This window comes from Tinamus guttatus, unplaced genomic scaffold, assembly GCF_059628265.1.
Source record: "Tinamus guttatus ecotype Peru unplaced genomic scaffold, ASM5962826v1 Tinamus_guttatus_pri_ptg000023l, whole genome shotgun sequence".
NCBI lineage: Eukaryota > Metazoa > Chordata > Aves > Tinamiformes > Tinamidae > Tinamus > Tinamus guttatus.
Window position 1 is genome coordinate 3,462,612 of NW_028288557.1, and position 121,896 is coordinate 3,584,507.

Genomic DNA, 121,896 nt, shown 5'->3' on the forward strand with positions numbered 1-121,896 from the left:
ATTTTATTATTTTGTTTCCGCTGTTTCCGTGCTTGTCTGTAGCTCTTGCGCAATCAGAAAGAGAACTGTAAATTCATCAGCCGTTTTGTTCCATGCAAGTAGTTCACGCAGCCTGGGCTCTTCCTGCAGTTAAACTCACATGCTTTGCTGTGCTATGCCAGCATAGACTAATTCCAGCGATCATAAAAATAATATTCCAAGTTTAATCCCAAAGAAAGGATTACCGAGGATCAAATCCATTATTTCACAATAAATCCCTTTAATGTCTTTTTTTCTTTTTTCCACCAGTGATCAAAGAGAGTGGATTTCAGCTCTAACATGCTGCTGCTACCCAACAGAAGAGATCCTTGCCCAAGGCACAGGGCTCAACTTTTACTTTCATTTTTTTTTTGCACAGTATCAAAGGAGATTTACTTTTTTCCCTCTTGCCAAAAATAAAGTCTATTCTAGATTCTCAGCTGCAGCTGATAGTTCAGCAGGAGAAAGTAGCTGCAGCTCCTTTTTGCAGCTTCCTAATCTTGAAGGATCATTTCTGATGGACTTGGCTGTCCACACTTTGTCACCATCTTTTCTTGGTTTGAGACACTACAGCAAAAAATCGCATTTCAGTTTCAACAAGGCAAGATTCAGAGAACACCAAAGTGTGACTTTTCTGTAAATATAAGACCAGACTTAACTCACCCTTCCAAACTTTTCCTCCGGGGGTAGGCCGCTGCATGATGTTATCTGCATGATGCCCTATGCATGGTATCACTGCATGATACTGCTTTCACATCCCACTTTGCAGGGTTTGGATGTTACAGAGCTCATCTCTTGCGTGCATGTTTCCCATCGTGTTATTACAACCCAAATGTAGTCATAAACCGCAGAGCCCTAGGCCTGCTGACCTTGATGAAGGGAATAACGCTCCCTTGGCCAGAGGCAGTGACAGACCAGAAGGCCCCAGGATGTGAGAACTAAGACGATCTATCTCAGAAGGCCTCCACCACGTGTCCTCCTCACATAGTGTAGTTTTGGGAAGATATAAATGGAAGCAAAACCAATACCAGCCTTGACCATTTGCTGCATATAAATAGTATGAACTTAATCGGGTGAGACAGATTGTGCATCATCATTGAAGTCAGGCTCTTTATGGGTCCTCTGCTAACCAGACCGTGTTTTTAGTCCTAATCTCAATCTGTTAGAATTAGCTCTGCTAAAGTGAACAGAATGACACAGGTCATATCAATTATTGTGAAAAAATTCAATTATGATAGTGCCATATGCAGCACTATAAAAAGAACGCAGCTGTACATATGGCTGATGAAGGCGACAGAAGTTAGCGGCACGAACGTCCACGACATTGCCATGCCCTTTGGTCCTTCATCTCTTCCTACATGGGCCACATTGAGATGAGGAAAATTGCCTCCACTAGTCCTTTGCAGAAAACTGCACCAGCTTTCAAATAGCCTTGCCAAAGAAAAGATACAAAAGGCATCTCCCGATGGAGGCTGCATAGACTATCAAGAGCTTCTTGTAGGAGATAGAGTCAGCTTGGCTTGTGATATGAGAATTTCCAACAAAAATTCAGGTTTGCTCACAGCAAGGCCTAGGGAAGAGTGCAAGGCCGAGCTCATCTATCAGTGCAAGGAAGGAAGCTCAGCTGGCACCCAGCAAAACAGTGAAACCAGCTATGCAAAGTGCTGTCCTGGTTACGGAGGAAACCGGCCAGGGAAACAAATAAATAAATTAAAAAAAATAGATAAAGAGAGAGGAAAAAACTCTTCTATTCACCCTCTGCTCTCCACGGAGATGGTTTTGGCACTAAACATAGCACAAGGAGGTAAGTCGCTTCTAAAGAGGATGCATTTTGGGTCTCTAACTCAGTAGGCAGAAAGTGCCTGGCACTATCAAGTTAAGCAGCATGCTCTGAGATATTCCCACTAACTGAACTCCAGAAAGAAAAGCCAGTGGATGGATGAGTGTTCAAACATGTATCTGAAGGATGCGCTTAATGTGTCAAACGGCACTGGCAGCCTCATTCTGCACAAGCTTCCAGATGGTCCATCTTCTTTTTTTTTTTAGCTGGACAGCCTGTGGCACAGCAGGACCTCCCACTGCTTTATTTTAAATCAAAGAAAATATATATATATATACACACACATATATACATATATAAAAATATATGTCTCCTATCCCAAATAAATTATTTTTTCAAAAATAAAAGCATATTTTCACAAATTTGCTCTTATTTTTCTGCTCCTTCCCCCTGACCTTTTAGATAACACAGCTCTCAGCAGAAAGTTAAATGGCTCTCGATGCTTCATAGCCTTTCTGTTATAGTCACTGAATCCAGGAACCAAAGGAAAAAAATAGACCTGGGGCAGAATAACCTGAAACAGGAAAAGAGCATGAAAATGCAGGAGAAATTAAGATGCTTTTTACTATTTCTTTTTTTCCTCTTCCTGATGCTGACAGCTCAGATCTGAACAAGTGCAGGAGCAGAAGGGGTGGAAGGACCTCCCCAAAGGCGAAGCCCTCCAGGCTGGTGTGCACAGGAGTTTGCTGCATTTATCACAGCATTAAGCTGAAGGGACCCCTGGATGTCTTCTGTTTGAGGAGGACTATCAATGCCAATGTCACTGCTACAACAGGTTGCTCAGGGATGTGTCCAGGTGAGTCTGGGTCATCCTCAAGGAGAGAGATCCCCCACTGCTTGAGGACCTGTCCCAGTAAGCACCACTCGCATGGGGAAGGGCTGGTTCCTGAGGTCCAGTTGGCATGTCTTATGTTACAGCTTGTCTGCTGCTTAAGCTGTGCCCCTCTGCGTAGAGTCTGGCCCCATCATCTCTGTAACCCCGCTGGGCAGTGGAAGATGCAGCTGGATACACCTTCACTTTCTCATCTCAGCTCCACCACTGCCATGGTCTTGCATTGGACTCGCTGCAGGATGGGCATGCTTCTCTTGCACTTGCTGGCCAAGAGCAAGGCCCAGGGTCTGTGTCACCAAGGCTGAGGGGAAGAAACGCTCCCCTCAACCTGCTGGCTATGCACGCTGGGTTGCACTGGTGAGTGTGGTTAGCCTTCTCCCTTCTTCTGGAGCTCGCTGATGGAAGATGCTGAAGGGAGCCATGTGAGTCAATCAGAAACACAAAGCTACTCCGTCTTAAAAAATTCTTGGTTTTGAGTCAAACTATACAAGTTCTGAAAATTATTTTAGACTAAATTCTTCCTCAGGACATGATCTCCAAGGGTGAAAGCCTGGCCCCGCCGAGGCCCAGAGCAGAACTCCTGCAGACCTCAGCAGGGCCTGGATCCCGCCCAAAGCAAACACTTCAAGTCTGAGCCAAACTTCTTCAGCTGCAGACATTTGCTTCTATTATTTCTGTAGCCTTTTTGTCTCACAAAAGAGAACCTTCTGCAGTGGTCATCCATGAGCCGTTGACAGGGTGGAAGAGATTTAATTTGCAATTGAAAAAAAAAAGGCTAAAAATGATGGCCAATTAAAAATAATATGTGTGTAACATGGTCTCTAAGCATGTTGATGTCATCTGGCTATTCGATGTAGCTCGAACCCTTTGGGGACTGGGATCGCAGTCTGTTCCGCTTCTGCATAGCACCTAACCCTGTAGGGCCCCGCATCTGTTACGGGAGCCTTCCAGGGACCGTGCTAAAAGCAATTATAAGTACAAGCATTTTGATTTTAGCCTTGTTGACTTTCATTTTGCCAACATTGTTTGCCATTCCCAGCAGGCCAAAAGCATTTTCCTCCCGGGGAAGAGGGCCGTAACAATGATGCTGAAGTGCTCTCCGGTTTTATGGTTGGACAAGTAGAACATGAACTCTCAGCTTTACAACAAGTTTTGCAACTTCTGATGATTTGTTTTAAAGCCTGCACTCCTGAAAACCAGTAGTTACATTAGTCTCAATCCTCCTCGCTGTCAGAAGGAAGCGTCTGCTCCACATGACTATGGGGAACGGCTCTGAAACACAATCCTGCACATGTTGGTAAAGCTGGAAGACAAAGACGATTCCATGCTGTAATAGCTTGGGATGCTGCAGCAGGTTAGTTAGCCACTCCATCACATGGCTAGCAGTACTGGTCCTGGATTAGGTACCAGCTCCTTGGCACACTCTGTGAACCCAATCACAAGAGCGGAAGTCTCAGTGTTGTGTCCATCAGAGGAAATGTTGGAAGGAAATCACTTTTACCAGTGCTCGTCTGGTCATAATTCTATGTCTATTCATTGTGTTGAAATGGCAAGAAATTGTGCTACAAGAAGCTTTACCCACCTGACAGCCATGGGAATAAGTAGACCAGACTAGACCTGAGTTCAGATCTCAACTCTCTACTGATAACCCAGAATTTTTCACCACATGTTTCTAATTATGAAAATGTTCTGAGCAGCAAGAAACACAATACACTTGGAAAGAAAGAAAATAAACTGGGTCTTCATGCTACCTTCATTTGCTCTCCACACACTTTGACATTTTTATGTAACTGCAACAAGGACGCACCCTTCTCCTTTCTATATGCCAAGTTGGTGAGCTGCCATGTTATTAGAGCCTGCAAATCTCTGACTACATGCAAGAAAGGAAGTCGGGCTACAGCAAAGGCAAGCTGCGCAGAACTTGCTCAAACACGCATATTTCAAGCGCTGTCTTCTCCCATAGCCCAAAGGACATTGCAACACCATCCAGATACAGAGTCTCAGCGTAACACGCCAAAGCGGTTGCTTATATTAAGTCCAAGCCACTGAAGGCAGATGCAAATTTTAGATTTCAAGAAGTGTAGGACTACTTGAACCCCTGAGATCTCCAGAGCTTTTGCCCCAGGACACAGAGGCACTCGAGCTTTCATGGCATATTCATTACTTGCATTTTTCACTTGCATGCGCAGATTGTCCAGCAAGAGCTTGGTGATGAGGACATTGAGTTCAATTCATTCCAACAAAGTTGTCTTGAACTTCAACTCTTCTGTTGCAGCACACACAAGGTTCAAGCACGCTTAAATGTTTGGGCTGGTGATAACCAGTAGTGACTTAAAAGTGCATTTGATGCTGGCTGTGCACCGTTTCAGCATTTCTTGGATTCATTCACCTATTGCTCACATGCGGGCAGGAGGATGGGAGAACTGCACCTCTGAAATAGGACAAAAACATATTGCTGATTACAGAAATCTCCATCAGTTCTTCTGAAGCTCTTCTGGTTCTCCAGAAAGAGATGCAGGCAACTCGGAATGGGGCAAGCTTGAAGTAAGGCCCCTGCAGACCTAAAGTTGTTCCTGTAGAAGCAAGCCTAGAATGATCTAGATGTACAAGTTAAATCCTAGACTTGGAAGAGTTTTGACAGCAGTTAGGCATATCAGAATAGGTCTCTCTCTGTTGCATTCACATATAGATAACAGGAGCAGGTTTCAGGATTTTTCAGGATACACAAACATACCAAGTAAAAAGGGTTTTTCAGTAGAGCTGGTGGCTCAAAGCTGATTTCACCTGGGACCAAAGCCAAAGCCAGATCCTTCTACCACCACCCAGCTGCATTCTAAGCAAACTCTGAAAATCCCCAATACTCCACTCAAAAAGGAAAATAGGCAGCTCCCCCAAAATTTCTTAGCAATATACTTTACTTTGCAGCAACAGAGATACTTTTTCACATTAGACATATTTTCTCAATTGGACTGGTACAGGTTTCCCGGAGAGGTTGTGGCATCTCCTTCTCTGGACATATTCAAAACCGTCTGGACATACCAATAAACTCTCACATCTCAGTGAGTCATTGCATGCTTATTAAGAATCCCCACTCCCATGGAATTAATATACTCATGTTCTTAATAAATCCATCATTTCAGGTAATTTGGGAGGTTTTTCCACAACAAAATGTTTTTGCTTTTCTTTTTCCCTGCAAAATGTAGATTTATTCCAGCTGGAGCTTTCCATCAAAGCACATAGGAATAAGCAGCAGTTTGGTGCCCCAAACCTTTCTGTGGGATAAGGATGTATGGACGTAAATTCCTGCTAATGAATCTGGATTTTTCGCCTTTGGTTTATTGACTGTGCGGGGAGGCGGCGCTCTCCTTCTCCCAGCCAGAGATCCCCCTTCTTGAGGCTTGCGGTCACCCTCAGTTTATTGGGATTGGCAAGGTAACGTGACCTGGTGGTTAAAGCACTCGCTTGGAGGGATTTGCACGTCGTGACGGCTCCCCGACCACCACCGCTGATCAGAGCGCAGCGTTCCCGAACACTTCTCACTGGCGACCCTGCTCCCAGCTTCGTTCCCAAGCTTCTGACCCCACCTCCCTAGTCCCTCCGGCTTCGCTATGCTCTGCAAGTGCTATCGATCCCACCAGATTTAAAACCTGGGAAACCACCACAATGTTATCCCCGAACTCAGATTATAAATCACAAAATACTTGGTGTTCCTTCACCCATGACTTCTATTTATTTTCTGATGCTGTCAGAAGAACTTTTGCATTATTTCTCAGAGTGGTAATTATATATCACTCACCAAATTCAGCACCACATCCTTAACATCCTAAGCAAAGGGCTCACAAGCTCTTATTTCCTTTTTTTTTTTTTTTTTTTTTTTTTGTCAAGGCACAAACTTAATTTCTGTTTTGCAGCCTGGTTGTGATTTGAGATAGGGTCTTTAGTATGTTCCATATGCAGACAATAACCAAGCTGTTACCCAGTAAAAGATTTATCTTGAAGCATCTTTGCTATATTGCTCTAAATTCAGGAACACAATTTACTGTAATTCCCAGTTCAAGGGTCGCTCTGGAACCACCCATGACTTTTTAGGTGATAACAACATATGTGACCACACAGTAGATACAAACCTGAGCATTGCACTGCAGGATTTTGCTATAGCAGCTTTACTTGGTAAAAAGGAGGACTTTTGCAAGTCAGTTGTTTCCTTCGAAGAGGGAAGGTTTTATCTGCGTGACTTTCAAATGCAGAAGCCAGAAAAGTCAATGTAACTCTCTCATCATTGCACATGTGTTTCACCACCTTGCTCGATCGTAATCTGGACTCATATCACTTCGCATCTTTATGTGCGTCTGTTTTTTTTTTTCTTTTGAGATTGCCTAGGAAGTTCCAGATAGCACCTCAGATATGTATGGTTAGTCTGGAAACAATTTTGTTCTTGCACTGCAACTGTTAAGTGTCTCAAAAAGACTTAGGCTCATCGTGGAGCCTCTGCTCCATGGATCAGAGAAGATGCAGCAGGAAAGAAGCATCCTTGCAATAGATGCCAACCACCTCCTTCTAATAGCTTCTCCATCCATATGCAATATGAAGACTCTATGAGAACAACTGATGTTCCCCATGCTAACACCAATGCCAGAGCAGGGCTTGTGCTGCCTGATGGATCTCTGTAGCTCCCACACTACGTTCTGGCCTAGGCACCTGGGCATTCACTGTTTCCTTGCATCAACAAGCAAATGTCCCCCTCTTCTACAGTTTGCTAATGCCCTTCCAGAGGGATGACGGCAAATGCCAGCCTGAGAGCCCCAAGGTTACAGCTGAACAACCTTGACATCAAATGGGGCCTTCGGTCCTGCCATAGGTCTGCTCTGTGCTGACTCTTCAGTGGTCTCGAGTAGGTTCTTCCTCTTCCAGATTCACACACAGACATGCGCCAGAGTTCAGCTTTGCTCCATCGCAAGCTCTGCAGCTCTTTACTGGTCCCTTCCTTCTCAAAGATTTTGCCAGCAGCTTCTGACACAACATTCTCAACGCACCCCCAAAACTTCTCCACCCACAGGGAGCAGGACATTACACTGGCATTTTCCAGACGACTGATGAAAGCTTCTCTGGAATGACAGCCCCCTGTCCCAGCAGTGGTGTGCTCCTTTTTGCTACCTTTTTGCTTTCTCTGCATCAGCTAGGACAGTTCAGGGTCTCCCCCAGCACTTCTGCTCATTGGGGTGCTGCAGCTCAATGGCTGTTCTCCCTCTTCACCAAGAGGTGGAAGCAGAGCCTCCTTACCCCCCAGCATGCAGGGCTTGCACTCACACACGTTCGTTAGCTCTTAATTAGGCTCTCTCCATTTATATGCAACTGCAAACGCTGTCTGTCCCAAGCCAAAAATGCTCAGACGAGACTATTCAAGTCCAGTGCTCTTTGCAGAAGCAACGCCAAGGGCTTTCCCTTGGTGCTCGGGCATGTGATATTCCAACAAATCTGGAGCAGGACGCAGTTCAACGATGACAACACGGTCATCCTCATTCCAGACCACTTGTCTGGCAGGGTGAGGGAGATCAGCTGTGGTTTGCTCAAGTTTTTACAAGGAATCTAGGCTCAAACACATAACTTGACCCCCTTGCAGAGCTGGGGCTGGAGGTCTCATGGTGTGCAGAGCCGGGGGAGCACAGAGCAACAGGGGAATCAGAGCCCTGCCCCCAAACTCTGCGTGTGGGAGCAGGGTCCATTGTGTCCTGGAAAATATGTGGAAACATTGGAAATAGCATGCTTTTATAGGATGCAATGTGCAATGGTTCCTCTCTTCTGCTTGGACTCTCCATAGAATGAAGCCCTTGACTGAACTTATGGGAATACGACGAGATTATTCCCCAAGCATTATCCCAAATACAGATCTAATCAACTCTTTTTTTCCCTAGTTTGATTTGTAATACATGATCTCAAGACAACCGCCTGCCTACTGTGGATATTTACCCGAGATACTTAGAAGCACTGATCACCCCAATAAAATGGGCAAGTTTGGGAATTAAAACAGGAACAGAGGTGGCTCTTATCTGTGCGGCTTCACTTCTTGCTGTTGCTTCACATTTTCGCTTTATGTTTTGCCTTTACCCCCACCACCACGCCAAGCCAATTCCCACGCTGTGCAGAGCTGCTTATCGCCTATCAAAGGAAGAGAGCGGGTCTGTTTTGCTCAGCCTGGGATTGAACCGCACGCTATTGCTCTAAATCTGCACGCACCAGGGAGGCTGCAAAGCACAACGAAAAAAAAAAAAAAGAAGAAGAAGAAAAAAAGAAAGAAGCTGAACTTACCACCAAACAGTCAAGTTGCAAAAGTTTCAGTTATGCAAGCGTACATTTCCTGGGTGTGAACATCTGACCCACAGTAAATTAGGTGGAGAAGGAAGTTAATAAATGAGCACAGGCAGTACAGTTGGTGAGTGAGTGGATGCGAAACTTTCTAAATAAAAGCCGTCATTCAGACTTCAGGGCTTTGAGTCAGACTAGCACCTCTGCTTGGCAGCTGGGCTCAAAGGCTTGCAAATAAAGCATGCAGGTTCCAGAGGTTTTGTGGAAGGGAAACCCTTGTTGCAGGGAGGATTTCCTTGGACTGATTTCAAAATCTGGTGTCTATCACCTCAAAAATTACCTCTTGCTACCGTCCTGCTCCTCCATCTCCATTTCCTGGCACTGGGAATTTGCCCCAGCTTGTCGGCATTCCCTGTTGCACCAAGGGCTCTAAGGTGGTCGCAGTGTGGAGATGTGGGCTCCTCGATGTCGCGCAGGGAGAAGGAGCCCTTCATCTGCCCTTATGACTGTGCCCCGGTCAGCAGAGCCCATGGCCAGGGCAACCATCTAGAAGGGCGAGAACATCCCGGCTGATCTCAATCACAAGGCAGAGTTTCTTCTGTGAAACTGGCAAACCAGGTTAGAGGAACCCAGCCTTCAAAATAAAACTACAGGTCCATCATCAAAGGCTGGTGCTTCAGCAAGGTTGTATTGTTTCGTTTTGTGAGCAGGACTTGATTTTCCAAAGGGAGACCAGATTGGAGCAAGACCTCTAGACTCTTTAATCTATACTATGTAAGCCATAAACTTAAGTGTTTACAATTATGTTTGTTGCTTGTGTTACTTGAGTTAAACATTACGTAGGAAGGCATGTTCTTCCTATGCAGTCCTTGGCAAGACCAATAGTGGTGGACCAGGGTTCCAGGCCAATGTTGCACCTGCTGTAGGTGCAATTTTGGCTTTAATACCTCCAAGGATGCCTCCCTACCTGACATTTTCTCCATTCTACATTAAACTGTGCACAAATTCACATCTTGGTAAGGACTGTGGTTTTCCTTTCTCTTAGAATAGACACAACCAATAAAGTTTTGCTCTATCCCGTAATACCTGCTCAATATCTGTTTCAAGTGTCTGCACCCATGGGACTTTTGCCCAAGAAACCATTTGTACGGTCAGCGGAGGCCATCTGTTCCATCATGTGTTTTTTTCCACTGGCCGTCTTCAGCACTAATTTCGATCCCAACCCGCAGAAGCAACGACTCAGCACACCTACGCATCTGTCTGCACAGGTGGAAGGACCTGTTGGGACACCCCAGTTGGCCACCCAACGGATTTCTCCAGTCAGGACACGAGGCAGCTGCAGGATCACAAGGTACCTGTGGACCACAGAGGGTTGCAGCCTCTGCTTTGGTTCCTAGTCTTGCTGCAGATATCAGCATGCAACTTTTAGACTAGTCACAGATGTTGAATTTTGGCTTTTTCTTTCTATTTTTCCTCCTCCCCCTTAAGAATAGCATCTGGTTGGCCTGGTCCCAAGCCCACGACTCAGTTTTGCAGCCAACCACGGTGGTGGCAGAACGAACCAGACGGCTTCAGCAAGATCCATCCAAGTTCTGGCCTTTCCAAACTCTGTTTCCATGTCATGTGTGCATGGCCTCCTATTTATGACATTTTCTGTAGAGCATTTTAAATTGGTCTTTCCAAAATAACCATTTGGTGGAATAAAACCGAGATAAGAGCACTTGGCCGTAGCAATAGGTTGCACATTCAAATGGGGAAGCTGAGCAGCATAGCGGGCAACAGCCATGCGGCCATTGCGTGATGCTCCTTTGAATATGGTTCAGCAAACACCCCCGGTACAGCAAAATTGTGTTCCTCACACGAGACCTGGGCAATCTCATGAGCACACAAGCCCATAAAAACACACTTCAGGACATGGTCCTTCTTGAAGCTCCATAATTTGCTGGACTGACAGATAGGACTGACACTACAGAACTTGCAACTACCCTGGCCTCTACCTACCTGGTGGCATTTATCTTCTGCTTTTAAATCTGCTGGCCAAAAATGCCTCCTCATTTAGTTCCTTGTCAGTTTTGAACAGTTCCTAACATCTCATTCATATTTATGGCTGTTGGTTTGCTATTTCTATCTCTTACAGATTGTTTTGAGGTTGGGTTTGGTCTTAAAGAGTTGTCTTGACTTCCCCTCTATGCCAGCTTGGGTTTTTCACCAGAGAATACTTTCTAACTGGGCCAACGAGTTTGAAGCATCTGCTGAAATGTCCTTGAGCATGTCATGATAAACCAAGAGCAAGCTAATTCCCACTTCCAAGCCCAGCTTCGCTTTCTGTCAAGCCGACACTTAATAGGTTCCCTTTGCGCTGGGACATTGTCCAAGGTGGAATTATCATCTACAATATTTAGCAATTCCAAGAAGATTTTATAACTCTGACAGCCTGCATCACCCTCCCCTCTGCCACGGTAAACAAGCTCTTTCCTTTTCCTCTATTGCAGATGGCCATTTAGGCAGGCAGGGAGGTTTGATGGTTGCTCTCCTGAGCGAGACAAACACCATTACTCTATTTTTTTTTCCCGGAAGGATGTTGACCTACAGCCATTCGAGAGAAATTTTTTTCCCTTCCTCTCCACGTTTTCAGCAACTTGGTGACAGATACCATTTGCAATAGGAAAGATCCTGGAGGCAAAGCACCTTTCTAACCAGACCATAACCAGCAGGCTGGCGGCCCAGCAAAGCCACCCTGCCTGAATCCTGTCAGCCATAGGCAGAATTTAGCAGCATTAATATGATGCAACTTCATGTCTAGCCTGTCATTGAGCAAAGGTTTGGACTAGAGACCTCCAGAAGTTTCTTCTGACCTCAGTGGTTTTCTGATCCATGCCATGCTCTCCTTTGCTGCAGTTTTCTGCAGTTATGTCCTGCAGAAAATAGCCCAACACATGTTCTCAGTAGAAAAGGAACTAAAGTCCCACAGACCCAGGCTCTCCTAGGAATATCTCCTGCCCCAGTAAAGGTTCTATTCAGTGATGGGTTGTCTTGCTCATGGGACAGGAAGCATGTCCTCACTTACATATTTTTCCTGAGCTCTTTAATCATCTAAAATCAGAGTGATATCTTGAAATGCTGCCCTTATCCAGACAATAACCCTCATCACACTTGAGGGCGTGTGTTTCAGACCTCACACACCATCCCCACCAACTGGAAACTCTCGAGCAAGGACGCAGACTAACTTCTCAGGAGGGATCCACTTCTGTTTGCCTTTGGCATCCCACGAGGATTCTGCTTGCTGCTCCTGGCAGTGTGCCGTTGACATCTCCTCTGCTTCTCTACCTACGTCTTGGCATCCAAGGACAAGGGGACTGTGAGATGTCGGTACAGCTGAGGAAACTCCCTCTTCCCCCATTGTTTCTGCATAGGGCATGGCTGCAGAGACTGCAGAAAAGCAGGCACTGCACAAAACAGGCAACCACTAGCATGTCTGCTTTAGGGAGAGACAGGAGCTGAGCTATGTTACTACCCAGGTGTGAGGGAGCAAGTTCTCCCCAGCTGCCTCCACTGGGAAGGTCCCCAAAAGGGAGCAGGTGACAAGGACGGCATCCCCTAGCCCCAGAGATGGGAGAGGGGGGAAACAGCATTCCCAGTACAGCACAAAAGCATTCCCGTACCACCTTCCAGTGTTAAACCCCTCGGGGGACGTTCCTCAGCTCCAGCATCCAAGAACGCTTCATTTCCTCCAGCTTCCCGCAGCATCCTGCTTGGCTTTCTCCGTCGCTTCTTCCACCCACTTGCGGTCTGCAGGCAGGAAGGCTCTAGCAGCCCGGAGCAGGAAGGAGGGGCAAGCGTTCGCCAGGGTCCCAGCTCTGGCCAGGGAGTATTGCTCTCATCCGTCATTTGGGAATTTTGGAAATGACGAGGCAAACCAAGGCAAAGTAGCAGTCTTTCCAGGGAATATTCCACCATTTTTCTTTTTCTGAAAAAAAGAAATGTCATTACACATGCCGCTGTGTGATCATAGGATTTTACCATACAGAGTCGGTTATAAAGTCAACGTTGACAGCTTTTTGTTGGCTTCACAGCATAGGAATTACACATTAAACTGCTGATTAAAAATGTTTAAATGCATTTGGTATCCTCGTGCTTTAAAGGGTCACAGATTGGAGGGGAGAGTGAACTAAGGTGCGAGAGATCATTTATATAGAGATCACTGTCACACTTCAACGGTAGACAGGTGCTTTGCGAATGGTAACACAGGTATTACTTTTCCATTGCAGAAGAAACCAGTAGCTTTAGAAATCCATTTGGTCTTCACCTAATGGGAAGTTGTTCCAAGAGGTTTTTCATGGCGACAAGATCAGTCCAGGGAAGCAGAAGTCTGTGCCAAGAGACCATGTTCAGTGCTACAACTCCCACAGCTGCGTTAGAGGAAAGCAAGGCAAGCATCACTTGAGAGAAGTGAGAAGACTCAGAGGAGTTTCCAAGAGGAGACGTCCAAAAGGCAAGGCAAACTCCAAACCGAGCCGAAGCGGTCCCAAAACGTCCAACGGAGCAAAGGGTTTGTGCTATTTATACGCCTGGCATGCACACCCACACGCTCATGCGGAGGCTTCAAGACGGCGAGCGGACTTCAGTCCAACTTGGCACTCAACGAACTTTCAGGTTTGGGAAGGAAATTGCTGCTAATCAATTGCAGCAAAGGCACCGGCTGGAGGCCAGCAAAGGAGAGTCACTTTAATGGGCAAAGCAGATGTTGCTAAAGTCATAGCAGAAGTGAGACCGGCCTGGGGCCGGGGGTGAGCATGAGCGATGCTGATCTGGCCCCGTGAACAGGGAGAGCAGAGGCGCTCGAGACAGGATCGAGGTGGAACGGGGGCGGATGGCTTTGGTGGGACCCATAGGCACATCCAGGCTGGAAGGACTCCTTCCTTGGGCCAGACATTGAAGATGTTGGCTAAATCATGCATCGGTCATGTTTGACGCAAACTCTGTAAAGCTGCATCCTCCTGCTGTTTCCTATCGGCCAGTTTCCCAGCCTTCAGCAGAGCCCCACAGGTTTGCAGTCCAAGGCTTCTCCATGGTTGGATTTCTTTCTAAAAGCCCATATAAAGCCGAAAGGGGAGAAGCAGAGAGTAGTGCAAGAGCCCATGATGGATCAGGTAGCCCCATTGCAGCCCGTCATCATCAGGTATCAAGATTAGGTTTGCTGCATGGATGCACGTTGGCCATCAGGTACAAGGGGGTTCTTCTGCAAGAGAGTTGGCCAATGGGGTCAACCCTTGGTGTTTGTGTCCAACAGAGATTTCCCTACCAAGGACAGACAGCTCCAACTTCTTTCCTGCAATGATTTCACCTTAAAATACAAAGGGAAGGCATTTAAAGGCAAGCGAGGCATGGAAAAAGTTGACGTGGTGGAGAACTTGAGAGAAAGACAACCAAACACAGAAACAAGGGATAGGGAACATTCAGATCACGGCTGCACTACCACACTACTAAGGGAATTTTATTTTATTTTTTTGAACAAGGGTAATAAGCAGAAGCTCATGATTATAGTGACATTGAGACGTTTTCTTTTTCCAAGTGCCTGCACAGGCTAGTTTTAACTCCTTGGGAAAAAAAAATAAAAAGAATAAAATAATGATGCCACAGTGGGGACACAAGGAGACATTTCAGCAGGGACGACAGAGACTTCCACAAGCGTGCACTAAACCACGCTGGCTCTTACTGCTCGAGTCATCTCTGAAGCAGCTGTTAAAACATGCTGCAAGATATCAAAGCAGCTCTAATTAACTTCCTGTTTTAGTAGGACTTCAAAGTCTTTCCGAGAGATCGCAAAACCGGAGTTTTTGTAGGACAGTGTCTAAAGGAAAGCAGCTTCAGGCACCTTCAGCTCAGACCCCGCCTGCATTTCAGCTACTCCAAATGTTGTATTTAGTTAAAAAAGGAGAGGAAAAAGTCTATATCCAAAGAACATTTCATCACCCAGCAGAGGGGAAGGAACCAGTTGAGAGTCAATCCAAGCCTTCTCCACACCATCATCTAGAAACCTATGAGAGAGTTTAACTCTAACGTGGAGACTCTGGTGATGCCCTAGGAGGCTGCCAAGCTGCTCAGGACCTGGAGTTGCAACTCACAAGGAGACGGGAAGGAGCTGGACGTTTTGGGTCTGGCCATGGTGAAGCCAGAGGGCTCTCTGCAATCAGTCCCCAATGAAGGGGACAGGCAGGGACAGAGGGGACAGATGAGTCCGAATGCTTCTCAGCAGGACATAATAGAGGCAATAACCATGAATTACAGCCTGGGGAGGTTCAGGTTGGACGTAAGCAAACACTTCTTGCCCCAAGAACATCAAACACAGAGCAACTCTCAACCAACCTTTTGAGCAATGCCCTGCAATAAAAAGGGACTGGCACTCATTTTGGGGAGCACGTAGCATCTATGACATCCCAAAAGCAAGTCACCACTACTACAGTAACTTTCCACCCAAAGAGATGAGTGGAGAGGCACCAGGAACCATGTACCAGAAGAAACCGTTCCCAGGAGCCAGAATGAAGGCTCAAGATACCTTCAGCCTCAAGCTGCCAGCCCAAAAATGCTGTGGGAGTTGGCTAGTTTGATGGTCCTTTGCTCACTTAGGACTTCCTTCAGTTCCTGGAAGATCCTGGATCTTCTTCAGTCTTGAGACATATGCTCCTATGTTTATTTATCCATTTGTTTTGATCTTTTCTGGTCAGAGACATTTTCCCACATACCCAAGCCTGCCTCCACTCCAGCATGCCGGGCTCTCCATGATCATCCACTTAAGGAGACATTTTCTTAGCCTAAAATCACAAGTTGGACGTTAATGACTTCCTTGTGCCTCTGTCTGAAGTTTATTCGTTAAGTCTCTGTCCCCATTACACGCTATTAAGACCTACACACACATGAACCCTTGCCATGCTTTGTTTAATACTTCTTTTTTTCTGAGAAAAAAAAAAAGAGAGAAAAGTAAGCTGTCACGGCCGAAAATAGAACATTTTTCCATTCTGAAGAACAAGAAACATTCCTGGGAATTCAGACAAACCGCGTCGGGCAAAAGATGTCTAACAGACACCAGTGCAGCCTGCAATATCCCACATTTGCTCCGATGTCCCCTGCTGCGGGGAAGCGTTCGGTAGCCCGGTTCCACCACAGTGCGAAATAAAAGCAGGAGCAGCGAGCCCCTGGCTGCCTCCTTCTCCATGAGAAAGTGTTGCTGCTCTCCGGGGAATAGATATGTATATTTTGTTTTTTGCTGAAAGAGGAAACATCTCCAGAACAAGTCCAATGTAGTTTAGAGCTTCATCTTGCCATCACTATCCACGATACTCAAAGTCAGTAGTTTCTATAGCAAGACCTAAATTTTAGATTTCCTATTAGGAAGCCTTTCACACATCCATAGGCATAAAAGTAAGATATAAGAGCAAATGTATACAACGAATCACATGCTGTAGAGGAAAACTTGATACAATGGGGAAGCTCTGATAATTTTAGATTTATTCCGGAAATTTTTTGGAGATCCTAATACTCCAGCAATATTACTAGGTTAACAACTAATACTTCTTGCAGAACGTCACCCTGTGCAGGATTGGCCACAATGCTCCAAATCTGTATTTCACCAGGAAATCATCTCAGCATAATTGAGTCTGCTTAGAAACATGGATTTCTGTTACGCGGATGAAAATGGGGAGCTCTATCCTTAAGGACACCCAGAGAATTTTAGGAGCCTCGAGGCTCTTTCTTCAATGCAGGAAGAATCCCAAGTTTCATTGATCTTCCAATGTATTTTTAAATTTATGGTTACCTCGAAAAAGACATGAATGCTTGGCAGTTTTACTGATGATACCATTAATCAACTAAAAGTCACAAAACCAGAGCCAGCAGCAAATACCACACTGACAGCTTGAGTGATTTGTATTTGAAGAAAAAAAACAAAAACAAAAACAAAAAAAAACACCACACCAGTCCTGCGTTGGCAGAACGTTGTTCACAAATAGCTCAAATACAGTCTTTAAAGAAGCAAAGGATTTCTGCACAGTCGTGGGGATAAGCGAACATATCCCTGTAATCCAAGAGGGGCAGTGTTTATTCGGGAAGATGCCCAATTCTGATCACTCTCAAGTCTCCAGAGAACAAATCACGGGCCTTAAACAGGATCTCTGTGTGGGTCACGCATGGGTAAGTCTCCGTGATGTTGAGGGCTGCCAATTTCCTCCGAGCTGCCACATTCCATCTAATTCCCAGTTAAACTCTTGGTTTCCACCCATTGGCCGCAGGAAACCGTGGTGCACCTGCTCTTTTTTTTTTTTTTTGGTCCCTTCATTTCTAAACAGAATTCGGAATAAAACCAGGATTTTCACCTTTCACACAGGAGCTTTTGGAGAGGAGAAAATACCCTTTTGATCCGGCCATACATGGGGAAGAGGAAAATCATTTCCTAATTCCATTAAATACACTCATAGCCAAGTGTTATTTTTTTGTTGGAAAAACACCAACTTGGTGAAGTTTTTCATGGGAAAACATCCCTTCCAGTTGGTGACCTGTCACACAAGGCCTCAGCTCATGATGGCATATCCCACAAGGCAGAGAAGGAAGAGGAGGAGGAGACCTGCCGACCAGTGGTCAAAGTACAAAGGTTTTGACCCGGCCTACAGAGTAAAAAACCTGGTTTAAATCTCTGCTGCATCCAGCTCAAGACCAGGATTGGGACCGAAGGCACCTGTAATGCTAACACACACTAGTGCAAAAGAATCAACCACCAGCCTTGTATTTGGGCATATTACAGCCAATCTAGCTTAAAATATATAATATAAAATATATACAATATAAAAATACAAAATATGTAAGTTATACATTACCTATATTTTACATATATATATTATATAGAAGGATAGAAGGAAAAGCTATAGGGAGGAAGTCCAAAGGAAACCGCCTGTGCACAGTAAATTCCCAGGGCACGTTGGGAGTGTGCACCACGCAATGGAAGAGCAGCACTTGGTTTGCACAGATGAAGGTCCACATGGAGGTACATGGAGGTAAAATAAACCCCCTTAGAGTGAAGCTGACTCTGAATTGACCACCTCCAGGGTGAGATGGCCCAAGATCAGAGTATTTGGAATAGAAAATCCTTCAAAAGATATCTCACTTCAATCAGTGGTTATGGAGAGAAATCACTTCTGTTGTAACGGATGGCCAATTGAAGGGTTATATCTGGTGTTTTTTTCAGTCCTGAAGAGGTAAGGATCAGTACAAGGAGTGTAAGAGCAGCTGCTGGCACACACATTGTTTTTACTTCTGTGAGGAAGAGAAGAAAAAGGGGGGGAAAAAACAGATTTACAGCATCCCAGCTGTACCGCAGCAGCTGTCCCACCTGTAGAGAGCACGGTGGGTCCAAAGTGCTGCACGGTTACACAGAAATCAGAGCAGGCACCACATCAGCTAGCGGTGAAAGACCACAGAGGAGATAAAAATCAGCCTGCAGCAATCAATGGAGCAAAAAAACCAAACCCAAGACCAAGTTGCAACTGTGGCAAGACCAAAGCATCATTTCAGAGCATTTCTGCGGGCAGGATTAACCGTTTCCCAGCTGGAGGCCGCGGGGCATGATGCCTTTGGGAACCAAGTATCCAACTGCTCGGAGTTCCAGCTGCGGACAAGGCACGAGAGAGGAGACAGATCAACCCCAAGGCTGGAGCAAGACGAAACAAGAGCGATGCTGAGCCCGAGGGCTGCTAAGTCATCTGATGACTCAAAACTCTCATTTGAGAGTAACGGCCTCACATTTAAACTGCTTAACAGGCTTTAATTTAAAAAAAAAAAAAAAGGCAGGGGGAAGCATATGTTCAAGATAGAAACCAATGATGACACTCCTGTGGTTTTAAATTCAACACACCATCCAAATGGTGTTTGGTTTTCAGCCAAATGAATATACGTATATATATATATGTATATATATACACACACACACACATATATATATATAACTTGGCCAATTTCACCAATAACATAGTGAAGAGACCACTGTGTCACCTGCTTTAGGATAGGCAACCTGAGCACAGGCGGTAACCCACAAGGCAATGGTGGTTGGACACACAGGACTTGTTCTGCTGTGCATCCTCCCCGGGGAAAACCTTCCGTGCTCATCTCCTGGCCAGACTGCCCTTACTCGGACGCTAACTACAGGCGCAAAGAAGACGTCCCCAAGCCGCGGGATCTCTTGGGAAATGCCAGCTCTGCAGGTCCAGTGGTCACAGCTGCACGTTGAGTGACAAGGCGAAACGGAGTTGCAATGTGAACAGCTCCCAAACAACAGGTTGGATAAAACGTTGGAGAGGTTTTTATTCTCCCCTTGCTGATCTTTCCTACCTGAAATATCTTTGCTAGGGATCTACATCATCACAAGCAACAAGGAGGAAAAGGAGGGGTGGATGATTCATCATCTCTTCCAAAAGGAAGGCTAGGAGTGATCAACTAAAATTCAGAGGAAACCTGGCTGAGGAGGTGCTTCTTCATCCAAGAGGTAATAGGATCTGAGAACTCCCCTTGCCAAAAGATGCAGTGGATGCCAAGAGGTCATACATCAGTTTGACAGGAAACTGGGTCAGCACTTCAAATTTAATCTGACGAAGGTTACTTAAATAGACAAAGCACTTCAGGCTCAGGAAGTCCCTGCCCACCAACCGATTCTGGTTTACTGGCTCATCTCATATATGTGCAGCCTGCCTCTTTACTCATCCCTGAACACCCATCTACAGCCACAGACATAAGCCACCAAGCTAGATAAACCAAAAGCCCAAATAGCTGTATGGTTAGCACAATCAAAATCAGAACTGACAGTCTTATATTTTGAGTTCTACATGGACTAAAAAAAAAAAGGGGGGGGGATGGGTCTAAGCAAGAAGTCACCCCTGAGTTACTCAATTCTTTACTTCAAGTTTACCTTCCTACCCTTGCTTTAAGGACAACTGAATTTTCAGAAGAGCCACAAGGCATTAATCAAACATGCTGTTGTGCAACTCTTTCCATCATCAAGTTGCATTTAATCCCTAAACTCTCTTAATTCTTCTTGAAAAAATAAAAAAAGAAAATGAAAAAAGTGTTCCACGTGCAAAGACGCGCGAGAGGAACTGGGCAGCACTTCACAAGCTGTGCTCACAATACGCACGCATGACCATGCGTGGTCTCAAGCAAAGCACTCTGGCCTGACAAACAGATGTGTGAACAGCCCCAACACCGGTGGTTTTGTCAGGAGGAAGTGACAAGTAGCAGCAGGCCCCCTTGTACCGTGAGTCACTTTTACTAGCAGCCCTGCAGAGACATCACCCAAGGCTGGAGGCATCAAGGGAGAGCAGCGTGTCGAGTGGGGAGCACAGAGGAGCAGGCCGTTGACTACCAACTGCCGAGTGCGAAGCTGGGCAAGGCCCAAGCAGATCAGGCACAACCACTGCAGTGGAACAGAGCGGGTGCACTGGGCACAGAGCTTCACTGAAAAAAGGCCATGAGCTTCATTAGAAAAATGCACTCTTCCAAAGGCATTCAAGTATCACAGGGAGTTGCTGCTCACCAACACATCAGACTATGCCTTAGACACCTCAACACCAACAGAGGCTACTTGATTATGGAAAATACAATCATAAAATCATTATGGCTGGAAAAGACCTTGAAGATCCTCAAGTCCAGCCATAAACCCTTCAACACCCTGCTTGCTAAACCACGTCCCTAAGCACTTCATCTATACTTGGTGGAAAGCTCAGGCTATTGTCTTGTCTTGCTTCAGCATCCATTATATTTTTAGTATGCTTGCAAGAATTTCTGACTAGTTCTTTTCTTGTATTGATTACTTATTGATCTTTTTTTTTTAATCTCTCTCATTCTTCTGTTTGTCACACTGGCACCTTCTGTCCACTTATTACAAATTCTCCCAAAGCTACTTCCAACCACCTCCAACACCAGCGAGTTCAGACTTCACTTCATCAGGCCTTGGTTACATCCCTACAGTTTACTCAGGTCCAACTCCACTACTCTGGTTCTCAGTCCCATGTTTCTGCCGTCCATCTGGTGTTAAAGACAGGAGAAGGTTGTCTCCTTGTCTTAATGGTAACTGCGACCCTTTCCTGAGCTCTCCTATTCTGTATCCTCTTTCCACTTATAAAAGGCAGATGGTCTCCCTAATAACTAAGGTGTCACGCTCATGACTGCCTCCATCCATCTACCCTCTGATTTAGGTGAGAAGTGTCAGAGCCTTTACAAACAGCTCCTACATTCCTAGAGGAGCCCAAAGTTGTGCTCTGGCACTGCTCGGAATCCAAGTAATCAAGATTTCCTACTCCTAAGTTTATTTAGAGTGGAAACTGTGTGCCTCTGACCAGTAGTACCTACAGCACACAGCACAGGAGGGACCAAGGACGAAGGCAAAGCTGAGGGACCTGCAGCAGGCTGCATTTGCAAGGTGCAGGTATCCCAAGATAGCAGCAAGATGCCAATCCAAGGCTGTACAGAGCAATCCTCCACACCAAGGGTCTCTGCCAGCGTGACCAGAAAACTCTCTTCAACCCAAAGCCTACCTGATATTTGGAATAAAACAGATTTTGATAGAGTAGATCAGAGAAGTGAGGGGGGAATGAGGATGGAAACTCCTGAATCCTCAGAGGCTATCGAGACTCAGCTAGAGAAGGACATATATATACACCTTGATCTAGGATTGACATTAGTACTGTTCCAAAAAGGAGGTTGAACTACAGACCCCCTGCAGAGCTTGTCTAAACAGCATTTCTGTGATGCTAGGAAATGTCCACCCACAGGAACGCTGTATTTTCTGACAGCAGGGAACATTCTGCTTCCAGATGCCACTATCCTATGTTTCAGGAGGCATAAAAACTCAAGGCCAAAAATTTAACTAAGACCTTTGCTGAAACCATACTATACAAAACACGCATCTGGGCAAGCAACCCCAGGTAGCCCTCAGCTAACTGCAATGCAACAACATTGCAAGGCCTCTGCAATGGGCAAAGTCCCTAGCAATTCCCACTGGTCGTGATCAAGACCCTGCTTCTCCCTCCTTGGGTAACGTAGCAATCGTGAGCCGTAAGTAGTCCATACCCTCACCATCAGCATCAATCACCTTCCTCGTATTGGGCAAGACACATTCTGCAAATCTAAGATTTTACCCAGTGGATAGGGCTTTATTCTATATGGCTCAAACATAAGTTTGCCAGATGGAGCAGAATAGGTCAATAAAGCAGGGCACAAGTATATGAGACAGCAGAACGAATTCTTGCACAGAGCTTTTCCTTTCCTTTTACATGCAAGAGCTACTGGATGCTAATAGGAGATGTTAATGGGAGGGCCAATCCCTTGGGATTCAAATAATCCCAACCTGGCAGAAGCACCTCCCTTCTCTTTACTTCTTTTTTTCCCTTTTTTTCTTAATCCTCTTTTTATTATTACATTTATTATTACTTAGTATTTCTTAACTCAATGTTTCTCGTTCATCTTTCGATGCGACAGCAGTTTATCTACGTAACTGTGAGGCACTCAGCAAACGTATCTCTGCTACAAGCACATTTACTTCGATGTCCAAACAGAAACCAGATCCAACCATTATCATCTTATCCTCTGAATTCATTAATTTCCAGTAAAAGAAGTGTTCACTCACACACATATTTCCATTGCAGAATCCTTCCTGCTTTCATCTCTGTCATTTTGCTTTTCCCATAACTGTTAAGGGAGAAGGACAAACTTTCTGCTCTACTAACAACTCCCTGGATTGCACCAGCCTCTTACCATTTCTCACCTGCTTCCCAGCCCCTTCATCTTCCAAGCCCAAATTAGCCTGTAGAAGGCCAAAAACCCACCTTTAGACCTGTTCCTACTCTGCCATAAGAAATTCAAAACCTACAGAGGGATTTGTCACTGGAAAACACAGCCCAGGCTAGCTGGCATTTAATGAACACATTTAATGTTAATTTAATTTAATTAACATGTCAAGTACACGGGCACAGCACTCCCATCAGATGGCATAAATGCACACTGGCTCCATACAGGGCATCAGCAGCCCTTTTGCTGTAATGAGGATACCACTGCCTCAAAAGCTTGAACACAACCGGAAACTGAGGGAAGAAAAGCACAAGAGAGAATGAAACACCAAGAAAAGTTCAACTTGGATGAAAAAAAAACATATTTCAGAATACAGGGAGCAGGAGATGCCAAAAAGAAGGGAAAAAAAAAGTATTGATTTCTATTCTGGTAGATCCATCAGTTTAAAATAAATTTATTTGCTTGCCTGCCTAGCGTCTGATGTTTTCAAATGCATGAAATAAGGACATGAATTATCAAAGGAGCACAGTGGTGGAAAGAGGGAGGCTGAGAAGAATCACACACACACACACAAAAAGAGATGGAAGCAGAGCTAGTACACAATTCAAATGACATTTTCGAGAAAACACACTCTAAAGATTGAGCCAGTTGCCCACTTTACCTCATCTCCTTCTGCAGGAATAGCCTCAGGCCAGTTTACATCAATTTGAGTCTGGTGAAACAACTCTGCCTAGATTCTCTACCACTTCTTCTCGCACCTTCAGTGCAGACATCCACACATATGATCTAAATGGGAATAACAACACGGGAAATGCCCCCAGTTTACTGGTGTAGGCTGCTTAGGACATAGTCAAGAGGGCCACTCCAGAGAGAAGCAGGCAATGACCTCTGTCTGGTCTACAGGAACGTGCCACCTACCGTGTTCCTACACATTACACCAGCTTTCACGTGCAGAACCACAACGGGAAAAAACTGTCATGGGTATTTCTCATGGAAAGCACTGGAGGATGCAACTACTAGCTTCAAGAGGATGCTCTAAACCCAACCAATCTTCCCTGTGTAGCAGCACTTCAAAGCCAACAAGTCGCACCCAGCGCAACGCGGCAACGCGTAAGCGCCCAGTGGAGATCACCAAGGTTCAGCAGAAAGCAAAGGCTGAAGGCCTGCCCGGGGCGTCCCCAAGCACTCAGCTCCCACCACCGTGCCCGAGAAGGGGTTTCTTCCGCACGGAGCGCTGGGCTAACAACGCAAACGCAGAGAGGACAACGCACCAAAGGATCATCCCTGTCCTCGTAGCCATGGACTGGATCATCTCCAAAGGTCCCTTCCAACGTTAAACGTTCTGAGATTCTGTACAGGCGTTCACAGAGAGATACGTACGTGTGTATATACGCATCTCCACAAACACACATTTTTTACCCTCAGTGAAGCTACTCGACACATCCGAATGCTGTCCAGACTACCTTCCTTCAAATTTTCCTTTAAACTTAATCCTTTCTAAAACTACCATTTTCCACATGAAACACACGTACCGAAGAATTAAGTGTGCATTAGCACACCAGTACTCTTTTATTAAACCAGTAGTAAACACTTATTCATGCAGGAGGACCAGATACAGGGGGCAATTTCACATCTACAAGCGGCGAAACCACTTACGACTTCTCTTACCACCAAGAAAGGCCCATAGCACCAAGCATCTCCCCGAGACATGAGTTTAAAAGGCACATGTGATTTTGAAGTTCTTTGGTTAGATGCCACCTCGATTGGAGACAACTCATTATTCTTTGTTTGAACCTAAACTACTGAGCGTGGGTAAGTAACTTCCAAACACCTCCCAGGAACTCAGAAGTGTAGAAGAGCACCCTACTTTATGTCTGCTTTTTCCAGAATCGCAGGAAATGCAGATGCTCTCCACGGAGGTCACTGTCGGTCTTTTCTTCCCTAGAGGCTCAGTCAGTAACCCTAATGCAGAAGGGAAAGAAGAGGCATTTCTTAAGTATGTTATTCTTAAGAATTTCAACTGGTACAAAATCTACCTCAAAAAGAGAAGAGGAACAAAGTCAAGCATCTCCCCAGCCTCCCTACTCCACCTCGCCACCCCCCAAAAATGGTACTTAGTACGTGCAAAGCATGCTATTCCACCAGGGAAAATTAAAGACAGGTAAAGAGCTCCTTTTAGAGAAATGTCCTTTGCTCTAAGGCTCCTGGCTCCACATCTCCCTGCTGCAAAGCAAGACTTAGCCTCCCAGTGCTTCAATAAAACACCCACACAGTGACAAGAATGAGACTTTAATCAGTTTTAAGTGGAGTTTTAACACTAAGAGATAAAGGGTTGTTAAACACAATAACAAACGGACATCTGATTTGTATGAGGCATTATCCTGTACATGTCATACTTGGTTTTTTTGTGTATCCTCAGTGCATAGCATTACACACAGAGCCACTGTTGCACAGCACAATAGTATTTGAAGAGGCTGAATCAGAGTAAGGCTGCTTAAACAGACTGATTTTTTTCTTTTTTTTTCTTTTTTTTTCCTCCTTTTAGTATCTATATATATATATATGCTATATGAAAACAGACTGAAAAATTTGAACCGGCAGAGAAAAGGCAGTTCTGCCGAACGCTGCAGTTGGAGCCCCCCTTTTAGTGCACAGTTCCACCCCACCCACCTGCACGCACGACGTTTCCTAACAGTATTTTTTTCTTTAAAAAAAAAAAAAAGGTAAACGAGGCACTTGGTGGCAACCACAGGCATCGTTAACATATTGCACACATTTGCTAGGACTAAAGCATGGAACTCGCACACCAGCGTCCTATTTCATTCGGGTTTTTTGTCGGAACGGTGAAACGTTTCGATGCTGCGTGTCAACTCCACGCCGGTTGGCAACGTGTGCCCCCCGCCCCAGGAAGGGATCCGGATGCTGTTTGCACATCTGCCCTCGAACAGCCGAATAGCAAAGGGTTTCGGTGGGGCTACCACTGACCTAGGAGGTGCTTGGGGGCCTGAACGGTTAAGCTCTTACAGAAGTGATGCCCTCGAGCGGCTTCAGAAACTCGAGGATTGAGGTTGCCTACGAGGATGCGCTGCAAGCTAATTAACGAATACTGTCATAAATAACGTTTGCAGAAGGACTCAAAAAACCTTTCAGTCATAGGAATTCTTGTCAACTTCTATGGGGGTGGTAACTGAAATAAAAGTATAGGAGAGTATGTATAATATATATTTATATATATAATATATATATATATAATGCCATTTTTCCATTTCCAATGACTACACCATAAAAATGTAAGCAAGGCTTTCAAAAAAAAAAAAAAAAATCGAACATTCAGAATCAAACCCCTCCTTCCAACCTTCACACTCCAAAGGAACAGTAACAGTGCAAAAGCCCGTCAACGTCATTATTTCCATCAGCGTTACGTACTGGAACCTCTCTGAACCAAAGTGAGCATCATGAGTCCAAAAGCAGGACATGGAGCAGTGCCACTATCCAAGGATTTTGCTTTCTTTTTTTAAAGAATGAACGTTTTTGTTTATTAGCCAACACAAATTATTTCAACTGCTTGGAAAAAAAAAAAAAAAAAAAAGAGAACCAACAAAAGAGGGTGCAACATGATTCAGAGGGGATGAGTTAAACAGCACATCTCGGGGGACCCACGTCCTGCTCGGCAGCGACAACGGGAATAACGAGCGCTGGAACCAGCCACCTTGATCCATTAATGTACTAATTAAACCTACGAGACGGGACAAATCTTTACCAGCTTCATTAGAGGTTAAGAGTCGGGATTTGGATGAGCGAAACCGCGCGGGGCACGGCCCTTCTCCCCACACGTAAAGCGCCTTGCACCTTGGTTGGCCCTGCCTGGGCCGACCCCGCTCCTCGCCGTTAACGCCGCTGCGCAGGGCGCTCGCTGCACGCAGGGGCTGTCACCTGGGCTCAGCAACTCCCATGCCAGCACCAACAACTTAACAAAACCCATTTTGTCTTATAAACCTCCCAAAGACGTGTAAATTGGGCACGGCTCTTATCCACGGCGGGCTTCATCGCAAAGGGTTTCGCCCGCTACGTCCCACCTGCGGGCAACGGCCGCAGCGACCAGCCCAAACCCCTGCTCCTGGCACTATCCCTAGAACAAACGATTTCTAAACTAGCAACGTCAAATCTAATTCCTTTTTTGTTTGTTTGTTTAAATAGCAAACAATATATTGGGATAAGTTCTGGTTTTAAAGAGCATGCTGCTTCACTTACGCACGGGGCTGGGAGCTTACGGCAACACTGGCTTCCTCTACATCATTTCTCTTTTAAAAAGATGGTAGCTACTGAGTATTCAAGTAAAATCCCCTAACAGTTAATGACTTATTTCTCTTTTCAAAAGTGTGCAAAACTGCAAAACTCACTGCGATAGGATGTGTAAGGTCAAAGGGGTGGAACAGCTGACAAGAGGTTTGATTGAATAAATTGTTAAGTTGTTGAGATAAACACTAACCTGCAGAATCTCCCATTGAAGTTTCCTGTGCACCGTTACAGAAATTCTTATATTGAGAAGAGAGAGAGAAAAAAAAAAAAAAAAAAAAAAGCTTGCAAGGCAGCACATGAAGTATTCACAGCAGGAATACAACTGGGAAAAATAAAACTAACTCCTGTAAGACGGTGACTGTTGCACGTACTAATAGCGACTGACTTTTAGCACTGGCCTTGATTACACAGGAGATGGAGCAGTCATTACAATTCGGAAAATAAAATGATTAAGAAATCATCGTCAAATTTCGTAACAATTTGCTTCAAGCCCGTATTTTAGTTGATAGCCTCCACATTTGTATGGTTAAGTCATTGTTGCTGTGTGTTTTTTTTTCCTGTGACCTCAATAATTTTCATTTTATTTTTTTAAATCCCTTCATTTACGGGTCTGTCGGATGTTGCCAAGGTTCATTCCTGTACCCCTATACAGAATCACTCCCTCTAGCTGCCTTTTCTAGCACCATGACACTTAAAAAAAATAATAAAATAAAATAAAATGCACAAACGACAAGCAGTGACAGCGGCCAACTCTTCAAATGTCCAGGATGAATGGCGGTAGCATGCTAAAGAAAGGTGCACATAAAGAGCTGGATATGGTACACGGGCCCAGCTCCAGCAGCCTCTATTCCTTTCCGAGCATTACTCTTTTTGTTCCATCCCCCATTCAAAATACATGCAATTCAGACTGTAGCAAAACCTTCTAGAAACTTCTCTTAGCCAACTGCAGACTTTTTTTCTCTGTTGCCACGGAAGTGCAAAAAAAGGGGCAGGATGTGAACCTGGGTTACTTGCGCTTCGGTTTTCGAAACTTTGTTTGGTGACAGAACACAAAAGGAAAAAATTCCTACGTATACACATTAGGTCTGTCTCCACTTTTATAAAACTGGAATAAAATGGGAAAGTGCCATCTTTATAGTTCCTAATTGAAGTTTTAATGTCCTTTGACACAAAAAGGTATATACATATCAGAACTACGTAACCTTTTTTTTTTTTTCCCCAACTGGACAAGTGTCAAACCCTGTATATTTATAGGGCAAAACAAGATTGGTCAGGAAAGAATTGTTCCTATAATTGGTAATCTGACACTATGTCCTATTGCCATTTAAAAAGGTCCTTTTTTTTTTTCAGTTTATTCAAGTTTGTCAATCTTCGTGTTTATGTTGTTTTTTTTTTTTTTTTATCTCCGATAAAAAAAATATTCAGACTTTTGTAATCTGCGTATGCTGATCTTCATCAAAAGGTTCATTCTCTGGATCAGAGTCAGTGGTGTCAGAGTATCTATAATGATCAGGTTCATTGTCACTAACATCTGGCGTTACAGAAGTGGAACTGCTAGCCTCCGGGTTCGACGGCTCCTCTACCGTTTTCGTGAAGAACAGCTTCACCTGGGAGAGGAAGGAAACAGCATTTAGAGATGGGAAGCTCCACATTAGCAAAGCAAGAGGCAACAAAGGGGTCTGGAAGAGCACGGCCCTTTCTGAATAACTCGGGAGCACCTCTCTACTCAGGAGAGACGATGCTCTTCCAAGGGTGGCTGCCCCTCTCCCCCTCAAAATAAAGAACAAGAAGTTGGCAGCAAGCAGTTGCAAAGTGGAAGTTTCTCCTAGGCCCGGCCGAAAGATTTCTGCGTGTCTGCAGCAGTTTGGCCTCTGAGTTACACCACAGGAGTTCAGGTAATCCTGATCGACATCTTCAAATGAAATACAAAAACCTGCGGCAACCGTTCATGGAAAAATGGTATTTTATGAGCAAGTCTTAATACCCCAAAATCCATTCTTGGAGCCTTTGCTACATAGTGGGAAACTCATGAAAAACAAGTTTCTCCATCTACAACAGTTTCAAAGGGTTCTTCCATAAGGCAGGACAGACAAGTCAGACAATCACATGCAGCTTTTCAGCTTTGTTTACAACACATAATATACTGACCTTGAAGTTTGGAGAGAAATATCTGTTGGCTTTGTCTTTATTTGCTTTGTCTAGATCGTTTTTTGTTAATGTAAGGATTAAATATTCCTTATCGTTATCTGAGCGCTCTGTACTGAAAATACCATCGAGTTCCTGATCTGCAACTAGACTTCCATTTTCTACTTTGTCTGAATTTTCATCCAGTCCTATGAAGAATGTATTTACCCAAAAGTGAAACATTTTGTCCTGGGGAAGGAAAAAAAAAGCACAAAGAACAAGCTTGCTTCAGTATTCACTAATGGTATATTGACTAATATATCATTTGGTGAAAAACAAGTAAGTAGTATCAAATGAAACATTTTGAGAGGTTGCCCCATCACTGCGTACATGGCATGCAAGGATATTTCCTCCAATTCTCCTGGACCAAATTCTGCATTAATCAGACTGAATTTTAACCCATTAAGTTTTCAGAAGTCACTCCTAACTATGAAGTGGCTTTAAAACAATCATACCTGCAAAAATGAGATGACAGTAAGTCAAGCAAGTGTGAAATCAGTAGTTAAAGGACATAAAGAGATTTTTCTTGCACGTAGCTTCCAAGCAAGCCTAGCAGACAACGTGGCAAATGAGTGTGAACGTGCCCCACTTCTCATGGGACATCTTTCTCCTTAGCTTCCTGTGGCCCACATCTTCCACGGCCTCCAGAACTGCTGTCCATGGCCATGGTGAGGGGCTCCCGGCACGTGCCGCCAAACCAGGAGCTTTGCTGGTGGCTGCACAACGGCTGAAGATGAGACCTGGGAGAGCTCCACACCTGCGGGTTGGTCCTGAAGGCGCTTGCAGCCCTTCTCCAGCGTTTGCTCGATGTCCTTCAGGCCAGCGCAGAGCTTCCAGCATCGGCTACTCCCAACAGGCTTGGTCTTGACCACCACGTTGGACCCTTCGTAGCTGAGGCTCACAGCTGTATTTACTGCCTCCTTGCAGCTAAAGGCTGCTGCTTTGCTCCACTGGAGTTGTATGGCAAATTGGTCTTCCCACGATATTTGGTAAATGTTGCCTCAAGTTGGCATGAAGAGGATGACACAAAGCTGGCACGTGCCAGAACGTAACATCCCTTAACGCGGCACAGGACCAGGATGCGGGACCAGCACCATCCAAGTTAATTCAGGTGCTGTGCTTCTCAGCCAGATCTACCTCCAGTTTCCCTATTGAAAAAATAAGGACCTTATCCAAGACCTGCCCAATCTTCTTAGCTACAAACCTCAGCCGGCAACTGAGAGTGTATTGGAAAGAGCCCAGAAAAATATCCCCCGAGGATCCCTCCCTCTTGGGGGCAATTCTGCACCAGCAGAAATGATGTTCTCATCATTTTCCTGGGCTGCGGGGGCACAGGGAAGAAGGGGGCAAAGAGATGGCCTATTGCTTAACTTGCATTTTCTTCCCTTCACAAATTAAAGCCTGTAGCACACGGGACTATACAGAATTCAAAAGTGACCAGTGAAACAGCCTGAGTGTGCCTTCTCCTCCATGGTTTAGCAGCCTATCTGCAGTATTTAGGAGAGTATTTTGGGCTGGTGGGCACTTCTGTCAGCACTAAAGGAAGCCCAGGAGAAGGAGGAAGTGAAATATGTCAGAACTATTTCTGGTAGTTAGTTACCCCCTGCAACACACGGCTCCCCGAGTCGGTGCCTTCGTGAGGCAGCAGTTTGTTTGCCAGAACATGATGTAAATGCAGGTGTCCTGGGATGCTACTCGACGTCGGCCACTACACCAAGTCCCTTCAGGTCATCCTGCTGACAGCAATCACCAGCTTTTCATCAGGCACAACCTGCTCCTACATGCAGAGCTCTTGTTCACCAACACTGCCCCAGAAACACGCTAAAAAGGCCCATCCTCGGGATGGGGGAGTAGAGTCTGGTCCTCTTGAGCAAGAGGATTTACTCTTCTGTCACGCTGCAGCTCTGACAAGCCACCAAGCGCAATTTTAATGGGTTGCCTGATGCAGAAAGCTCAAGTAGGCAACCCTGCCGTGAGGGAGGCTCCAAGGTGCTCCTCTGCCCAAAAGATGGGGCCCCTAAAGACACACAGGCCTCAGCAGGAAGGAGATGACTCCTGCTCGAGCCAGAGGAGATGCTCAGGTTGAAGAGGAACACCGCAAGGCACCGGCCCTTCAGCTGCAGGCTCAGCTACGTGGCTTCCAGGCACACACTGTGGTGAACAGGGGGAGAAGGGAAGCCTTAGGCCGGCGTGTGCAGCACTCGGTATCTCTACGTACCACCGGCAGCCTCGCCACCGCCGGAGATGCCGTTTTTCCCTGGGGATTCGGAGAAGGCGAATTTCCGATCCCACCTCTTGCACCTGCGGTGACTGTGCTTACTGAAGCCTTGCATCTTCTTCGGCACCCGATGGCAGGAGCAGCAGCACACGCGGCTGCTAGTCCTGATTTCCACAAACGATGCCTCCAGGGACGCCAGCACAAGAGAGCGTGAGGTTGGTCACACACTGCAGCAGGTGACACGTGGAAAAACCAAACCTGGACGATGCCTGAGCTCAGCAGTGCTGAAACCCCTCTGGGCAGACAGTGTCAGGGCCAACTCCATCGCTGGATGCAACCCAAGGCCAGCGGGGCCTTGTCCTGCCTCAGCTTAAGCTTAGTCAGCTGGGGCAGAACCAGGAAGGATTTACTTGGCACTTAAGGGCCAACCTGAATTGAAGCTGCAGGGCCTCAACTTCACTGATATCCCCTGCAGAGGACGAGAAAAAACGATGAACTTCTCACCAGACATCTTCTAACGTGCTGCCCTTGGCTTAAAGGCTCCAAAATATTCCATGGGAGATGACGAAGGAAGCTCCAGTACTTTATCTTATAAGCCAAGGCATGAATTGTACTTGGTTTTTACATGGAAAAAAGTGCTGGAGAGTACTGGACCAAGAACTCGCAGCACTGCTACCCAATGAACAGCCTTCTGAGACGAAGTATTAGCCTGTGGCCTTTAGCTTTTCTCTCAGGGTGGGGGGGATGTTTTACTTCACTTCCAGCTATACTGTAATCTGCCTTGAAAATCACAGCCATATTTCTTTTCATGAGCAAATATCCTGCTGGCCAATCTACACTGCAGTGGCAGACATCTGAAATAAAGGCCCATTTAACTGTAACAGGCTAGCACATAACACTCACCCCTGGCTCAGTTCTCAGGCTGACAAGAAAATAGACACCAGAGTGTCTATTTTCCAGAGCTGGCCTCTGACTTGAGCTCAAACCCAAGAGCAGGGTCAGGGGAGCCATCGGTCAGGAGCTCCATGTGCTCCCGGGAATTTCATGTTGCAGAGGAGCCCGCAGGCACCCCATCACCTTGGAGCTACACCTAAGGGTTCAGAGACACTCCGAGAGCTTTGGAGGTTATCTTGTCAGCATCAAGAACCAGAAGGAAAAGGCTCCGAGACAGATGCACGGAGGCAAACCCCACACCAAGTTATCAGCTCCTACCCATCAGAGATTCTTACAAGAAACTGGCAACTCCACCTGGTTCTCGAGCCATCTTGTTCCCATTTGAGCAAGCTCGTGGAACAAAAGGAAGCAGCCACATCACACAGAAGGAGCAGCTCAAAAATACAGTGAACAACTCTATTGGACAAGAAAAGACCAAAAAGATGCAGACTTACAGGCTGCTGCTATGTGAAACAAGTTATTTTATCTTGGGAGATAAGATACAGCCATTCTCCAGCCTGGCGCCCAGAAGACATCAAAAAAATACAGGTCAATGTTATTTTCTCAATGAGATTTCTCACAGAAAATTAAAATGTCGAGAAGCAGATGTGTGATGCCTCTAGGAACGCACAAGAAAGCTTCTTCAGCTACCTATAAATGTGCTAACAGAAGACCTTGGAAGAGCAAGAACCAGCACCAGGCCTGTAGTTCTAGCTTCTAGAAAAGCCTGAATAAACCATAATCTCAGAAAAAAAACACTCCTACTCCTTCTAAGCTACTCCTCGTAGTTTAGATGGTCACCCCAAAGAGGCAGATCTTTGTTAAGATGTGAGAAAACCTCCATGGTGGAGGCCACTCTGGGGCTTCTGGTGAATGACTGCATGAGCTCCGTCTGCACAGACCCTGCTACCAGAGGGGCTTCACAGACAGGAACCCCTTGGGCAGAGAAACGTGTTCCGACTGACCCCCAGACAGGGTTTCTGCCACAAACACTCACCCCTTTGCCCTTCCGTCATTTCTGCCACTTTATTTGTCAAGGTGGGAGAAGTATCTCTGGTGCCAGGTGGCAGAGATGGAGTATTTCACCGGTTCTCAATATTAACAGCCCTGCAGCAGGCTCATAGAACGACCAACTGAGATGCTTACACCTGGCAGCACCACAAACCCAGTCCCAAAGCCCTCGAGTGTGGGTGTTTGCACCGACTCCAGCACTCACAGCCATCTTCTTACTAGACGTGCTGAATTCCAGACACCTTCCTTTTGTCACCAATTCCCACAAGGCTGACGGCACTCCGGAATTCAATCCGACATATTTTTGAAGTAGATTATCAAGATGGCTTGTCCTAGCCTCATATTTCCTATTTAACGCACTGTTTTACAGTTCTCTGCATTGATCAATAGGGCTATGCAATGAAAACATCAAATTTAACAGACAGCAGGAGAAAATATTCCCCTTGAGAAACCCTTTGAGCTTCCACGAGCACGTGACAACCATGCAATGGAAGAGAAAAGAAGTTACCAGTTGAACTACTTGAACAATTCTGTCAGTGACCAAGCCCACAGGAGTGACCAAACTGCACAGGAGTGCAGACAGACACACGGCTGGCAGGGACAACTCTTCACGCTTGATTGTGACGGACTGTGTGAGCTGCGAGAGATGCTCTCAAGCTCTGTAACATCCATGAAGGAGTGGACAGCACTTTGCAAGGAGCAGAAGTGATAAACGCAAAGGCAACGTGCAAGCCAACATGGTTCCACCCTTGGCCTCCCCCGAGGTCGCTGTGAACTAGCTCCATAAGCCCCAGAATTCCGAAACCCAAACGATGAGGCGCTCATTTTCCACGACGGATGGACTCTGGCACCTGGGCAAGTCCCAGGCTCATTCCTTCCCCCTACCATCAGGACACGAGTCTCGCTTCCAAGCGGATCCTCCCCCTGTCCATCAAGGCGCTCGAGCTGGGGGAGATGCTCCGATCCGAACCCAGGAGGTGGCTGCACAGAGTGCAAAGGCCTTCCCACAAAGCGTGGAGGAACTCCGTTATCTCCAAGATTCAACCACATTTGACAGAGGGATCAGAATCAGCCAGCAGCACACAGATATCAAGGTCTGCTTTAACAAAATGCAGTGAGGAGAACATCTGGAGCTAACTTGCGCAGTATGCAAGTCTATTTTTAGGATGAGAATGTTTCTTCCTCAATTAGATTACTCACTACTACCCTAACTACTGCAGAACATATCTAGTATGATTTTTATCTAGCGTTTGCACTCAAACTCACTGAATCCTAAAATAGCCAGCTTTCATTTCGTGCTGGATTGCCTACTTGGGAAAACGAGGCAGCACAGAATTAAAATACTGTGACCAGACATCACCAAAAACAACCAACATCCCAGCCTGCCCAGGGGCTGGCTTTAAATATTTGAGAAGAGCGAGAAAAACCAACCTTTTTCAACATCTTGTTCTGTTTGTGGAAGAACTCCACTTTGATATCACCGCATACTGGCAAAGGCTGAGGGAATTCAAAGTACATATACTTGTCTTCACGTCTTGAGGGTCCTGAAGGGGAGGTGAATATCTTTACCTTTAGTTGGTACACCACAAATTGAGGATCTGCACGGCAAAACAAGAGGGTCACTTCGCAAGAAGCTTCTTAAACTGTCAAAAGCATCAGTGTTAGTTGCAGAATCATAACAACCATCAACTGCAGTCATTTCAAAAGGTTGACAAGAGGTATATTAAGCATTAAGCACTGCAATGCATCAAGAAAAAACTTCCCTGGATGTTACAAGAAACATAAACAGATTTTGGTACTTTATAATGATACTCTCAGCCCACCACAGGCTTCCTAAAAAGCTGCTGCTGTTTTAAAAAGCTGTATTAAGAAAATGACTATATAAAGTGACAACTTCTTCACTTTTCCTTGCGTATTCCTCTCCTCTCTCTATTACAGCCCTAGGTGAGGGTTTTGTTTGACCATGTCAGAATAGAACGATTTCTCCTCTCAGAGGAGCAGAACATTACACAAAACGAGGACAAAATTTAATATTAGTATACAAACTGACCAACACTGGCTATACAGTCCCTAAACCTGTCCTATAAAACTCTACCACCAAGAGGAAACAAAAAAAAAAGCGTGCCAGCCACAGGGCAACTTTGAGAATTAATTCTTCTGGGGTAACAGCTCAAGCTGCAGGGGTTTTCATTGCAGCTTCAGCAGATTTCTTTTTTGGAAACCACCAGCAGAAACCAGGAGGCAAGCCAGAAACATTACAGCTGGGTTTTCGAATGAGCAACCGGTTAGGAGCAATTTTTCTGTGTTTAGCCCGAATTTCTCAGTTCGTATCAGAGCGAGACTGCTCTCCAGAGCCCGCTGAGCCATACCCTGCCTCCGGCTGCAAACGCCTGGAAACCACCACCGCAGAGCCGGGAAAGCCAGCGCGTCCCACACAAACCCTCGGAGCTGCCAAGCTCTGCTATCCCTTCACCCGAGACATGCGGCGCCTCACACAGGGACGTGGAAAACCGGAGGAAGGTGACGAGGAAGGGAGGTGAAAACACGTCGCGCCGGGAAATTCGCTACTGCCACGGTCGACGCACAGGGATCGCACGGTGGGAGAGTCACTGGGATCCGCAAGGAAGCGCGGAATGTTACAGGACATCAGCGCTGAGCCTTTGGTTAGGGCACTTACCGAATGGCTGCTTATCCCGACACGTGCTGCCACGCCAGCACGCTGACAGCGTGGGGGGACACACAGATGTGTGTTCACGTGGATTCAGTTCATGCCTCACGTAGCGTGAGGCGCGGACACGCGTCACCTCCACAGCTGTAACCCCAGGGCAGGGGGTCTTCCCTTGCTCCGCCTGTAACTACGGCTAAGCCTGACAAGATGCTTGACCGTTTCAGGGTATAACGTGTTCAGGGAGTGATTCCTGAAAGCAGGAGTTGGAAGGATGCAAGGGGATAGATCTTAGGGCTATCTGCCTTGGCAACCCTGCAGATTTTTGAACCCAAAGCATTTGAGCACAATCACCTGCTCCACGCATTGGTCGCGTAACCAACCGCGGGTTCCACCGCTGCAGCGTGAGCACGGGAGCGCCTGGTACTTACTGCAAGTTCCGCCGCTGAACATGGGAATTGTTTCAAACATCATCTTGTGAAACAGCAGTGCCACCGGTCTGTAGTCCAGGTGATTCTTTAGCAGGTAGCTATAGTAGTACACGTAGCGCCGCTGACTGGGAATCGTTACTCCCTAAAAAATGAAAAAAAAAAAAGGAAAAGAACAGATTGAAAAGGAATCGAAACCAGTTATTAACAGTCCCTGACACAGCCTTGGCACATTAGCTGAGAACGTAAGGTTGGGTGAATAAACCTGGAAAACAGGGTGGCTGAAGAGCACAAAATAAACAGCTTATGTTGCATATACCTTTGCACTAGGAGAGCGGAAGGTCCCTTCCAACTTTATCATTCTGCAGGGATGGTGGAAAAGGCAGCACGCCAACTTCCCATTTATTTTTGTATGGGTTTCCTTGCATCCAACTTACAAACGACGAGGCAAAGAATGCAAAAGCCTCTCATCCATTTCTTAAATATAAGCACCCTTTTTTTGAGGCTTAGCTTGGAGGTCATGCAGAAGAAGGTACCCTGATGCAACAGGAAAGTACCAGTGCCGGACCCAGCTTTGCCTACTAGTATCCCTGTATCCAAGGGATGTACTATTTTATATTTAAAAATATGTCTGTTTCTGTGTTTCTGAAGCGCTTCAGAAAACAAACAAAAAAAACCCACACAAACCCAAAGTGGAAAGTTGCATTAACAGCCCGATGGGCCAAACTGTTCCATGAAGGGCTTTTCAGCTGAACCACAGCCCTGAAGTAAACCCCTGCCATACGAATGCATCACCAAAGAACACTTTTCTTACTGCTTTTAAACCAACTGCAAGCAGGAACAGTTCGAAAAGTTCTCAGATGATTTTTCTAGCAGCCCGTGACAAAGATTAGAAATACGAAGTCTATCATTTTATTCCTTTGAAAACATGTTAGATGGCTCATAGCTGCCCATGGAATGTCCTTGCAGGATTGGGAAGTATTCCTTCACGTTAAATTCAAGTGTGAAAAGGTAATAAACTGGATAGGGGGAAAGGTTTTCAAATATATACAAGTATATAATGAAAATATATAATATAAAATAATAATTATATATTTTTATCTCCACAAACATGTTGGTCACGAATCTAGAACACAGTATTTCTAGAAACTAAGATGTAATTGTAAAATATTTCTGGTTCTACCCTCTGCTTCACCTTTCAGCAGCTGTAACACTTTTAATTAAGTATCAATTCTGTTCAGGAGAAAAAATGCAGTTGGACACCTTTATTAAAAAAAATGCCTATAATTATGTCTCCTTCTCACTCCAACTTCCCCGACACTATGCAGAAGCCTTTCCCTTCAACTCGCACAACCCATGTCTCAGGGGGTTCCACGCTGACGGTGCTGCTTGGTTCGGGTGCCATCTCAGCAGTCATCAGACCACGTTCTTTAAAGTTTTCTCTTTTTTTTGTAGTGCAACTTCCACAACTGAGACGACCTCAACCTCAGAGCCAGCAACTAGGCAGTGCTGCCAACCACGACAGTCACCTGGTAAAGCCACATATGTGGAAAATCCTCACTTTTACTCCCAGAAGAATAAAAAACTGGAAAACATAAATATTTCCTCCTCGAGAAGATACGTTTCCTTGCTACAACTCTCAGCATTTTCTAATGCACATTAGACAGCTTATCCAGGGCATCACAGAAGAACTGCCAGGTGCTGCTCTTGCAGTACAGCGTTACGAGCAACAAACACTTTGGATACAACATTCCCGTGTTCCCATTATCCCACTGGGAGAGCAATGCTAAAGCTACAGCCTCGAACTGAGATTATGGCATCGGGTTTGCCAGGACCTGTTACCTGAGCACGGCCACCAAACTGGGAGCAAAATCCATCGGCTTTGACACGTCAGACATATTTGATGCCAATGAAAGAGTCATTTTGAGGCTTCCCTGCAGAAGATGGGTTTTCATTCCTTGCTCAGCTAGGTGTAACTGCTGCTATCACCACAGTACCTCACAGTGCCCATCCTGAAGGAAAAATAGGTGATAAACCAGCTATTTCTATTTCTACCTATTCAGTGTAGCTACTCAAAGGCTGTGCACCTTGAGCTTGCTTTAAATGAAGAAAACGTTGGTTGAAATCGTTGGTTGGAATCATAGAATTACAGAATGCTGGAAGGTTGGAAGGGACCTCTAGGGATCATCTAGTCCAACCCCCTGCACACGCAGGGTCACCTAGAGCACATGGCACAGGACTGCGTCCAAGAGAGTTTGAAGATCTCCAGAGAAGGAGACTCCACAACCTCTCTGGGCAGCCTGTTCCAGGGCTCTGTCACCCTCACTGTTAAGAAATGTTTCCTTAAGTTCCTGTGGAACTTTAGGTGTTTCATTTTGTAGCCATTACCTCTAGTTCTGTCGGTGGCCACCAGTGAAAAGAGGCCGGCCCCATCCTCCTCACTGCCTCCCTTGAGGTACTTATAGACACTGCTCAGGTCCCCTCTCAGCCTTCTCTTCTCCAGGCTGAACAGGCCCAGCTCCCTCAGCCTTTCCTCACAGGGCAGATGTTCCAGGCCCCTGATCATCCTTGTAGCCCTGTGCTGGACTCTCTCCAGCAGCTCCACATCCCTCTTGTACTGTGGAGCCCAGAACTGGACACAATACTCCAGATGTGGCCTCACCAGGGCTGAGTAGAGGGGCAGGATCCCCTCCCTTGACCTGCTGGAAAGGCAGCTCTTCTGCAAGAGACGCTGAAACCAAAACAAGGCTGCCACGCGCAGACAGTATTTACAGTGAAGCTAAACAACAATATTTCTGTTTACCAGACCCTCCCTCACCCCAAACACATCACCGGGGTACGAGCGAACACCTAACGGGCCATGTCCTCAAAGCACTCGAGCAAAGAAACACTGCCCTCTTCAAAAGAAGGAAAACCAAGACACCAAATGCTTCGCCACGTGTTTGTTCGGCAATTATGGGGATGACTTTTCAATAGCCTTTATCGATGAGAGCGATCTGCACTGTTTACTCATCATATTCCTTCTCACTATCACATACTCTCATGAAGACATGCTAAGACTTGGTGGGAAGTCTTGACATCATCTCCTTTCCTTTATTACATCAAAACCACCTTCTTGCACTGGACAGAGTAACAGCTCCATCCTATAAGGAGAGCAAACTATGAACTGATTTACTCCTTCCAATGAACCGGCAATCAAATTCTCCAATTTCTGACCTGATGCTTCTCCTCTCAAAAGCCTTCAAAAGTAAAAGCTCCACTTCTTAGAGATATGCACACTGCGAAATTAATACTTCATGCAAATATTCATAAAATCATAGAATCCTTAAGGTTGGAAGGGACCTCTAGAGATCATCTAGTCCAACCCCCTGCAAACGCAAGGTCACCTAGAGCACGTGGCACAGGACTGCATCCAAGTGGGTTTGGAAGATCTCCAGAGAAGGAGACTCCACAACCTCTCTGGGCAGCCTGTTCCAATGCTCCTGGAACTCCGAGTGCTCTCTGTTGAATAGGCTGAAACTGGCCTGCGGGGATGATCTCCCTCAGCTGCTGTAACACTGTGTGCAGGGAACTGATGGCAGACGAGCAAGGGAATCTCGCCGGGATGACCTTGAAAGGCGTCTCCGAGCATCTAGAGAGGACTTAAAATGCGGAAGGTAGGTTCCCATTCACGAGGCTTATGGAGCCCAAATGCCTCACTGTACAGTGGCTATGTCCGTCCTTACTGCCAGCGAGGACCTAATGGAATATTTCTGCAGCCATCAGCATGGCAGCTCTGGGATGAGATCTCCCGTTTCTTCTCCCGAGATGCAAAGCAGGAGACACTAAACAGCAGCAGCCCCGAGGCAGCCGACGAGGGACCTGCCCAGCTCTTCCACTGAGGCCAACCGTGCTAGAATAATCCCCACATGGGGCTGGAAATGCTGAGCGAGGAAGTTCACTCATCCACCACCCACCTGATGCAAAACAAAGCAGAATGTCCTTTCAAAGGCCAGAATAGTATTTCTGGATAAACCGTCCTCATCTTCTTGAGCACGGGACTGAAAAACCGCCCCATTTCAGTATTGCAACTGCCTGCCGTTGCTGCTTAGGAGAGCTTTCTAGTTTAGAGAATCTGCACTGATCCAGGAATGTTAAAGCTACAGCAAACCATTTCTAAACACGTTTGACCACTCAAATACACCACAACTAGGAAAAGCACCAAGATACAAGCAGGAAAGCGAAAGAACAGAAATACTCACCTTCTTGTCTCTGGTCCTTACTTCCCCATAGAAATCTAGGGCTTCTTGAGCTTTTAGAAACTTGCCTCGATGTAACAAATATGCACATATCATTACACCAGTTCGTCCCTTTCCAGCTTTACAGTGGATTGCTGCAACATGATTGTCATCTTCACTTAGCCATTGGTCAAGGTCTTCGCAAAAGGGTTTGATAAGCTCTAGCTGTGGTGGGTTATGGTCTTCAAAAGGGTACTGTGCAACTGCAAAGGCAAGAAACAGCTTAGGGAAACCTCCAAGGAACGTTTTGGGCGAGCTCAACTGACAGGTCATGCAAGGAAAAATTAATGCTCTCAGTAAAACCCATCTTACATTATCCACCCGTGAATGCTGACTCCACAGTTATTCAACAGTGCAGTGTGTATTAGAGGCATCACAGATGTTTCTCCAGTAATAAATAAGCAGGGTGCTACACGAAGAGACCGTTTTACAGTACTGAAATGAGTGGCATATGCTCTGTATCTTACACCTCTTCCTGGTGATTTCAGGGTATATAGGCACAAAGATTAGGCTGGTGCCAATACATTACTCTAGCAGCAACTGAGCTGCTTGCTCAGAGAAAACAGTAAATTTCCTATTAAAAGAAATGGTAATCAGAAAAAGGAACTCATGTAAGCCAACTATATTATCCGTGGGTTTTAGATGTCAGATCAATGAAAGAACTCGCCCTTTTTTCAGGTATACACACACACTTTCCATCTAGAGAGGTACAGAATTTCAAGTTAGTATGCAAAACATAAAATGAAAACTCAAAACAGGCAAAAATCTTGACTGATAAACTTGGGATCTTGTAAGAACCAGAACTTCTAAAGTCTGGTTCATTTAAATATTCGCAGTTTGAAACACCATTTCCTTTTCTGGTCTAAAACTGAATACATTTCATCTCTTGGCAAGCGCTTGTATTTGTTTCCTAAGTGCTACTCTCTTGCTGCGCACACAAGGCTCCTTTGGACGAATCCCCGGGGACTCCAAAGAGCAGAGGTGAGAGATGAAGTCAGGGAACTGCTAACTCCCTGCGGCAGAAGTCGGAAGCCTCCTGGAGGGAACTGCAAGGACAGTTTGTTCACTCACGGCGCACACCATCCGCTTCATCTTCCAGGGAACCAAGAGGGAAGCCTGACAGAGCTCAGTTAAAGAGGAATCAGAGCTTAAGGAGTGTACACCAATAGTTCTTCCACATGGAAGATCCTACGATTCCCCAAACGATCCCTGGATGTCAGCTTATACAAGCTTCACTTTTTGCAATGGATGCAGAGACAGGAGTTTACTTAGAAGCTGCTTCAAACTCGTCTATGCCACCTTGATTCTACCTTAGTGACATCCAAAAATATTTCTGTGGGGAAGACATGCAAAGCAGTCCTGGAAGAACAGCCTGAAAAATCCCCACTAGCAGCAGCTCATTGAAGATGCCCCCCATGGCAAACCCTGCAGGACCTTCTGCAAAGAGTAAGGGAGGAGCCTGTAAAATGGATCCTCTGCAAGAACAGAGAGGGACTGAGAGTGGGAAACGATCCTGAGAAACGTTAAGCTGTGTGCTCTGGAGCTTAGAGGAGACAGGAACCTTGATTTACCCAAAGCTGAAGCATACAGCAAGGGAGGCAGCTCCGACTCCCTCTCTCCAACCTCCTAGAAACAGCAAGAAAAACCTCAAAGCACCTAAAAGAAAAAACGTAGCAAAGCAGAGGCCAATTTCCAGCATGGAATGACTTCAGAAACTAAAAGCTAGCCAAAAAGCTACTGTCCAAAGAGAGTGAAGACCTTTCAGTGTCTGGTTTTGAATTTGATGCTAGAATCTCCAGCTGAATACTGAATTACTACCGGGTTTCACATTAAGCATACAAATGAGAAGTAACCCCTGGAAATTAATTAACTTCCCAAGATGTTAAGTACTACTGCTGTTCTGCTGAGGAAAGAGAAGTCTGAGTCACAGACTTGGTTGTCTGAGGTAACTAATTTTGGGGGTGAAAAAGAAAAATGAAACATGAAGCTTCCTAGGACTGTGTAATCTTACAGAGGAACCGTGAAAGGTCCTGTCAAAGCAACGGCGTGACATGAAGAGGAGCTACCAGCTCCCTGTGCAGAGATGCTCCTCTGCACACAGAGCAAGGGTCAGCTGAATGAAAGTGAGTGTGTAGGTACTAGCTGGGGATTTAACACCAACAAAAGCAGCATCTCAGCTGAGGTCCGAGCGTCTGACCAAAAGCCTGTCATCCACTTGATGGTCAGCTGATGCAAAAGGTCTAATTCCAGGAGTCCCTAAAAGTTCCCCCACAAGTTCTTCAAGGTGTCCGAGAACCAACTTATTTCAAAGAGGCATGAGGTGGCAGTTTTGCTTAGTTTATTTTTTTTAAAGCAGCTGAAGAGTTGTCCCAGATCTTCAAAGAACTTAGATGAACCGTGGCTTAATGGTATTCTTCATCTTTATTCCAATTGATTATTGCATAAAAAGGGCTTTCCTCTAAACCTCGCAGCTAGGTTTTGCCATAAATTTCTCCATCAAATTAAACAGGGACCTCTGTGTATCCCAGTGCGCAAGAGTTCTTGAAATCAGGGCATTTCTCTTTGATTGCCCTATTAGGCTTGATTTAAGTGCCTGGATCATGCTTTTTTAAAAAAAAATCATCAAGAACATGGCAAGACTCTCTGATGAAAAGTTACTTGACACCATTCCCCACTCCCAGCTGACTCTCCTCCGTTACTATTGAGTGGCTTTACTTATTCCTTCATTCAGAAACAGACATTTAGAGACGTGCACACACATGCGCATGATAACGGGAACTCACCTCTGCAGTTAAATTTGGCGGTGTCGTAATGTCTTTCAGCACATCTAAAAAGAAAAAAAAGACATGGGAGTTCAGGGTAAGTCTCCTGGACACTTCTAACGTCTGTCACAGCTTGAAACACAGATCAATTCAAAGAAAATCCAAATACTCCCCCATCACCATTACGATTTAAAACTACGTCTAGACGTTACACACAGAAACCAACCTTTTTTTTTTTTTCCACAAATGCATTAAGCTGCTCCATAAAATATCAGCTATCCTACTGGAAAACCATTACTTACCCTATGGTAACTGTGGTCCATCAGTGTTTTTCAGTCAGTGTGGATCTCAACACTGACATTAATGCAACATGATATATATTTTTTAACAGAATAGTGTTACTCTTTGCTAGGTTTATGATCCCATACAAGCACATCAAGAGTAGATGATCGGGACCTTGATCCAATCAACTGTGAGCTCCAAAAACCTTTCAAGACAACACGGATCTCTCCGGGGAGTTGACAGGCCTCACCAAGCCATAACACAAAGACCATCACCTTGCAGCCAACAGCAGCGGGGACACTGCGCTCTCCAACACGGCTTCATGTGCTTGGAATTAGGTCAGCTCAGGCACCACCACGAAAGAGCCAAGCAGGCCCGTCCGTGTGTTTCCCCACAGAGCAGGGTCGCTGCTGAACACGCCGGGGCTGCAAGGTCTGTCTTGCCACTCCAGAAGACACGGAGGCTCTGGCTGGCTCCCAGCCGGGTAAAACATACTGTTTTACTCCTGTGCAAGCTTCAGAAACCAGGTGGAAAGACTGGGAGGGCTCCAGTGCAGCCTGGACAGCGTGTTTTAAGGGAGGGAACTAAACCTGGTGCTGGGAAAGTGAGGGGGAAGAAGCCAAGAACAAGAGGGCCTCTCTGTCACCTTTGGGCTGCTCTCTGTGGGAAAGATGATGCGTCCTGACAGGATGCAAGCAAAAATACAGTCCCGAAAGAAAAAAAGAGAACATTTCTTCCTTAAAACTCTGAACTGGAACAAAAGCATTGGAAATCATTTCAATAGACAAAACACACCTAGGTCTTCTGCTCTGATTATAACCTACAATTGTCATAGAAATATCCACGCTAGTTCCAGGACAGGTACCAAGTCATCTTCAATGCAGTACGTTATGTCCACAGTCTTCGGGGTCACACAGGGCTCCCTGGACGTTTCGGACACGCAAAGCTTACCGAAGCCCTTTCACGACTGCTCCATGGAACCGGAGCCACTCCTGCACTGCAAGCAACTCTGTCCAGACTTGCAGCCCACGGCAAGAAGCTGATCCTCTAGGACTGTTCAGGTGTGCTCTGTGCTTTCCTCCTTCCAGCTTCTCCGGGATTATCTCCCTTCCTGTCTTTGCTTTGGAAAAGTCTGTCCAGAACCAGTTTTTAGGGCTCTGATCACATTGTAGACACTCTCGGTGGCTCAGGAGAGATTACGGCACAGGTGGAGCTGGCACATAGGGCTCCAAAAAATACCACCAGCAAAGAAAGTACCTGCACTTGAGTCTTCAAGAAGGAAGATCAGATAGACCCACCCAAGACATAGTCATCGCAGCCAGGAAAACCACCAGCCACACCGAGCAAAGGAATAGTAAGCAATGAAACTCCTCAAAGCACAAAAACAGCCCATCAGTTCTGAATGGAGCAGCAACTCGAGTGCCATAAAGGCCAGAAAACAGCTTTGGTGACAGCAGGGATAAAGCGAGCCACCCTTGACGTCCTCCTAGGGGTCTGCACACAACACAGAGCAAACTCAACTAGGGTAGCAAGTTTAAAGCCAGTTTCTGCTTATAACTTATAACCAGTCTCACTGCGGGCAGGACTAAAGGCAAAGGACAAGCCAGCAGCCGAAATGTCCACAAACACATAGGGCACGAGGAAACTCCCAACTGCTCGTGCCAGGGCCTTCCTTTAAACACCTGCCTGCATGAAAGCAAAGGAGCCCACTTGAGAGCAAGGAAGAAGCGGCAACTACCGCAGGGAAGACAACAGTCGGGAGGAGGCTCGAGGGGATGAGCCAAAAGCAGAAGGACACGTTAAAATAGAGAGAAGAGAGAAAGAGCAAAGGGTTTAAGGCAGCCCTTGCAAGGCCAGGGTTCAAAAGTGGCTTGTTTGGGATGGAAAGCAGAAGCCCACGTTTCATACATGTATTTTCTCTTGGGAAAGTTTTGATCCGTGGGTTAATAGAGAAATTTGGGGTAGTTTCCCTCAAGACTGTAGCATCTATTTGTTTTTTTTTTATTAAAGCAAAACGAGGTTGCTAGAACACAGAGCAGAAATCTCTCAACACTACTCCCCCTCTTTCCGTAGCTACTGAGAGGAGAGAAGTTTTATTAAACTCTTACAAATAAACTAAAGGAAGTATCATCTCATACGAAAGAGCCTTCTGTATAGTTTCTAGGCTGGAAAAGGTTATCTTGCTATTGAGCCCTATCAAAATTGCCCATCCGCTTAATTTAAATGAACGTGTTTGTTACAAATCCTGCCCCATCCAACTCCAGTCCTCTGCAGACAACGTTTAAAAGCTTTTAAACCAGAATTTCCTTTCTTAGTTTCTAGTATCACTTCTACATCAGAAACCAGATTTGCTCATGCAGGATTCTTTATCTTAGAGGCATATTTAAATAGTTTAAAAATATATACAGTGCAGATTACAGTATGGAAATATAAGAAATGTATTGGACTATAGCAATTTTTCTATTAAATGGAGATATTTAGAAATTCATTTATCAAAAAAGCCTTTGCAGTTCAGAAAGTCGATAAATTTTACACAGTTTTTTTTTTTTTAATGAGAGGTAAAAAAAAAAAAAAGAAAGAAAAAATCAGGACCTATCCTTCTATATCAGTTGGCATCACCTAGTCACTTAGTACAAAAGCACCTTGGCCAAGATAATATATTAAGAGAGAATAAATATATAATCATAAACAAATGATAAATAAATAAATAAAAGGGATTTTATTTAATAAGATTTTAAACGAGGACAGTTTCTGCAAAGCTCAATTTACGGAGGAAATCACGACACTTCTAAAAGTGGGAAACCATAAAGCTTGTATGGGGCAATAGCTTATCCAAGGCACTACGAACAATACAGAAGTAAACAACTTGGGTACTGATAACACCTCCACAAAAAATAAAACAAAAAGAAACAGAAAATACTCATTTGGCCCCGTTTTCACTGCAGACAGTAATACATTAACAGAAAGCCTGCTGTGAATTACTTTTCACTCCCCCATCACACGGAATGAGCCCTAGATGGGCTAGGTGCCAAGTCATTTAGAGGCGTTCGAGTAACACGAATATCCGCCAGCATTTTCTTTAACCTTACTCGGCTGCACTGGGTGAGGTAACAGTGCTCTCCATCAGGCTCAAATGCTTTAGGAAACCTGCAGAACATCTCCGAGGCTGCCTCGGTACAGGAGCCCGCACACCCACAAGCTGTTTTGGGGGTTACTTAGGAAAGCGCAGCTGGGATTGCATACTTACAGATTGTATATCTTGTAATGGTTTTTATGCTTTGAATCCAAGAACCTTAAAAAGAAAGAAAGGAGACGACGCTGTTAATACACACCGCAACAGCTCCCCTGGCTCGCAGCCTCACCCAACATAGGCAGTTTGGCACCCCAAGCTGCAGCTATCAGCCACTGAAACCCAAGCACGGTGCTAAAAAATATTCTGGGTTCAAGCAGAAGGAGCGAGACCACTTTTTCCATGCTCACACTCATCTCCCTGCCAACTCTGCAGCATAAACTTCCCATACAGAAGCCTCCGAGGGCCCAACTTGCAAAAATGATTCATCAAAACCCGTCCCGCTTACATACGATGCGTCACCTGGCACGAAGCAAGAAGAAATCACATACAAATGTTTACCCTTAACATCATCAACAGTGTGTATCGGCACATCAGCCAGAAGGAATTTAATTAGCCATGACAGAACATGCTGTTCACATCGAAAAAGAAACCCTAGCTGCTAAAATCCTGGAAAGCTCAAACAAACAAAAAAAAACGAGCTCGGGTTATCAGGCGTCCTATTCCCAAAGAACCTAGAGAACTTTGTGGTTCAGGCAGGGTGTTGAAATGAGAGCAGATGTGGATGCGTCCAGCGGGGTGCTCCATGCAAGATTCCATGGCATCCACCAAAATACCACGCTGTTACTGCTGGCGGCCTTGCTGGGGGACCCAGAGAGATGGAGGAATGCGGGGGACAAGGCAACCTCTCCCAGGAGACGTCCCCAGTTGTTTAAAGCTAAGCCTGAATTTTCCGGCAGATTTTCTCCGGGTTGTTTCCCTAAGGACTAATGTCCCCTCGAAGCACAAGCGGTAGGAGACGAGCAGCCAGCAAGGCAACCCTTCCGAGGCATTACCCTCCCATCTGTGCAGGTATCGACTGTTCGGAAAAAGCTGGCCAGCAAATCCCTGTGGCTCTCCACCAACAGCACACAACTGCAGCACAAAAACCTGCCCCCAGGAATCCCAGGCCGACCATTAAAGGTCTAGGGAAGCTGGTGAGGTCCTGCCAGGTACTGCATGCAGGGAGCACGCAACAATTCTGTGTGTTTGGGGGTTTGAAGCCACGGGACAACGTTAACACGTCAGCAGCCAGATCCCCAGAGCCGCTTCACTTGCGCCTCTTAATAAGTTCATTTAGTTGATGACACTGACTGCTGCTCAGAAAGACACGTTTCTGCTGACCGAGCCAGCGTTTATGGACAACTTGAGAAATCGTGGGTAGCAGCTGCCTTTCAAAAGCCCAGTTTACAAACTGTAACATGCGCTTGGCCAGGAAAACCAAGAAAACGTCGTTTCCCTTCACACGGGAGCAACCAAAATCACTGCTCTGAACCGAGAAGAGTTCACGGACTTGAAGGGCCTTCCAAGACCACTGCGTTTTGCTGCCTGTTTGCTTAGGCCAATGTAATATATCCAACTGCCAGGATGATGCACGCGGAGCCAGTGCTGCCCCACAAGGACACCTGGTGGCATCTCGAATCACAAATAAGTTGAGAAAATGAAAAAATAAAGCCTTACCTTACTACATCATCGATGTTGTTCCGGTACACTCCTTCAAGCCTCTCTGCCGGAAAACCCATGGCAATTATGTTTGGATAAATATCTGAATAGGTAAGTTATGGAAACGTTTGTAAAACGGGTGGCATTTCAGAAACAGGGGAAAATGGGCATTAAGAAAATGCATTTATGTCCTGCTCTTAGGAAATCAAAGCAACAGCTCACAGCAGCTCCCACACGCGCCCAGTTCAGCTTTAGGAGGTAAGTAATAAGGGGACCGTTAACGCAAGTTAAGAAAAACCTTGGGAGAGGAAAAAAGAAAAAAAGAAAAAAAAAATTGACACTGGTCTCAGACGGGAATTTATTTCAATTAAAATCTTATGTGATTGAATTGCAAACTGTTCTAAAAAAACAACTGAGGCAAAAGCCCTAGACAACCTCAAAATACCTGTGCCACACACAACAGCAGAACGAGTAACAAACCTGTATTTCAGGCATGGAAGCCCTGAAAATGCTGTAGAAATTACAACTTTTTCCCCCCTTTCCACGATTTCTACATATGGGACCATTATAGCAGCTACTAATGAGCTATTAGCTCTGAATGCCTAAATGGGGGACACTTCAGTAAACAGAGATTTAGGCAATCTGAAAAAGATCCTAACACTTGCTTATTTGAAAATATGCCAATCCCCCACTTCTGCCCAAAATTTCTAATCATTTATTCTGAGCTACCTGTGTTTTACACAAGCAACGCACTGTAACCGGAGGTAAAGAAACCTCTTAGCACCAAGGGGGGAAAAAAAAAAATCAAATAAGAAAATTATTAATTAACATTATTAACATAGTCCTCCTTGGCCTAAGTTTGGGAAGAGCAAAGTGCAGCAAGGCTGAGGTCGGCCCTGCTCCAGAGGACCCTTTCAACCAAAACACAGTGGGAGCCTAAGAACAACCTTTAGTTTTAAGTTTAAAATATCAGCTATATCCATCCAAGTCCTTATATCGGAGCAGCCCAGCCCAGGTTCACTGACCAAAAGACTTGAGGCAAAAAGCTTTTAAGAACCAACTACAACGATTTTTGTTTTCTACCTAAAAACCCAGACCTAACAGTGCTCAATAAATCAAGCCTTAATGGACATATGCATATAGGAGTAACAAAAGACAATTTAGGTACATGGTAATTGCAATGAAAGCTCTTATCTTGAGAAAATTAAGTTGCTTGACTTTCCGAGCTTGTGATCAACTTGGATACGACCAAACCACCTAAGCTGAACTGTGAACTTCACTCTGAACATATTTTGCTCTGCAAGCAGCCCGCACCTTTTTGTTAAATTAGCAAGAGGTGCTGTATAATGAGCTGGGTATTTACTGCTTTATCAGTTATTACTTGCTGGAAGCATAAGAAACCAGTTATAAATCATGTGCACCTGCTCTGAGCTTATTCCCTAACAGGGAATTACCTGGCTTTTCAGCTCACATACCCAATTGCTCCCTTGGTCCCAATTTCCAAAGCTTGCATCTACTGCCCATTCCAGAGTATTTGCTCTAAGTCCCTCTGTTTGCAGCCCATGATCAAGAGCAAGGCTATAAAACTACTCAGCACTTCTCCATAAAGGACACACACTTTACACTACCAACATGGGTAAAATAAATCCAGTTTGACACACAGCATGGAAATTCCAGCTTTTCCACCAGAACTCCAGCGTCTCACAGGGCATTTGCTCTTCCCCATGGTAATGCAAACGGCACAATCCCATGCTGGAGCTTAACCAAGTTCAAGAAGTTCAAGCCCAAGCTTTAATTCCTACCCAGCACCGCACGAGAAGTTTGGAAGGTGCCAGCAGCACAGCAAACAATTTGCAACTGGAAAATAAAAGACAGCATGCACTGATTCACAGATCTCAATTACATAAAAGGTCTGGAGGCCTTGCTGTTTTTCAAACAAGCAAATAATTTCTTCAGAAAGGGACTTCCAAAAGAGAAATCAAGATTTTGCTCTTCACTACCGAGTCAAGACTTCTTCCAAGGGACCTGGGAGACAGGGTTCATTCAAAGCAAGAAATCCGAGTCATGAGGAAACTGGTAATACTCATCGTTTTACAACACTTGATCACATCAGAACTCTAGAAGAACTGATGGTTTCTCCCACGTAACAGGTTTGTTACAGATTGCAGCCTTGGTCAGCTTGTTTTAGGCGCAGGGAAATGAAAACAATTAAAGCCTCAGCCATTTACTGAAGCACCTCTGTGACACTTTCAGCTCAACACAAGTTAACCAAATCGCCACGAAACATCGAGAATTTGAAGCAGACTCTCTAACTAAAAAAACACCATTAAAAACAGCCAAATTAACTCTTTCTATAGAGTCACATGTGTAGAAATGGTTTCATTTGCTTTTAAAGCACTCAATCCTTACTCAACATGGAAGTTCAGATTTCTAGTTAATTATTATCATTTAAATAAAACCTGATGAGCTGATTTGCCACGCACCACAGCTGCAGATGTTATGTTGTCCTTTACTCGAGTTCATACTTCTTGCTCACTGAAAAACAGCATATTCTGCTCTCCATACCCAAAGAAACTCCCAAGAAAAGCACTCAACAGTTTGCCATGTTAACCATCTAATACCATGACAAGAAAGAAAAATGATGCTTCTTCCAGATTGAAGACATATCAAAGTAAATAATAATAATAATAATAATCCCTGCATCACTTCAAGAACATCCCATCTCTAATCTTGTTTTAGAGACTTAACAAGATACTGTCCTTAATCTCTCAAAATCGTTCCCACATGCTAAAGACGATGCGCTTTCAAGTGACTCTGAGGAAAAAAAATCCTGGATATTAGGCAAATCGGCCTTTAAACCTGTTTTTAAAAATCGCTGTGTGTATATTTACATGAGGCTGAAGTCAGATTAAAGGAAACGGGGTACACACTCATTCTTCCTTTAGCATATTTATGCAAACAAATTATTACTGTGCTGGTTCTTTAGGACGAGTTAATTTGGGAGAAAAAACAGCCTGTTTTTTCCCTAAGAGCAGAAGAGCGCCAAAACCAAAATAAAAATAAAATAAAATAAAACAAAAAACACCATACTGAAATATTTCCCAATTCTCTAGTTCTTAACCAGCCACAAAAAGGCTGCAAAAGACACAGCTAAAGCCTTCCCTGTAAGGAACAACAGTCTTGATTAAAAGCTGGAGCTTCGATCAAAAAGATTTCCAAGGAACTTTATATATAAAGTCCCATTTCACGCCAGTCTAAACAAGTGAGCTGGATAGCCCTTACAATCCGCTCCTAAAACACCCATTCCTCCTTTTGGGTGAAAATTGCTGTTGATTTTGCTCTGCAAACCGTCAAGTCCTGCAGCCACCTCCAGCCTCGGAGAGTCGCAGGGCAAAGCAAGGCAGTTTCTAGCGTGGGGCGGTCAAGCTGTCAACCGCAGCCGCTACCCGAGGGCTGCAGCGTGAGCAGGGGAACGGCGTCGCTTTGAAGTCTCCAAAAGTCACCTGGTTCTCTCGGTTTGTCCTCAATTTTGAGGAACTTGGACGTCAGTAACTATGCAACGTGGTCTAGCAACGCATCTGCCCGTACCAGCGAGGAAACGCTCGCGTGCTAACCTCAACCCTTTCAACTCCAGCTCGAACGCAACCACGGAGCCACGGCGAGGAAATAAAGCCACCCCTCTCACTGCTCAACAGCTTGAGGGCCTGAAGCTATGAGAAGAGCGCGGGGGAAAGTGTCCACGCTCCTTCCTCCAGCGGATTTAAGCGTCCTGACAAATGGCCAAGCTCTTCTTAGTGCCATTTTCCTGACAGCATCCCTATAAAAAAAGGGCCTAGAAAAACATGCCCAGCCAAATCTAGAAAAGTTCCCCACAATATATGTTATTAGCCCATATATATTTAGGCAGACTGTGCTTCCATCAGGCAGGGTGAAGCATAAAACAAGTTTACTCCTTTGCTACGGTGCTGGATAATCAGGAAGCATCAAGGAAATGAACAGGAAGAAAGTTCTTCGGAGTAAAGGAGGATTCCTCGTAGGCAGCCAGCTGCACTTGCCAACTCCACCATCTGTGCCTTAAAGAACGAGAAAAAGAGACCAACTCCGATGTGGCCACAAGAAGAATTTTATGATTTAGAAGAAATACGTTTAACCCCTTCACGCTCAGGATTTTGTTGTTGTTTTGTTGCCTTGGACCGCAAACCAAGAGAGCAGGATTTGCAGATGGTCACGGGAACAGGGACAGGACGTGCAAAGAGCTGCCCTCAGCATCAAGAAAAAAGCAATAAACAGCAGCACAAAAAAGATGCAACAGCATGTGGCACTACTCAAAATATGACAAAATGACAGAAACTGCAAGTTCAAACCCAAGAGTAGAGCATTGATTCTCCATTCAACTTCAAGACCTCTCACTTCAAGACAGTATTTACAGTACTGAAAGGAAACAAAGTCCCCAGCAAGTTGCTACAACCATTTCTAGAGGTGAAACTTTCTTTCTGCATCTCACCTCTTCATACCTAACGCAGCATCCTCACTAGCTACAGCAAAAAAGCTGCAGGAGGCCAAGAGCTGAACCAGCTGTAGGCCCTAGGCTGAACATCCAGGCGTCCTCCAGGTGACACCTTGATGTCTGGCGCATCCTCTCTGCTGCCAAGTAGGATGTAAAAGCAGCTTGTCTTTTCCGTCTCAATTGGAGATATTTTCACTACCAAATTCACCTGCTCCAGACAGCAAAGCAAATTCAACACAAAACTGAAGTGAAACAAAAGAGGGAACGGCCCCGGCACATGTTCTCCTTACGCTGCCATACTTCGCAGAGTCTCCTTTAGAGCATTTCCTAACCTCAAACAGCCCCACAATAATAATAAAAAAACTCAAGAATTTTAATCAGTAAAAGAAACGGGCATGGAGAGTCACCGCTTTGATATTTACTGACAGGAAGCAAAGAAATTGCTCAGTGTCAACTTTATCCAAGTCGGAAAGGACATCCAAAACTTCCAGAAACAAGGGAATTTGAAAGAGTTAGCGGTCTGGAGGGCAAAGAAGCTGCAGCAAAAAAAACTTTTTAAAATAATAATAATAATATTGATTTACATCAATTTGTCACCACTAGAAACCTTACCTTCTTTCTCCTCCTGAGCAGGGAAGGGGAATGTAAGAGGAAATGCAAGACAGAGTCACCCCAATGAAGAGTGTCTCAAGCAGCCCACAGTGAATGATATTCATTCAACTCTCATGAGAGCTGCTGTGTCCCTCCTCTGCGTGTTAGCACGCGCACAAAAAACGATGCTGCTTCTTCAAGTCGTCCCCCTCAAGAAATGAAACAGCAGCAACCAACCTGTTCAATCCTACCCGCGCATGTACCCGGGCTAGGCAACAAGTAAACTCTCCAAAAACTACACATGCCATTAAAAGCTATCATCCCACACACGGAGACAGAATTAAGTTTGCAAAGACATCTCCTATGCCCTTTGCTACAAAACCCAAATATTGAGCAGTTTTGGGGCCACAGAGCTGTTACTCTTAAAGGGAACGATGCCAGAATTCGCAATAACCATTATCCCAAAGGCACTGAGCCCACTGCTCTCACTACATCCGCTTAAAAAACATCTTTATTAGGATAACCTAGATTTATATGGTGCATACAGGGCTTAATTGCATGATTACATATTTCTGCTTTACACAACTTCTTTATATGTTTTAGCGTAAAGGTTTTCAAAACCCATTTTGCCAGTAATACTATTACTGAAGAATATGGTATCGATCACTTCCACTACAGCAAAGAGGATTTGGGTGTCAAAACCATCCCACGAGAAGTGCATGATTTAATCCCTTTGCTTTGGAGGGAAATTAGGAAAAAAAAAAAAAAAAAAAGCCCACAACTCCCCTACACAGTGTTTTAATGCATCACTTAGTCAACAGCTAATTCACTTTCCAAACTCATCATCCTTCCTTGAGACTCGAGAGTAACGGGCGTGAAAGCTAACCAAAGTCCTAACCAAGGGGACTTAACGCTGACCCATTCGAACTCGCCAAACTCTCCCACCATCACCAGCAAAGACAATTTTTCCCAAGCGCTTCAAGTGACAACACATCATCAACATCGTGTTAGAAGAGCTGAAAACTTTAGATTTTTCCCTGAGAAATCGGAGCGCCCACAAACAGTACCCGTTCTAGTAACACCTGTTGCCCTTGCACTTGATGCAGTTACCTTTTTAGCAGTGTTTAAAAGAAAAGCTTTGGGTGGTCAGAAAATTACACACGCAACTAAGCTGGCAAAGACTTCAATACAGATCAGCCTCAGTCTCGCTTTTTTGGTTTTCCTTATTTGAGAAATTTGTCCTAAGGTCTTCGCATCACTTCTACCCCCTTCTCTCGACACTGGGCCATCCCTTCGCAGCGGAGTGACATGCAGCCGGGCATCGGTTTGTGGCTCCTGTTGATTTAGGAGTGTGCACAGTTATTTTTTAACTTGGTGTTTAGGTCGTGCAAACAGCCCCCAGCCGCACCACACATCGATTAAAATTTTCTGGCCATGCAAGGTGAGGTCGGCGCCACCTTTAAGAAAGCACAAAGGGATGAGCTATGATTTTTTTGAGCATTTTTAAGTCCTTCCTCCAGGAGAAAAAGGGGGCAGAAAGGGGTTGGGGTTTCTTCGAATGGATGCAGGGAGGGTTGCCCAACCCTACTTGCTAGTAGGGTTTATGTGTGTCCACAGCTTTCAGCTGCCAAACAAGCTGTCAAACCATCCACAAACTACACACGAGCCACGGCAGTAGGACAACGCTCTTCTTGAGGGGATGAGAGGAAAACTAAGGCATCACCCAACCTGTCTGTCTCTGAGTGAAACAACGCATGAAAACACTTGCAGCTATCAACACTTTGCTTCCTCTGACTGGACAGTTCAAGAACCTTTGGTGAATACAGAAAGAGTGATTTTTTACAGGGTCAAGGTAGGGCTACAGCAAGTAGGTGCCTAATTAAAACACTGGCGAGTCCCCAGTAAGAACCATTTTACTGCTACTTAAACAAACTTTTTTTCAGAGGAAAAAGAATGACATTACCCTTGTTCAAAGCCCAACATCTTCTCAGATTCTGCAGGCCAAGATGAGCCTGTCAGGTCTTAACATCCCAGAATAACAAGGTTGATGCCTAAACAAACCGCTAAAAAGCCCTGCCAGATGGTTTCTCCTCCTTCACTCCAAACCTTTACCAAGCCCTCATCATGCTCAGGTACAAGAAACTCCCATTACAAACCATTTTAACGAATTTTGGTTTTAAAACCAAAAGTCTGCGTTTCAAACAAATGGCATTCCCAGCTCCGGCTCTATTTTTAAACGCGCTATGTACCTCTCATTCATTTCTGTTCCTGGAAGCTGAGCCATTTTGAGTGAAGTCACATCAGTTAAAGTGCCATTAAAAATGCAAAAAGCTTCAGGATTGCAAATAGCATAAAGCAGCACGGTATTTTAAGAGGCGTCTGCTCGCAACGTAAGCTCCAGGAGCCCAACACATGCAACGTTCATCCAGCACCTGATCTTTAATGAACGTTACAGCCGTTTATATGACTACATACGTCACAAGATATCGTGCTCCAGCTGGGGCATGCTAAGTGCAAATTGAGAGAAAGTTCTTCTAACGAACACAAGAAACCATTATATGACTTTTTTTCCATTTATTTCTCTTTAAGGAGTTAAGCTTCACTTGTTAAATCCACTTACACATGAGCATAAGCCACGTGCAAAGTGAAGACTCGCATGCAAGTGAGTCTCGTTACTGCCACAGAACTTCAGAAATGCCCATCAAAGATGAGAGCACCTCAAAAATGCCTGAAGAAATGCAAACGACTCTGAAGTTAGCCCTTAATCCAAGTTTCTCCCCGTCCATTTGCAACAGGAGATGCCCAATACTGTAAAAATGAAAGCAAAAACGCAGCTGAGCAGGAGTGAACACAGCACCTAAAATAAACAGTTAAAATGTGTTTCAGATATCTCTACCTGCAGAACCCCTCCCTCTTATAATTTCTCCCTTTCTCTAACCAAGAGGTCTATAAAAACAGTCAGAAACAGGGTTTGATGTGAAAAAAATCACGCCAATACTTTTTTTGTGTGTGATTAGTATAAACAGATAATTTTGTGTTTTACAGGCCAATCTACTGATTTTAAGGCTGAAGAAATTCAGGAGTGAAAAATTCTGTTTCGCCCAGGAAAGAAGATATCGTAACCACGTCTTCAGGAACTGCTAGGCCCACTGAGCAAAGCACGATGGACGTCACCATACATACATCCGTGTTCAAAAGATTCTCATGTGGCCCAAAACGAGAAAAAAAAAAAAAAAAACACAGAAACGTTCCAGCCCAGGTCCCTCAAGGGTGTTTTGGCACTTAAGTACCTAATTTAGCCGATACTTTGGCAAAAGATATTCCCTAAAATGCCTTGGGAGGATTAGCCGTGAGTGAAATGGAGAGACTCCAAGTCTTTGCCCCCTATAATTCCAAGACGTGAAGCCTCCCTCGAAGGCAAGTGGAAGGAGAGGCAGATCACACATCCCAAACCAAGGAGCTGCGTGAGCAGATATCCCACCTGGATTCACATCCTTTCTCAAGCGGCTTCCCAGTAGGATTCGGCTCGGCATCTCCTACAGTCTAAGCAACGTTAGTAACAGTATTTTGGAAACTCCTGCACTGAGGTACTCTGTATAAATAATATTTACTGGAAGAAGAAATTCATATTTCACTTAACCAGGTCCCAGCTGAAAAAGCCCAATCTCCAAGCTATACAGTTGTGTCAGATCTGAAATAACCAGTAATCTGCAACAGAGGAGGCACTGAAACCCACAGATCGGGATATGGAAAGCCAAGGCAGCAAAGGAAACCAGCAGCACAAACCCAGATGCAAACTTGATGCCCTCCTAGAGCTGCAAACACCAGCACGCAGCAAGAAACTTCTTTGAGAAATTAAATCCCAATTCTTCTATCAAACAGAAAATGCCTTCCCCTGAAATGCCTTTCCCTGAAAACTCATCTAGGTTTCATTTTGTTCCTCTTTATCACTGCAAAAGCTCAGCTCCAAGCTGGGTCCTCTGTCTACACATATTAGGGAAGAGAAAAAAAAAAAAAAAAAAAAAAAAAAAAAAAAAAAAGCAGGCTGGTTTCCTAAAATCAGGTAGTAACTACTCCATCCAAACCATGAGCAAAGAGCATCTCCACGAAGCCTGCACAAAAAATAAGAAAATATTCAGCTGTCACTACCGTAGCACTGTTGGCCTTCCAGTACAGCCATTATGTGGCCATGCATGCAGTGTCTTCATTCATTAACTATGTGTCCAAAATGTGCATCTAGGGATTAAAAAAAAAAACACAAAAAAACAGCACCCGAGGCAAACATAAGCTTCTTCCAAAGGTGTCTCCGCCATCGTTAAATACATTTTTCCCTCCCCCAATAAATTCCGTGATGGAATTGCAGCCAGTTACTGCTTTTAGGAAAAGCAGCCTAAGTCCAGTTTTCAGTGACCTACTTCTAAGGCAAAATTCTACAAATAAAATTAATGAGGGGAAAAAAAAAAAAAAAAAGGGGGGGGGCGATAAATTCCATTTGGCATATCATTAAAAGCCTTGAGTAAGAAAATCCAGGATCAACTAAAATTCAGCATTTTTCTTGCCAGGAGGCAGATGATCAGTACTAGCAGATTACTAGTTAAAAAAGATCTGCCTGTGTCAAAAATCCCTCCTGACCAAACACACATTTAGGCAAAGAGGCAAAGGCATCCGGAACGCAGCGACCGAAAAGCCAAAAACTAATCGTTTTGTCACTATTTAATGCCTTTTTTTTTTTTTTTAATTTCTAAAGCCAGGAGCTCCCAGCAAGAACTGAGAGGACTGAAAAATTCCAGCTCAGACTCCTCTCTCTCTCTCTCTCACTAAGTGAAGCGCTGCGCCGGGCTAGGCCGCGACGGTCCGAAACGCGGGCCGAAGCGGCGCCCAGCTGAAAACATGTAAAACACAGGCCTAAAACTGCACTTTATCAACACCAAAAACGGAGCGGAGGAATTGCGCAGGGCTGCTGTTCGCATTCGACGTCCGCAGCCACCTGCTAATGTCCAAAAGCTGCTCTAAAGCCATCGCAATTTTGGATCTGGGCTCAGAGTGACTGGTTACAGCAGTTTTTGTTTTCCTCCTGCCCGTGAACCAGGCTCTATTTGCAGCATTTGCTGCGACACGAACGCGCTCGCTCGGGAGAACTGAAGCTTCCCCAGGCCCTGTTGGAGGGCAGGGCGCTCTCATTCTGCGGGGAGGGGAGAGACGTCAGTTTAGCTCCAAATATTGCTGTCAACGCTCATTCTCCGCTAAAACCGCTCAACTTGGAGGCTGCACCGGGCTCTTCTCCCACTGCACACCCTCTGGAGCACAAGGACGGTCTCCAGCGCAGGGAGAGGCTCTAGCCACGTTACTGGCCCCGCGCAGTGGCAGCTCTGCCCGGCGCGCAGCACCTGCGGGCGCTCCGGTGCGCGAGGCCGCCGGCGCAGCCGTCCCCTCCTCGCGCGCGGCCCTGCTCGTGCTCTCGCCATCCTCTCCGGCGAGCCCCGATGCGCTCGCGACGCGGCCCTGCGGCCCGTAGCAGGGTCGGGGCGCCGCTCTGGGCCACCGGCGCGGGCCTTTCCCTCGGCGGCCGGGCGCGGAGCAGCGGAGCTCGGCCGAGCCGCGTCCGACGGCTGCTCGGAGGCCGCGCAAGCGAGACGGGAGCAGCTCCGGGGATCTGATGCAATAGCCGTATACGCGTGCGGCGGGGATACAGGTGAGGTCCAGGTCGAAGCCATCCTCCTGGTAGCGCCTTTTGTTCCTGCTCACGATCTCCTTGATGATGGCGGTCATGTCGGGGAGGCGCGGGCCGCTCCGGGCCGGCGGGAGAGCGCGCGGCGGCCCCGGGGCCTGCTGCTGCTGCGGGGCCGCGGCTCCCGGCGGCGGCGGCGGCTGCCGGGCGCGGCGAGAGGCGCAGCAGCAGCGGCGGCGGCGCTCAGAGCCGGGCCGAGGCGCTGAGGGGGCCGCCGCCGCCGCCGTCTTTGAGGCGAGCGCGGCCGAGGCGGCGAGAGCAGCTCCGCGGCCGCCCCGGCAATGGTGACAGCGGCGGCGGCCCCCCGGCCCGGCCCCGCTCCCCGCTGCCCGCCCGGGGCGGCGACGGAGCCGGAGCCGCGCAGGAGGGCGCTTCGCGGAGGGGAGGGCAGGGAAGGGAAGGGAGGCGGCGCAGGGCCCCGGCCCGGCTCGTCCGCGCCCAGCAGCGCCGCGCGACCGCTCAGGCTCCCATCATGGCTGCAGCTTCCGAGAGGAGAGCGGCGGCAGGGAGGGAAGCGCCGCCCCGCCCACGGCGGCGCCTCCTTCCGCGCGCGCAAAGTAGTGCCCGCCGCGGCGCCGCCCGCGCCGCCGCCCCGCCGCGCCGCGCCGCCCCGCCGCGCCGCGCCAGGCCGCGCCGCGCGCCGCCGGCCACGGCGAGGGGCAGCGGGGAGGCCGCGGCGGCGGGACGGGGCCGGGCGGCGAGCGGCGCGGAGCGATCCGGGCGGAGCGGCGGTGCTGCGGCCCCGCCGCGGGTCACGTGGGCGACCCGGGACGCTCCGGCCCCGCCCGCGGCTGCCCACAGCGGGCGGAAGTGGCCGCGCCGCCGGCGCCGCCTCCCGCGCGCCGCCTCCCGGGGCGCCGCCGCCCCGCAAGGGCCCCCGACCATCCCAAGCGGCCCCGCAACGGCCTCAACCGCCCCCCATGGCTCCCAAAGGCCACAACGGCCCCGAATGGCCCCGCAACGGTCCCAATGGGCCCCAACCGGCCCCAGCCACCCAAACAGCCGCAATGGCCCCAACGGCCCCCACGGTCCCGCGACCGCCCCAAACGGTCCCCAACTGTCCCCAGCAGTCACAATGGCCCCCAATGGCCCCCAACAGCCCCCAACCAACCTCAGCGACCCCCAACCGTCCCCAGCCGTCCCCAACGGCCCCCAACCGTCCCCAACAGCCGCAGTGGCCCCCAACCGGCCCCAGCGTCCTCAACAGCCCCCGACTGGCCCCAACAGTCTCAGTGGCCCCCAGCGAGCCCCAACGGCCCCCAACCGTTTCTTGGAGCGTCACCGGCGCTAAGAGTCTCCCTTGGCCCTAAGGGCTTGCGGGGAGACACGGCAGATGCACTTAAAAAAAAAAAAAAAAAAAAAAGAAAGAAAGAAATAACTGTATCTTGATGCCCAGAGAAACTAAGAGGTTGTTTAACTTGGGCATTCTGCGCTGTGAAAAAGAAAAATAAAAAGCAAAAGTGTGTCAGCCTTGCCTTTAAACCGGCCCTGCCTGGCTTCCCCCACACCGCCCTGCCCGAAAAAAAATAAATTGCATCTATCATAAAAATGCTGTAAGTACTTTCCAGCAGTGTGGTTTTTGTTATCCTTGATTGCGACAAAACAGATGGCGTTTTTTCAAGAGTGGGAGAAACAACAGCAACAAAAAAACCCAGAAAGGTCCTAAATATTTTCCGGCAGCATCAGTAATTCAAACGCAATAGTGTTTGCCTAGTGCCTGAAATGCAGGCAGCTGAATGAATGATTATCCTTTTTCTCCTCTTTTTTTTTATTCTCTTTTTTTGTTCCAGAGAGGTGATTACAAAAAATAGGGTAAGCCTCAAATTAATAACAAAAGCTGTTGGCATCCCTGATTTTATCCTGTTCATTTTATACAGCATCAAAGGGGAACTGCTGACATGTAAAAGAAAAATAAAATGCCTAAAAATTATAATTTTATTTACTAACGAAGATTGCAGAAGCAGCAGAAAAAGGGAGACCTTCCGTAAGTCAATAGATATTTTTCGATGTTGACACATATTAATTCTTTGATTAAATACGTTTTTTATTTGGAAATGCTTTAGAAGCATGTAGAAGGAAAAGGGGGAAACCTGCAGTGCTGCTCAAGTACTGAGGTAATTTCCAAACACCTTAAAGTCTTTTTGTTTTTAATGTGGATTTTATTAATCAAAAAAAAAAAAAAAAAAAAAGGAGCCACCCAAAACTACTTAGTAGGTACCTTGGGAAAATCTTGATTTTGAGAACCTGAATTTTTTTTTTTGCATGAATTTAGTGACATCGTGTCACTGCTGTGGTGGTGAGTGGATCCCATTTGCATCACCGGGGAGGCTGCCTGGGTTTCAGCCTGAGCTAGATGGGGTGTAAGAAGGGAATTTAGCGTTATTTTATTTTACTTTTTTACCTGAGATTAGATCAGAAGCAGCAGATCTGTTCCCCAAGTTACTGTATCCAACAGCTACAAAATTCTCATGTGCCTGCAAGAAGAATCTGCTGCTCGTGTACTTGGGAGATGATGTTTAGCGACGGCCTGTCCCAAAGTAAAATTCACTGCTCCTAAAAAGCAGGTTCCCACCGGAGCTGTTTGCCTTTCTTTTTATCGAGCCCCTGCACAACGTATAAATCACAAGTAAGATTAAAACACAGCCCTAAAGCTCTGTCTTGGAGACAAGCCGGGTCTCTGATGCCTTGAAAACCCAGCGGTTGGTTGTGGGACGATCCAGGAATGGGGACGGATGGATCCAAGCAGGTGACATAACAAGGGGCAGCGCCACGGATGGCGGCCGGGGGGCTCGGAGCGGCCTTGGGGAGACTCCTTTTCCCCCACAGGAGGAGCAGGTCACACCGGGATGGGAGGTCCCCGTCCCTGGGACCCTTGGGCCCTGAGCCAGTGAGTGCGGGTGTGAGTAGCGGGGTCACAACCGTCCCTTCTAATGCCGCGTCCTCTGCTTTGCGCTGCGGGAATTGCCGCTTCCGAGCGCCTTTCCTGGCGGCGGGGCCCGAGCTCCGCACAACGCCACAAAATGGGAGGCTGGTTGGGATGTCCTGGAAAATCAAGGACACGCTTCAACGTGCGGGTAAAACCACACATGCGGCGCGAACGTTCACCCCTCACGTTGCCCAAAATGTAACAAATGGGTACAACTATCCATTAGTTATGCTATATATACATATATAAATTGCTTTATTGTTATTGGAGTGTCAGGAGTTTATAGAAAGATATGCTCAGAAAAGGAAGGGAAGGCTGGAGTGGGACCTCAGTTTGGCAGAAGAAAGGCGCTTTTTACCTCACCATTTACACAAGACCTGCTCCATCGTCATTACGAGCGGAATAAGCATAAACGTATAGATAAACATATATATTAAATCCTTGGAGTCCGCTGCTGGGCCCGCGGGGGGCGCACCGTGCGGCGGAACCTTCGCGCCGGGCCGCGGGAGGCGGCCGGAGCGCGGAAACGCAGGGACGCGGCGCCGCCGTTGCCGCGCGAGGGCCGGGGCTGCGCGACCGCCGCCTGCTGCCGCCCGGGAGCCGCGCGTCCTGTGAGGCAACGGGGCGGACACGGGCACGGCGCGGGGAGAGGGCCGGGGGGAGGGAGGCGAGCGTCCGCCGGGCCGCGCCGCCGCGGGAAGGTCACGGGCGGCGGGGCCGGCCCGGAGCGGCGCCCGCTCCCCGCTGCGCGGCCGGGCGGGCCGCGGCGCGACACCCCCAGCACCGCTCCCGCGCGGCCCTTCCCCCCCGCAACGGCCGCGGCGAGGCCCTGGCCGCCCCCTGCGCGTCCTTGGCGCGGGCGCCCCTCGCCGCGGCCCCGGGCCTGCCCCCTTCCCCTCCCCGCCGCGCGGACGGGCCGCCACGGTCCCTGTGGGCGACCCCCGTGTCGCCGCGGCCTTTCCCTCCCTGCAGGGTCCCCGTCCGCAGGCGGGTGCCCAAGGTACGGGCAGGTCCTGTATCCTGTGACTCCCCAGCTAAGGCCAAGGGCGCTCTGACCTGTTTTGTGCTCGCAGGGAAAAGGAACGTCGCTTCCAGGAGATCCCAGCAGTTCCCGAGAAAGCAGCCTGGCCAAAGAGGACTCCGATTCCTAGTCCATTTCTGTGTGTTTTAGAGATTTTCCTCACCTGCAGCAAGCTCCCTTAATTGGAAGGGGCGACACGTTTGAGTTTGGCTCCTACAGCAGAGTTTTCCTTGGATGAGCTATGTGCCACATCCTGCGTCTTCAGTTTTCCAGGGATATTAATAACTCCAAAGATGAGAGAGGGATTCCCTATAGATGCAGTTTCCAACTCTTAACCTTGCCATTCCCCAAACCAAGTCATACATCTTTTTTTTTCCCTTTTAAAGGTGCTGACGCTTGAGCGCTTTTCATGAGATACTTTTCTTGAGTATCTTGAGATGCTCCCATGTCAACTTCATGACTGCTTTCTGCATGGAAAATACAAATTTACAAAACGGTGTTTAAATATTAAGCAGACTTCTTTTTCCCCTCAGTTTTAGTTATGTTTTTTTCTCTCTCTCTCCTTCCTTCCTATTTTTTGCGTTTAGGGTTGCGGGGCAAGATGGTCCACGCCGAGGCGTTTTCCCGTCCCCTGAGTCGCAATGAGGTGGTCGGATTAATCTTCCGCTTGACGATATTTGGTGCCGTGACCTATTTTACCATCAAATGGATGGTAGATGCCATTGATCCGACCAGAAAGCAAAAAGTAGAAGCTCAGAAACAGGTAGGGGTGCTGGACTTCAAGATTTTTGCTAACGTGCTATCTCATGGACTACGCTTTGTGCAAAGAAATTTGCTACCTCAAGACTGGACTTCGAATAACCGACAAATGAAGCAACAAAAAGCATGTTTGGATATCTGGATATCACAGAAATCAAAAAATTGAGAGATGTTTTTTAGCAAATGCCAAGGTCTACACTGTTGTTTCGGTTTGACACAAAGCAAACTTGACAAATTCAAACAGGATTTGGCAGAAACTATTTTAGGACGGAAGGTTGTTTTTTTTTTTTTTTTTTTCTTTTTTTTTTTTTGCGATGAAATCCTTAGTTAAAAATTTGGCTCAGCTTGCAATGTGAACTTTCACAATCTGTGCTAATGCCAACGATTATATAAGAGATTGCAATATCCCCAAAGCATGTCAGCCTTAACCGCAAAATTGAGTGTAGAGAGAAGGGGAATTGTGAAAGTGTGTTGACACAACAGATGACTTTTCCTTTTAAATGGGGAGAAAGAAAGCGCTGAATACAGAGGAAAAATAATGACTAACTTCTATGCATTATCTTTTTTTTTCTTTTTTAATTAAAAATAAAGGAATCTCTACTCCATACAAGTAGAAATTCTTTTTTAGAATAACATAAATGGTATTTTCCTTAAAAACGTGTTCCTGTTACTTGCAGGGTTGTGAATGAAAGGAAATGGGATACAGAAATGTGAAGGATCTCTAGAGTTAGCTTTAATGATTCCACATACCTTCTCTGCTGGGGTTCCAGCAGGGTTTTAGCCCCGTTCTGGACAGCAAACCCAGGGCACAGTGTATGGCTTGTAGATTCAGAGCCATGAAGAGGGTTGGTGTGACGTTTATCTGATGGGAACTCAGACATGTGACTTAGTTTCACTCAAGTGACTAGTAAGTCATTAGGAAACAGCAGAGCCTTCTACTTCATAATGTTTTGAGCAATTTTCAAATGTGACTTACTGAGAAGCTTGTGTTTCTACTTTTCGCACTCAGAATAGCAGCTCTTAAAAACTAATTTTTGAATTAGCTAACCGATTCCTCCTTGTAATTTTTGCTTAATCTTTATATTACTTTTTTTTGCTCCTCTCAGGCTGAAAAGCTAATGAAGCAGATTGGAGTGAAAAATGTGAAGCTCACTGAATATGAAATGAGCATTGCTGCCCATCTCGTTGACCCCCTCAGTATGCACGTAAGGGACTCTGCACAATTGCCCCGCTCTCCTATAGGAGCACTTCACACGTGGAAGATCTTGGCTGGATTTATTTGTCATGCAAATGTATATGTGCGAAACTATACAGAAAATATTTCCATAATTTGATACAAAAATTGCATCATAACAAAGACATTTTTTTAACCACGTAATTAGAGACTTTACGCTAGTGTGAAGCTTTTTATGAATTCTCCTTAAAAAAAACAACTCTATTTTTTTCTTGGCAGGCGTGATAAAGATCCCTAATGCCATTTTTCCATTATCAGGTCACCTGGAATGATATTGCAGGCTTGGATGATGTTATTACAGATTTGAAAGACACGGTCATTTTGCCCATCAAGAAGAAATACCTGTTTGAGAATTCCAGGCTCTTACAGCCACCTAAAGGTAGGAAGGAAATGTTACGGACTCCTTGGAGGAAAAAAAGATATGATTACTTAGAAAGGAGGAAATGGTTAACAATTATGGAAAGTGATAGTTAGGGGTAAGTGGCCAGGGAAAATCCTCCAGATCATGGTTATTCCTCCCTCCTTTTTATTTATTTATTTATTTATTTATTTTTTAAAGATAAAATTGTAGTGAACAAGTGAAAGAGCAAGTGAATAATTGTTCTTTAGTTCTTGAAGTTACTTTTTGTCTCAATCTATGCAGTCCATTTGGCCTTCTGAAAATCCTCTGAGTACTGATAATTATTCCCTATGTCTATGACTATCTCGTCGTTGTTTCATGAACTACTTCAAGAAATCAGATAAGAAATAGCACTTTTGTAACAAGTTGCTTTAGTTTTTCCAGACTACTCATTGTTGAAGTTGCAGATAGAAACTGTCTGGAGTAATGTCACGATCTAATAAGCCGAAGGAAAAAAAATGCATATTATTTGTTCATTTATTTTTAACCAGACTTTCCACACAGGGCAAGGTCCCCGATTTTATTAGTGCCTTGCATCATGTGTTAATAAAACGTCACTTGAGAGGGATTGTATTGCTTACGGTCACCAGCCATATTAACAGGAAAAAAGAACCTTTTTTCTTTAAATTGTTTTCTTTAAATATTAGAAAAGAATTAGTGCAAATTGGTTCATTATGACAAATTTATCATACTTTAAAAGTCCATGGGTTTTTTTATGTAGGTTCCCTTTTTCCTCTAGGGTATATTTTAATAGCAAGGTTGAAACCAACTATAAAAAAGGCCTATCAAACGCTCATAGAAAATAAATAGGTATTTTTTTTCAATTTCATCTTAAATTTGCAGTCACGAAAATAGAACAGTCATCTTTCAAACAAATGTTTCCCTTCAATTTGACAATATCCATTTTTAGATAGACTTATTTTTTATATTATGCTAAAGCTATGTTAAAAACATTACCGTGTTTAATACGATGGAACACTACGAACTTGTTTGCACATCTTTTAAAGCTGGAGAAAAGAGAAGCCCGTGTGTAATTGTGGCTGCTTCACTAAAGCATCTCTTAACACCATTCCTTTTTCAGGGGTGCTTCTGTACGGCCCTCCTGGCTGTGGCAAAACCCTGATCGCCAAAGCGACGGCCAAGGAGGCAGGTTGTCGATTCATCAACCTGCAGCCTTCGACGCTGACTGACAAATGGTACGGGGAGTCCCAAAAACTGGCTGCTGCCGTCTTCTCCCTCGCTGTGAAGCTCCAGCCCTCCATCATTTTTATTGATGAAATAGGTAAAAAGAAAAAAATCTGCCTGCAAATGTAACAAATCACATTAAGGTCAATGGGTTGTTTGTTTAGTGCTCTTCAGAAAGAGCAACACCAGAGCCAGGCTTAGCCACTTGAATAGTGTGGAAAAACAACGATGGCAAAATAGGAAAAAGAGAGGAAATTTCAGTAGACCACGTTGCTGCATATTTTTGGTTGGGCTAAGCTGGTTCTTGCAGGAAGCTTTGCTTTTGCAAAGGTAACTGCCTATTCAGGAAATTCATCCCTGCTTTAACAGTAAGTGTTTTGTATCAGAAAGGACCCCAGCAGAGAATAAAATATGGCATTAGGAGAGCTCAGGCATAATAGTCTGACAAGCTGAAGAAGTAGTGGGAAAACTGCAGTGACGAAGGCAGCAAAGGTGCCAATTGCTCAGTGAAACTTTTCAGTTTGGATGAAATTGAATTTTCTGGAAATTCAGGAAAGGGAAAATATGGAGACCTCACAATAAACAAAAGAGGTGGGACGATTCCGTGCGATAAGCATGTACTTAAGCAACATGCCTGGAAAAAAGTGTTTGAAAAAGAAGTGAGATTTCACTTTCTTATTCTTTGCCATAGGAAATAATTGCTGTTAGCTGTCAATGCTTGTCAAAAAAAAGAGTATTTGTAAACAGAGACAGAATAATATAGGTCTGCACATGAGAAATAAAATGATGTGGGATTGAAAGTAACCACTTCCCTGAATCCTCTCACCAGATTCGTTCTTGCGAAGCCGCTCGAGTTCTGACCACGAAGCTACGGCTATGATGAAAGCTCAGTTCATGAGTCTGTGGGACGGTCTGGACACCGATTACAACTGCCAAGTAAGTCGAGCAGAGGCATGAAAAGCAGCAGATCTGCCTTGCCAATGAGTGCTTGTTGCACGCAGTGACCACCAGCAGCTTGCCTGCCTGTCAGTGTTAGTGATTCCTGATGTGTTGTGGGAATGAGATGAATTAGATTAATGGATCTTTCTGTTCTTGAGAAGGCTGTGCTTCTGTAGTTTTTTGGGGATGTTTTTGCTTTTTACCTTAAAGTGGTCCTCCTTTCTGGAGTCTCTTTAAGCCTGAATAATGGCCCTGCAAACCTTGAGCTGCCAAAATTAGGAATTTTAAACAGCTTTGAAAAAAGATCATGTCAATCATATTTTCCAAGTGAAGTGACTCCTTGATTTCCAGACAGATATTGGAAGATCTGTGTATGCATCCTAATTGCAGGGGTTTTATTTTGCTTTTGAAAAGCAGCAGACTAACAAATTTGCTTTGAGTTGAGAGGGCTTTTTTGAGATTTTTTTTTCTGATTTGGATGTTTGTTTGCTTGTTCTCCTTGATTTTCAAACCGGTTGGTTGCTCATAATTATTTTGTTTTCACTGGAGCTGTTACCCGCAAGAGCAGAGCACCTGTGTGTAACTACTGCTAGAAGGGACCCTTAGTTGTTTGTGGAGCTCTAAATCCCGAGTCTTTTGTGTTTGCTTGGGCTGTTTGGGAGGCCACCATGTAAGGAGGCCTCTAGATGGCAGAGTCGCTCTGATCCAGGCTCGGGCACAGGCTGGAGCCCGCTGCGGAACACTGATCCGGAACAAAAGAGCGGCAGCCTGTCAGGACGCTCTGGGGATTGGATATTAATTTCTCTGGCATAATTCATTCCCTTGACGGATTATTTACTGTGTACATATCTTAAAACAACAAGTGCACAAGGCTGATGTGTGCTGGAAGTGAATTTGTTCTTAAACTAACTACTCTGCTCCAGTCAAGTGAGGTAAATACTCTCCTTGTATTGAATTTGGCCCATGTACAGATGTCACCAACACCTGTATGAGGAGAAGCCACTTGTTGCTTGAGCTTTGAAATGAGGCTCGTTGGGCTTCAGACTCGTGTGGGCTCTACCTATTTGTACCACTGCTTTCCTAAGCCCTCTGTTTAAATCTAGCTGCTGAAATCCGTACCGGGAAACATTATGTAACTTCCTTCAGTGCTCGATAAAGTTCGGGGTGTCACGTGTTTGGCTCTGGGACTCCAGGACAGCGGCGTTTTCGCTGGCTGGCTTCAGGCTGACTGGTTTTCTGTGTCGCTGCACGCAGGTGATTGTGATGGGAGCCACCAACCGGCCGCAGGACCTCGACTCGGCCATCATGAGGCGAATGCCGACGCGGTTTCACATCAACCAGCCCGTAAGTGCGGCCCACTGTGCTTCAACCCTTTGCTTAAATGAGGGGCTGAGCAGTGAGCAGGTACCTCATCGGCCAAGAAACGTCGGCCTCGATCCCGCAGGGGAAAGGAAGGGAGCGAAATCTGCATCCCGGGGCTTAGGCTCTGCTCCATACCCTCTGCAGTCAGGCGCAACAGGCAGTCTGGAAGACTGTTCTTGTACCCTTCATGACTACTGCCAAATAGTAATTAGTATCTTTATCAGTTACACCAGCCGTCACAGCGTTAGCTGCTTCCATACATTTTGTTATGGTCATCCTTGTCGAAGTGTTTTAACAGCATTTGCACCCTTGATGCTCTCAGGAGTTTTGGACATGTTGATATTGGGAGAAGCGAACAAATCGCTTCACTAGCTGTGCTTTGCCTTGTTAGTAAGGATGTGCTTAGGGCTTTCTTCTAATAACCTCAATTATTAATGGTGTGTGATGAGGATTGCTTAAAATTGCCCAATAATGACCTGTTGAATTAAACCTTTTTTTTTTAAGCAGGCCTTTTTTCTCAGTTTTTAAACAGGCCTTGTCTCTCAGTTTTTAAACAGGCCCTCCTCATTTGAAGGATCAATCTGTCGCTGAAATTTGCCTGCAGGTCTGTGCAGTGCAAAGCTGAGAGGTTGCAAACTTTTCTTTTTGTTCTTTAATGACTTGAATCTCTTTTGTTTAAGGCTCTGAAGCAGAGAGAAGCAATCCTGAAGCTAATTCTGAAAAACGAAAACGTAAGTAGACTTCTTCTAGGGTTTAATCTGCTGTGTTGCTGTGGTGCTGAATGCAAACTCTGGAGTGGCAGAAAACATGTTTTATAATTGTCCTCTCAAAGCAAATTATATATCATCTACCAGAGTATTTCTGATTACAGCTTAGAAATCTGTTGTGGTTTTAGGTGTGGCTTCAAATTAAAGCAGAATTGTGTAGTGGTTTCAGCACCTGCTGTTAGAGCAGGAGTAGTGTCAGGTTTCTTGGTGAAACCTATCTCCAAAGAAAATCATTTAATTTCTGCCTCTGTTTCCCTGTTATATAACAAGATAATATATCCCTGAAGATGCCAAAGATTTTTTTTTTTTTTTATTAAAAAGGTCTAAAGGCAGGTAAAAATATTTAGAGGCAATTATGTGATGCACAGTGTAAATGGCTGGGAAGTTACCTTGCCCTCCCCTTTCTTTTTCGGACAGGTGGACAGGCACGTAGACCTCCTAGAAGTTGCTAAAGAAACCGATGGCTTCTCGGGGAGCGACCTGAAGGAAATGTGCCGGGACGCAGCCCTGCTGTGCGTGCGGGAATACGTGAACTCCGCCTGCGAGGAGGAGAAGTAGGTGGTGTCCCCTCTCCTTACGACAGCCGGGCAGCAACTGCGAACGCTCCCGCTGTCCCAGGAGCTTTTCCGCAGCACCTGACTCGTTATTTTATTTTTTTTACCCCTCTTTTTCCTCTTCTGAAGCCACGACGAAGATGAAATCCGGCCCGTGCAGCAGCAGGATCTGCAGAGGGCGATTGAGAAGATGAGAAGGTCGAAGGACGCCACGCTGCAAAATGTCCTGATGCATGTTAGTCTAGATTAAGGTTGCCGAGTGTGTTGGCAGTTCCTGACGTGATTTAGTTTGTTGGCTTCTGTAATCAGTGGAAAAGACATACGGGGTGGCGGGGGGAGCCGGGATGTTCTCTGAACAAGGGGGTTACGTTTCTGGAATTGTTTTTTATACCGCAAATTCTAAGTTATTGAAATTTAGCAATGTGCGATTAGGGATGTAACAGTAGATCATGACGTGGAACAATTATAGCCCAGACCAAGAGCAGCTGCCTGTGTCCTGTCCCGAATCGATGCCCTGTGTCGCCTTAAAGCAGGTGCTGATGTGGTGCGGGGGAGTTTGTGTATATATGTACAAGCGTGTGTGTATGTATGAAATGTATATATATCCACACATTTTTTTATATATATAGGCATAACCTGTAGATAACTCGAGTATGGACAAACAAAACAAACCTTTTCTACTTGCTGAATCAAACCAAATCAGAAGATGTATAGATTAAAGGGTTGCCTGTATCCCAATCACACTTACTTCTTCCTTTTAGCAGCCAAGATGAAGGTAGAAATTCTGCTTCTAGACTAATTTCCAGGCAAAAAATAAAAATACTACTGCATTTTCTTTTATGTTACCACTTGAAGTCTGGTTCTATTTAGTAGAGAGAAAACCACTGTAAAAACATTTGAATACTTTTTGTTTTGTATGAATCCTGCTACTTGAGGATATTTAATGCCTTGAATGCTATTTTTATATTTTCCCCCCACCTCCGCTATGAGCAACGGAAGAGCAGAGTTTTCTCACCTGGTCTTTCGTCAAGGCCCACGCGTTAGCAGCTCTCTGAAAGATGGTGGTTTCTGACCGCTCCGCGGCGCGAGGAGGACTCGCTGCTGTTCCCGCTTCTCCAGGAACCCACGGAGGCAACAGGCTATGGTTTGCGCTGTGTTGTTTGTCACGTGCTCCCCTTTGCCACAGGCAACGGGTCTCAGACTGAAACATGTAATAATTTAGCAACGTTCTGCTGTTCTTGCCGGTACAAGTTGAATAAATCTATGTGAAATGATGCGATAAATGCAAAGGGTTAAAGAAGTGGAAGTGGCGAAGCTTTTTGCTCGTGTTAGCCAATAGGTTTTTATCATTTTCCTTGTCGCTCCCGTTGGCCGTGCACAGCTGGAGTCCCTTTTGTTTGCACCCATGTTGTGCAATGCCCCTTATGCAACACCTGGTCGTTTGACTCACTATAATTCCACGGGAGCCCGTGGGGCTGGGGGGGAGGGCGTTTTTGGGGGTGGTTTTGATGTAAAAATCTTCCCCCACCCACAAGGGCCGAGGTGCCGCAATAATCATGTGTATTCTTTCAGCAGGGAGAGCGGGAGGACGCCGCAGCCCGGGCCAGCGTACCGGGGAGCCGCGCGGCTCCCTGCCCGGCCGGCACGCGCGGCGCCAGGGAGCAGGGCTGAGCGGAGCCCTGCTGGGGGCCAGCGGCTGGCAGGGAGGCCCAGCGAGCAAGGACGGCCGAGCACCTACCCAGCCACGGCGGGTTCGGTACAGCCCGTACCCGACTGTCCCCAGGCTGCAAAGCAGCTAATCAGAAACCTTTGGAATAGTCTCAGTAACCGAGGCTCCATGAACGGGGTGTTTCTCCCTCCGGGGCTGCGATGGGGAGCAGAGGGGCGAAGCCAAGAGGGTGGCGGAGGCGCGGGTGGGAGCAGGAACTCAGCAAGAAGCGCCAAGGAGGAAATCGTTACAGGCATAAATATTTATTTGTACTAAAAGTGAGTGTTTTGCAGCAGAGTATCAAGTTCGGAATATATTAAATCATGAGATGCATCAGTCGAGGTACAAATTCCAGTCTCGTGTCTTCAATAAATACCCTATAAAAAAACAATCTAGGCGATGTACGCTATTTTAATCAGAGGTAATCAGCATCCTATGCTATTTTGAAAGGAGAACACAACCTTTAGGCTTTGCCATAACCACCTGGATTCACTGTGTTTTCCTGAACCACTTGATTAGTTTAAGGTTGAGAGGCAACAGCGCTATTTTACTCTTTAAAAAATGGCAAATATTACCTATAAAGTGGAGTATTGCTCTTGTCTGTCGGGTCCCTGCCAGAGGGGCTCGATATAAAAGGCACTATGGCTACTGTGCTACTAACATTGTCATTGCAGCTCTTGTTTTTTGAGGTATAATAACAGCTTTGAGCTTTTTCCTCTAAACGCTTAAAAAAAATGACTCCCCCCCCCCCCAAAAAAAAATAGATGACATAACTGAAAAATAAAACACTTTTTGCCTAAACTATTTCCCATTACTTGCATAGTTTTAGACGCTGCTCCATGGCCACAGCAAACATTTCCCTTGAGGTGCAGCTTGCTAGGAAGAACGTGATTTTTTTTTTTCCTTAACGTAGATCCATTTGCAATTAAAACCAAAACTTAAAGCGAGGAGAAGACTCTCTCCAGTTCATTTACAACACATTCTGTCTAGTTCTGGGGCTAAGAAAAAGTAAAAAATGATGGATTTGTCGTTGCACGAACTATCGAGCGCCGGAGCAGCAGTTTCCTCCCTCGCACCAGAGGAGCCGCGGCGGCAGCGCTCCGCGTGCCGGGGCGAGACGGGTGACGGCGGCCGCAGGAGCTGCAGGGAAGCACCACGCGGGCCGGCCACGTCCAGCCCCGGAGAAGACGCTAAGGAGCCCGCGGCACCTCTCCACGAGCCCGTCCTGCCCACAGGGCCAGCTCTTCCCGCTGGCGGGAGGACGCGATGGGGAGCTGTGCGGATGGGCCCTTCCAGCGCTCCCGCAGGTCTCCTGGCCTCGAAGGTGCCTCCCAGCACGCGGCCGTTAAAAAAAATCCAGTTAAAAAAAGGACTTGAGAAAAATCTTGCTCTTTATCAGCAAAAAACCTCCCTGTTTACTGGGAGACCCTGTTCTGGCCAGCAGCAGGACCAGCTGGTCGAGGGCTGAAGACAAGTCACTGCTTTTTTTCTCTTTCGTAAAGGGGACGAATGTACTTTTAATCATTATTAATTAATTATTGCAAAGTCCCATCTCTGCATCAGGGACGGGAGCACGGCCACAGCAGCACAAAATGATCCACTCTGAATCCCGTGCGGGGCGATGGCCTTCCGGGGCCGCATCCCGTTGGGAACGAAGGGCTGCTCCCCTTCCCAGCGCTGCAGGGAAGCTCTCGGCGCGTTCCATGGGAGAGGGATCAGCCTCAAACTATTTTTGATTAGTTAAAAAATAATAATAATTAAAAAAAAAACTCTGACTTTGGAAAAATCCTAGAGTCAGACTATGGAAAATGCCAAGTAAACTGATCTGTTATCGCAGGAAATCAATCAATCACTGCTCACTCTTAATATACACGTTTCTAGGGAGAAGGAGCCCTAATTCTTTTTTTCCAGTGACTGGTAGTACTCGGTCAGGACTTTCCAAGCTTTCGGGGCCATGAAGCCGTCCGGTGGATCTTCCCCTTCCCGAGCAAGTTTTCTCATGCGGGTTCCGGAGATGAAGTCAAACTCGTTGTGCCTACGGCAAAGAGGGAGCGAGACGGGGAGGAAATGAGTGCGCGCTGAACCGCTGCAAATGCAGCGCTTCCGATCTCTCTCAGAATTGTTTTTCTTTAAAATGCCTTTTTGTTTTTCCCCTTCTCTCAGGTAAGCTGCAAGCCAGAGGCACTCTTAAACCAAGGGCAAGGAAAAGCCGGTGCCGCTGCCCGGGTTACCTTTTGGGGTCGTAAAAATCCATGGCCTTTTTCACTTTGTTGTAGGCGGCGACGCGGAAGGGGATGATTTCCACGGAGGTGAGGCCAGGGGCCATGCTGAGCACCTTCCCGCCCTGCGTGGGCTCGTAGAGGTCCTTCTTGGTCTCTGGGTGCGGCATGCCCGCTGGGTCTCGGCCCACGATGTAGAAGTTGGCGCCGGCAATCATGCGGGCCCGGCAGTGCCACTGCACCTGCGGAGAGCGCCGTGCCGTGCGTCAGGGGACTCCCAGCCTCCGGGCCTCCCCGGGAACGCCGCCAGGTGTCTGGAGGCACCCGGGAACGCGCCCGCGCTGCTCCCCGCCGAGCGGGAAGCTCAGCAAGCGCCCCGGGAGCGGCCGGCGGCTACGGTACCTCTGTGGGGCCGGCATAGAGCATGGGAGAGGGGAAGATGGCGACGATGGTGGACTTGGGGTCCAGGACGTGCTCCTGCAGCACCGCCGCGTGCTGCTTCATGCGCCACTCCAGCGGGACGTCGTCATCTTTGGTCCAGCCACCCAGCGGGTGCAGGAGCAGCACGGGGTTTTTATAGCCCCGCTCCAGGAGCCGGCGGCGCGTGTCCTGCATGAGCAGCGCGTGGCCGTTGTGCACGGGGTTACGCAGCTGAAACGCAAAGACGGCGTCTGCAAGGGAACAACGGAGAAGGTCACGGGTCTGGATGCCGCACCAAGCAACAGCAGCGTCATTCAGGTGTTGTGCACGTTTACACCCCAACCCACGCGCGTCCGGTGGGGAGAAGCTCCCATCTTCCATGGGGGAGATGGTCTGAGCCCAGGCGGAAGCTAAAAGGCACTCGCTGCAGAACTGGCCACGTGGGGAAGAACAGAGAAGTTACCTGAATTGCCCAAGCTGCTTCCAAATTCCTCCAAAACTGTTCAGGAAACAGTACGGATTTGTTTTTATGAGCCCTGGCTGAGTCATTCTGGTCATCAAAATGAGCCAAGCACAAGGAACTGAGCACACCAGGCTGCAGGGGCTCGCTGAAAACCTCCCTTTGCAGAGCGCCTTGCAGCCTGTGCCAGGGCAGGGCATTTCCAAAGAGGCCTCTCGAGATCAGAAGCATCAGTTCATAAATAAGGGGTTGATTTAACAGGGCAAACCTCTCCGTGTCCTGCACCTGCTTGCCACTCGTCCCATCAAGCTATCTTTAAGCTTAATGACCAGTTGACCATCATCTGGCCAACTCGCCGGTCATCAGCATGGCTACGTCCAGCAACTCAACCAGGGGGTTTCTAGCAGCTGTGAAATCCCCAGGCTCCAGTTCCCTGCCAGTCCTGAGTCACTGCAAGGAGCCAGGCCCAGGCTGCGGGGAGAGCAGCTGTGACAGCAAATCCAGGAGGGATTTTCCTCTGGGATGCCCAGCCTGGCTTAGCTCTTCATCAACTCTCCACCTAAACGCGACGGCCAAGCAGACAGCGCCTCTGTTCTGAGTGCTCTAGGCGTGGAAAGAGAGGATCTGACTCATCGGGGAGGACACATGAGTCATCAACCTTCCCTGGGTCCTGGGTTTGGAAAAGCCCCTTTTGGAAGCAGTTTCTGACCTCCCCACCTGCATATTGCCAGTTCAGGAGCAGGCACAAAACCTAAACAAGGAGGCACAGGAAGCGGGAAAAGAGTTGGAAAGAGTAAGGAAGAGAGCGAGTGCATCAGTCTGTCAGACACAGGGGTAAGGCCTGGGAGCTGCAAAAATCAAGCAACTCAAATCAAGGCATCAAGGGAGCCAAGCTTTTCTGGCAAGAGCCGTGTCGGCGGACGCTCGCCCAGCCGCGCGGAGTGGCACCGAGGCAGGCCGCTCACCCGCGTTCATCTCCCTGAACTTCTGCTTGAGGCTCCGCGGTGTCAGGCGGTACTGGTCCAGCCCGTCGTGCCACTGGATCCTCTCGAACACGAGGAGGTCTCCGCCGACCAGCCAGTCCCCGCTCTCCATCACCATCTGCAGAGCGCGCGCGGGCGTGAGCGCAGCGGGCGGGAGCCCTGCGGCCGCACTGCCGCCCCCGGCGCGGCGCCTACCTTGACGTGCGGGTGCTTGGCGCAGGTGGTGCCCCAGACGCGGGCGCAGCGCTCCTCCTTGCGGTGCTCGAAGTACTCGGGGCTCCTGAGCACCGCCACCCTCCGCCCCTGGTAGCTGAGCGCGAACTCACTGCAGCCCTCGAGGCGCTGCTTGTCCTCCGTGGAGATGGGCAGCACGATGGGGATGCTCAGGTTGATGATGCCGTCTGGGAAGAGAAGGCAGGAGGTGACGTTAAACCTGCTCTAGGGTCCCAGGGAAATAGGGGAGGGAAACGGCGCTTTGGAGCGCGTCCTGATGCTGCTTTGGCCTGACTGCAAGAGGGAGGTTGAAGCGGCTGCAGCGGACAGGGCCCACAGTGCAGCTGCTGCATCAGCCAGGGGCTTTCAGTAGCATAAAGCTCCTCCTTGGGGAAAAAATGGGCTGGTTTTTCCACAATTAGTTCAGGGATTCACCTTCTGTCACATTAAATTTATTTGGTGCCCAATTTTCTTCCCATCGCTAATAAAAACTGCTGCTGGCAGAGTCAGAAAGCTCCCCATCTTAGGCCCAGAGATGCTTCAAAGACACTTAGAATATTTCATTATTGTCTGGACTCACTGGATGCTGCTGTTTCGCTCCCAGAAAGATTTGTTCTTTTCCAATTAGCTTTTCTTGAGGTCCCTTGGAAAAACTGAGCACCACCACGGACATAATCCAGTGACCTCTGCCACGACTGAGAACATTAACTGCGAGTTCCTGTTCCTGCTTCCCACAGGGAAGTAACATCCACATTGGGCTTTTTCTTTTCTTTCCTGATGTGTTTATACTGTTACTTTTCTTAGCTTATCCCTGTGGAGCCTATTTCAAATGTATTTTGTGTCTAGCACTAGTCAGCATTTGCATGTATGGTTTCTTGTTTCGATGCTCTCCCTAAACACCTCGAAGTTATGCTGTGTTTTTCCACCCTGTGCCTTGGATCTTCCCATCTCTCCTTGGACGTCCCAATATTAACATACAAGCAAGAATGAACAAATCACTGATTTGGCTCTGATCTGACTGAAATCATTTTGGACCCTTGAGGTCCTCATGTGATGATTTCACGGTGAGGTAGCTTTTGCCATTTTTATTAAGCTTTTATTAAGCTTTATTAATTCCACTGCACGACCAGGTACCGCTCATCCGCCGGAGAGCCACTTTCAAGCCCCTTCATGAATGACGAGGTACCCGTGAGGAATATAAAAATATTCCTTAATTCTCCTCCACCCCAGAGTGCATTCATTGTACAAACGTATGCGGAATCAAATCCCACAGGTCAGAATGCAATCATCATCCACCTCGTATTTAAGCAGCATCAATCATTAATCACTCCGTAAGGTCAGCAAGGAAGAACGCAGATCATGTAGGCAACAAGTGCTGCCGGAGTGGAGCATCTCCGAATCCCATTCCCAAATGCCACACGCAGAGCAGCCACCGCTTCCGCGACGGGGAAGGGTTGCAAGTTACTCTGCCGGGATTATCACCAGGACATGGGGTGAAACTCATTGAGTCACGGAGAGGCAGCACTTGCGTGTATTGCTGGAAGTGTCATTATTCAAAATAATGGCAAAAAAAAAATTACTGTTTAGGAAAATATCTAATTGGAGTCATTTTCCCCACAAGCTTGGGAATGGCTGTATACTTACCAACTAGGGAGGAACTCTTTCCTGGGAGAATACAAACACAGTTAAGACCATTAATTCTTGCAGGCAACATTCACAGCAACAGTTGCAAGAATCAGAGCTGCAGGTCTAGCCGGGCTGGGGAGGAGCGTGCGGAGGTGGCGCGTCTCCTTGTGGCCCTCCGTGGCATCCCACCTTCTCGGGATGCGGGAATTGCGGTTGCGGTGCCAGCGGCACAGGCGGCAGGCAAAGCGCCGTACACAGTGCAAACATCACACCAGCACAGACCTTCCTTCCCTCGTGCTGGAGCACCTCACTCTGGACAGGGACGTGTCCATAAGGGTATATTTTTTTATTTTATATTCTTGTACGTGGCCAACCAACAGCAGCACCACTGTGTGACTTACTGCCGGTGGCACGGAAAATATTTGTTTGCCACAAGGTAACAGGAATCCTAACTTGTATTGCCCCAGCCAGGGGCTGATAGATCCACGAAAAATGCGTCCGGGCGCATCCTGCTCCTCCTGCATCACCCCTTGGACCTGGCAGGGCAGAGCCTGAGCGTGTGCATGGAGACACTGTGTACTGGGATGGACGCCAGGGCCCTCTCCTGCAAACATCCTCTTACGGAGGGTTATTGCACCAAAAGCTGCTGCCAGGCTTTGCCCCTGACCGCAGGGAACCCCACAAGCAGAGGACAGCGGGTGGAGGTAGAGCTGCACACGGGTGAGGGGCGAGCCCAAGGGCTTGGCTTGTTCTGGAGGGTGTGTGTCCCTGCTGGAGCAGGGCGTTGGACTGGATGATCTCTAGAGGTGCCTGCCAACCTCAACCGTTCCGGGATTCTGGATTATGAAAGCTGGTGTCCTGACGAGCCCCTCACAGACCTTATCAGGCACAAGAGACAGCTCAAAGGCAGCAGATCTGGGGCTGATGACAGGGAAATGTCATCCTTGTGACAGCAGTAAGCAAGCAAGAACGGAGAAGGGGGGAGGGAAAAAGATGTTAAACCAGACTCTGCTCCTGTTTCCAAGGTGTAACTCCCCTCTCCTTCCATCGGGAACTCAGTCTGGCATCTCCCTGCTTCTGTGGCCAGGGTTTTGCGTCTGCACCCGCACGGGGGAGCGCCGCCAGCCTGGCCACCTGCCCTGCTCTTCTGAGCGCTGCAGAGCTTGGCCTCCTGGCACCCTCGCTCCTTTTTGAGGCCTCGTGGCTAACACTCAGGGAGGAGGAGAAACACCGGCTCGACTGCTCCCTACAAGGGACTGCTAGAGGGCAGCGATTTGAACCGTGGTGCCGCCGCGCGCACGCGGGCGCCCGGCAGCGCCAGCACCGAGGGAGCGCGATCGTACCGTTGAGCAAGGTGCCAAAGTGGATCACTTGCAAGTACTCAGCCTCGCGCATGAAGCCCGTCAGCGGAGTGGCCCAGCCTTCGCTCAGCACTTGCACCCACTGCAGATCCAGCTGCAAAACAAACCCAGAGAGGCCAGATTACCTGGAGCTCGAGTTTCCTTCCCGCCCGTTACAGCGGCGGCCTCGCTTGGCTGTTTTCTGGTGTGCTCCTCTGCCCACCGAAGAGCAAAACGCTCCTCGAGTCACGGCGCTGTATGGACAAGCAGCGATACCTTGGTGATCTCCACGGAGGGCAGCATGTCTGCTTCAGCTCGGACAAAATCAAGTTTATTTTCAGGCACAAACAGCTCGAGAACATCCTTAAGCGACGCCTGTGGGACTATGTTCTGAGGGAGACAGACAGACAGCAATTGTAAGAAACGCCCCCCAAAACGAGGATGTGAAATGAGGTGGCAGCAGCGGTGGCAGAAAGTCAACCGACTTGTGTCTGTAGGAGCTCCACAAGCTGCTGAATACACTCAGACACTGAAGACACGTTCGTTTTCAACACTAGCTCAGGAGATTCGGGCTTCTCATACTCCGAGTCAATCCCCGTGAATCCTGTGGATAGACAAATACAAACTAGGTTTATCTAGTGCAATACTCAGTGTCCCAGAGTCAACAGCGCTGCACAGACACCCAGAAAGCCTCCGGCCACATGGAGGACTAAGTGGCACTTGTGACACAGATTAGGGAAACCGGATATTTCTGTGCAGCACAAACAGCCTTTCTTAAACCACCCCAGCACTTCCCTGCTTGCAGGGCTGCACGGATAAGCTATCGCATGCTCCCAAAAGCGAAAGGCAAAATAAAGAGCCTGCTGTCCCATACCTTTGATCTCGCCAGCTCTCGCCTTTTTGTACAGGCCCTTCACATCTCTGCTTTCGCAAATGTTGAGGGGAGCATCCACAAAGATCTCAAAGAAAGGCAGCCCAGCCGCTTCGTGGATTTTCCGTGCGTTTTGACGATCCTGTTGGAAGAAAGAAGGGAAATGGTAGGGGATGTTGTGGCTCACAGGGCTGCCTCGAAGGCTCTGACATGCAGCTAGTGTCTTCCTACTGCATGACGCCACTGGAATTCAACAGTTTCTTCAAATGGAGCATTTTAGAGCACTACCAGAGGATATTGTTCTTATGCCTCTTCTCTGCCTCCTAGAAAGTTAAAGGTAGGAGGAGACCTGAAATGTTATTTAGTTTTTAAACAATTTCTGCATTGTCAATGTATGCGAAAGTAACAAGTTCAGGCTCAGTTACGCTCCAGAAATGGTGTTTAGTTCCGTACAGCTGCGGCGTGTTACAGAAGAGGAAAGAAAAGCTAAAGAGAGGCTCCAGGAGGTGAATTCCTTGGCATAAACACCTCGTTCTTAGGAAGAGCCGCGCGACGGAACCGCCCAGAAAGGGGCAGAAGAGGGGCTGCGAGCTCACCTTGGCGAAGGGAGAGATGAAGCTGGTGATGCAGACGAGGCCGGCGTCGGCGAAGAGCCGCGCCACCTCGGCGATGCGGCGGATGTTCTCCTCGCGGTCCCCAGCCGAGAAGCCCAGGTTCTTGTTGAGGCCGTGGCGAACGTTGTCGCCATCCAGGGAATAGCAGGGGATGCCGTGCGAGACCAGGTACTCCTCCAGGGCAAAGCCAATGGTCGTCTTGCCCGCGCCGGACAGGCCTGCGGGAGACGCGAGGGCGACGCGAGGGCGACGCTTAGCTCCACCCGCTCCGGCCCGTCCAGGACTCCCTCAAAGGCAGCGGCAGGACTGAGCGGGGCAGCCGCTTCCCTGCCAGGGCCCCGGGCACAGCAGGCCGTCGTGCGGGCCCCCGGCATGCCCGTCCCGCCGAGCGACCGTACCTGTGAGCCACACGGTGCAGCCGCGGAAGCCGCCCCTCGTGCCGACCACTTGTCCCCTCTTGCTCCGGCTCACGTGGTGGGCTTGGTAGATCACGTTGGTCGCTCTCTGGGGCGCACAGAGGAAAAGGACACAAAACAGCGTCACTCTGGGCACGGACTGTTCTCCCCGTGGCTAACGGCTTTCAGGGCTGGCAAAGGCGGAGGCGCTCACTAGGGAATGGGGCTTTTGCGTGCGACCGGGCTCGGCCTGCCCAGAAACCCCGTCGAAAAACCAGCCCCTAACAGAAGAAGGAAAATCATTGCCTTTCCCCTACATCTTTTTACTATTTTTATTATTATTACTTTTTTGAGGGGCAAGGTCATCCCCCCATTGCAGATTTTGCTACTATATTCATTGCACGCCCTTCTCCCCCTCATTTTCAGCTACATCTTCCAAAATTAGCCTCTTTTTCCAATACCTGCAAGCGAGGGGAGTAGTTTTCCATTTGCAGTTGCTTGCGGGCACACTGGACACGTAGCCAATTTAAGGATGCTTTAATGTATGGGCAAGGATAGCCGTGTCCAAAAAAACAGCCGTGTAAATCTTGCCTCCAAGACTGACTGTCAAACAAGACTCAACATCAGCCCCGCTGCTGTGAAACCACGACTCAAAACGCTCCAGGGCAGAGAGCTAATTCCTGGGGAGTTCCCACAACAGGGCCAATGCCCATCCTGGGGCTTGGGTCACCCTCTCGTGACTCGATGGGAGGCCCTGCATGGAATCGGGCTTTGCAGCTGCCCTCTGAGGTGACACCTTCACCCGCGCTGGGACTCCCAACTCCCGTTTTCCCTTTGCTTCCACACCGTTGTTTCCAAGGACAAAAAGCAACGACGTGGCTTTTCTTTATCCCTGGATGCTGCTATGACACTTTGGTAGCTCTGCTTCTTTTTCCCTTTCCTTTTCAGGCGGGTATTTTGCAACGTGCTCCCAACCCCTGTTTCTGCACGGAGAACCAGGATGCGCCTCTCTGCCCCTTCCCATGCCTTCTCCAGGCCCTGCTTCCTTGGGAGCCGCTTCCTAAAGCACAAATCCGCCGGGATCTACCCCGCTGTCGGCCACGGCGGCGTCTCTTCCTGAGCAGGCCCAGGAACGAGCGCATTCCTCGGAGGCGGACACAGTGGGGCCATTCTGCTGCAAGAACACGCTATATATCTGTATATTTATGGGGGTGTATTTTTACGTATCAGGCTCCTCTGGAGCTCAGGAAAACACTTCCCAATGCGGTTTTGAAATCCCGCCGCACGTCCCAGCCTCTCCTACCCGCAGGGATCTCCAGTGGGGTATTAACCCCCAGGGTTATTCCCGTGTCCTTAGCAATGTCCCTGTTAGAGACGGGAGGCTCCTCCTGCAGCTCCTCCAGCCCCTGCGCAGCCAGTGGGCGCTCACGGTCCCCGGTCCTGGGGTGGGACACATGGCAAACAGGAAAAGGCTTCAGTTTTAATCTTCTAACCATGAACGAGCCCGGGCCCCAAGACCTGGGAATGCTTTTCCCGGGGAAGGCTTCCCGGTGCCCGCAGCAACAGAGCGAGGAGCAAGGCAACCCAAGGAGCCACCTCGGCTCTCGTCACGTATCTGCTGGTGAAAGGGAGCAGTTGGGCTCGCCCCCCCGAGCAGGGGGTTGCACGATCCAAGCGAGAGGATCCACCAGGATCCGGACGCTTCCCGGCCGCCCCGCAGTGTGCCCCACCGCATTGGCGTCTCTGGCTGTTGTATCCCGCACGTCCAGCACCGGTGGGTCCTGGAAGGAGCCCAAGGGGGAGAGCCACAACTCAGGGCCGACCGCGGGACAGTCTGTTCCGGACAGGAGCTCCCTCGTGGAAACGCCTTACAAACCTGCTGATAACGGTGCCCCCAAAGACACGTCCTTGTGGCGCAGAGCGCGTTAACGGGAAGCTCCAGCCTGTAGGAGCACAGTTAACGCCTGGCGGGCGGCTCACGGCACTCACGGCTCCGGGGAACCTCCAGCCCTGCAGGAAGGGCAGGGCCAGGCCTCCTCCTGCGGCATTTTAGTTACAGGACTATCTCCATCCTTAGCAATGAGAGCATTAAGCCTCCGCCAGCTGCTCTAATTTTCCTTTTAAAATCACCTCCCAAACCCCGGCATTTTACTAAAAAGAGTCTTTTGCCCTGTAGGCTGAGCACAATGCATGAAAACTAAGTTTATGGGACTTTCTCGAAAAGTAAGTTTATTCCACTTGGGCAGGTGCCGTGGTGGGCCTTGAAAATGGGCAAATTGCCATCTGTGAGAAGGGCAAGCGGCCGTGTCCAAGCACGGGCAACCAAGCCTTCTGCAGGACCCTCATCCACCACGGGCTATTCCATACTCAAAAGAAAGGAGGAAGAGAGACCAGGGGTGGGCTTATTAGGGAAGGTCTTCTCTTTACATTCGTGTTCGAGCAGGACGGAGAAACCTCAGCGTCTCTGAAGCCTCAGCGACGTTCCCAAGCCCTAAGCTTGTACAAGAGTCACTTGTGACCAAGGGCGAGCTGGCCTGACCCTCGTTTCGAGCAGGAGCCGAAACGCTCTTTCTTTGGGTACGAGCAGCAGAGCTTCAGGTTCCCGGAATCAAGTCCAGCACAACCGTGGAGAGAAAAAAATAATTTAAAAAAAAGCCTCAAAGCCCAAAGCTCAACGTCCGAGTGTGTGTTCACGTAGCCTTGCAAACCAGACAGGCCCTGATTTCTGAAAATCAACAGATGACCTCAAAAAGATCTGGGCAACAAGATCAGTTTTCTCCCCCCAGAATTGCCCAAATGGAGCTTTTCTTTTCGCTTTGGAAAGATGATGTAAATCACCCCAGGCTCCTACTTTTTCCTGCTGGATTTGGAAAGCCGGGACAGATGTTATTTTAGAGAAAAAAAGAGCATCCTGTCCTCCTTCCAAAAGCCCCAGCGGACAGCTGCGCGCGCAGCACATACTTGACAAACAGAGCAGCTCCTCAGCCCGAGCAGCGTGGCGGGGAACCCTGCCACGGCTGCTGCGTTTTTTCCCCTCGAAGCAGTTCCACGGAAGCGCCTCCCATAAAGGAGCCCGTCTGGGCCGCTCGGCACACGCTCGCTTCCCGAGCGACAGGTCTGCACGTCCTGCCGGGAGACGCGCTCGGCTCTCCATGCGCGGGGCTGCGGTGGGCTGTGCCAACAGGCTCCCGACGGGACTGCCCACAGCGCCAGAACCAACATTCCTGGTTTCTGCAAGACAAACGGACGTCGTGTCCCCACCGACGCGTCGGAGAGGATTTGGACTGGGCATCCCTAAGAAAAGCCATCGCGTGCATCTACTTAACACCGAGGAAGGAGCAACAAGAGGGGTCTCGCACCTGGCAGCTTCCCCTGCCTCCTCTGGAAGAGGAAGGTGCTTATGGAAAGAGCAAAGCAGGGACCAAGCCCCCACTTCCACGGAAAGCAGGTCGAGGGATGGATTTTGCTTACACTAGTGGTATCTAAAAATTTCCAGGGAGGAATTTACTGGCGTGAAATCTTTTTTTTTTCCCCTCTCTCTTTTCCTTGAATATAAGGTTTAGGAATTTGACTAATGGGCTGTGGCTTTGTTGAGGTAAACAAACCTTAGCAGACATCCCAACTTTTATCACGGCTATGCTGGCACCACATCCCTTAGAACAAGCACGAGGCACAAAGAGACCTCAGCGGGACCCCCGCGAATATCACCTGAAGAATAACCTGCTGTACAGCGACAGGAGATCAAAAAGGGAGCTGGTTTGTGTTCATTATAAGGCAAAAAAGATTTCAGAAAAGATAAAACAATGCTGTTTGCTGTGCTCACTTCTAAGCTTTAACTTCAGCTTCACTGCAGGCAGCTGCAGGACGAATCTGTCCCACAGTTGGAGAAAATCTGAATTTCACACTGAAAACTTGGTAATTCAGTTCATGTCCTCACAGTTCACCCACCCAATCCTCTCGTGGCATAGGGCCCGCGTGTGACATCGAGAGGACCAGGTCTGATCACTGGGCAACGGCACCAAAACTCCTGCTCACCTGCAGGGCGGAGGAGCAAAACGCCACGAGCCAACACGCAGGAGCGATGCGACGTTCCACCCAAACTGTTTACTTTAAGAGCTCAAGAAATCGTTTCAATAAGCATAAGAAAACACAAACCATAGCAAAACGGGCTTTGGACTGCGACTGTCCATCTTTAAAAGCGGAATCAGCGCGCCCGCAGCGCTGCCGACACGGGAGACAGCGAGACCCGTTGGGCAGCTGCGCGTCCCCACTCGCCTCTCTGAACCTGTAACGCGGTTTGAAACCTGGAGGGCAGCGTCTTGCCGTGCGCAAGAGCACGCCGGGCGAGCAGCCCTCCGTCTAGGGGAGCAAACGGGCCTTTCTCCTCTCCTCGGACAATGCAGGCGGAACTGACCTGTCTCAGCCACCACGTGGGTGGATGAAGCTCTTGTGTCTCGCTCCAGACAGCGGCCGCTTCGCTGCTCTCCTCAAAAGCAGGGAGTTTGTCTTCAAAAACCCATGCGCAGCTTCACACGCAGGTCAAAGCGACTCCAATTCCTACGGGGACGGGGGGCCTGTTGTTAGCAGGCCCATCGTATCCCACCTGGAAAGAAATTTCCGAGCTTTTTTTGAGGGGTGGTAGCAATTTCAGAAGCAGCAGGAGCTACGCCTTCAAGAAGCTCCAGCAAGGTTTCAAGTAAGTGTTTCACTACAGGATCTAATCCTCTTGCTTCACCTCTTTCTACAGGACAATGCGGGCAGCTGGCTAAAAAAAATAAACCTTGACAATGTCACGACCCAACCCCTGCTGTCACCGACGCAGATACAACGCTCCTGCCTAAGCTTGGCCACCACCCATGTCCCAGCCCCGATGCGTGGATTGAACCTAAAAACATTCGATTTCCAGTCTCTTCCACAACAAAACTTCTGCTCCCAGACACAAACGGGAGCGCTCGGTGCTGCCATCACCCCACAGCTTCTCCCACCCGCTCGGCTTGAGAAAGTCATTGGATTGAACTCCTGGGAGCTAAGGCCAACGTGGACCGGTAAGAACAAGGTCACGGCCCTGGGAGCCCAAACGGCCCAAACGCTGAGCTCCAAGCAGAGGACTCACAAGTTCGGGGACACCGGGACGGCAGGTTGCTCCCCAAAGCAGCCGTGCTCCCACTTGAGAAGCTGCAGTACAGGTTTTTACCTGGGAGAATCCGGGAGGTTGCTGGGTCCTTGCCCAAGCCAACACGGAGAATGACAGATTCACTCACTCCTCCCTAAGCCGAATGGCACCACAGGCCTTATTTATTGTACATGGCTCAAAGGCTGGTCCAAGGACAGTTACGCGTTTTTCCTTGGTGTTTACTATTCCCAGGATCTCTCCAACGGGGGAATCACCTCTTCTCCAGCTGCAGTGGAGAAGAAGGGCGGAAGGAGAAGGCGGGTAGACGAGGGCTTGAGCTGCCACCATATTGAGGAAAAATCAATGCCTCCAAAGAGCCGCTTCCCTTGTTGTCAACCTCCGACAACCTTGACCTCAGCAATGACGTGCAATGGAGCCCACGACAACGACGGGCAGCAACTCTGATGTGCAGCTGCTGCTTCTGCTTCCCAGAGCCCCTGGCCTCCAAAACAACTGAGAGTCCTACCAAAACGCCTGAAAAATGGGTCATTTCCCCCCCATTCCGCCCCAAATCCACCTTTTTGCAACACAACAAAAAAGGCTTGCTATCAAAAAAAAACCCAACAGTTTGCTCTGCCAGAGCTTTATTTGCTTCCATGAGGCTTATTTGCTTGCAGGAAGATGTCTCCGGGTCAGAAAGCCTTGAAAAAAAACGCAGGTACCAACGGTCTTTTGCCCAAGATGCACAATCTGGCCCACAGATGGCAAAGAAGAAACCCACCCCGAGCCAGCTCCAAAGCTCTGCATCTCAAAACACATCTGTATCTCAAAATATAAGCCACGATGGAAAAAAAAAAGAAAGAACAAAAAGAGGTTAAGCAAACCAGCATCGTTTGCAAGCTCCAATCAGGCAAAATTCACACTCCTGGTTTGGACACGAGGAGTTATCACTGAGCCAAGCTATGAGTAAACAAACAAGAACTGCTCTACTAGGAAACATTAGGAAAAATTAATTAAGAACAAATCTTAATTTTCCAGCATCCCATGCAGTGACACATATCGCCACTGAATGCGTTGGAATGCCTTTTTTCCTTTTACATTCCTCTTTTTGTTAATGCTCCAGGTAGATTATGAATTAGAAATTATTAAACTCTAAGGTCACTAAGGAACTATTTCTCACTTCCTACAGCTGTGATTCAGAGCTAAAAATCTAAAGATAATCGTCGTTCATGACACTCATGATAATAGTGAACTAATAAATAATTACCTGGATTACACCCCATTCTCTTAATGGACTTTTAAGATAGAGACCTATGACCAAAGTACAAGTCCAAGGCGAAGCCTATCATTAGAGGCATTAACACGGGCCCTAAATGCCACTTATCTCTTGTGGGTATGTACAGCGACAAGCCTATCAAAAAGCATCTGATTTCGCAGAGGAAAAGCCTTTCCATTTTCAAAGGTTTATTTAAAGAAACCTCCCAAGATCAACACTGGTCCAGCAAAAAGCACAAGCTTGCCAGTGCTTCTGTTTCTCTTTAACGAGAACCTTAGGAAATACGAAATCCCTGTGGCCTAAATCTGAATTACTGCACACATCTCGGTAGCTTGGGCTCTTCTGCGACCCGTCACCGTCTCGTCTGAAACCAACAGTGTCTGACTGTAGACTTTAAAACCAGGGGTTACCCAAGAACACGGAGAGAAATCCACGCCAGAACTGTGGGCTCTGGCAAAGACGTGTTGCCGGCCGACGACTTTTCCATGACTTAATCGGTGCCACCCGAAGCACAGGCAAGGCTGGAGGCTCGGTTTATCCCCGAGTCAAAAAACAAGTCCTGAAAAGGGCCGACTCAAAGGGCTTCGGCTGGAAAAAACACCCCTGTCCCTGTGGTGGAAGACACCAGCGGGGACACCAGGAAAGTCTTCCCCAAAACAAGGTCCATCACTTGCCACTGCTGAGGCTGGACCATGTGAGGCTCATGAGGTTGCTACAACAGGGAATAAGAGCACCCAAAATAACAGCCTAGTGCTAATTATTGCTGTAAAGCCAACACTTCCAAAAGGACTTCTGAAAAGCACGAGAAGAACTTTTGATCTCAAGATTTCTAGACCAAAATGCTCTGAAACACTAAAATAAAGGTCCCGACAACTGCTGCACCAACAACTGCTGCATAGATCCATAACTATTTTGAATATAAGCATCATAAATATAAGTTTGAGTCTTTTTCTTTACATTCAAGGCAATACAAAAAGCCTCATGCCATAAAGAGGAAGATGGAGGGATTTCATGTGTGTGTTTTTTTTTTTTTTAAGGTAACCCTAGTTTCTATTTCACGTTGCTTTGCAATGAAAACAGTGAAACTATATATAAGCTCTTGAACAGTTTGCCTTATCACAGTCCATCTGAACTCTGCCTCGTGGTTGCAGCCTTTATAACACAAGAATACTTGCTAGATAAAGAAATTAAGCCTCCTCCTATTTCCTCAGCATGGTCATCTAGGGTTGATTTTTTAAAGAAAGAAAAAAAGGAAAGAAATAAAGAAAGAAACACCATTATTTCTGCGTGTTGATTTACCCTTGTATGCAATTAAATAATTTGTGAGTGGGCACATGCCAGCGCTACATCATCAAATCAGAAAGTCAGAAGTTGCTGCTTTGGGATCTCCTGTCTCCGCGAGCCAGAGTTGTGCCAGGTGTCCCACCACCCTCTTCCCTGGAGATATTGGGATAGATGGCAGATCCAAGCTGTCATTTAGCCTGAAAAAAAAAAAAAGTGATTTCAACACTGGGCTTTTGTTCTGTCTTATCCAGGGAGATACACACTCAGAAGAGGCAGCAAGGCAAGCGTCCAGCCCTTGCCAGAGGCAGGTCTTCTCCTCCCATGGCCCAGAAGAGCATCCTAACCACAGACTGGGGCCTTGGCCCTCTCCTACAAAGAACTCCTGTCAGATACCTGCATTTCATGCAATATTTCGCCTGAATGGCCCTTTTATGCTAACCTGTGTTTTGTTAAAGCAAACAAGGGCCAGGGGCGAGCCCTGCCAGCGAGGGGCATTGAGGAACTGCGCCGTCCTTATCGGTTCACGTCCTGCGAGCAGCCACCTCTCAGGAGCACACTGCACCATCTGTATTTTTCTGCTCTTTAAAAAAAAAAAAACATATATACATACATAAAGCTTTAAGCTGAGGGGTAATGACCTGAGGAAATGCCAGCGACACCTCAGGTGCGCAGAGAACAAGGTCAGACTTTGACGGTGCTCAAAGAGCTACTCAGCACTGACTGCTCCCCTGTGCGAGGCCGCACAATAAACAAGGGCAGGCCCAGAGGCTCCACGTTACTCACAGCAATTACTGCTGAGCGCGCGCACTCCCCAGAGGACGATTTCACCATAAATCTTACACCAAAGATGTATGTAAGGCATGCTCAGTGCGAGGGCCATCACTAAAGAGCATATTCTTCTTTTTTAAAAGAAGGGGAAAAAAAAAAAAAAAGTAGGTCTGAACCTTGGCAGAAATAAATGCTTTCTGCTTTCAATAAATAAGGTCTTTGAACCAAGCGAGGCTGACTTGCATACAGTGGATTTTATGTCTCTTTTAACACCGCGGGCAGAACTAGAGGGAGTATTTTCCATACTAATTAGTAAAAGGGAGATCTCTGCATATCAAATCTTACTGGGGATGAAGGTACATTTTTAATTGCAGAAGTCCAAAATCTTGAGTTTTCTTCATCATGCCTTCCTATAGCTTACATTAATGAACGTACAGTGAAAATACCCTCAAACTAGAGGTTTAGACAACGTTCAGGCGGAATCTGAGTTTTAAATCGCAGGTTTATAATCAGGAGCATCATCAAATTATAGAACTAACTCCTATCCTGGCAACCTTTCAAAAAAGGACAACTCTTAGCTAATCAATGCCCCAGACAAAATCCATATGCTCCAACACCAAATACTCCCCTTCTCCTTTGGGAGAGCTCAAGCTCCACACAACATCATCTGAAGGCACAAAAAAGAGATCAACGCATCACGCACACCAAGAAGAAATGTCAGAAACCGAGATTTTACGAGTAGCAAGGGTTAATATTCCCGGCAAAATGAAAAAAGGAGAGCGAGGGAGGCAGGAGGGTGAATTATCACCTGCAACTTGTCTTCATTTTCCAAATGGGGCCATCTTCAACACTCTGCTTTCAAAAGACATCCTGAAAACCTCACCAGCGTGCTAAAACTCCTCCGAGTTGCGATATTTAGGCCGCTAGTTGCCAGGGTGAGTTTTGTTGCCTGATTTGTGTTAGGTGAATTCTCTGAGGAACTATAACCATCTTGGCTTTGCTCAACCCAACAGGCAACCTCACTGAGACTGAAACAAACTGGACACGCGTGTAGGAAAACGATCTCGCGTTGGGAAAAGGATCTCAGGTTAGCATTGTAACTAGCTCCTCTTATCTTTTGCTGATAAAGCGACTTTTATCAAAGCGAAACGCGTTACCTGTAATCAACGTGAGATGTTTGAAACCAAGGGGCCACCAAACCCATGGTATGAGCCTTGATTTCAGCTTAGGCTCGACACAACCATGAGCTTTCCCAGCAAAACTCTGGGGAAAAATCGTCACTGAGATCACGTTGCCGTTTCAGCACAACAAGTGGATGTTTTTAAATCTGAAACCTGAACTGGGAAATCGCGGGGTTTTTCATTCTGTAAATGAGAAACACGCCGAGCAGATAACAACGTAAAAATACGCCTACTGCTGTCAACCCGGTACCAGCTGTTTTGACAGTCGCGGTACGAAAGTCCACTTGCAATCTTGCTTATAAAGGTCATTTTTGCAGCTGAGGACATCGCTTTGGAAGGCTGAGCCGCACTGCTCTCCTGATAAGCAGGAGGTCGAGACGGGGGATCCCAAATGTCGCCCACCCTACCCACATCCCCTCAAGAGCTCCCCTAACGCAAAGCTTCCACATTTGGCGAGGGCAGCCGCGAGCCAGCGGGAAGGTCGGCGCTCGGAGAGAGCCAGTCCCGCGGCGGGATGGCGAGGAACATCTCGCCGTGAGGAACATCTCCCACACCTCGCACCTGGGCACAGTGCGTTCGGAAAGGAGGACTCGCCAAAGAGGGAAACGGAGTTTTGAGCGGCGCAAAGCGTCTCGCTTGGCCGCCCCCGGCATGGCGGCTCCGGGGGGCGCTGAGCCCCGCTGGGAGGGCGCTCGGTCCTCGCCGCCAGCGGCGCCCCTGGGACCCGCGCGGGAGGGGAGGGGGGCCCCGGCGCTGCCCCTACCGTCCTCTCGCTGCTCGACATGGTAGCGGCGGCGGCGCGGGCGCTGGGCAGGCGGCGGCGGCCGCCGCGGCGCTATAAGGGCTGCGGCGACACGTAGCGCGGCGCCGGGCCGGCCCCCGCGCCCGGGCCCTCCTCCCTGCGCCGCCTCCTCCCGCGGATGCGGAGGCGCCCGGGCCCGCCCGCCGTCCCGGGCTCCCCGCTGGCCCGAGGGGCGGCGGCCGCGGCCACAGGGCTCGCCCCGCTGCCCCTGAGGGCACCGCAGCCCCCGGCCATGGCACCCGGCCCCACACGCCTCTGGCTTGCCACAGCCACGGACACCCTGTGCCTGTGGGTCCTGCTGCAGGGCCCGGCTGCCCTAGGGGATTAGCAGCTCCCTGGGACGCCAGGGCCATGGTTGCCCTCATGGCTCTGGTTCCCCTCAGGGGCCAGAAGCTCCACACAGCGGCTGTGGGGCCCGGACCCTCTGTGTCCCACAGGCAGTGCTCTTGAGGGCCAGCAGCTCTCCATGGCACCATGACCATGAGGCCTGGCCCCTCAGGCCCAAACCCTGGGGCCTCCAATCTTCAATTCCCTGGGGCTGGCATCTTCCCGCTAGCCCCATGTCCTTGGGGCTTGGCCTCGGGGCAGCACTCCTGCCCCAGCCCTGACCCCCATTCCACCGCCAGGCCCAGCAGCCCTTGGCACATCACGTTTCTGCCCCGCGCGCTCATGTGAGAATAAAGCCAGGGCTGTATGGGGCGCACGGGGTGGCGAGGCCGCAGCCATGGCAGGGCATGGGCGCTCCTCATCCTCCCGGGACCGCTCAGCTTCCAGTGCCCATCGTGAAAGGGGTTAGAGCGCTGAAAGGGCGCTGAAATGCTGCCTGAACTGGTGGGAGCAGAGAGGTCTCTCTGCGGACACCCTACCCTCTACCTCCTTCATACGCTGCACCTGAGGGACAGACACACAGCCCCACACTTCGCACAGCGCCTCCGATAAGGGAGCAGCGAGGGCAGTGCTGCTGGAACGGGAGCCCGTTCAACATTGCCCAGGGTAGAAAGGTCTACGGCAAAGTACGAGGCAAAGGGGAGCCCGGCCACCAACAGTAGCAGTCTCGTCTGACAGTTTTTATGGGCAAAGTGGACCCATTAAGGGCTATAAAGCATCCAATTGCCCACATAAAAATGATAAATTAATCAGTTATGAGGCTAGGAGCTTGTGCACCATCCAGCACAATAGCCATGACCTAGCTCGTGATCCCTGTAAAAGAAGTGATTAAAATAATTTCATACAAACCCATAGGCAGCCCTTTGCTTTCCACGTACAAGTAGCTGGGCATTTCTACTGTGAGATGAGGAGTTAACATTAGCTTTCGGCTCCACAGTGTTCGCTGCAAGGCTCTCAAGTAATGAAACAAAGATTTTGGGCTCAGAAGAAGAAATAACTCAATTCTCTGAAGAATGAGTCACCACCCAGAAAGAGCATTTCAGACTCTTTCTATCTTGTGACAGATGATAAAAAAACTTGTCCTGCTGCGCAAAACCAAGTGCTCTGCCTCGTGGCCTTTAACGTGAAGTTAAGATGCAGATCTGAAATTTCCTGCAGCGGGTGTATTTATCAACTCAGGTCAACTGTCTGGGACTCCTGCTAGTAGTTTTTGGCTCCATCCATCAATCCCAGCCTTCATGCAAGGATTCAGTACACAACTCGGCTTCTTTATATGCTTGTCAGAGTGTTGCAGCCAGGGCCCAGAAACAGAAGACCTACTTCACCGAGACACTGCTGCTGCCTACCCTTGTTGGCCCAACTGTACTTTTAGGGTAAAATTCATCTCCCCTCAGCAACCTCTGCTTTATAGTAAGAATACTTCCTGCTGGAATCCAGGAACAAACAACATGTACGCTCAAGGACACGGGAAGCCTATGAAAAGGAATGGGATTCAGCACAATAAAAAGTCAGTAACAGAAAAGTCCCCTCTTAAGGTCAACGACACTGCCAAACCAAGTGGCTCTGTAGGCCAGCCCGCAATTGCTTAACGAATGTGCTCCAAATATGCTAAGAAGGTTGGAAAGAACACCGCAATTGTCCACTAGCTCATAAAAATCATCAAATGACTTGCAGGGGAGAGAGCCTGAAGCCTCCTGGCTTTCCACAAAAATCCACAGCCCATGGGATTTTCCACTAGTAGAAGAGTTAGATCCTAGGGCCTGGCGCAGCCGTAGATGGAGTGAAAAGTGATGTGGAAGGGAAGCATCAAGTGTCCTGAGGACAGCTTGCGAAGCAGCTCTGAGGAAAAAAGGGATGGTGGGATTTTGCGGAGCTTCTGCTTTAAGGAGGAGAAAGCCTCTTAAAACACAAAATGGGAGGCTGGAAGCGGAGAGAAGGAGAGACGGTGGAAGAAAAGGAGCTCCTCACATGAAGTTCTGAGGAGGAGGAATGGGGACCCGTGCAGGGGAGGAGGAACAGGTAAGCATGGAGGCAAGGGAATGGGCGAAGAGGGTGGCAGGATCTACGTAGCACCTGCTCACCCACCTTCTGGAGCCACTCAACTAATCCTCTGGGTAATTCCAGTGAAATCCGCAGCATTACACTGGGGATTGCTTTGGCTGAATAATCCCAGGGTCACATTTGAGCATCTTTTGTGCATTTCTCCAGGTTGGTTTTTCAATTGTCCAGTTGTAATTAAGCTCCTGACATAAAAACAAATGTAACGTTTGTTTTTACAGCTCCTGACAAAAACAAATGTAGCACTTGTTTTTACTGTTTGGAAGAGCAGAACAACAGAGGCCTGACCACAATATCCATTGGAAACGCACATCCTGGTACGACGACGCTATTAGAGGAGCTCCCCTGCAGCCACTGCCTATAGCCAAAACCCAGGTTGTTCCTCCTCGCGGGCCGTTTTACATGAGTGAAAGTCCAGGAGCGTGCAGCAAAATGCCACGTGTTGCTCTGCCTGCCCTCAGGCACGGCGGCATCGAGACACGAACGGAGGCTTGGGAGCTCATCTGTCACCTACACGCGGATTTGGGTAAACTTGTTAACGCACGAGCTTTAAAACTGATCAAATCAGTGCTGACTTGGCAGCAAAAGCATGTAAAACGTAAGAGGAAACACAGACGATGACAGATTAACCATAGTTTCACTTGCATTTATAGCTCTGCTGCAGAAGAGCACAGATGAGCCACTTAGGGTCACTGATGGACGAACTGCACATCTTAATTCTGGTAAGAATTGTTTTTTGAGGTGGTATAAACACCTCTGAATTCTGAGCTTTAAAATACACAGTTGCATTCCTACTGTATTACCACCCTGCAGATGTTTTGCTGGATTATTTCAGATGTCCGAAGTGCTTCTGCAATCACAGCACTATATAAAACCATTTTGTCCCAATGTACAACTGGTTTTAATAGGGACATTTATTGCAAACCAAAGCCAAAAAAAAAATCCCATCTCTTTCTGCCTAAAAGTGAACAAATAGGTAAGTTGAAAGATAGCAAAGTCATGTTAGTCCATAACAGAAAAAGCAGCATCAGGTACATGTCATAACTCCATATTTCCCCTAGATATCTATCAGAGAGATAGAAAACAAGTCAATGTTATCTGCATTTCTTACATCATTTTTCACTTGCTCCATCAAAGATACCTCCCTTCTAGGAATTAATTGCTTATAACCTGCCTGGCAATTTGTACCTGTAAGAATTATTTTGTGCAAAACAGATTTAAAAGGGTTTTTTGGATTCCGCCTGCCCAAGCGCTACTTCGGTAGGAGTTGCCAATAATTAAAAGTTACTAGGTTAATGCTTTGAGTTTTAATTTATGTACGCCTTTCCAAGGAAATAATCGATGAAAGGATCAGAATTTCTAAGCAGGGGGAAAAAAAAGTTTATCTCCAGAGAGATTTCAATTAGCAGCACACTAATTAATCCTCCTTGAGGAACTTCTGGGGCTGTTTAACATGCTGTAAGGCTTCAGCCTAGCACAGAGGGAGAGCCCCAGCACCACAGCAGCGTGGACAGGAGGTCAAAAGTCTCCTGATGGAGAGAAAAGGCACCTGAGCAGCCTCCGTGCTTGACAGAAAGCAGCCTCGTGAATGATTTGGCAACATCCAGACCCCATCCCACAGGCAAGCTGGGGTATTAAAGGGAAGGTTGTTATTTGTGGGTTTTCTCCCACTGCCTCTGCTTGGCGAGCTGGCCGTGGCAGGACGGAGGTGCTTCGTGGCTGCCTGTGCCTGTGAATACCCAATGGCGACTGCTGGGCGCTCCCTCGGAGCGTTTGTATCGCCCCAATACCCAGGTCTCAGAGAAGCAATAAATCTCAAGACAAAGAACTCCCCTAGGAGCCTGTTGTGCTACTTCCTGTTGCACTAACAGGACCCACAGAGAGGAAAAAAATCTCTATATAACCCCACAAAACAGGCCAGTTGTGCGACTGCAGGAGAAGCATTTGCTCCTGCCCAGCCCAGTCGAAGAGCGTAAACCAAGACAGTAGCCAGCAGGGATCATGACCACTTCTTTTCTGATGTCCACGAAGAGCCACAAGCCACGGTGACATGCCTAGAGTGACAGGTTCACCGACAGGAATGAAACATTTTGCAGGCCACAGCCTTTCTGCTCACGGGACTGCAGTAACCCTATACGGACCAGAGCTTCCTAGCAAGAGACATGGCATGAGATGAGTGTCTTCTACAGCACTGTCCCAAATAAAAGCTATAAAGGGGGTCACTGCCCTTAAGTTATTAAGAATTGGTTGGTTATGCAAAGTTAATTCCTTGCACAACTTCCCTCACCTTGCTGACATCCTCCTGGAGGAGCCATGCCTGAATTCACACTGCCGCTGCGGGGAAGTGCCCAGAAACAGGCTGCAACGTTGCTGCTGGCACCATTCCCTCTGCTGAGCTCACTGCTGTTTCCTGCATGGGGGGAAGCAGAGGCCAACGGCCGACAAAATAGTAAGAGCCACCTCCTTGCATTCAAGCTGCTCTGCTGCTCACACCGCCTCTTCCCTGCTTTATTCGCTCTCCTGGCGCCAGGGCACCCGCAGGGTAGGGCCTCACTACTGCAGTGGTCGACTCTCTGAGACAACTCTCAGGAGGGGGCACCCAGGAGAACAAACCGAGATGAGTAACAAACATCGCTGAAGAAACGTGGGAGACAGCCTCGGCTCGCCAGCTTGGGCTCCAGGCAAACGCCGACAACGAGGTCCCAAGGCAGCTGCCACCCCAATTAATGGCGCTTCACTCGCTCGCCAAGAGTGCAACAAATTCTGCTCTTCAAATCCCAAATGCATCAGGTTGGCACCTCCCCACATTAATATCCCCCAAATCAACACCTTTGGCATCAGCCCCACGACTTGTCATGCCCTTGGAGATACCATCTCCGATACTGAACTGCCCCAACAAGCCATTCCTGCTCTTCTGCCTCACCTTTCACCTGGGGCTTTTAATAGACAGAATTTCATCCCCTGTATAAACCAAGTTTGGGTTTGCAGCCCTAAACCATGATGAAACGTCAGCTCAGAAACAATTCTAAATAATACCAAATCAAAATAAACCAGTTTGTCTGAATCATGATGATAGGTAGAGGCTTGCATGGCACTAGCTGCTTTCATAACTAGATCTTTTAGTGAGAGATAGAAATGCTATTTTTCCTCTTCTTGTTCTGCACGTCAAAAATATGGAATGCTTTCCAACTTTTGGGAAGATTTTCCGAGCTAAACAAAAGCTGCAGGAATTATGAGCAGAATCAGCCAGAGAAGCTTCCAGCATTAGCAACACGCACTGCTCCGGAGGACTGCGCAGAGAGGCAGAAATCACACACTCAAAACCAGTTTGCCAAGATTGCACAATGGGAGAAACGAGCCTGAGCCAGGAGGGAAGCATTGCACGGATGGAGGCCTTTGTGTCCTGATGTCCCCAGAGCCCCGTTGAACCGGAGCGGGTTGGAGATTCCCAGGGCGCTTTTGAGCGCCGCTCCTGCCGATGCACGCGCCGGCGCCGGGCGTCACGCGCTCGCTTTCCCGTAGCCGGCAGCTCCGAAGGGTCCCAGCGGCCCAGCCCTTGGGTTGCCACCCTCACGCGGCCAGTTGCATGTGGGATATTGCCCCAGGCATCACGGAAACAGCGGTGACGGCGGGGAATTGCAGAGCTGCCTCTTCCCTCCTCCTTTTTGGAGCAGGTACCAACGTTAGCTTAGTCCTTCCAGCGCTGTTCACTACCTAAGCCCAGTTCTGGCAGGAGGCCTCGTCTCCTCACCCTGACCCCGTTAGTCCTGCTTCCCTTTTGCCTCTTGCTCTGCCAGCCCTCGGGAGGCAGGAGGGACGGGCAATACGGCCATGGGAGCTGAGGAGCTCGCACCAAAGAGCCGACAACTCAGAGAGGGCCATGAGGACCCAAGGCAGCACCCTGGCAGGCTCCCACCAAGACCCCATGGGCTCAACTGTGTTGTGACCCCCAGCTTGGATGCACCAACATGGGCAACGAGAAATGCTGAGGCTCTTATTTGCCTGGGAGATGCTGGGGTCTCAGCCAGACAAATACGTCCATATTGGAGCTGGTCTACAAGACAAGGGGTTACTTGTCCACCAAATGGCAGCAAAAATAGTCCACGATTCCTGTCTAACCGATCTCCTACAGGTGGTTACCGGTGCAGACAGTAAACCCAATCGTGGAAGGGTGCAGCTGGGGGAAGTCCTCACTGCTGCAGTTTCTTCTGCTCGTAGGAACGTGGTGTTTTCTCACCTTGAACAGAGATTTAGTAACAATGAACTTTATAAATCTGTCCAGAGGCAAGGCGAGGCTTGGTATCATTCTGGGATGTGTCATACTGCAGTAAAGATGTTTTATCACGTGCAATTTTCTGCCACAGATCCATTGCCTCTGCCCTGCGTGACCTTGTCCTGCGCCCTTATGCCTCTCCACCATGCTGGGATAAAGATCTCCATTCCCCAGATCACCCCCAAGCTGTTTTTTCTCCTCAGGTTCATTTTTTCCCCACTGACTGCTGGAACGTGGGAGCTGAAGTGAGCATGCCATAAGCCACAGAAGTCACCCTAGAAAAGCCAGTTAACGCAGAGACAGGCACAGGAAGGTCAGACTGAGATCTCTGAGGATAAAACGGTCACCGAAGTAGCTGTAACTGAAGAAGAGTCAGAAGGAGACGAAGAAAGCCCAGCAAGGCCAGTTTGTGCATGGCCGGCTCGGGTGACATGGGGCCAGCACAGGCAGGTCACCCCTTGCCACCACCTCTCCAAGGGTCGGTGCTCCCCACTCGCCTTGCAAGAAGGTCGGCATTACCAGGTAGCAGCCCTCCGTTTCCCGGCTGAGAGCAGCTGATGGTCCCCAGCACCAACACTTTTGCAGCTAGCCTCCAGTAAGTGCAGCAGGATCAGCCCCATGGTGTTAGCTGGCTTCATCTTTCTACGTTTTCCTTTCCGTCTTTTCCTGGTTTTCATCAGTCTGGATTCTTGTGCAAGGACAGATGGTCTCGGACCTGCAACTCCCCACTGCATGTGACACCTTGCTGCAGTCATGCCTTCCCTCCACGGCCTTTTGTAGTGTCCTTTGGTACACGGGTTTCATCCAACCACACTGAACACATTTTTTGTACTATTGTAGATTCTCTACTCGATAATAAGTGTCTTTCAAAATGCCTATTGCATACGAGAAAATACCAAAAAAAAAAAAAAAAGGTTTATTTATTTTGTAACTTTGTCTTCTTCCCATATCCAGTCACTAAGAAAACACCCCATCGCCATTGCTAGCTGTGTGGCAGGAGTCCGTTGGTAAAAGGACATCGTTGCATTAACCTCAACCATCAAATGAATCACTGGAACAAAGAGGAGGCACCAACGAGCCCTGTGAACAAGCACCTCTTCAGCACCTTGAACTTGACAAAGTTGACCAAACCACCACGTTGGTTCTGACAGCTGCTGCACTGGAGAAGAGACACCGTTCTCCAAAGCTGTTCTTTTTTGTGATAGTGGCCAAGCCCCAAAGAATCGACAGGACAGCAGGAAACTGTGAAACTGTGCGCGTGGCCGTTGGCCCGGCCCAAGCTCCCTGTTAACGTGCCCCGCCGGCGGGCTCGCACGCGCGTGGCGCCTCAGCAGCCCAGCCCAGGCACGCTCCCATCCTCGCCCCGCGCCAAGCCCTGCTCCCGCTGTGCTTTTACGGATCATCTGCTTCCAGATGGTCGCCCAGGCTTGAAGACTCAGCCGGGCATCGGGGACCACGCCGGTGCCACCAACGTAACCTGGTCAGTCACACAGAACTGCTTAGGGGCAAGGTCAGGAGTTAAAGCAAAGCCTCTTTCTCAGAATGGGTTAAAAGCCCTCAGAGTTTCTGCAGGATCATCCAGCATCTATTGACGTTCCTGCTACGGCAAACTAAGCCGTGCCTTCGCCACGACACAGTTAAAAACAATCCGACGCTCCCTATTGTCATAAGGGACGGAAACACTTTCTCACTTGCTCCGAGAGCGTCTCCTGTTCGGTTTTCTTGCCCAAAGGCTGCACGTGACAGCCTGACAGCTCACGCGACCCCGCGAGGTCACTTTGGTCCTGCTGTGGAGCTGGAAGCCCATGGTTCAGAGCAGCCCTCCTGTGTGGATCTTGCCTCTCACTCAAGTGCCGTAGCACGAGCCGCCTTACGGAGCTCACGCACCTCCTTCCGGAAGCACCAGCACCGCAGACGAGGACGTTGACGGAGCAAGAACTCGCTTGGTTTGGCACCTCCTCCCTGCTGTACTGGGGAAGTAGGCCACAAGGCCGGAGGCGCTGGGGCACAGGGCAGTCACGTCACGGGCAGCTTCCACTGAGCTTTGGTGCGGAGAGCTCCTACGCGTAGGAAGCACGGAGGCTACGTGGAGATGGGGAGAGGGCAGAGCTGCTGAACGGGCACATGGAAATTCCCATCCCACCTGCACTCCAGCGCAAAAGACCAGCGCAGGTGGAAAGTGGTTATGTTCAGATATAGGCTGCCCAGAGAGGCTGTGGAGTGTCCTTCTCTAGAGATCTTCCAACCCGCCTGGACACCACCCTGTGCCCCGTGCTCTGGTGTCCCTGCTGGAGCAGAGGGATTGGACTAGATGATCTCTAGAGGTCCCTTCCAACCTTAACCATTCTGTGATTACTTCTGCAGATGGTGAAAAGATCCCTGCAGAGGCTGGCTGTAAACCCAAACACCCACACGGGTTGAGGTGGCCAACGCAGATGGACTGCGGAGGAAGACTCGCTCTTTGGCACCACGTGCAGGCCCGCGAGCGCCCTGCGGTGCAGGAGCCTGCGCGGCGAGACACGAGCCCCGGGGGCGTCACTGCGCAGCGACCGCAGCATCGTCTCCACGCTCGGTCCCAGGCTTCATCCAGCAGCTCCTGGAGCAGCAGGGCAGGCACCCGGACCAGCTTCCGTGTACACGTAGCCAGTGACAGTGCGCCGAGGAGAGCCCAGGTGCTGCTATACGCAAACCCACGTGAAAAGAAAGGGAAGATGCGAATCCCTGGGAGCTAGTGAAAATGCTGTCTAGGAGAAGATGGGAGCCAAAGCACAAAAACCCCCACGGCACCACAAAAAAAACAGCCTCTCCCAAGCCAGAAAGGTCTCACTCACCTAATGATTAACCTTCCCAGCAGGAAAACCAAGGGAAATATCTCTGCCAACTAGCGAGTCATTTCTAAGTCCCCATCCGGAAAACTGAGCACAAATTGCGGTCATTTATGTTCAAAAGAACTGCAGGGAAATGAGAGCCAGTACAGAGAAGAATGAATAGATCAGTCAGTGACAGGGGAGACCTAGACAGATGGACTTACTAAACCTGGCAAACAAAGCCTGAAACAGGATGCGAGGGCTGTCTCCAAACACACCAGGCAGGTGGGTAGACAGTGGGACATGGAATTGGTACATAAAGACTCGAACACAGAGGTTTATAAAACTGCCTTTTTGGCAGATAATCCAGGAACTGGCATCTCGGGGTGTTTTTCCTGTTGCTGTTCTAAACCAAGAGGCGGATACGGTTGCAGAGGGCACTGTGTGAAGCAGTGGCCGCGCGGCGCCCGCGGGTCTCTGGGGCTGCTGGGGCAGCTCCCGGCCTCCCTCCTGCACACACGTGTGGCTGCCCTGGGAACCAGCCCCACTCTGGGAGCTCAGCACGGCTCTGCTTCACCAACACCGCCAGTAACGACGCCGGTTGGAGGCACGGGACTACACACCGGTCGGAGGTGATTAAGAGCCAGGCCTGTGGCTGTGCTTGCAGCCAGGGGTACCTGGGGAAAGGCGAGACGGCGATTACAGATAAGGCAGCCTGGTTTTAACTCACGTCCATTTATCACAGCCCTCGCAGGTAAGAAGTGCCCAAGGAGGAGAGGAGCAGCAGGTGCCATGGACTGCGCATCACTGGTTGCCACCAGCATGCCGGGCGGGCACCGTGGCTCCAAGGCCCTCAGAAAGAGGGTTGAGCTTCCCATCCGGCACCCAGGAGATCGGAGCAGGGGGAAGCAGCACATCCCTCCTCAAGCTGGTAGCTGTGTGTGCACATATGTATCTAAAGATGCCTTTACATGATGAGGTTATCTTGGAAAAGCCCTAATGCAGCTTCATCCATGTGTATAACCTTCATTTTCCATCTAGGGAAGCAAACAAGGGAAGGGGAAAATAAGTAACAATAATGACGATAGATAGCGCCTTTACAAAAACACCAACTTAAATGAGATTTGGAAGCAGGATCTAGTCTAGACCTTGCATATAATCCACAGGCAACTAGAAAAAAAAATTCTTCAGATGCATTATCAAAGTCTGAAACATTAGTAATCAACTTTTCTACTTACTAGGGCACATATCCTCATAATTTGAGCTTGCTATCAAACGGGTGATGAAAGCTTGGGTGATAATTAGAGAGCTAACAAACTAAAGGTAATTGTGTAATTATAGGATGCTCAGTAATGAGGACCCAACGCTAAACACCTACAAGAAATGAGAGGTGAGAAAATGCTGCGTTATGACGTTTCTAATTCTTCTTTAGAAATCGAAAAGCTTAGATCTTAGTGAGAATTTGATAATACCCAAGAAAATACTATTGCAACAGGTTCCAGATCGCTCTGGAACGTGCGTGCAGCATTGACTTTGCCTCAAAATGCACATTATTTCTGGAGGTTTGGCATAGTATTGCTTGTCAGAAAATGACTACTGCCTTTAAAAAGGCTCCTGGAAACACACGTGGGTTTTTACTCACCTCAAAAAAAAAATGAAAGTCTTGACTCAACGAGTGTATTTTATACTAATGACCAAGCAACTTGAGAATTTGAAATAATCAGACACCAGTGCAAGCATTGGCAATCTATTAAATATATTTTGAAGCAGGACACAGCCGTGATGCTTGAGATGGTATTGTTAGTACTGTTCACAATGGCAAGATGAAGAAAACACGCAGCTTCTTGCATTGGGCAACACTAAGAATCCCAAAGGAGTTTGCAAAACGCATCCTGTTAGTAGGAAATTTGTATCCCAGACCATGATTTTGCAGCTTGGTGCTGACCAGCACTACAGCAAAGGCACCTGCGCAGCGGAAAGAGGCATTTGCCAGAGCGATCAGTTAAGCTTCAGACTTTTAACAAAACAGAACACAAAATATATTTTATATCAGCACCCAAGAACACTGTCAGTAGTTCTCAATCGAAGCAAGTTTCCAGTTGCAGAAGGATGACGAACGGAGAGTCGCCAGTGGATGACTGGGATGAGGCGCTTTGTCCAGAGTCACATGAAATATTCCCATTGGTTTTGGTTTTCCTTTCCAGTGGATACATCCATTTATTTTTTTTAAACAGCGAGTCGTCCAAAAGTCACCTCCCGAGCGGCAGGAATTAGTCATGCTCGTAACGCAACAGCGCAAACACTTCTGTAGCTACAGCTGTGCAAGATCTCCACGTCCAGCCTCTAATTATGCCATGGGGCTGAATCAGCACCGCCTTTGAAGACAGGCCAGAACCACCCCCCCTCAAAATAAACCAAAATCCTCCACATTTTTCTTAAGTTACTCGGCGACAGCCATGGAAGTTGGAGCCATCGTGCTGGAAACGCGGCTGAGCTGCGCTCCCACACGCAAGCCCATCTCTGAAGGGCCGTCCCTGCTGCACTCCCTTTATTTATAATGCAGTCAAGCTGGTAGCACAGGAGAGCGATGCTTCGCTGCAGGGAAACGGACTATTTGGTCCTCATGCAGCACCCAGTCAAAACAGTGGTTAAGAGCAACGTATTCCTCCCCAGAGGAGGAGATGGTATCTTTTACCAAAGATGATGGGTAAAATCATCGTCTCGCCGGCCGACACGTCTTGCATTCATTTCCAACGGGGTCACCATTTTGTCCCCTATGTTCAAACCATGATCTTGTGAAGACAAAGCGACCCTCGGTCCCAGAAAAAAAAAAAAAAATATATATATATATATATTACTTGATCAAAGGTAAATCCTCATAAGCCCGTGTTTGCTATTCAACAAACTTAACTGTCTTTAAGTAAAGGTTGATTTCTTCACAGCTCGCCTCCGCTGTTGTCCCACAGGCATTGCCATGGCAGATGCTCGTTCTGGGCTTTATGGTCCTTTGACTTCAAGACAGGATCACGCAAAAAACAAGGACACTAGGAAAGCTGACCGAGAACAGCAGCAAAGGCCACACGCTGCCCCCCGCAGTTACCCTCTACATTTCTCTGCATTTCTTTCCATGTTAATACTCGTCCCTACCCGTTTCATCTGCTTCAGAAAACATAGGCAGCTTTTTGCAAAGGCATTAATACCAAAATAATCCCCAGTTTTGGTCTGCATCCATAGAAGAAACATAGCAAGACCCACATAGAGTCATCACGATGATTTCACATCACAAGAATGTCCTAAACCATAGAATCATAGAATCATAGAATGCTTAGGATTGGAAGGGACCTCTAGAGATCATCTAGTCCAACCCCCCTGCATACGCAGGGACACCTAAAGCACGTGGCACAGGACTGCATCCAAGCGGGTTTTGAAGATCTCCAGAGAAGGAGACTCCACAACCTCTCTGGGCAGCCTGTTCCAGTGCTCTGTCACCCTCACTGTTAAGAAATTTTTCCTTAAGTTCCTATGGAATTTTTGATGTTTCAGTTTCCGGCCATTTCCTCTAGTCCTATCAGTGGCCACCACTGAAAAGAGACCATCCCCGTCCTCTGCACTCCCTCCCTTGAGGTATTTATATACACTGATTAGATCCCCTCTCAGCCTTCTCTTCTCCAGGCTGAACAGGCCCAGCTCACTCAGCCTCTCCTCATAGGGCAGATGTTCCAGGCCCCTGATCATCCTTGTAGCCCTGCGCTGGACTCTCTCCAGCAGCTCCACATCCCTCTTGTACTGTGGAGCCCAGAACTGGACACAGTACTCCAGATGCGACCTCACCAGGGCTGAGTAGAGGGGCAGGATCACCTCCCTCGACCTGCTAGAGATGCTCTTCTTAATGCAGCCCAGGATCCCATTGGCCGCCTTGGCCACGAGGGCACACTGCTGCCTCATGGTCAACTTGTCGTCCACCATGACACCCAGGTCTTTCTCCGCAGAGCTGCTCTCCACAAGCTCGGTCCCCAGCCTGTACTGGTGTCTGGGGTTATTCCTCCCCAGGTGCAGGACCTTGCACTTGGCCTTGTGCAATTGCATGAGGTTTTTCACCGCCCAGTTGTCCAGTCTGTCCAGGTCCCTCTGGATGGCAGCACAGCCCTCTGGGGTATCGGCTACTCCTCCCAGTTTGGTATCATCAGCAAACTTGCTGAGGGAGCACTCTGTGCCTTCATCCAGGTCATTGATGAAACCCCATTTTTCCCACCATTTCTGCTTAACTACCAGGCACATGGATTCTATTTTTTCTTATATACGAGCAGCATTCAAAAAACCAGTGACAGAAACCGTAAGTCCTCAAGAAAAAAAGAAGAAAAAGAAAAAAAATCAATTTAGAGACTCACAGTTTTATTTCTCAGTTTTCTGAGAAATAAACGAATTTCTCAAATTAATCTGGATCTCTTTCCTTTTTCCTTTGGTCCGTTCAGCAATTACGTTTTCAGTCTACCCTGCCTGAAGCTGAGGCTACAAAACCAAGTCACCCTGAAGCAAACAAGGCTATAAATGTTTATAGGGCATCGGACACAGCGTGTGAGTGCTCGCAGCAGCCTTTTCTCCTTCCCAACAAAGGCAGCAACGGCCCCTCACCCGTGCGGCTGTAAACCACACACCTTCGTTTGCTTTGGGGAGGATCTGCACTTGACTCCCTGTATTTCAGGCCTCGGACACCGTGTTCCTCTCTCTCCTGCTGCACCGCTGCTCTACAGTACTTGCTCTTTTCCAGATGGCAATAAAACCTGCTTTAGGTTGCTTTAAAAAACACCTTGCATGCAGTGCATTTATGTGACACCAAAGCTCTGGCGAGCGATACCGTGCCCAGTGCCTGAAAGCTGGCAAAAGTCGAGTCTAAGCCAGATAGTTATTAAGAGCCCAAATGTACCCTCACGTCAAGGTGGCTGTAATCCCACTTCAAGCTGGGCTAGAAACCTGCAGACGTCCCTTCTACCAGCACCTCGAAATACAGCAGCTGTTTATTGTTATGTATTATTTTATTAAGGAGAATTGCCTTGCCTCTGGCTAACCTGCTACGCTGGATGAGCTGATGCCTCTCAAAATTTTTAACTCCTTGACCCAATCCTCGACATGCAGGAAAACGGAGCAGAAAAAAAAAAAAGGATTACTTCATGCCTGCCCTAGGAAAACGAGCAGAACAGCCAGGGCAAAGCCACGCTGAAGCGGTCCAGCCACGTCCAGCTCTGATAAAACGCAGCTCCTAAACCCACCTACGGTGCATTTATAACACGAGTGACCTAGCAAATGCCTTATTCCCACATGTCACCACACAGCCCCCCTGTATCTTGTCACGTATGTGCTCCAAAGCAGGCACCCTCCCTGCTTTTGGGATTCGGTTATGTGACTCGTCACGGGAGGCGAGCGGCCGCCGTGCAGGAAGCCGCCGAGGGCCGCGCGCCCGGCGCCCCGCCCGCCACCTCACAGCTCGTCCGCGGCGGTGGCGTTGTGCCTGGGCAGCCGGCACTCCTCCTCGAAGCGGCAGTTCTGCAGGATGTCCCAGTAGTAGTCCTTGAGGTCCGCGTAGAGCGCGACGCTTTGGTTGGAGTGCAGGAAGGGCAGCGGCTGCTCGTTGAGCAGCAGCTGCAGCTGGTACTCGTCCCGCGGGGCCGTGGCACGCTCGCAGTGGTACAGCACGAAGAGCAGGTTGGCCGCGTAGGGCACGATGCGGCCGCTGCGGAAGCGGCGCTGCGCCTGCCGCGCGTAGTTGTTCGCCCTCAGAGGCTCCTCGTCTTTGAAGAAGCCCATGAGGGAGAGCAGGGGCTGGAGGGTCTCGGCGTGGCCGATCTGTACGATCACGGGGGAAGAAATGGGCTTGGAGCTGGAAGAGAACATGAGAGCAAAGGGTCAGGAGGAGCCCGACGCTTCCAACCCAGCGCGCTCGCACGCCGCGAGGGGATGGTGAGCTTTTATTCCACTCCGATGCCCTGTAACAGCCTGCTTGGGAATTTCTGTATTTAACAGGCTTTTTAAAGCATCCAAGCTGAAGAATCTGTAAGACATATTATAATAAATATAGCTAGATACCCTTGAATACAGGAAATGCAAGCAAAGACCAGATTCGTGCCGTGCGCCCGTACATCCCGGCACCCCTCGGACCGCCTGGGTGAGCCCAAGTATTTGCACTATTCTCGGCTACGGAAAGAGCCAATAAACACGTTACATTCCCCACACTGGTTTGGGATTAAACCAGGCATTTTTAATAGCAGCATTGCCTCTTCCCACCGGGAATTAAGGGCAGCAAATCCCCAAGGCTGCTGGGAGGCTCTGTTAAGCCAAATCAAGCCCTTCAAGTCAGTCATTTGGGGAGCATTATTCCCTAGGAAAAGCAAAAAGATGGGAATAACAAAACTTAATGAATGATTAAGGGAGCTCATTCAAGACACAACTTAGCATTAAAACACAGTCTTTATCTCTAGCCTCTCTAAATACTTCCACTGACTGAGAAACTTAAGTCATCTGAAAAAAAGTCTGCTCAGGCTAATCCAAGGCGTGAAGAGATGACTGCAACTTGCCACTTTGCTCCACCTGGCAAGTTTTACAGTTTTTAGTCCTCAGTTTAGTAAAATTAACGCTGAAAACTTTTCTCAACTGCTGCAATACAGCAGGATAGGCGACAACAGCTGTGTTTTGAGATGCAAGTCAAGGCTAACTACAAACCTAGTGGCACATTAGCAAAGTGGAGTCAACACTGCTGCCCTCTGACACAACCCCAGTGCCGCGACCACCGCATAGCAAGCGGATTGCTGATCTGGCCTGCGAAAGGCTTCCCTCTGCAGCCCACCAGCCGCCAGGCAGAGGTCAGGGAGAGTTGTTCAACACACTAGTTTTTCTGCAACCACCAGTATTCGGAACTGCGGGTGGTGACAAAGCCAAGAACCACGTTTTGATCATAAAAATGCTGCCGATTATTGTGTCAACAGCACTTTGCATGTGATGGAGAAGCACTTCCACACTGTGCCTTCCCACTCAAGGCCAGTCCCCACAGGACGATAGTTTTCCCTCTACATGTTCTTGGTTCCAGTGAGTGCTGTCCCTGTCTTCTGCCCATGAAGGCAACAATTTTCATCTCCAGAAGCTCAGCAGCTCGCTGGAGACCGTGCGAGATGCATTGTTTGAGCAAGGAGAAGTTGGCTTGTGCATGAGGAAGCACCGGCCAAATGGGGTATCTGCCCCTGGCCCCAGAGGAGGATGGTGCCTTCTTGGCACTGTCTCCAGGTGACTCTCCCAGGTCACTCTGGGATTGTAAACAGACACGGAGCTTTCCCGAGACAAAAGGTGATGTTTTAGCAACCCCATGCTCCACACGGGCCAGGCACGTCCACCCACAGACGAAGCACCTCTTGATTGGTCTGGAGAGGAGGTGTCTCCTCGGCTTGAAGCTAAAGGCTGGAGCAACTGAAAAATGGTTAACTGAGGAACTTACTTGTAGGCAAGAACTTTGCTCAGATAAGCAGGATTTTAGGAGAGGCACGTGACGGGCTCGGCATTACTGGCTCCGCAGAGACGCCGTGTTTGTGCAGGGTGAAATACACCTTGCATAATCCAGCTCCCCGGGGAGCCCATGGTCCTGATGAGGAGAGGCCGGAAGAAGGGCTGCAGCCACCAAAGGTGCTGCATGGAGACACGACACATTTTCTAGCCCGTGTTTTTTGTTCTCCCCAATCCTGCCAGTGAGGGGAGAGGATGGGAGGAGGAGGAGGGTTTTCCAAGATGGTACCTAGGATGGGAGACTCTTCTGGCCTCCTGCCGTTTCCAGCTCGGAGATCTCTGGGGCCACTCGTGGCCTCTTTGTATGACGGAACTCCACAAATTTGCCAAAGCTCCCCTTGAATCCATGCACGTGGCAAGTGTCCACAGCAACCCGCAGCAAGGAGTTTCACAGCCTCGTGCATGGACTCCTAACTAGCTCTCAATTTCTCCGCCTGAAGAGGGCATCTATAATTTGATCTTTTTTACTCATAAAAAAAGATTCGGGCCTGTTCAGCCTGGAGAAGAGAAGGCTGAGAAGGGACCTGAGCAGTGTCTATAGGTACCTCAAGGGAGGCAGTGAGGAGGATGGTGCTGGCCTCTTTTCAGTGGTGGCCACTGGCAGAACTGGAGGAAATGGCCACAAACTGAAACACCAAAAGTTCCACAGGAACTTAAGGAAAAATTTCTTAGCAGTGAGGGTGACAGAGCACTGGAACAGGCTGCCCAGAGAGGTTGTGGAGTCTCCTTCTCTGGAGATCTTCAAAACCCGCTTGGACGCAGTCCTGTGCCACGTGCTCTAGGTGACCTGAGCACGTGCTCTAGGTGACCTGAGCACGACCTGAGCGTGTGCAGGGGGATGGACTAGATGACTTCTAGAGGTCCCTTCCAACCTTCAGCATTCTGTGATTCTGTGATTCTATGATAACTTCACAGTCATCTTCTCTCCAAGTTGATAAATCCCTACTTCGGCATTTCACGACTCTGCCACCCTTTTTCCAGCATTAAATCCCTCGAATCCATAGTGTAACCATGATGGTGTCTTATTGTCTCAGAGCACAGCTTCTGACATCTTTTCCACCTTGTTGATAGAAGTTGTTTGTGGAGAACTAGCATAACCTCAAAGTTTCATTCCTGAGCAGCAACAGTCACCTCTGTACTTGACAGACCAAGATCCATCTCCCCATAGGCAGCACTTCACGGATGTGTCCCCCTGCCTCACTCGCCCTAGCTCAAAGCTTCATACCGTCAGGTCACGACCGTAAGAATTGCTATCAATCTTGAAACAGCAACAGCAGCACTTTTAATTATGGGGGAAATGGGGAAAGATTGACTCCTGGCATGGGCACAGGCTGTTGCTGCTCAGACAGGGCTGATAAATTTCAGCATTAAAGCAATCAACGGGTACTGATAAATACCGAAAACCTGATAAATTCAAAACAGTAGCACAAGCTAAGAAAATATTAAACCGCTCAATCCACCATCAGTCTTCTTTATGACAGACACGTGGCTCAGCATTGCGCAAGAGCGTCAGACAAAGTTCTCAACATCCTACCCTAGCTACTGCTCATGAGATTGCAATTTGCCTTTTCTTTTGGACTAGTAGGGAAAGTTTATGGATCACCTAAAAAAAAAACAGAAAGAAAAAAAATCATTTGTCACCTGAAAGTGAGATGGAAGAGACTGAGCATAAAACTTGGCCATAAAATAACCATCAGTGCCCTGAAAAAATGATTGCTGGTTATTGGCTTCTTTCTGGTTTTATGGGACTGGAGCAGAAGTGGCTGCCGCTAGGTAGAGCGAGCAGAGCTCATCCGAGAAACGTGTGCGTTTCCTTTTTTAGGGCGACTGATATATCGCCTCAGCTATGGAAAAAAATTCACTTTCTTTGAAAACCGAAGTTTATTTCCTAAGCACTAAAATGACTTTCAGCTAGAGATAACCGAAACCTCAAGAGATAATGTAATGGCAAAGCAGCAGAGCCCAGTTGTGCTCACTAGCTCCCGAATCGTCACCGCCACTTTGTTCCCGCAAATCCCAGCAAGAAAAACGCTTTCTTCCAAAGAAGGACAAGTAAGGACAGGCTTGAAAAGGCGATAAGAACACACAAAACTCATTTAAAGCCCTGTTCAAAAGGCACGGCTCTTATCTAGTCCCACACGTGTTAATTACGCAAAGATACCTAGATTGGTCAGCACTTCATTTCCTCCCTGCAGTTTCAGATGCTCCCTGCTGAACCAACCAACCTCCTCCATTCCTACAGACTTTGGGGAGCTAAACACAAACCCACCATGGGAGCATCAGCGTTGCGCCCTTCGCCGCCTTGCCGAGCCCTCGCTGCCCCGGGAAAGGCCAGACCCTGCTTGGAGGCCCTCACTGCCCTGCGCAGGCACCCTGGGAGTGCTTTGCTTGCTGTTTTAGCTCCTTAGATAAAAGGATATCGATTCTATGAAAACTGCTGAGCTATCACTTCAGAGCAATTCTAAGCAAGCAAGTATTGGGCAATTCAACTGAGATTAGCTACGTTCTGGGAGGTCTGAAGGACACAGGCAGGATCTTAGGTGGCAAGTTCTAGGCAAGTGCACAAAAAGACATGCTGTTCCAGTGGAAATTCCCTTGGTTTCCTCAAAAGGACTCTTTAGGGATGTCAAAAAGCCCTTCCTTGAAACATGGAAGGTATCAAGCCTGTAATACGGTATGAAGAAGTTCCTTGGGCAAGCTGTTTAATTAAGGTTTTATCGGTGAAAGCCATCTCTTTTCTCTGGAAATGAAGACATGACTTGCCTATTTTTTAAGTGTACAGAGACTAATTTTACGGTCTGTTAAAGTGTAGAGCTAGTGCTTTGTTCTGTAAATACCCAAGCATCTTATTAGAGATGCTGGTTGACCCATCAGGTGCACAGGGCCTGTTCTCCTCTCTGAGCAGATACACTGCAAGTCTGAGCTGTCTTTCTGTTGGTAAATGAGATATTGCTGGGCTGTTAGCTGGCAATCACCTAGTCCAGAAGCTTTCCTGGAGGCTTCTCCGAACCCCTAACGAGTAGGGGAACACGGCGAGGGCACCTTGAGGTGGACCCAAAGCCATGCAGAGGCATCTCCACCTGGATGCCCTCCAGGACACGGAGGGCAGCACAGACACACCTTGACTCTATCCTCCGCACTGCAGATGTGCCTGCAACTGCTCTCCTCCTGACCTGCTCTGCTGGTCTGCAGGGGATGGGAAACACCAGTTCGCAGCACGGGGTGCAGGATGGCCCAAGCTGCTCATGCACCCAGGAAGCCAAGGACCTGCTCTGCAGAAACCCAAGGTCCCACCACGAACCAAGAAGCTTTGATAAAAGAAATGACCAGAGGATTTTGATCGGAGCAAAGGTTTTTACACAGCGATAATATCGTTGCCCCTGAATATGTGGAAACCCTTTGGCTCTGTTCCCTTTGCACTTATTCTAACAGGAAAGTTTTGAGCAGTTCTTTAGGTTTAGATCATCCAAGGCTTCTCATAAGCTGAATCACAGTTTGGAAAGGAGCAATTAGGAACATTTATTAATTGTTTTGAGGTCTGAACTGCAGCAAACTAAAATCACGTAAAATCCCAAAAGCTCACAATAAAATACTAAAACACTAAATAAAATACTAAATAAATAAATAAATAAATAATATTTTACTAAATAAAATACAATGAAATACCAAAATACACGTAAAATACTAAAAGCTCACAATAAATTGGGAAGGGAGAACGTCTAAACTAGGCTTAGCCAAGCACAACTACCAAACTTACTCTAAGACCAAGTCAAGGTGAGCTTAAGTTCAACTAGTCTCTCTTTCTGAAGTACTTGCTCATTTTCAGAGGAAACCGCCAGGTGTTTCGCAGTACATACATGCGGCTAGTTCGGTACTTTAAATACTTTGAGCCAAGTACTTTAAATATTTAAATACATACTCCCAGTTGCCAGGGCAATCAAGGAAGAGGAGCAGACAAGGTTCAGATTTGGCTGTGTTACTGCTACAGCCCAGGTCACCAGCACTATTTGGGGCAGGGGGAATTGTAGTACATTATGGTCAACTATCCACAAACTGCACAGCTCATACTGAAGTGAAAAATGTACCAAACCCTTGAGGAACATTCCAAAACAACAGCAAAAAATCAGTTATCCTGCATTTAGCATCAGCCAGGCAGGAAGGTTGGCAGGACCTGGAGGCAACGGTCCTGGAAGGCTCCCTGTGCCCACTGTAAGGTTCAAGAGATGCTTTCTGGATAGGGGCTGATGACAGGGAGCAAGTACAAAGGGAAAACGCCTGTCAGGGCCTCCAACAGCACCGCACTGTACTGCGAGACCCCTGCACAGAAGGGGCTGTTAGTACTGTGAATTAGCTATTTGCTTCGACCTTGCTATGACAAAAGCACGTACAAACAGAAATGCTCCCCTTTCTGCTTCTAGATAGCCCCGTCTAAACTCTCCAAAAAGAAAGGAGAACTTAGACCAAAAACAAGGCTCTACAAGGCACTCAGTGCTTACAGAACAAAACAGTCACTAACGCATCAGCATTAAACACTGCTAAACTGAAGCAGTGTTCAGCCAAACACAGGGCATCATCAAAGAGGTGCTGCTGCGGGAGCATTTCTCCCATGGCCTCGGAGCCGGGCTCCACCACGCAGACAGAGGCGGGCGCACGCACAAGGCAGACTTTTCATTCGAGGCCTCCCGGACTCTTGGGTTCCGAGGATGAGTCTCTGTGGATGATGGAGCGCTGGCTGCACCGCCACTGCCTGGATGCCAGGGCTGCATCCCCCGGCGTGGTGGCAGAGCTCGGCTCCTCGCGCCGGGCGCTGCAAGGCTGCCACCTGACGTCGCGGCGCGCACTAGCGCGCTCCTCCCCGCGCGCAGTCGCTTCGCTTCGCGGGGCCCCATTCCCGCCTTGGCAGGGTTTTCCGTGCCCCCGTTCCTCCCGCAGGGGCACAAGCGTGCGACCCGCTTTCCCGCACAACTTGGGGGCAGCACTTGGAGGCTGAGAGCCAGCAGATGGGATGGAAACTGCCTCCGTCCTTCGGCTCACTGCCTCCAGCGCCTGCTCCTTCCCAGGGAGCCCATTCCACCTTGCAGCCTAAGTTCTCAGCAACACACAAGCGCACATATGGATTCTGTCAATACTGGATATTTACATTAAGCTTAGAGGGATATCTTATACACAGTTAAAACACAACTTCCTGACTAAGGTACATAATGTAAGTATTAACACCTGCAAGGTTGTCACTGCTTAGAGAGTAAAGACACCACAAGCAAACAGATTTGAGAACCTCATTCTCCTCACCGCAGTCAAGCTACATTGAGAAGCTATTTCTCAGGATTCAGGACAAAGGGATTTTAGGGCTCTTGCCTGTATATATATACACATATATGTACATATGTGTGTGTATATATATAAACCTTTTCTTTCTGCTCTCACTCCGGGTTTTTATTTTCTGTGTTTGTTTTACTTGGATGCAGATATGGACACAGCGTTAAGACAGGGGCAATCACAGCAGAGCACCTCACAGCCTGGTCACAGCTCCGCGTTCCTGACCAAGGGCCTAATCTCTTTTATATTTTGCTCCCAAGGAGACTGAAGAAAAGCCACAGGGAAGACCTCTCTAAAAGCTGATTTAACAGCAGTCCCATATGCTCCAGTCACCTGGTTATTTGCTCAAAGCCCGAGGCAACAAAACAACAAAATCAGCAAGTAGATATGACAGAAGCTTCAATGCATGAAAGATGGTAAAACTGAACGCCTGTTTCTCACATTAGCCCATTTACTCTGCAGCATTTCGGCAAGGCTGACAAAGTCATCATGTAAACCTCAAACGGCCGAAGTTAAACACATTTCACTTCTCACATACTGAGCTGATTGTGTCAAAACTAGACTCATCAGTTTATTTTTCCAGGTACGCAAAGGTAATTTACCCAAAGGTAATTTTAAGACACTGGCTACTTATCCAAATGTTTGAGAACTACATTTTAAATAACTTAATTACTTAGTTCTTATATCACCACAAATGTCCAAGTTAGATCCTCCTCACTCTGCAAACATTTTAAGGAACACAACTTCTTTGACATCTTCTCTGCTGCAAATAGCTCAAAATGAACTTTATGAATTACTCCTCTGATTCCAAAATATGAATGCTACTTCTAATTTTAGTCTGACAACTAAAGAGAAAATGCTGTTTTCAAAACAGGTTACCAAGTTAAAAAAATCATTCAAAGCAGCTAGGAGCATCAGTGAGTCATAACTGGCATATGAAAATACATGCATGTAGTCCTGCAGCTTGGAAATGTCCCATCCTGTAATTTTATTGATGCCCTTTTTTTTTTTTTTTTTTCCTATTGTTTTCTCCATGCTGCAATAGATCCTTCAAGTTGCCCCCATCATATGGATTCATACAGGACAAGATCGAGACCAAACACATACCCAACGTCTAGTGCCGACTGCCATCAGCTCATCAGAGTGAGCCATACAGAAACCCAGCACGGGCATTTTGTTCTTTTACTTTTAGGAACATATCTCCGTGACATGAGAAGGGCTGTTCTGAGGACTGAGCCACCAGTCGCTATTGCACTGGTGACTGCTGTCAACTCATGTAACTAGCCGAGTACAAACCACTTTGCCACATCAGCATCCTTGAACGCACCAGGTTAAGTTACCTTCAGGTCTACCAAAAGTTCCCTGTAAAGCCTAAGATGCTCCTACCCTACACTGCTTCTGAAATTGCATTTTTGCTGCTGAAGAGTAAAAAAACACAAAGGCATTCTGAAACTACCTGCCCCACGTGGCTGCTTTGGGATTCACAAGGCACTTGCAACCATTTCTGAACGGAAATCTCTACCATCTCCAGAGCTTAAAGGGAACTGGGTAGAGCAGGTGTTTGTCCTTCCTCGGTTAGGGTGAAGGAGGCTGGTGTGCAACTACAGCTCGAGCCTCTTGCAACACTTAGTTCAGGTCTCGAGTCGCTAAGTACGTGGATCAGTCTGGAATTGTTACTTTCCAGAATTTCACTTGCCCCTTTAGCCTAATAAGCGAGTTTTAACACTGCAATAGACTCAAGACAGACGGGTGAAGGGCGAAGGCACAAAGATTTCCAGCCCACACTCTTCAGTTTTATCACAGAATTTTTAAAACAAAGGCATTTTAAACAAAATGTTAGTTGTTTTAGCCCAACTGTCTTTCCTCCAGCTGACCAGGAGGAGGAGACCATTACCAGAAGCAGCATGGATTAACAGGTTAAAACAAGGAGACAAGCTAGGCAGGCACAAGAACATCAATGGAGGAAAAAAACATGCTCTTTAGAGGAATATTGCTCTGAAACTCTTCTCACTGAGCTCAACAATTGTCATCTCTAGAACCAAATGCTTCTGTCCACATTAAATCCAACTGAAGATCAGCCACAGAAAGCGTCCAACCAAAGCTCAAAAGCTTTTCTAGTTACCTTTTGCTCTCTTCCATCGCTTTGTCCAACTGCTGGAAGATATCCTGGAATAAACTGCAGCTGGAGCGACTATTGATGTCGTAGCCGTATCCTCTTTTCCAGTACTGCTTCAGGTCATTCAGATATTCAAGTACCTATAGTTACACAGATGACAGGGCTTTATTATTGCAGAGTTACAGGTTAGGGCTGGAAGCCCCCAAGAGGCTTTCTACAAATTCAGTAGACCCCAGTGGATGCTTCCCACAAAAAATGGAAGTGTACCTTGGATTTATACATCAACACAGTGACTTTCCCTGTTTTTCTCCTTCCACAAAGCTTCCCACTTGTCCCCACATCCTTAATATCCTATGTAACTTCACATAGTCAGCAAACATTCCCACCTCACTGCTAACCCCTTCCCCGAGTTATTCAGGAATGCACTGAACAGTGCAGGTCTCAGCAGCACTCCCTGGTGGCCCTCCGGCACGTGGATTGGGCCAGAAGAGTTTTACTAACATGAATCTGTTGGGCCCTGGAGCCCTTCTTGAAAGAAAAAGCAGGGCAGGGGGATTTCAGAGGGCCAGAAGACCACATCCACCGGCCTCTCACCCTCAAGAATCAAGGCATTTTATCCTATGAGATTTCCATATGTGAAACAGAGCTGTCCACGGCACTTCAGAAGTTACAGAAGAAGAAAGCATTATTTGAGTTAAGCACAACAGAAAAAGCCCACTTTAATCAGGACAAACCAAGGCTATAGCAGTATTTAATTCTCTTGCTGTTTGATTAATCCAGAGCTCTTTGGAGACCGAGGTGCTTTATTAGGTGGAAGAATAACAGGCACAGAAATTCCTAATTATTATTTGCGCGGTCAGAAGTTGTATCTGAACGCCCGGCCACCCCCCAAACTTTTATCAAATCTCTTTAACACTCCGCACCCACCTTGGCATCCTCTTCACTGAAGAGTGAACACCACGGGGAGGTCACATTTTTTATTGCCAACTCGTAGGAGCAGGTGAGAAAAGCCACTTGAACGAGATCTGCAAGAAACCCCAGCAGCACGTGAAGGCTGAACCACCGCTCTGGAGCTAAATGCTCCCTTCCTAATTCCCCCCCGCAAGAGGAGAGGTAATTAGTATCTACGAATGAAAATAACCAGCAGGATCTAATAAATAATTGCTTGTCCAAAGGCTAAGCACTATAAAAAAATACTAAAACAAAAATACCAAATATTAAAAAAATGTTGTTTTCAACAACAGAATCAGTGCGTAAACCCCAAATTTGGGGTTGCAAGCATTTTCACGTTACGTTGGTGTACACAAAAAAAGTTAATTAAGATCAAATGCTATTTATGTGCTGTAGATATGAGCGTCAATGCACCTTTTATCGCCATAAAATGTGTCAGGAGCGTCAACACAACCAAGATGAGTCTGCTCAGCACCGGCTTGTCTTTGGCTCCCACTACTCAGCCTACACTTTATGGGATGAGTGTCTGCTTGGCATCTGAAGGGAGCCTTTCTAACTGGGTAACTCACAATGCAGCAGCTATTTCTGTGTTCCCGCATCGCTTAACCTCAAGATAAATGCGGGGAAAACCTGGCGCTTCTCTTCTGGACAAGCAAAGTTACAACCCGGACACAAAAACTACACCTATGCACCAAGGCGGAACGAAGAGCCGCTTATTTACATCCTTCAAAGCAAAGTTCATCCTACTATGGCAAGAAAGACTCGTTCAGATGTGGTTTCTGATGCAGAAGTGAGTCAAAACAGGCCCCTTCTCTCCTTCCCTTTACCTGCGTTCAGCTCATCTGGCGGCAGACACAAGGCGCCCGCGACACGCTCCAGAACGCGCTGCATCTCGGGCCCCTCCTTGAAGGCGTCCACCTGGTGCATGGCCGTGTCGTTCTCCTCCACGAGTGCCACGAACTTCTCACAGTGCTCGAAGAACCGCAGCAGCGGGTCGTTCACCTCGATGTCTGCTTCTGAAAGCGGGGTGGGGGGTGGGGGGGAAAAAATAATGCTCAGCAAAGCGGTGCGAGGTTGGGTGGGGGGGGAGTAGAGGGAAAAGGGCCAGGAAGCGGGGGGAAAGGGGGCGAATGTGATGGGAAGAGGGGGGCAAAGCAGAGGGATGGGGAAGAGGAGCTGCGGGAGCCGAGGGATGAGCAGGAGGCTGCTTGCGGCAGGAGGAGGGTTGGGACTCGGCGCTGGCTCTCACCGTGGCCCTCGGCGGGCAGCGCGGGGCCGAGGCCGCGGCGGAAGGCGGCGCCGCTCTGCAGGCAGCGGTGCTTGGAGCTGCTGGCCAGGGCGAGGCGGCGGCGCGCGGCGAAGAGCGCGGGGAAGCGCGCGGCCACGCGGCGCGCCAGCAGCTCCATGTCGCGGCGGCCGCGCGGCGCCAGCCGCCCGTCGAGGCTCTCCTCGTACCACAGGGGCCAGGCGGCGAGCGCGGCGGCGGGCGCGCAGGGCGGCGCGGGCAGGCGCGCGAGCCGCGCGTGCAGCTGGCGCAGGCGGCGGATCTGCTTGGCCGTCGGGTAGCGGGTGCCGTGGCGCAGCAGCGCGCGCAGCTGCAGCGGGGCGCACGCGGCGGGCGGCGGCGGCGCCGGCCCCAGCGCCAGCGGGTCCCGCACCAGGTGCGGGTTCACCTCCTCGTAGCGCGACTTGGTGCCGAAGTAGCCGCTCAGCGGCGCCTCGGGGGCGCCCGGCGCCGCCAGCAGCGGCAGCAGCAGCAGCGCGGCAGCCGGCAGCGCCATGGCGGCCACTGCGCGCCGGGGAGAGGAAGGGGCGGAGCGGCGGCGCCACCGCCTCTTCAACCTCCTCCCCGCGCCGTGGCCGCCCCGAGCCCCCGCGGGCGGCGGGAGGCGTCAGCGGGAGCGCCGAGGGCAGCGGGGCTTGGGCAGGGTCCGCGAGGAGCCGGGAGTCCGCGAGGGCGGGTGTCTGTGAGGGAGCCGGGAGTCCGCGAGGAGCCTGGGGACCCTGAGGAGCCTGGGGACTCTGAGGAGCCGGGGGTCCTTGGGGAGCTGAGGCGGAGGTGTCTCCTCCCAAGGAGATGCGGGTGTCCCCGTCGCCGCTAAAAGGGTATCGCGGGGCAGCTGCGGGGAAGCGGAAGGTCTGCGCTCAGGAAGGATGAACAAAAAACTCATAGTCCAAGAGAAAACAGGTGCTGGGTTGCCCCCACACGCGTCCTGTGGAGCACTGCGACAAAAGCGCAGGCACTTTGTCTTTACCCTCCTTACCTTTGTGCCGGGCTTTCCTGCTGCCGTTATTTCCTCCGGATAACTTGGTTTTCATGGTATATTGAGTCACACTATGGCATATCGAGACAAACTGCGGTGTATCAAGTCAAATTATGATTTGTTGAGTCAAACTATGGTGTATTGAATCAAACTATGGTTTATTATCAAGTTGAATGACAGTATATTGAGTCAAACTACAGTATATGCAGTTGAACTATGGTGTATTGAGTCAAACGGAGGTATATTGAGTCAAGCTGTGGTATATCGAGTTGAGCTGAGGTATATTGGGTCAAACTACGGTTTATTAGCAAGTCAAACTACAGCATATTGAACCAAACTTGTTCTTTTGAGTCAAGCTGGTATATTTTGAGTCCAACAGTGGTTTACTGAAAGAAACTATTGTATATTGACTCAGACTAGGGTATATCAAGTCAAACTATGGTTTATCGAGTCGAACTACGGTTTGTTATCAAGTCAAGATATGGTTTATCAAGTCAAACTGCGATGTATTGAGCCAAACTACGGTTTATTGAGAGAAACTGTGGAATATCAAGTCGAGCTATGGAATATTGAGTTGAACTACAGTATATCGAGTCAACTGGTGACAACATTCAGTTGTAAGGCCTTTCCCTGACCCATCTCTTGTACTATGGACAAAAGATGCAAAGTGGTCCTGGCATGACCTGCCAAAGGACGAGTGGTTGAGGCAAAGGCTTTAAAACCGATGCGGAAAGCGGAATGCATGGAATGAGAGGAAGGAGGTGTTTTAAGTGCCTGGGCTAAGTCATGGCTTTTTAGTGTCCAACCAGCAGGTTGTGATATGGTGTGGGGCCCCTCAGCGTGTTTATCACATTGAATAATATCACACTACCGTGTACTGCTTCTCTTACACTACAGAACCCGAGGAAAGGACAAGCAACCAGACGGTGAGTCATGAGAGTAGCTCCCCAGCAATGTGGGATGGCCGCCGTGCTTCATTGCAATGGCTCGCACGTTAAGCAGATAAACAAACACCTGATGCTCACGTATGCATTTCACCGATCAGGGAAGAGCATTGCAAAGTGCCTGGGTTAAATACAGTTTTTATGAGAAGGTGAGGCACAGAAGTTGTTATTATTAAAAAAAAAAAAAAAACAAAAAAAGGAAGACATAGTCTACTGCATAACACAATAATAATTCAAAATCATCAAGACAACCAAAAGTGTGCCAGTCATTTGTCTGTGACAGCTCTTTTTGATGTGATTCCTCAAAAATTATTCCAGGGAGCTTTCCAGTTTCATAAAGCCGGTCCAAATTTGTAAGTAAGTGTTTCAAGATGAGTGTAGCAGTGTGCATTTCAGTTTGGAAAGAAGTCCAGAGGGAGAAAAATGGAAATGCAGCATCACCTTTTTCAGATTATCTCGTTCAGTTTATATTACACATGTCTAACCACAGGTCATTTCCATCATGTAATAAAATAGCAAAATCAGCATGGAGCCAACTACAGTTCTCAGAAAGTACTGTCTGAGGTTATTTTGAAACCTATTGTGGATATTTTATAAAATACCAGGAAAAAATATAAATTCTCTCTCCTGCCTCATTCGTCAGTGTAACAAGCCTGTAGTTGGATTTTACATGGTTTTGCATATCACAGCGATGTGCACAGATTTTTTTTCTACGGCTTGCCCTTCTTTATGCTTTAGATTTTCGAAGGTTGAAAACACCACGTGGGAATTTAGAAGGTAATTAATTAAAAAAATGGTTTGTGGCTGCAGTTTCCTTTTTGGAAATGGAGTTCTGCGTCGTGAGTCCATAGCGAAGGCAGTTACTCCCTTGTTCTTATCCAGGTCTGACAGCATCGTTGCTGGGGTGGCTCCGGGATGCGTCAAACAGGCCAAGTGAGTTGGAATTTGGGTAGACCAGTTGGTCAAGCGCAGCCTGAATGTGGGCGCCGAAAATACTGCTTTTTCCTCCTTCAAAGCTTCGCCTCATGCTCCTATCTAATACAGGAGCTTTATCTTCTTTCCAGAAAACACCTGCAGGTCATACTCTCATGCACTATCGAAAAGGTATCTACATAGCGACCAAACTCCCATTTTCCCCCATGCAAAATTACTATCGAGCCCCTGCTTGGTCCATGTTTTGTCTCTTTTATGGTGAAACAAGAAGCAAAAATTTGCAGTCGTGCTTGCCTCAGATCTTTTATAACCCTATCAAAGGGTTGTTTTTTCCTCTCCTTTAGCGTTCTCACGGTGTTTCATTTCAGGTAAAAGTATGGTGGGGCTTGCAGTTCATTGTGGGAGTGGT

The 121,896-nt window shown here is 47.9% G+C and overlaps 4 protein-coding genes across 5 annotated transcripts; 1 reads left to right on the top strand and 3 right to left on the bottom strand.

The window, feature by feature from the left end:
• Nucleotides 1-27,817: 27,817 nt before the first annotated feature.
• On the bottom strand, nucleotides 27,818-59,562 carry PTEN (phosphatase and tensin homolog). Of its 2 annotated transcripts, XM_088525619.1 has the most exons (9): nucleotides 59,436-59,562; nucleotides 48,666-48,750; nucleotides 47,124-47,168; nucleotides 43,616-43,659; nucleotides 40,797-41,035; nucleotides 36,559-36,700; nucleotides 34,894-35,060; nucleotides 29,265-29,489; nucleotides 27,818-28,723 (listed from the first exon to the last, which is right to left on the bottom strand). In XM_088525619.1, exons 1-9 carry the CDS (start codon nucleotides 59,512-59,514, stop codon nucleotides 28,538-28,540), a joined length of 1,212 nt encoding a protein of 403 aa, XP_088381745.1. In that variant the 5' UTR covers nucleotides 59,515-59,562; the 3' UTR covers nucleotides 27,818-28,537. The 2 variants fall into 2 exon arrangements, with proteins under 2 accessions (XP_088381745.1, XP_088381752.1); XM_088525626.1 differs by lacking the exon at nucleotides 29,265-29,489.
• Nucleotides 59,563-62,078: 2,516 nt separating this feature from the next.
• ATAD1 (ATPase family AAA domain containing 1) lies at nucleotides 62,079-71,465 on the top strand. Its single transcript, XM_010220882.2, has 10 exons — nucleotides 62,079-62,099; nucleotides 64,008-64,183; nucleotides 65,286-65,384; nucleotides 65,672-65,792; nucleotides 66,895-67,095; nucleotides 67,828-67,934; nucleotides 69,192-69,281; nucleotides 69,980-70,030; nucleotides 70,484-70,620; nucleotides 70,750-71,465. The coding sequence occupies exons 2-10, from the start codon at nucleotides 64,022-64,024 to the stop codon at nucleotides 70,868-70,870; spliced, it is 1,089 nt and encodes a 362-aa protein (XP_010219184.1). The 5' UTR covers nucleotides 62,079-62,099; nucleotides 64,008-64,021; the 3' UTR covers nucleotides 70,871-71,465.
• Nucleotides 71,466-74,183: 2,718 nt separating this feature from the next.
• PAPSS2 (3'-phosphoadenosine 5'-phosphosulfate synthase 2) lies at nucleotides 74,184-91,885 on the bottom strand. The gene is made up of 12 exons (XM_088525610.1): nucleotides 91,855-91,885; nucleotides 81,473-81,578; nucleotides 81,057-81,292; nucleotides 80,464-80,602; nucleotides 80,075-80,193; nucleotides 79,866-79,979; nucleotides 79,593-79,704; nucleotides 76,606-76,811; nucleotides 76,393-76,528; nucleotides 74,950-75,218; nucleotides 74,560-74,789; nucleotides 74,184-74,363 (listed from the first exon to the last, which is right to left on the bottom strand). The coding sequence occupies exons 1-12, from the start codon at nucleotides 91,873-91,875 to the stop codon at nucleotides 74,222-74,224; spliced, it is 1,830 nt and encodes a 609-aa protein (XP_088381736.1). The 5' UTR covers nucleotides 91,876-91,885; the 3' UTR covers nucleotides 74,184-74,221.
• A 15,008-nt stretch (nucleotides 91,886-106,893) lies between these two features.
• Nucleotides 106,894-119,127, bottom strand: MINPP1 (multiple inositol-polyphosphate phosphatase 1). The gene is made up of 5 exons (XM_088524802.1): nucleotides 118,596-119,127; nucleotides 118,174-118,362; nucleotides 117,323-117,420; nucleotides 116,402-116,535; nucleotides 106,894-107,293 (listed from the first exon to the last, which is right to left on the bottom strand). The coding sequence occupies exons 1-5, from the start codon at nucleotides 119,125-119,127 to the stop codon at nucleotides 106,894-106,896; spliced, it is 1,353 nt and encodes a 450-aa protein (XP_088380928.1).
• Nucleotides 119,128-121,896: the final 2,769 nt, after the last annotated feature.

What these genes read in the sequence shown, in the direction of transcription:
- PTEN (XM_088525619.1), bottom strand. Translation starts at nt 59,514, where the DNA reads ATGACCGCCATCATCAAGGAGATCGTGAGCAGGAACAAAAGGCGCTAC. An exon ending in CGCCAAATTTAACTGCAGAG is followed by an intron (nt 41,036 to 43,615) that starts GTGAGTTCCCGT and finishes TTGCCTTTGCAG; the next exon opens with TTGCACAGTACCCTTTTGAA. An exon ending in AGAACAAGATGTTGAAAAAG is followed by an intron (nt 29,490 to 34,893) that starts GTTGGTTTTTCT and finishes TTCCTTCCCCAG; the next exon opens with GACAAAATGTTTCACTTTTG.
- ATAD1 (XM_010220882.2), top strand. Translation starts at nt 64,022, where the DNA reads ATGGTCCACGCCGAGGCGTTTTCCCGTCCCCTGAGTCGCAATGAGGTG. An exon ending in AAGTAGAAGCTCAGAAACAG is followed by an intron (nt 64,184 to 65,285) that starts GTAGGGGTGCTG and finishes TGCTCCTCTCAG; the next exon opens with GCTGAAAAGCTAATGAAGCA. An exon ending in ACACCGATTACAACTGCCAA is followed by an intron (nt 67,935 to 69,191) that starts GTAAGTCGAGCA and finishes CGCTGCACGCAG; the next exon opens with GTGATTGTGATGGGAGCCAC.
- PAPSS2 (XM_088525610.1), bottom strand. Translation starts at nt 91,875, where the DNA reads ATGTCGAGCAGCGAGAGGACG. An exon ending in GAGAGCTGGCGAGATCAAAG is followed by an intron (nt 80,194 to 80,463) that starts GTATGGGACAGC and finishes GTCTATCCACAG; the next exon opens with GATTCACGGGGATTGACTCG. An exon ending in CTTTGGCACCTTGCTCAACG is followed by an intron (nt 76,812 to 79,592) that starts GTACGATCGCGC and finishes TTCTCTTCCCAG; the next exon opens with ACGGCATCATCAACCTGAGC.
- MINPP1 (XM_088524802.1), bottom strand. Translation starts at nt 119,127, where the DNA reads ATGGCGCTGCCGGCTGCCGCGCTGCTGCTGCTGCCGCTGCTGGCGGCG. An exon ending in GCCAGATGAGCTGAACGCAG is followed by an intron (nt 117,421 to 118,173) that starts GTAAAGGGAAGG and finishes GGTTTCTTGCAG; the next exon opens with ATCTCGTTCAAGTGGCTTTT. An exon ending in TCAGTGAAGAGGATGCCAAG is followed by an intron (nt 116,536 to 117,322) that starts GTGGGTGCGGAG and finishes GTGTAACTATAG; the next exon opens with GTACTTGAATATCTGAATGA.